General features: G+C 47.0%; 1 protein-coding gene and 1 pseudogene across 1 annotated transcript; both read left to right on the top strand.

Moving 5' to 3' along the window:
• Positions 1 to 32,463: 32,463 nt before the first annotated feature.
• LOC146180084 (prolyl 4-hydroxylase subunit alpha-1-like) lies at positions 32,464 to 33,240 on the top strand. The gene has a single exon (XM_084580324.1). It carries the CDS (start codon positions 32,464 to 32,466, stop codon positions 33,238 to 33,240), a length of 777 nt encoding a protein of 258 aa, XP_084436450.1.
• Positions 33,241 to 65,206: 31,966 nt separating this feature from the next.
• On the top strand, positions 65,207 to 137,242 carry LOC146180083 (uncharacterized; annotated as a pseudogene).
• Positions 137,243 to 144,179: the final 6,937 nt, after the last annotated feature.

The raw sequence follows: 144,179 nt of genomic DNA, 5'->3' as shown, positions 1-144,179 counted from the left end.
CAAGAAAATTCTGAAACCATATATAGCTGGCTAGGTAAAAAGAATCAATGAAAGCAGGACCGGATTCAAGATAACGAGGGAAAATGTTTAAATGGAGACAACGCAGTGAATTACATTACATTAGTTATAGCCGAGTCATTTAAGAGCGACGATAGGGTAATCTCCGCCAATCACGAAGCAACACAAGGTAGCAGAATACAAAGCAGCTTAGAAGTGACCAATCTAAACTGGAAAAAGGCAAAAACAAATATTCCTAAAAACACATCCACAGGAATAGATTGAATTCCGATCAAGCTGATTAATGAACTTGGTCCAAGAAGTAAGGAAACGTTGTTAAAAGCTTTGGAAACAATCATAACGGATAAGAAAATGCCGGACAGCTGGCGGCAGAGTAAAATGAATTTGATTTATAAAGGGAAACAAGAAAGGATGCACATAAACTCCTACAAGCCGATTACCATAATAACATCTGTTATTTACAGGTTGGCCATGCAGGCGGTGCTATTAAAGGTGAAAGCATGGGTATAAAGTAACAAGATACTCGGAGAACTTCACAACGGCTTTAGAAATGGTAGGCGCTTAGATAATAGATTGTTCGTGCTTACCCAATGCATCGAAATATCTAGAGTGGAAAATAGACCTTCGTATTTGGCCTTGCTGGACATAAATGGGGCGTACGCAACGTAAACAGGCAACTCCTGAGGAACATATAAAAAGAAAGGTATCGGTTATGAGATAACACAGTTCCTGCAGGAAATATACCGGGATACCAAAGTAGAAATTACATGGGAAGGGATAAGAAGTATGAAAGTTGTCAAGGTATGCAAATGATTAAGACAGTCCTCTATCACCGCTTGCTGTTCATGGTTTATATGATAAACCTTAAACGGAGGATACAAGAAAGTAACCTAGGTTTTAACCTGACATGTAGATTAGGTAGAAAGGCCGTAGAGCAGCGCCTCCGGGGTTCCGTGTATGCAGACGATATTGTGCTGCTAGCTGAGAGTCTGCAAGAATTCAAACTCTAGTTAAGTACTGTGGAGACAAAGGGGATGCTCTAGGCTTCAGTTCTTGCGCAATTTTAGCGCGGGGTATGCCTAAACGTAGGATTGGCATACGTTGGAAAGCATGAGCAATCACTTAAGGACAAAGGGCGAAGAAATGCTGGGATAATGAAGCATAGAGAATTGTGGGGATACAACAGGTGTGAGGTTTTGAGTAGAATTATACCTAAAGTGGAAAAGGCAGATCAAGAAGGAAGCTTTCTTTGATAACTCAAGAGGCAGTGCCCTACTTTTTTAAGCTAGATCAGGGTGTCTTAGAACATGAAGCTACAAAAAGAAATTTAACAATTAAGATGCCGCATGTGCTGTATGTGGTAACTCCAGTAAAACAACGGACCATATCATACTCGAATGTAATGGTATCCATCCGGAAGTTGATGCAGGCGCAGTCACTGTTCATGAAGCTCTGGGCTTTAGACATACCAGTGGCTGGGTGAATAAGCCGGCGGTGGAAGCTAGCAACAAACGACTGGAAAATTAGTGGCGTAAAAGCAGAAAAGTGACATAATGTTAGTAATGTAGAAACAAAAATTTAATGAATAGAACGATGGTATAGTTAACAAATCTCAAACAATAATTAGGATATAGGAAGAAAAATGAGCATGATAGCAACTGCTACCACCCCGTTCCAAAGGGGCCGCTCCTATAATCCATCCATCCATGGGTGCATCGTCCAGCCCGCTCGCAGCATATCTCTGCTGGCGGTTCTTTCGGTTTTTGCACGTGTACATTGACAAAAAAATTTTTACGAGCGTGTCACGTAGACTTTCATTTTTAGCTGGTTTTTCAGCAAGGACTGACCGCAAGGTGTGTCCGAAATTTTTCACAATTTCGGTGCTGTGTTTACTACCGAAGCGAAGTGTTGATGTTCTTGCTGCGTTCACATAATCTGTTCTGTTCTACTTAGAATTTACTCATTGTGCTCGAGTAGATAGTTTTCTTTTGCTTGTGAAACAGTTACTCGTCAAGACTACCGCATGTTGGTGGTAGTCTTTAAGTGCCTAACGGTCACTCGTGAAGCTGGCAGTCAATCAACGTTACGAGCGTATGCTGGAGTGGTCAAAGGCATGCAAGTTCCTCAGCTGCAAGGTCTTGTAGCAGTTTGGTGAACTGATTAGAGATTCGTTTTCCTCCCCATTTTTAATCCTAAGACTTCTGCGCTTGCTTACAAATACACAAAATTCCAGTGGAGCGTACATCGCAACATTCCATGTGTAGCATACATGTCGCTAGCTTATGTTGCTTACTTCGAGAGGAGCGCTCTTCTAGCTTTGTGCAGCGAAGGAAGGACCAAGATAATAGAAAAGTTACTTAGACCACAGCTTATCAACGCAGGAAAAACAGTAATTGATCAAGCAGCTTACCGGAAAGAAAAAAACAAACGCTGAGCAAGATAGGAGCTGCGTGTTTAGTCTGGCTAGTTTTATCTTTGCGAATGAAAAACTACGCGAGTAGGCATCATGTGGTGATTGAACTTTGTAAATAACGAAATGTTTGTGTGTACTTCTTGATTGTGTTTGCGCTTATTGTTTTTCTCTTTGTCCACCTCATTAGTTTTGTAAATAAAGAAATATGTCTCTTTTATTTGTTTACAGTGTTTGCCTCGTAATTTTGTTCAGAAAGTCGCTAGTATCATTACAACCGGCGGAGGTTTAGTGCCAAAAATGTTCAGATAAGTTTCGCGTATCATTGAAAGTTAATGAAAAATTGCTAACTAGTTTGGCAGGCGTGTATTTGTCACGAAATCGGCGCCCATTTTCAGCAAGCCGGTACAGCGCTAGGCGCGCGCGGCGTCGCGTGGAAGGCATGGAGAGCAAAGCCCCCTTCCCCGCGCGGGAGAGCGCGTAGCTTTGTACGCGTTGCCGTGACCCTCTTTCCCATTGCCCGGGGAGGACGGTGGTTCATCGGCCTGGAATGTGCCAGGCCTTTCGAGAAATTTCTATGGGACCTGGACAATGACGACGCGCGGCTCAACGGGAGGAGAAGAGGGAGCTATAACCAGCGAAGCTATGTGTGTGTGCGCGCTAGCTTTGACGCGTGCTAACAAACAGACGCGGCGCGCCCTATTTAAAGAGACCGCGCCGCTTGATGAGCCAGTCAGTCAGTTCGGCCGTTTTTTGCGACGTATTCGCCCGTGCTTCGGCTGGACTCCCGGGGATCACCCGCTGCTGGCAAGCCCACGGACTTTCAAGGGAGCGGCGCTCGTCTCGTATGGCGGCCACATCGTGACTCTTGAGGCGTCGGACTACAACAGTGCCCGGTGAACAATTTGGTGTTTGTTTATGTACTCTCTCGTGTTTCATCTGTTGTAAAGCCTCTACGTTATTGGATACCTGTGTAATTGCATGCTTAGCGTTTGTATTCTGTGAACCTCTCGTCTGTTGTATTTCAAGTGATATTGTGTATTCCTTTGTATCGTCTCTTGCTGTGCATAAATTGTGTTTTGTTTGTTGCTTCTGACTCCGATCCTTTCTCTGGTTTGAACCGGCGACCGCTGGGCACCAAACGACCACCCCCTTCTGTCACTACAAGGTAGTTGAATTCCGGCTGAGCTTGCCACGCAAGTCGAGGGCATCTCCTTTGCGACCGGAACAGCTACCCCCACTCGCTCTAAGGGTGTCTGGGAGTGTGCGCACCGTTAAGGGCGCATCGTTAATAATACCCCCCTTAATTATTAACGGGTGACAGTATTATAGTGCCATTATTCTATAGTCTATTCATAATTCGTGCGAATTAACCCACTTGCTCGGCTTGGCCCTCTGCGTGCATAGGCATAGGATGAAAATTAAAAATAAAAGCACTGCACTCAGTCTAGCATATGCAAACAGGTGAAAACAAGAAATAAGCTTCAACTCGCGTGATAATTGTGCATATTTATGCTATGGCGGGACGCGTAGTTTACAAATGAGGTATATAGCTTCTCCTCACTTAAATTTCGATCGTATAAGCTGATATGTTTTTAACGGGATCCCTTCCGAAAACCTCGCATATACTCATATGATGGCAGAGGTGCCTGAAAAAAAGACGCGGAACCACAGCAGAGAGCGCCAGAGCAGGCATGCAGCTTCGGGTAGTCGCTGCCTAACGTTTCGCATATGGGCCTTATATTATTAGTACTTTAACGATCGCGAAATTGTTGGCTGCCGCCTTGCCCGTGGCATTTTAAAGCTGGCAAATCGACGGTGGTACGAGCGCAAGCTGAGGAAACTCATGTTTTATAGTTTGCGTCAAGCTGCGATGGAACACTGGATGGATGGATGGATGGATGGATGGATGGATGGATGGATGGACGGACGGACGGATGGATGGATGGATGGATGGTTGGGTAGGTGGATGGATGGATGGATGGATGGATGGATGGATGGATGGATTGATGGGTGGATTGATGGGTGGGTGGGTGGGTGGATGGATGGATGGATGGATGGAATATAGGAGCGTCCCCTTTGAAACGGGGTGGTAGCAGTAGCTATCATGCTTTTTTCTCCATATATCTTAATTATTGAGTTAGAATGGTTAATTAAACCATCATTCTATTTATTATATTTTTGTTCCTACATTACTAACATTATGTCACTTCTCTGCTTTTAAGCCACCAATCTTCCAGTCGTTTTTTGCCAGTTTCCACCGCCGGTTTATTCACCCGGCAACTGGTATCTCTAAACCCCAGAGCTTCAGGAACAGTGATTGCGTCTGCATCAACATCCGGACGGATACCATTACATTCGAGTATAATATGGTCAATTGTTTCACTGGAGTTTCCACATATAGCACATCCGTCATCTCCATTGTTAATTTTTTTTTTTTTTGTAGCTGCGTGTTCTAAGGCACCCTGATCTAGCTTCAAAATGCAGGGCACTGACTCTTGAGTTATCGAAGAAATCTTCCTTCCTGATGTGCATTTTCCACTTACGGTATAATTCCAAATTATATTTCTTTTCCATCGAATTTATGCAATATTCACCTTCGGTGTTTTTCCCCCGTTGCTTAAGGCTCTTTATTTCTCCGTCCTTGTGACTAGCATACTTACTAGTTAGTTTCCTAGTTCTTTTTCTCCATTGTGAGTCCACGCGTTTTAAGTACAGGGTATTTAAATACTTTAGCTGCCCATCTGTTACTGTCCAATATCCTCAGGCGTTCCTCATATAATATTTTGCTCTGAGCTTCCCGTACTTCGAAAGATGCCCAGCCCATATCTCCCTGTACCGCCTCATTTGCAGATTTGTCGTGGGCAGCTAGTGCTAATCGTCCAACGGATCTCTGATTTATTTCTAATGTCGACTGTACTTTTGATTTTAGGCATAAAACCGCATTTCCGAAAGGAAGTCCGGCACCATAATTCCTTTCCAAATACCCCTCAAAACCTTATACCTATTGTATCCCCAGAATGCCTTATGCTTCATTATCCCAGCATTCCTTCTCCCCTTGGCCTCAAGTGATCCCTCATGCTTTCCAATGTATGCCAATCCTTCGTTTACCCATACCCCCAAATATTTATATTCAGCTACTCTAGGTATTTCATGGCCTTGTATTTTAGGACCCTGATCAGTTGAGCTGTTGAAAATCATCAGCCCGGACTTATCTGCGCTGAAACTGAAGCCTAGAGCGTCCCCTTCGTCTCCGCAATACTTAACCAGAGTTTGGAATTCTTCCAGACTCTCAGCAAGCAGCACAATATCGTCTGCATACATCAAACCGGAGAGGCGCTGCTCTACCGCCTTTCCACCTAATCTATATGACAGGTTAAAACCTAGGTTACTGTCTTGTATCCTCCGTTCCAGGTTTATCAAATAAAGCATGAACAGCACCGGTGATAGAGGACAGCCCTGTCTTAGTCCTTTGCATACTTTGACATCCTCCGTACTTCTTATCCCTTCCCACGTAATTTATACTTTGTTATCCCGGTATATTTCCTGTAGGAACTCTATTATCTCATAACCGATACCTTCTTCTTTTAATATGTTCCACAGGCGTTCCCTGCTTACGTTCTCGTACGCCCCGTTTATGTCCAGAAAGGCCAAATACAAAGGTCTATTTTCCACTCTAGATATTCCGATGCATTGGGTAAGCACGAACAGGCTATCGTCTAAGCGCCTACCATTTCTAAAGCCGTTCTGAAGTTCTACGAGTATCTTGCTACTTCCTACCCATGCTTGCACCTTTACTCTCACCGCCTGCATGGCTAACCTGTACATAACATATGTTATGGTAATCGGCCTGTAGGATTTTATGTGCATCCTGTCTCCTTTCCCTTTATAAATCAAATTCATTTTACTCTGCCGCCAGCTTCCCGGAATTTGCTTATTCGTTATGACTGTTTCCAGAGCTTTTAACAACGTTTCCTTAATTTTTGGACCGAGTTCATTAATCAGCTTGATCGGAATTCCATCTATTCTTGTAGATGTGTTTTTAGGAATATTTTTTTGTGTCTTTTTCCAGTTTAGATTGGTCAGTTCTAAGCTGCTTTGTATTCTGCTACCTTGTGTTGCTTCCAGATTTGCGGAGATTGCCCTATCGTCGCTCCTAAATGGCTCGGCTATAACTGATGTAATGTAGTTCACTGCGTTGTCTCCCTTTAAACAATTTCCCTCGTTATCTTGAATCCGATCCTGCTTTCTTTGATTCTTCTTCCCTAGCCAGCTTATATGGTTCCAGAATTTTTTTGCTCCGCCTCTAGAGGCATCGTGAATGTCAGCCATCCAGTGATCGGTGGACTGCTTTATTTTACTTTGGACTAGGGCCTGTACCTCAAGTTTCTTTTGTCAATATGATTCCCATTTTTGGTCGATTTCCTCCTGAGATACCTGTGCTTTCTTTGCCACTCGGTGTTCCCTTGAAGCAGCCCGTCGTTGTTCAATAGCTTCCCTGATTTCCTTATTCCACCAGCTCCGTGGCTTCCTCTTTCCATTCCAGCGGTTTGCTACTTTAACCTCCTGAATTTTCCTCCTTAAGAGTAGTTCTACCAGTTTGTAATCCATGTCTTCCATGGGGCTTTTCTCTATTGCTTCCTCTATGTGTGGTGCTATCTGCGCTATTTGATCATCGTTTAATTTTGCGTTTACGGTTTGTCTAAGTTCCATTTCTCTTTTCATCAAAGTCCCCATCTGCAGACTAATACGTTTATGAGCACTTCCCAGACTACACTCCCCTTCTTCGTCTATTTCCATTTTTGTGACCTTGCTATAAATTTCCTGCGACATTAGACAATAATCAATTGTCGTCTGCCTGTTGCGGAATTCCCATGTGATTTGGCCTTCACATTTTGTTTCTCTATTTACTATAACCAGATCGTGTCGCTCACAGAAATCTAGCATTAGCTTCCCCTTGATTAGCTTGATGCATACTGGCGAGCGCCGCGGTGCGGCGAAAGACGCTGCCACGCCCCGTTTCCAACTTATGCTCTCGCCGGTCGATTGGAAAGGCCGGAGAGAAACGCGCGCGGAGATGATCTCGGAGGCCATGAATAAACTAAAAGTGGCGCCATCTCCTCTCTTCTCCTCCTGTGGTGCCGATCCTCCTCTCGTATTTCGACCGTGACTCCACCTACGCGGTGCACGACTTGCGTGCGCTCTCCGGAGCAGGCACCGGTTGTTGCTGCTGTAGGAAGAAGGAAAAGAAAATGCACGGGCCTGCTACGGGCTCTGTAGCTGAGTCACCTCCGCTATTGGTTCACAGGAAGGGAAAGGCTCAGTATTTGTCACACTTGTTTCTGTGGACACCTGAACCGCGCCGTAAGGTTAGGGTGGAAGGCGGGAGTTAAAGCAACACCACCTAGCTGCTGTTGGTTAAAGTGGAAAGAGAGAGAAAGTGGAGTCATAGTGGAGGGCTACGGAGTAAGTTCGACCACCTGGTGATTTTTAACGTGCGCTGACATCGCACAGCACACGGACACCTATTCGTTTCGCCTCCATCGAAACGCAGCCGCCGAGGTCGGGTTCGAGCCCGGGTATTCCGGACAGTAGTCAGGCGTCTATACACTGCACCACTCCGGCGCGGCCCACCTCCGCTGCCTCGTGCAGAAAGAAGAGAAAATAGAGAAGAAAGAAAAACAAGAGGGAGAGAAAGACGCGCGCCGCAACAATAGCCGTCGTCCACCACCGTAGCGGTGGCGGGTGCAATGACGGCCTACAACAGATAAAAATTTGGTCCCAGGCTAGCCCCCGCCGCAAGTAGCGGTGACCTCCCTGTCCCCGCAGGCGCCGGTCGCGACCGGCTTGATAGGCAGGCCTCGCGGCGGGGCCCCGCCGCACGCGCGCCGCGTCGTTTTGCACCGGTGGAAAGCGCGCGCAGACATGTGACGGCACTCGGCCAATGGGAAGGTCAAACGCCGAAGGAGAGCGGGCGGGCGGCAAAAAGGCGGGCGGCAATCCAAGGTAGATATACCGCCTTGGGCAATCTTCACAAGTGAGCGCTACTTACGAGAACTATAGCTCTTCGACGAGAACTATAGCGGGCGACGAGACGGGCCGCGCCCAAGTGCGCCTCCACTGAGCGGCCGTGCCCTGACTGTCTCACTGAGCTCACGCTTGATGATTCAGGTCGAATATGGTCTACACTTGCGTCATTCTTCAGCTCTGTTTTTCCCTAATGCCGGTATCGTACGGGGTCTGTGGGGACGCAGGCCTTACTCTCGACGAGTCCATTGTGGAGCGCTCAAAACCAGTTAAAAGAGCTTGTGATCGCATGTTTGGTTTGGTTTCTGGGGTTTAACGTCCCAAAATAGGATCAGGCTATGAGAAACGCCGTAGTGGAGGAGTCCGGAAATTTCGACCACGTGGGGTTCTTTAACGTGCACTGACATCGCACAGCACACGGTCGCCTTGCTTTTCGCCTCCAACAAAAAGCGGCCGCCGAGGCCGGGAGTCGATCCCGCGTCCATGGGAACAGTAGTCGAGCGCCGCAACCACTGCGCCATGACGGCGGGGCTGTGATCGCAGGTAGAAAACGAAAGGCAACGGCCCAAATGCGAATGAATGCATATGGGGACTGGCGCAGTTTTGGCTCTGGTGGGAAAGGTGGGAAGGAGGAGGTGGGAAAGGTGGAAGTGGGAAAGAATCCCGATTGCAATGCAACCGGACATAAAAATAGGCAGTGTGAAAGGTTGGCATAGGGGAAGGGCAGTTGGGGCATGATGGATCACGACGGAATTTTTAAAGATATAGCCGTGCAGAGGTTATTAGTGTATCCAACTGAATTTGCCGAAGGATATGAGCCTCCCGAACGCAAAGATTAGGATGAGGGTCGGGGTAGAGCTTGCGGTCTAACCGAGCAGTATTGTAATATTCGCTGATGATGGCGCGAAGAGACAGTCTCGACCCTCCAAGGATCTTGGCCAGGGGATGAACGGTGCCCAGTTACGAGTTTCACGGGCGAGCTGGTTCGCCAGCTCATTGCCGTCAATTCCCCATTGTCCAGGGATCTATCAGAGGAAGACGGGGCAGGGCTGCAGCGCAACAAGTGCAACCTCGAGCTCCGCGGACAGATGACGTGTTACTTTTAGATTGAATTACACGGATAGCAGCTTGGAAGTCAGTGTATATAATATACTGAGGTGCCGGTGGGAGAGAATGGAACTTTTGAATGGCATGAATGATGGAGAGGACATCAGGCGAGATAATATCCGGAGGATGGAAAAAGGGGCTGCAAGTGTGTGTGACAGGAGTAGATAGACGAGGATGAAAGAGGACCTGGCTTCCGGACCCGCGAGGAGCCACATAACAGGCATCCGTGTAAGCGACTCCATGGGTATTGAAGGGCGGACGATGATGAGAAGCAGCAGCATTTTGGCAGCCAGCATGAAGGACCGGCGACATATTGGCTGGAAGAGGAAGTAAACGGAGGTTTTTGGTCTCTGGAGGGGAAGGAGTTGGCAGAGGGGCTGACTGGATGGGGGAAATGTTAGCCTGGTTTAGAAGCCAGGGTCCATTAACTGCGCCGGAGAGGCGAGCTATCTGTCGGTCACGGTGAAGGGAACGGAGACTGCGAAGAGAATGAAAAAGCCCGGTGGCATAAAGCTTATCGGTGGAAGTGGTTCTGGGAAGACAAAGAGCAGCTTTATAAAAGCCGTGAAGAGCTGTTGCAAGTGTGTCTAGCTGGCCCTGGGTGAATGAAAGATATGGTATAAAGTATAAGCGTTAGAGGGGAATACTGTAGCAGGCAAAAGGTTCCACCGTTGCTTTCTCAATTTAACTAGGGTTAAGCAGAGTTAAACCACAACAAAATGTTTGCAGACTTAAATTTTGTTATAGTAGGTTGCGCGTACGGGTCCTAAATGAAAATAGGTTAGTAAATGTGAGAACTTTGTTTTTATAAAAAAAAAGCTCTTGAGTATGTTCATGTACTAAAAGTTTCCAATGAATTGAATTGCTTTCTTTTGCATGATATGAAGCTTTCAATATTGCCTTTTATGCCCCATACCAACATGCAACAATGGAATCGAGAGAAAAAGCATCGGAGCAGTACAACTTTCACTTGAACCACGAGGAAAATATGTATTAGAATTTGTTTAGGGCACAATGGGTTTTGATATATTGGTGCAAAAAGAGTCAGCGAGTCGTGTCCAGTTAAGAGCACTCCTAATAACTTTTGCTTAGTTACTTGTGTTATTGTTTTCCTAAAATTCCAGCATTAGACTTGAATCTGCAACCTTACGTTTTGCTCTAAATATCACGTAGTTTGTTTCATCTCTGTTCAAAACTAACTGATTGCGAGATAGCCAGTTAAACATCTGTCCACGCCATGTAATAGCATCGGTTAATATCCTCGTTTGATTGAACCCCGAAAGCAAATGTTAGTTTCATCGGCGTGTAAGATTATATCTGGTGTTCTGCTTATAAATACAGTGCCATTATTATACAAAAAAAGGGAGCCCAATCTGAGTCCCTGTGGTACGCCGTAATGTATTAGCTCTGAGTCTTATTTGAAGTTGTTAATACCTAAAAACTGATAAAGGTTATGCAAGTAAATTTTAATTAAGTGAAGCGCAGTTCTACAAATACCATAGTTAAAACGTTTACTGCATAATATATCACGTTCAGTTGAATCAAAAACTCTCTTAAAATCTTGGAATAGGCCCAACATGTAAAGTTGATTTTCTGCATTAGTTACTATTTTCTTCCTGATATTCAGAAAAATGGAATCAACTGACTTTCCTTTACGAAACACATACTGTTGTTTTGCTATGCCCAGTCGAAAAAAACTACAGAACCTTGTCAAAATTACGACAAAACATCCTGTAGTTCTGTCGTAACAATCAGATTTTTCTGTAGTTCTGTAGTACTTTTCTGTAGTTCTGTAGTTTTTCTGTAGTAAATTTCTGTTGTCTGTAGTTTTGTAATACTTCTCTGTTGTAACTACAGAAATTTGTGATGTTACTACAGAATTTTTTGTTGTCACAACAGGTTTCCAGTCAAAAACCGCACAAAAATTCTGTCGTAACATAAAAAATTTTCTGTAGTTTTTTCCGACTGGGTGATGTCCCTCTTTGACACCAAAATTGTACAGTGTGTTATTTATTACATACTCAAGAATTTTCGCATATACTGATAATACAGAGATGGATCTGTAGTTGAAAATATCGTTCTTAGAGCCACCCTTGTGTATAGCGCAGACGCGGGTGATATTCATTTTGTCGTGGAATATAACATGCCTAATACATTGCTACAGATAAGAGAAAGGAGCACGGAAATAATGTCAGCTACTACTCTCACTCGACGGACAACAATTTCATCGTAGCCACATGCTGAAGAATACTTCATATTTTTTATCACTGCTTCAATCTAGCCTGGTGTAGTTGGGGAAAAACGACGGAGTCCATTTCACTAGTACATAGATGTATACGTGAACTAGCAAAGCTACTCCAAGAAAATAGCTGTAAAATTGGCCCTCCAAAGGCACCCCGCTGTGGGTTCTGGCATTCACGACTAACTCATGTGATACATACAGTGTTACTTTTTTGGCTAATAATGAAATTGAAGAAGGTTCATGAATTTGAGGATAATCGCACACTACCGTAAACATGTGCATAGAATAAGCCATCCGGGCTGTCTTTAATCGCGATTTAATTTATTTATTAGTTTATTTATATCCTAAACGTTTGCTGATGTTTCTAGTCTTAATGAATGCATTGCATAATTTTTTTCGGGCATTTATCCTAAGTAATAAGTAATGAGTAATCCAAGAATTTCTTAAATTCTTAGATTTCCGAACGATTCTTGTAGGGAATGCCTCACAATACTGCTGACTGACTGCAGTTAGGAAGAAATTATGTAGTTCATTGTCATTGTCTGCATTTAAAACATTTCTTAAGTTACATTGCACAGAAGGTCACGAAAACGTGGCATACCATCTGCACTTACACATCTTTGCGACAAGGTGGCCTGGAGGGCCTGGTTTTGAGGTGCTATGGGCAGGAAGCAAAATACTGGCATGTGGTCAATGATCCCTAGTGACAAGACTCCCGCGCGCACGTTATCGTGATGACTAATTGGCAGACACAAATCGATTGAGGTCTGGCTGCCTACGGTTACACGAGTGCGCATGTTAATGATATTATTTAGACCGGCCAAGTATATTAAATCCTGGAACTTACTGCAGCACAAATCAAAGGAAAGCAGATTAATGTTAATTTCACCCAAAATTACTATTGGACACTGAAGAGATTGTGAATGTTCCCAAAGCTATTCGAAAAAAATCATAAAATGCCGATAAGGATAATGACGATGGTCGATATACAACAGCTACTGTAGAACGTTTACACGTGACTGTAAGAGATTCATAGTGGCCCTTTATAGGGGAACATTCTTTGATGATATGGTACGTGTGGTGTCTGCTAATTTCGGGACATACACCGCCACCTCGTCGATTACACTGACCCTCTGATTCATAATTATGATCATCAAGCATTACTGTGTCTTGGTCATTATAGAGCCAAGTTTCTAAGAATGCTAACTGTGGTTGCGACGAGTCTATAGGCCACATTCTTTGTGAGTGCACCATATACAGTGAGGAATGACAGTGCCTGTGCTGTACGCTGGAGCATCTAGATTGACGCCCATTGTCTGAAATTAAGATTTTAGGTCCTTGGCCAGGGCGATCATCTGCGATGAAGGCCTCTCAGACACTGCTCCGCTTTATGAAAAGCACAGGCCTCATCGAAGACTATGAGTTTGTTGTTATGTTAAGTGATGTGACTGAGACGTGATGTGATGTGGTATGTCTGTGATGTGACTGTACTAACTTCAACTATCCCTCTCTCAACTTTTATATTCACTCACCCCCTTCCCCAAGTGCAGAATAGCAAACCGTTTGCTTTTACGGGTTAACCTCCCTGCCTTTCCCCTTCATCTTCCTCCTCCTCCTCCAGTACGGAAACTTCGTGATTTAATGTTGCAAGGTACGCGCACAAAGCCAGATGTTCGTTTCGCAAGCTTCTTCCGTTAAGCTGAAATAAACGAGGCAATTTTAGGACGTGCTCACGCATTTTCGTGTAAGTTAGCGAAAGTGGTAGCACTATGTTAGCCATATTTTTGGTTATGAGCAGCCATGACAAAGAAACCACAACAGAAAAACAGGACATGTGGCATGCTCACGCAATTTTCGCTAAGCCGTCTTCAGTTTTGATCAAGGAGGCAGTGTCACGTTGTTTCTTTCGCACGAAAATTCTGCCTTTTTTGCCTATTCGCCGCGAGATCCACCTAAAGGTGGCGTCACTGTCGCTCCGATAGTGTGAATCGGCAGCCGGCAGCCCTCGGAGAAACGCACGCGGCGTATGTCTGCTTCCGAGTTCACGGCGGGTTTGTTGGCGATGGAAACGTGCCTTATGCAATGCATTAGCGATTTACTGTTTAGAGTGTTCCAATATTGCAGAAAGCAGAAAAAAATTCAGTAGATTTTGCCAATGCATTAAAAAAAAAGGTGCGCGGATTTTAGGGAAAGAAGACACGCAACCACCCATCTTTTAGATTTACTGACATCGCTTTGCAAGCTTTTTGCGTTGTACGGCGCTCACAGGCCTGATACTTGGGTCTGATCATGACATATCTTATCGCCTTTTCAACAGCGTGCGCGTATTTCATTCGAGTAAGACAGGCAAATTTAGGGTCAAGCCCACGGAGATCAAGGTTCGTGCTCTGACTTGCAGTACTTTAGAATGAATCGAGGCAGTCTGGTTTATTATATCGTACTTGACTCGAGAATTAAGAAGGTTAAATGCAGCACTGGCCGCGTACTGCCCGATGGGTTGCCGTAGACTGAGTGGACATCAATTCTGTCTAGACAAACAGGCACTAGTATTCCCCAAAATGAGATAATGCCGACGCTATACAGAAAACCTCGCTGCACAGGAAAGCTGATTGCTCACGCGTAGAGGGGTGAGTGAACTACGTTTGCCGAGCTTACAACAAGGCGGATGCTTCTTGCTGCAAATAATCTGTTGTTGCACTGTGAAATAACTCTAAAGCATTTCGAGAAACTGAGGGAAGTATAAGGAATTTTTTATATGGGGGGGGGGGGGGGCGATGTTTATAAATGGTAAATTAGCAGTGTAATTTTTTTCAATGACAATGAATTTCACTATGTTACAGAACTTTTACACACTTGAAAAAATTTAGGACTATGAGCGAATAATTTTCAGTAACGTTAAAGTGCAAGCTACGAATCAGTACCTGCGAAGACATTGTATGTTCTTGCCAGACATGTTCTGGCAAGAAATTGTGAAGGATGATCTCTTTATCATTGTAATTATTGTTGATTAGTGACTTTGGGTGGTTCTGTCGTTTACTTCCAAAACAGGTGCCGAATATACAACTCTTGAAAGAAATGGAGTTCATATCTTATCATGAGACTATATGTATTTATTCCCGAACTAAACACCGATGTTTAAGCCTGTATGAAGCTATTTTACTCCCCTTGTCAGAAACAACCAGTTTGCTTGAAAGACAGCACAGACAAAAATGGGGTTCTAATGATTCTAATGAGCTACCAGTGTACATTGATCTATGAGTATTATGTAATATTTAGTGTAACAGGTGCTGCGAAGATTTGTTTCTGAAACGTTCGAGCATTTATCTGAAAAGTGCTCATTACCACTGTTACGGATGTTCAGAATTCTTCTACGAAAAAAAATGCAATGCATATATGGGCTTCACTTGCGACATTGGCTATATTACGGTAGATGTAGGGGTGAGCCTCGGGGTCGTTGACCACGTCAGTTGTTCAACGTGCAGTCGAATTCCACAGCCGAGGAGCGCCTTTCGAAATGGCCGGGATCGAACCCTTCGTTCTCGAAATCAGCAGTCGAGCGCCATACCACTGAGGCACCGCGACAGAGGTTTAATAGCAAAAAAAAAGTGTACTCAGGCAACTCTATCGTGGATACCGAAGGCACAGAGTGGCTTGTTGAAACTGGATTTTGCTATGCAGAAGTCTGCGGTAGCATATATGCTTCAGCAGTTGCAGTATTTCAAACAGAAACGGGAATATACGATTTCTGAGAGTTTGCGTTAAGTTGTATATATGGCAGTGACCTGTTTTGATTTGACACGGCGCCTAACGACAGCAGCGCTTCGTTTGAGACACCGCTTGTCAAGGAATCTCAAGTGCCGAAGACCGCGACTGATGATGTCTTTTCCAGCGTTGACATAAATGGACAAATTTTTTTAAGTAGTAGAGCATGGGGTAACAGCCTGTTCATATTTCTTTTGCAAGAGGCAGATAAATAAGCAAAAGCGCACAGGAACCGCGAAATAAAAAGCGCTCTTATAGACGCCGCACTTGCGCACGTAAATACCTGCGGGCTGGCACGCGACGCGAGCACGCATCCACACTGGGTAGGGTTCGCCACTATGACGCTAGGTGGCGACTCTGCTCGATCTCGAGGCCAATAGAAATTAATGCTTGAGTGCCTTTGACTCTGCCACCACAGCAAGTTTTTGTTCAGAGGAGTTAGGTTGTCAAAGAAACGAACATAGGAAACATTGGTGCTTAGTAGTGCTTTTTCCTTGGTCCACTGCTCTTTGGTTGCTCATGAAGAAAAGTGTATCATGACCGCGCGAATGTTTTTCTCAGTCTCCAGCCGGACCGTGTCCTGAGAGCGGTCCTCCTAGGCCTGCCGTGTGTTTAGGTTTTCCAGACTCCGCGTTGTAGGATCCTTCGGGATTAAAACAGGTTGTGAGTAAGGGGGGTGGCGGTGTTGCAGCAAGGCGTGCAGGCGGGGCTGGTGAGGGCTTAGTGGTAGCGTACGACGGTGAATATGACCGTGTTACAAGGGAATTAACCTAAACAGGTACAAGAGCAATGAAAGAAAGACACAGAAGCGTCAGTTCTGCTGATTTAATTCGAGTGCAACTCTCCCACGCGCTGCTAGGCTTCGATGATAGTGACATGCAAAAAAATTATTGAAGCCCAACAAATCTAATTTCGAAGGCCAGTTATGTATCGTTTCACGACAGAGACCCACTGCGCCGAAAGTTTATCCTGTTGGTACCTCAAGTGCTCTGGACTGCTCATGTTCACACTATCTAAAGCGGCGCCGAAGAAATGCGAGATAGACACCAGTCGCATCACGCATTTAAGCATTGAAGCGAAAGCCTTGCTTCGCTATGTTCACAGATTTCTGTCCGCAGAACGTGTCGGCAAGAAGAGGTAGAGGTTAATGACTGGTGTCAATCGATAGAGGGGGACGTAATGTTGTGTCCGAGAAATAAATAGGTCAATACGTTGATTATGTAAATAATTAAAATAACTAGTTCACAGAAAAGGGAAGGCGCAGTATCTGCCACACGTTCTGTGGACACCTGAACCGGGCCGTTAGAGAAGAGAGGAAGGTGGGAGTGAAAGCGGAAAGATTGGAACGGGTGCCGTAGTGAATATGATGTCTGGGACGTGACGTCACGCCACCCAAGTAGAGCCGCCACCGGATCCTAGCTTAAATAATAAAGAGGCCATAGCCTGGCGGCGTTTACAAGCCGGAAAGTTCCCGAATCCTGTCTGGTTGTTTCACACCCAGATAGATGAGAGAAAAAACGATAAATGTAAAGCCTGCGAAGCGAGGGGGACCCTCGACCATATACTTTGGGAATGCCCTAAGTCTCCAGGCGCTAGGGACAACATTAAAAGTAGAGAAGCCTGGGTAACCCTGCTGCGAAGCGACGCCCCTGCTGACCAGCAGAAAGCCGTCCGCCTGGCGGCTGAGGCCGCGAATAACCAATGTATATTCGCCAGTCCTTAGTCGCGGAGGTTCCAGCCCCCGTTCCTCCGGCCTGCGTGCCAGGAGAGGGGAGTAGGGGGCCTCCTAAATCGGTGGAAATTAAAGTTTTGATCAATCAATCAATCAATAGAGCCAAAACAGGGAATGGGAAGGGAGGATTGGCGCGCAATCGGGAAGTACCAAAGTCTAAAATGGGCATACATGAAGTGAATTAGGCAACTAGAAGCTACCAGATGCCACCAACAGCAGCATCCGTGCTTTTGCATTGCTTCAATGCAGATTCTGCAGTGCTCTTTAATTTATTCATGTTGACTTCAAGGAATAGTTGACCAAAAGGAATCTTAATGAATTAACTAATGACTGATCTTCACAACGCAAACAGCTTTGGAAGAAGGTTGCAGTAATTACCGATGCCCAGGTTAATTGGAGGGGAGCAAGAGTCAAAATCGCAAGGCAGGGCAGCAGGCACTCCATGTCACATCCCCGTGTTCCCGTTTGGCGCCCCGTTCCCTCTTCACCGGCACTCCCGGAAGTCATCACAGCGTGTCCGCTGTGCATATTAAGGTAAAAGCATGGTGTAAGAGTGGGTGAAAGCCTTTAATGCCTCATACTGTCGTAAGCAAATCTGTGCACATTTCGGATGCCTGCCTTATAAGGGCATATGCCAATCACCATTGAATGGGTACGTAATAGAATCGGATGATATCCGAACATGATTTAGGACATTTTCAAGATAATTTCATGATAATGCACGACGAATAACAAAAAATTAAGCAGATGCCATTAGGAACCCATGCATTTGGAGGTCATCGTAACTATGACTAGCCACCACTTACTAGTTAAAGGGTATTTAACTAACACTAACCAGAAAATAACTAGTACTCAGAAAGTGCAAGTAATGATTATTACACCAGCCAATAGTAATGGTTAGACATTTCGAGACGTTCATAGCGTCACATTATATGTCATGACTGGGGATGACGTCCACAGGAGATTTACGCATATACCAATCTTAGCCCGCCGGACGTTCGATGCGCCTTGCGGCAGCTTTGATCTGGCGCTTACTCGAACGGCGCATTACCGAGCATATAAAAAATAAACTCGGTACAGCAGGCATCAGCAGCGCCTAAAATTGATTGAGAGCAAAGAAAAGGTGCAGTATCTGTCACAATTTCAATGAATCACAAACGGCCTTGCAGGCAATGCCTAGTAGTAGTAGTAGTAAATACATTTATTTTAACAGAGGAGTTCGGGGTGCACAGGCCCCTGGGCGCCCGCACGGCCCTACTACACTCAAACGTTCATGTTCCTACGGTTCATGACGTCGGCAGCTCGGTCTGTGGCGGTCTTTTGCCGGACCTGGTCCTCAGAGCGTAGCAGGGTCTCCCATTCCTCCCAGGTGGTGAAGTGCTCCAGACCCCGCGGGGGAGGATCCACAGGGCATTGGAATAGAATGTGGGCGAGGGTGGCAGTGGGGTGGTTGCAAAGGGTGCAGGAGGGGTCGGTGAGAGTGGGGTGGTAACGGGACCTAATGTAAGGGGATGGGAGGGTTCGCGTCTAAAGGCGGCTCCATAGTGTTTGGTGGTGATTGCTGAGGGAGGAGTGAGGTGGGGGATAGATCTGTCTCTCGACCCGGTAGGCCTGAGTCATCCCTTTAGGCGCGTGCATGCGCTCCCGTGAGAACTCCCACGTTTGGATCGCCTGTGCCGGCGTATTCGACCTTGGGCTATGCTGTTGGCGGTCTCGTTGCCAGGGTTCCCCGAGTGCGCGGCACCCAGATAAGCTCCACGTGGGGGGGCGGGTTGGCAGTGGGCGAGGTCAGTATGCAAAAAGCAGAAACATGAACTCGCCCACGTGCGAAATTTAGTAGTGCAGTTTTTGAGTCTGTTAGTATATATCTAGCTTCCGTGTGGGCAATTGCACGGGCGATCACTGCCTCCTCGGCCACTTTTGAGGAGGTAAAAGAGGGGAGAGGGAGAGTTGCAATGAATTGAAGGGTATCGTTCACCGTGGCTGCCGCCGCCTCATCGCCCGAGCATGCGTCGTCCACCCATACGGCATCCGACTCGGAGCCGTAATATTTGTGGAGCGCCTTTGCCTGGGCTCGGCGGCGGGGCTCGTGGTTTTGTGGATGGGAGTTTCGGGGAAGGGGTTTACAAGAAGGTTGGAGTGGATAGGGCGTGGGATGAAGAGGAGTGTGGGGTCGTTAGCTGGGATGTGAACACCGAGAGTTCTGAGGATGTGACGTCCGGTGCCAGTCTGTGTCAATCGGATATACTGGGTCTGTCTGTGGGCCTCCACAAGCTCTCCAACAGTATTGTGGAGACCCAGTTAAAGTAATTTCTCTGTTGAAGTGTTGAGGGGTAGGTGGAGGGCGGTTTTGAACGCGGTACGAAGCATCGCGTCCAAGATGGAGATCTCATTACTTCTAAGTCTGAGGTAAGGGAGCGTGTATAACAATCGGCTGAGGATAAAGGCATGAATGAGACGACATAGATCGTGCTCCCTCATGCCCCTATGGTGGCCCGAAGCTCTGCGGATGAAGTGCGAGATCGCACCTGTCACCCTTTTGAGTTTCTTTATTCTGAGGCTGTTTCCACCGTTGCTTTGAATATGAAGTCTCTAAGCAGAGCGGTGGTGATGGCTTTCACCTTGAAGCACTTTAGTGAGGCAAAGTGATCTCTGAATTTTGTCACGTAGTTGTGACAAGGCCGGTAGCCACAAATCAAGACAATGGCATAGCACTTGACTGAAACTCATTATTGGGCTGCCTTGCGCCCGAAAAAGAGCTAACGAATCGGCGGCGGCAATTAGCAACAATCGTGCTCTTCGGTCCTCGAACTGAGAATGCCGTTTCACTCATCGGTGTTGAATTTAAAGGCGTCGAGAAAAGATCTAGATAAAATTGTTAACGGTGACTAGCATTGCCTCGAACATTGTAGAAGCACACGTGCGTGGCTGCAATATTTCGAGATACATCTCGCATCATCTGCCGCAACAAACGAAATGATATAGCCGCGTCTTGTGACAACAAACATGGACAAGCAAAGAACACAGAATGGATCCGTGCGTTCGAATGAAAATGCCGCATGCCGACGGATGCCGAAAAACGAAAAAGACATTTGAATGGTTCGCGACATTACTCCCCACTTAAAAAACATCGCCTCGATGTTAGAAAATAAACAAAGAAAGATAAACGTAAACGTCGCGGATTCTTTAACGAGCGTAAACGATTTGACATGTACAACATGTACGATTTCTGGGGTGCGCGTCGCCGTTGTGATGCTGTCCCATCGCCAAGAATGACTTCACAGTCCAGTTGTCCTATGCGGCGAAGGGCAGCCAAAAGTATCGATGTAACAACTTTTGACTTAGTCTGTGACGGCGACCTGGCGTTCATACCCAGACTTGGTCTCCTGGCTTGTATTCTGCGTCGCGTCGACGCAACTTGTATGCCGGACTTTAGTGGGTTTCTTTTCTTTGATGCGCAGTTGGCGAGTCGTCGGGCCTCCTCTACACGCTGCAGGTATAGCAGCGACGTCGAGGTTGTCTTCAGTCACATGCGGCAGCATCGCGTCGAGCGTTGTCATGAGCTCCCTTCCGTACACAAGGTTGAATGGTGTTGCTCCGGTTCTCTCTTGGACGGCCGTGTTCTACGCGAAGATCATGCAAGGCAGGATGGCGTCCCAGATCTTGTGTTTGGCGTCGGTGGGCATGACCATGCATGTCAACGATAGTTTTATTCAGACGTTCTGTAAGACCGCTTGTCTATGGGTGGTATGCGGTAGTCATCCGGTGGCTTGTCTGGCTGTACTTCATGATGGCTTTAGTGAGCACCGCTATAAATGCTGTTCCCCTGTTCATGATGAGCTCTTCTGGGATGCTGTGTGGAAGAATTTGGCGGACGAAAAACTTGGCGACTTCCTCTACGGAACAGCTAGGTAGGGCTTTTGCTTCTGCGTAACGGGTCATGTAATCAGTGGCCACGATGCTCCACTCGTTTCCCGTCGATGAAGTTAGGAGAGATCAAAGGAGGTCCATCCCTATTTATTGAAAGGGCTTAATTGTGGTGGTATGGGGTTCAGTAGACCAGCAGGTCTCGTCGGAGGGGGCTTGCGTCGCTGGCATTCGCAGCAAGTTTTCAAGTAATGGTCGACATCTGCAGCAAACAGTGGCCAATAATATTTCTCCCGGATTCGGTGCAACGTGCATGCAAGGCCTAGATGTTCTGCCATTGGCTCATAATGGCATGCCTGTATAATTCCCTCTCTCATCTTAATAGACACAAGGAGGTGTGCTGTCCTGCTGGATGCAAAGTTCTTCACAAGGACGTCATTTTCTAACGCCAAGGACGACAGCTGACGATTGAACACAACGGGAGGGGAAGCGGTCTCCTCTCATAAGTAATCAACTAGGTTTTTCAGCTCAGGATCTGATCGCTGTTCTGAGAAACTGCTGGCGCTTATCGTTACCGAAAGGCGTCTTCGTCGTCTTGTTTAGACGGCGCATCAATGGGGGCTCGTGACGAGCAGTCTGCATCGGAGTGCTTGTGGTCGGACTTGTATACGACTGTGAGGTCGAATTCTTGAAGATGTAGGATCCATCAGACAAGGCGGCCGGATGGGACTTTCAAATTTGCCAGTCAGCAGAGCGCGTGGTGATCGGTACTCTTTCTCGGTATTCGAGTAATTCGCTTCGGCTTTCGACAGTGAACAGCTGGCGAACGCTATAACTCTATCTTGTCCTTCAGTTCACTGAACGAGGACTGCGCCTATGCCAACTCTGCTTGCGTCGGGATCTATTTCTGCCTCCGCGTTTTCATCGAAGTGCCTGAGGACAGGAGAGGTCTGTAAGCGGCGCCTAAGTTCCGTAAAAGCTTCCGCTTCCGGCGCCTCCCATTTGAAAGGTACATCAGCCTTTGTGTGTTGTGTCAACGGTTCGGCGATGCTCCAAAAGTTTCTGACAAATCGGCGGTAGTAAGCAGCCCAAGGAACCTGCGCACAGCTTTCCTGTCGAAACCTTTCCTGGCGGAAACCGGGCAATCGCAGCAGTTTTTTATGGGTCTGGGTGAACGCCATCCTTGCTCAAGATACAGCACAGGAATAACAGGTCTTCGTAGGCGAAGTGGCACTTTTCTGAGTTTACTGTCAGTCCTCGTGACTTGATGGCATCCAGAACTGCCCGCAGCCTTTCCAGGTGCTCTTCGAAGTTTGACGAGAAGACAAAATGTCACCAAATATATCAGTCACTTGAAGCCAGCCAGATAAGTGTTCGTTGCACGATTGTGAGGTTCTTTTCTTTAAATCTTCTGGCCACCTTGTTCTGTGGCTTATTCAAAGACAGCAATCTAAATAGATGACCAGACCGACCAATCTAAGGACGAATAATTTTATGTATACCCATGGACGGGACGAGAGTAGGACAAGCAAGTAGGACGAAGACTAAACACTAAAGTGTCTACAGTCACCAGTTCGTTGGGTGGAGAAGCCGGTGCAGACGCTCCGGGTGGTCAGAGTTTTGCAGGGTCGGTGCAGTAAGGCCTCGGTATGCCCAGCGGAAGGCTAGGCCACCGGACAGGGCCCAGTAGAGGCAATAGGCCTCGGGTTGCATTTCCACGGCCGATGCTTCAGGCCTCCCCGACGTGCCTGGGCTCGGCACGGCGCCGAACGCTCGTGCCAGTGAAGAGCTGACGCTGTGGCACTCCCGCGCCCGACCATCGTTCCGAGCTTCGTGGACAACAGGAGAACAGGACAGGATACGGCCAGCAGGCCCCAGGTCTGGATCCCCGGGTCAGGTCTGGCAGAAGACGCACCGCTCCGAGCTCCTTGGACAGCCGATCGGCTCCGCTGCTAACCTGTTCTCCCCTCCTCGTGCCTCGCGCTCCTCGAGCCAGCCTCCACGTTTTCCTCTTCTTCTTTTTCCAAACGTGGTTTTCGTTCTTCTTCTTTTATAAAATTATCACACGTTCTTCACAAATATGCCTCCCCTTTGAGAAGTTTTTTTTCGGGAAAAAAAACTTGGGGCCATGACACTGATGCACTCTTTCGGAGGACCGCACACCACAACACTGCTGCACCCATAACTGCACACCCCACAGAGTGGCCACACCATTGCTATTGTCTGCTGAGAGTCTGAGTCACTCGCGCACACAAAATAAGAAAAAATTCGTACTAATACAAGTAACATTAACACTCAACACTTTTCAGAAGAAATAAACTCCTAGAAACATACTATGAACAGCACGACGACACCTCCAGAAGCTTTGTATGAAATGTGCTCTAAACGATATATCTCCATCGGCGTTGGAAGACAGCACAGAGATTAACATTGTCTCCCGTATCATTCTCGATTCACCAGTTCACTATTCTGTATCGAGTCTCGGTTCCCCAGTCCACTCTGGGACCAAGTTTCTTCACTGAACGTTGACAACGGAGTTTTCGACTCTACGTTATTAAGAACTACGAAGGATGAAGCTTGTAGGGCATTCACTAGCTGGCGCTCTTCGTAGCTTTTTGTGTTAATGGGCATGCGTCCTAATGGAGCGTTGCTCAGGTTTCCTTTCGGGACAGTCCTCTGACATGCATCGCACGACCTCACAAACCGCTTAATGTCAGCTTGCACCCCTGGCCAGTAAAAGTCATCAAGCACTCTTGCGGTAGTTTTTCTGACAAGTGCACTCTCATGTGCCTGCACGAGGACCTGACGGCACAAAACCTTCGGAACGACCGCTTGTTCAATTGTTTTTCCTGGACAAAGTTGATAGGTCCGGTACAAAATGCCGTCAACTAGATGGAAGGTGTAGGCCGTCCGCCCTTTTCCGTGATAGGTTTTCTTAAGCTTGCGACGACACACGTCTAAGCTGGCGTCTTCTTCTTGTTTCTTGCGAAACACAGACCGAGATAAGTATAGTACGGCTTGAGTGGCATCCAAAACAGTCCCTGAATCTTTCGCCGCCAGAATCTGGAAAGAAGCACTGGACCCATCATCACTGGCAGGTATGCTTATCTGGCCCGTCAAGACTGTTGGAGCGTCGGCGAATGGGGCGCTAGCACCCGGAACGTTGCCGATAATTATGTCATATAATGGCGTCGGCAGGCACCTAGCAATAGCTTTGCCTGTGAAGTATGGCGACTTGATAATAACCTCCGCCTCAGGCGCTTCGATGTCAGAAACATCCTCTAAACGTAAAGATGCTCGTTCACCGGTATATGCAGCCTCGGGCACCAAAGCCTGACGCACCGCGATGCTATTAAAACCAGTGTCGCGCAGCACCGACACTGCTTGTCCGAACACTTCTCTATGCTCCACTGGCATGTTGTTACTAACCTGGGATGGACTAAGAGCCGAATCGTCCCTTCGAGCATCTAGGCATGTTCTTCCCAGCTGACGACCAGGGCGGGAATCTCGAGGGGACGTGCAGCTAGCAGACGTCTCCCGGTCATTTGAATTTCCGTATCGACACAACTGGGTTTTATGCCCAGATTTGCGACATAATGTGCAATATGGGGCTGCGTCCTGCGGTTTCGCAGAATTCTGCTCAGCTCTATCTTTAAACATCGCGAGGTTATTCTGTCGCTGAGCCTCAAGAAAGTGATCGGCGGCCTCAGAAATCTCGTCCACCGTTTTACAATCACGTTGTCGCAAGAAGAGAACTAAACGATCGTGACAGCTGTTTAAAAACTGCTCAGCAACTATCATGTCCCGAACCACTTCAAACGTGCGACCTTGTCCTCGCATCTCAACCCAGCGGTCAAAAAAACTTAACAGCCTTGTGGTGTACTGGGAAGCTGTCTCACCATCTTGCGGCTTGCTTCCACGAAACTTCTCTCTGTAGCCCTCAGCCGTGAACCAAAACCTCCGAAGTAAGGCGAGTTTCGCTACATCATAATTGACTGAATCCTCAGGAGGAAGTCGTCCAAAGACTGAGAGCTTCTCCGCCGAGGCACAGACTCAAAGCCGTGGCCCACTTCTCTTTCGGCCAGCCTTGGCCAATGACGACATGTTCAAAACGCTTCAAATACGCGTACAAATCGTCCCTTTCCTCAATAAACAGTGGAATCAATCCATGAGGACTAATTGGGAAAGACGGAGCTGGTACGGTACCGTGCTCAGCGCTTCCAGAACTAGGGGCGTTTTCTCCCAATTCCGCAAGTCGTACTCGTAGCTGCAAATTCTGGTTTTCCTGCTCCAAGCGCTGCTTCGCCGCTTCACGTTCTGCAGCTCTCTCTTCGCGTTCTGCAGCTTTGTCTTCCCTTGCCTTTTGCAATTCTTTCTCCACCCACTAGCGCAACTCGACTCCCTTCAAACCTATACGTTCCCCTACCGCGAGCAACTCTGGTGAACTCATTTTTCTCCAATCTCTAGCCGCGGGAAAATGCTGCTTGGCCGGCCTGGTCCTGCCGTGGACGCCAAAATGTGAGGTTCTTTTCTTTAAATCCTCTGGCAACCTTGTTCTGTGGCTTATTCAAAGACAGCAATCTAAATAGATGACCAGACCGACCAATATAACGACGAATAATTTTATGTATACCCATGGACAGGACGAGAGTAGGACAAGCAAGTAGGACGAAGACTAAACGCTAAATTGTCTACAGTCACCAGTTCGTTGGGGGGAGAAGCCGGTGCGGACGCTCCGGGTGGTCAGAGTTTTGCAGGGTCGGTGCAGTAAGGCCTCGGTTAGCCCAGCGGAAGGCTAGGCCACCGGACGGGGCCCAGTAGAGACAAGAGGCCTCGGGTTGCCTTTCCACGGCCGATGCGTCAGGCCTCCCCGACGTGCCTGGGCTCAGCACGGCGCCGAGCGCTCGTGCCAGTGAAGAGCTGGCGCTGTGGCACTCCCGGGCCCGACGACCGTTCCGAGCTTTGTGGACAACAGGAGAACAGGACAGGATACGGCCGGCAGGCCCCAGGCCTGGATCCCCGGGTCAGGCCTGGCAGAAGCCGCACCGCTCCGAGCTCCTTGGACAGCCGATCGGCTCCGCTGCTCGCCTGTTCTCCCCTCCTCGTGCCTCGCGCTCCTCGAGCCAACCTCCACGTTTTCCTCTTCTTCTTTTTCCAAACGTGGTTTTCTTCATCTTTTATCAAATTATCACATGTTCTTCACAACGTTGGACCATGGCTGGTGCGGAGCACAGGCCAAAAAGCATTCGCTTGACTTCGAAGAGGCCTTCTAGTGTTATGAACGCCATGCTCTCGCGTTTTCTCATCTACCTTATATGCCAGTACCAGCTCTGCAAGTTCTACAATAGAAATACGCAGCGTTGCAGAGACGGTCTAGAATATCGTTGATGCGAAGGAGCGGGTAGGCATCCTTTTTCGTGACGTTGTTGAAATTGCGGTAATCAACTAAAAAACGACGCGTGCCGTCTTTCTTCTTCACTAGGACGACTGGGGCCGCCCAGGGGCGGTTCGATGACTGAATTATGTCTCCGCGAAGCATTTCGTCAACTTGATCGCGGATGACTTGGCGTTCGCTTGGCGATACATAGTAGTGGCTTTGACGAAGAAGTCGGGCGTGATCTTCCGTGATAATGCTGTACTTTCCAACGGAGTCTGTCGCACATTTGATGCTGAAGCAAAGCGCTTGATGTAGCTTTGAAGCAGATGGCGAATTAGATCTTGCCTGTCTCGGGGTAGTGCTGCGTCGATGTCGAACGTGGGCTGCTTAGATAGGTTGGGCTATGATTTTCAGTTTGGCCGGGCAGGGCAACACACATCTCGGCTGTCTGCTATCTCGTTAAGAACAGCAATGGTCGTGTCCTTGTTAAGATACCGGTATTATTTGATGAAGTTCGTCACCGACACCTGGGTCTGTCCTCCTCGGATATGAATGACGCCTCTTGTAATGACGAGTCCTCTTTCCAAAAGCAATTGGGTGCTTCCTTCGGCCGTTTCGGTGTCTGCGTTGACCACAAAGGCGGCGACGCTTGGTTGGGACGGCATGGTGAATACTTCGTCGAGACGTTTAGAGCGAGGTGATGCGTCTATGCCATCGTGTAAGATATAGCATTGTCCGTCGAGAGCCTAATGAGTTTTGGGGCAAAGTTCGATTATCGCCCGAAGCTCGTTCAGAAAATCCATACCAGAATCACACCTCGAGACCACTGCTGCAGGACCAGAAAGCTGGCATGATAAGTGCGTCCAATCATTGTTACTCTTGCGGTACATCATCCTGACGTTGTAATAAGGTTGTCCCAGCGCTGTCGACCAGAAGGCCATCCGACCCGTCATTACTTTGCTGAGCTCGGAGGCAAATGGGCCGCTGATGACTTAATAGTCAGCTCCGGTTGCTACTACGGCAGAGACTGCGCGACCGTCGAAAGCAACATCACGGTCACTTGTTCGCGTCCTCACATTGCACGTGGGCCTTGGTGTCGTTATTGGGGTCACCTCGGCTACGTCGTTTTTTGGGCCCACCGCCGGGGCTCACCGCTATCACTTCGGTGGGTGATGTCAGCTTCCACTCTGGACGTGTTGTCGTCATACGACGGTGTCACTTTGACGTCTCGCCGCATGACCATCGACGGCGTCTTAGTACGGAATCTCGGCATAATGCCATAATCTTCGTCACTTGTGGTCGGCGGCGGAGGATCTTCGTTACTTCGCTGCATAGCAACCTCACCTCCAAAGGTTGCTGTCTAGATCCCGTTTTATCTCTTTAGCTTTCCTTGCGTGGACTAGGCAACCTTCCTCGAATGTAGCTCTGGTACGCGATGCAAAGCGCGACCTGAACGTCGATGGGGAGCGTGACAGACGACTTGGCGATGCGTGTTCTCTCCCCTTCAGGAAGTCGTCGATTTAATGTGGGTCGATCAATAGGAGGAGGTGTGGGGCGTCAATGGCAAAGCCACGCAGGCCGATGCGTCTGTACAGGCAATTCAGAAAAATATGGCCAGTCTCACCGCAATGAAAGTATAGTGAGAGGTTGTTGGAAGTCCTTCAGGTGTCGCATTTTTGAAGATTCGGCGTTGATCCTAGGCTCGGCGGGTGGGGGCCAAGGGATGGCGTTCGGAAATATGATGGAAGTGACGGGGGCTTGGCGTCACACGTCGTGGAGGCCAGCTACGTAGCGCGCCGGAGTAGCTCAGTGCTGGTTCAACTCAGGAGCGGCCGTCTGGGTTGGCGTACCAAGCGCGCCTCTTCGCTGAAGATGTCCGTAAGCGTCGCTACTTGGGGCTTCTGAGGTGATGGCAGCAGCCGGCGAAGCTCATCCCGGAAGACCTCACGTATAAGTTTCCTTAAGTCATCGGGGGGGGGGGGGGGGGGAGAGGGGAGCCGCTTCTAGAGGAGCCAGGCTGAGTTGAGACGGGCGGTTGTACTGCTGAGTCCGGGAGTCGAAGGTTCATTCTATTGACGACGCTTCCCTTTCAAGCTCGCTCACGGTATGGGGTGGGTTTCTCACGAGGCATGCAAAAAACAATTCTATTACGCCTTGCATCAAACCCCAACTTTTTCACCTTCAGTCATATTCGTTTGGCCCGACGGAAGAGGAATTTCATTTCCTAAACTTAGGTGACGACGGGCTCGTTGGGCAGGTAGGCTTTGGACTGCAGAAAGCGTTCCTCCTTTTATTTTTTTGCCACGCTCGCGAACTGTTTCAACAGTTCCTTCGTGAAGTCGTCCCAAGTTGTTAGCGAAGACTCGAGGGTTTCATACCGGATCCGCGCTGTTCCGACAATAGCGAAAAACATGTTTCGGAGTGTCAAGCCGTCGTCCCAATTGTTGAATGCGGCAAGGCGTTCGTACTGGTCTAGCCAGTTCTTTGGACCCTGCCCCGTGTTGCCGTTGAGCATGGGGGACCATCGGGGCTGCTGGATGAGACCTGGTACTCTAGCCTACGCCATTGTAGACGTGGGGGCTTTTTCCAGGGTCGACACCGTGTTCGGTCTGCAGCCCTTGAAGTCGGCGGCTGGCTCGGTAACCTGAAGGCTGATCCCCCAGGGCGACCGGAAGATGCTGGGATCTTCGCTTGAAGAGGTAGACCGGAGGGCACCACCTTCACCAGATGTCACGCAGTTGTGACATGCCCGGTAGCCACAAATAAGACACTGGCGTTGCATTTGACTGAAACTCTTTATTGAGCTTACTTGAGCCCACAGAAGAACTAAGCGGATCGACGGCGATAGCAACGAATCGTGCTCGTCGGTCATCGAACTAACAATGCCGTTTCACTCGTCAACGCTCAATTTAAAGGCGTCGAAGAAAGATCTTGATAAAACTGGTCACGGTGACTAGCATAGCCTGGAACATTGTAGAAGCGCGCGTGCGTAGCTGGAACCTTTCAAGATAAATCTCGAATCATCTGCCGCAACAAACGAAATGATAACGCCGCGTCTTGCGACAACGAACATGAACAAGCAAAGGATACAGAATTGATCCATGCGTTCGAATCAGAGTGGTAAGACCGCGCGCTGACGGCTGCCTAAAAAGAACAAATAGACATTTTAGTGATTTGCGAAAATAATTCACAGTCAACTTCGGCATTTTTACCAACAGAATGGACAGAGAGAGAGAAAGAATAAGCGATTTTTGGTATAGACTAATGCCAATCTATGACGTAAACACAATGTCATAGATTGGCGCTTCTTTCGCCAGGCGGGGCCGACCAGGGGAGAAAAGTAGGGTTAGCGCCCATAAAACGACATGAAGCCGAAATATTTCAAATCAGTTTTCTCATTTCAATGGACACCTATGATGTCGTTATTCGGCGGAGAGTAAACATGAACATCCTAATACAGATCTTGAAATTAGGAAATGCCATTGCCGAGGCGAAGCGTTTTTAAAACACCTCGAAACGTAACGAGTAGGAAGGGCGACTCATAAAAACACACATAAACATAACTTACCGCAGCATTTTTCTCATTTCGCTGAGCACAAGAAGTGATGGCTGGTCGTTAAACATTCGTCAGCGTTGGTTTCTGTGAGGCGCCCACCAACTCGCACCCCCACATGTTCAGCTGTGTTTTAAAAATCCTTCAGTGCGTTAATGAGATTTCACACTTTCACGATCTGTTCTAGGATGTTAGCGGTTACTCTGCACCAAATAACGATATCACAGGTGCCTCGTGAAATGACAAAACCGTTTTGAAATCATTCGGCTCCTTGCCTTCATAAGGGCGCTAACCCTACTTTTCATTCAGTGGGCTGCGGCGCCGCGAGCGCCCCCTTTGTTTGTAAACACGGTGTTGGTCTATATACAAAACCTCTACTTATCGCTTTCTACATTCTTTACACCTTGAAAACTATTCAGCTTCCCTTGCTATTGAGTTAATATCTCGCATATTACGGCGAAAGCCTTTGTAGGCTCAGGAGTGGGAGCAGGATTTGTGCGACCGCGGACGGTGCCAAACCGTCACTGCTGAAAAATGATTTGACTGATAAGTAGAAAAGAAAGGTTGCACGAGGTAGATTTTAAAAATTTTATCTGTGGACAAGATTTTGTTGATATGCAATAATTTGTTGATTAATTACAGCAGCAAAAGCCGATACGTTATCAAAATTGCTGCCACGGACGTCGATGTAATGTTTAGAAGTGGAAACCGCCACAGATGTCGAAAGTTTGCAAAAGGAGTGCGAGAAAGTTTCAAACGAAAACAGTCAAGACTACATGAGTAAAATATAGTAAAAAAGAAAAAATACAAACATAAAAAAGCGAACAAAAACAAAAAAGAGAGGAAAAAGAAGCAAATGAGTGAAAAAGCGGCAAATGAGTGCAGAGAGACGACGGGAAGGCTTTTTCATTACCACACTTATTAGAGGCCGAAGGGCCTCCAACAACGTTTTATTTTCCGTGAAACCAGAGCAAGATGGCACACAATTCTTAGACCAGTTGTCTTGGCTCTTAACATTTGTGCTTTCGAGCCAAAACACTACTGCATACACCAGCATAACTTTACAGGGACTCTTAAGAGGCTCTCCTTTAATACCTCTCCTCTTCTATCATTTGCCTATCATCGCTTGCCGCTTATCGCCGTTTGTTATGTTGTATATATAATTAAATTGGGTTATAAGAAAGGAGAGACGCAGTACCTGTCACTTTACTCGTAAAGTGCAATTGGACGGTACAACATCGCCCCTGTCGCATGGTGTTCCTTGGTGCGCGTTCAATTGTGCGATTGCGAATCGCAAGAGCGTTAGACAAGAGAAACACAACTCGCGGAATTTCGCACACAGATGCAACAAGCCGGTGGGAGATCTCGCGCACAGGCCTCGCGCACGGGATTGAGTTCCATGAGCCTAAGAGGGACTTTCGCGTTAGAAATTAGAACCTGTAAAAATAAACGCCAAATATGTACACTTATTTCATATTTCTTATTCTAATGTATTTCAGAAGCAACGCTTTGCTAGGCCTTCAGGACATGTCAAGCAATTGTGGTGTTTATGGCTGCCAGTAACTCCATGTGAAAAATAAAAATTAAACCAATTTAAAAACCAAGAAAAAGAACTGACGCTAATGCGCGTGCTGATTCAGTGCCATATGCACAGAGACGAGAAGAAGAAGAAACAGAGGCTCGGATTCCGATGAAGTCTTCGTTGCGTTTCTTCTCGGCTTTCTTGTGCAGTTGTGGCGTTCTGGGAGCCAACTACTACAGATCCATGCCAGCACTATCTAGTCTGTTGGTGACGGAGAAAGCTGTGATGAATGCCCTCCGTCTACATTTGGATCCTTGCGAAGCAACCTGGCACCGAGCGGCCGCCATCACGCCACTGGTGCGGGCCAATCTGCTGGCCGTGAATTTAACGCTCAAAGTTAGTTGCCCCGAAGAACACTCTCTGCTAAGGCTGCTAAGGCTTTCAGCTTTGGAAGCTGTGTCGTGTGTGCTTCGAGGTTTCCGCTGTCCCAAGCCGGTGATGCTTAACGCCAACATTTTGCCCTGGCCGACGGCAGGAGACGTAGACGGTGCCGCAGCTGGTATCTGCAGGCTGCAGAAAGCGTACCACATCACGTCAGAGCAAGCCATTGCGACGATGCGCTCTCCTCAACTGCCCGAACCGACAGAAAACGACATGCTTTTATTGGCACTTCACTTCTCACTCAGGGAACGGGCACTGGCATCTGATTGGGCTACGCTAGGCGGCGTCGACGAGCAGTACGTTTCCTTCATGGAGCAATATCTGCCAGCGCTTTTAGCGTGGGACCCAATGGCTAGGTCGAAGGCTTGGAGCGAGATCGTAGGGTACCCTCCTGAGTCACCGACTATGTGGCCGTACAGAGACGTTGTGAGAGGTGCCGTCCGCTCAGGCTTCACCAGCGACGACAGGTTCGGAGAGCTCTGTCATTCCAGCCTGAAGCAAGATACGAGGCCCGCCAGCTCCCTGCAGTGCTGGCTGTCGCGGGGAAAACACGGTGCCGCGTCTCTTGCTCCTTTCGCTGTCGAGGAATTGTCGGCTGAGGAGCCTCAAGCGTGGCTCGTGCACGACTTCCTGAGCGCGAAGGAGAGCGCTGCTCTTCGGCGGTTGTCGGGTGCACTCAAACCAGCTTTAATACTAGAGGGCACAGGAGATGCCGATCGCCAAGATGTTAGAGCAGCCGGAATGGTCTGGCTGAAAAAGAACGCCAGCACTAGCGTCATTTACCGTCGTGCAGATGTGGTAACGGGCCTCTCCACAGAGTGGGCCGAGGAAGTGCAATTGTTGAACTACGGCGTTGGCGGACACTACAGCGCTCACTTCGATACGATCGACAGCTGGATCACAAAAGAACGGGGCGAGCGCTTGGCGACGCTGCTTGTGTATTTGAGCGACGTTCCAGAGGGAGGGGCAACCGCGTTCCCCGAGGGCGGCCTCTCAATAACGCCTCGCCTCGGATCTGCTCTCTTCTGGTTCAACCTGAAGGAGGACTCGATGGGGCGCTGGCAGCGAGACCCGAGCGCCTTCCATGGAGCATGCCCCGTGCTGCGAGGGTCGAAGTGGATTGCGACGCTCTGGATACACGAGAGAGGGCAGCCACCTGACTTTACCTACGCACTTCCGTAAACTTGGCAGTTCTGTGCGTCTCTCCATGCCTGTTCAAAGTTTGTTATTTACGTTTTGTTTGGAATACTTTTTCGAAAGGAAACAAATGACCCCATTTTTACATAGCACCTCGATTTGGACTCTTTATTTCAAATAATAAAACGAAATAATAAAGAATATTCAAAGAATACAGAATAATAAACAATACCGTGGGTCATTGTCTTCTCTCCGTCTATTCTGTGGATTGTCTACTGTTTGCGCTCTTCAGTTCCATAGAAAATGGGGAACCAACTAGGCCCAACTAAAAGTGTATTGAACCAATAAAGCTCACAACGCACACTGCGGATGGGTACAACTTTCCACGAAATTGAAGGCCAAAATGTAGTTGAACGCTCTGTTTACCAGTTTCTAAAATTTCTCGTTTGCTTTTTTCTGGTTTTCAAGGTTAGGTATTTCTGCTTAACTGGTGAAGCCCTACACACAACTCGCTGAGAATGAATCCATGTTGTCTTGCAATTCAGGCTATACTAGGAAACACGATAGAGATTTCACAGTCAACGAGGCAACTTGCAGCCCCCATTAACGAAAATCCGAGCCTACATCGGCTGTCCGAGAGCGTTGCCGTTGTGAGCATTGTGAGCAAAAAACCATGAGCGTGGCTGCCCGGCGGTAGCTGGCAGCTAACATGGTCGAGAACTAATTCTGAGTAGTGTTGCCTGACATGACGTTTGACAAGAGCTGCCATCTCGAGATTTTCTTTTGATTGGGAGGGTAAGCGCTTCTGTGTTTGTCTGCCCACCTCTATTATCCTTGTCTTAGTTTTGTGTTATAAAACCACTGCATTATATGGGAGTGTGATACCAGAACTATCCTTCCATGAGCGTTGCAGCCACGTTGCCCCTAGACCACACAGGCAGGTCACCCGGCGTGGTTACCGCCGGTGTTTCTAACTGGGTTAGCCCAAGCTTAGGTGTTCCGCATAACATATTACAACTGTCCGTTAAACCAAATGCGGTCACCAAATATCACGCACTACACAAAGGGAATCATCCACAACATCTATCTTTTACTTGGCTTTTGCTATAGCCACAGCGCCCGTCACTTGAATGCAGCCCATCGTCATGAAAAGCACCTCGAGAATGTCGGTTCGTCGGCTCGCCATCGCCAAGAGGCTGTTCGTCCCTGTTGCAACCTTCGTCTCTCAAGGCGGCTTATCATCATCATCATCAGCAGTAGCAGCCTGACTATACCCACTGCAGGGTGAAGGCCTCTCCCATATTTCTCCACTTAACTCGGTTCTGAGCTAGCTGCAGCCACTTGACCCCTGCGAACTTCTTAGCCTCATCCGCCAACCTAACTTTCTGCCGCCCCCTGCTACGCTTTCCTTCCCTTGGAATCCTGTTTGTTACCCTAAGCGACCATCGTTATCTTTTCTTCGCACTGCAGTACTGCCCATTTCCATTTCTTCTTCCTAATTTCCGCTAGAATGTCGGTAAGTTGAGTAATTTCTCTGACCCAATCTGCGCGCTTTCAATCTCTTAATGTTATACCCCTACCATTTTTCGTTCCATAGCCCTCTGGGCTGTCCTCAACTTAAGTATAACTCTTTTGGTTAGCCTCCACGTTTCAGCCCCATAGGTGAGTACAGGTAAGATGCAACTGTTGTATATTTCCTCTTGAGCGATACCGGTAAGCTGCTAGTCATTATTTGCGAGTGCTTGCCAAATGAGCTACATCCCAATCTTATTCTTCTTCTTAAGGCGGCTTATATGTACGCGCAAAAGAGAGGTGTCCCTCTAGACCACGCTCTAGACGTTATGCAGTCCCAGAATACTATTTGGTTTCCAGGAAAGGAAAGGCGCAGATTGGTGACATATTCTGCGTGGAAACCTGAAGCGCTCCTAGGGAAAGGGAGGAAGGTGGGAGCCACCGTCGATAGACGCTGAACTGCAAGAGAGAAAGCTGTTATGTTAGAATAATTAATGAATGTTTTCTAAATATGACAACGCTTATGTTCTGTGATATTCTTTGTTCCTTTTTGCATATCATGCAATACTCATACATCTTATAATACTAAAATTCTTCACCGATAAACATTCGGTTACATCTTCTTTTTTCTCGGTGTAACATTTGACTGCTTTTGACTGCTCAAACCCTGTGGGATGGTCGTTGAGATAGTTTGAGATAGAATGTTGTATATTTTGGAATATTCCCCACGATTACCGTAATTAGATACGGAAAACAAAGTTTAGTGTAGCTCCCCACTTTGCCGTAGACACGCTGAAGTCGTATTACGCCACCCGGGCTAAGGCGCTGGACTACTGAACCGGAGTATCCGGATTCAATCCCGACTACGGCGGCCACGTATCGATGGCGGCAAAACGCAAAGGCCTCCATGTGCTTTGAGATGTAATTGCACAATGAAGATCCCCGGTGGCCGTAATTATTCTAGAGCCCTCCACCACAGCACATCTTTCTCTGTTCTTTAACTCCCACCTCCATTGTTTACTTCACGGAGCGGTTCAGGTCGTACTAACCAAACGAACCGATTAACTCCGGTCCGAACCTCGGGGGACCTGAGCGTTTAGACGCCAAATGTGAACACAAAGTTCTCTCCTCTCCTCCCCCCCACCCCCCTGACTTGTGGGCGAGCACTGACCCTAAGTCAATTTGGCGGCGGTGATAATACTATAACCTCGAACAGATAGACGTTAGGCGGCAATCTATCCGCCCAGACGGCAGCCTGGAGACCTTGGACGCCGGCGGCATGTTCGGCTTAGCCGAAGTTCAGGGCGTGAGTCTCCCAAAAAAGCTATTAAGGCAAAAGCCTATAATGCTTCATATGGTGGTTAGCAAATGTGCCCGCTTTTCTGGTGCATGCCTTATATGGGCATATGCCGATCACCATTGAATCGATACTTAATCAACAGCAATCGGATAATATCGGAACATAATTTAGGGAATTTTCAAGATAGTTTATTTTTACGACTAATAATAAAATAATTAAGCAGATGCCCATAGGAACCCATGCATTTGAAGGGCATCGCAACTATCACTAACCATCGCTTATTGGTTAAGGTGTGTTTAACACTTTAGACGTTTCGAGATGTCCATAGCTCTCACATGGTGGCGCCATCGGCCGTCACGTCATGACCGGATGTGACGTCATCATGACAACGTATCCGGCCATGTCTACTAACCGCAATTGATAATGACGTCCCACTCGGTCATGACGTCATGACTGGGGATGACGGCACCAGGAGATTGACGCATTGCGAAGGTTACACCGCCGGGCATTCCATCCAGGCGTCCGTGCGGCGCATTCCATTTGGCGCTTCCTTAAAGCCGCACCACAGAGCATATATAGAAACAGGCGGTGTACAGCAGGCATCAGCGGCATTTAAAATTGGTTAACAGCAAAGAAAAAGCGCAGTATATATCTCAATTCCAGTCAATCACAAGCTGTCGCGTAGTCAATGCCTAAGCGGAGCAGCGGGGAAGGCTTCCGTCTTGAAGCACTTTAGTAAGCCAAAGTGCCCCTGAATTTTGCTTTCTCTTGGTTCATATTTTCAATTGCTAGACACGTCCGTAGGAGGAGTACTCGTCCGCGTAAACGTAAATATTCTCACACAAACTGGAATACCTTTCGCACTATTTGTGGCACCTAACATACTACTGGCAGTCTTCAGAGCTTGACAAAAGCACTCAAGAACTTAAGTCCCGTCAGGTAATCCCGGCCCTTACCTTGTACGCATCTGGAAGAGGTGGAAACGACTCTTGCGCATTCTTCGCACTCAGCCCAACTATTCTCGCCTCTCTGAGCGTGTCACCGAATTGACGCGACAGGTTAAAGAACACTGGGTTACACTTGGCACTAATGAATTGAGCAAACTTTGTAACACCGTCAACGGCGCACTAAACCAAAAAAGAACCTGGCACTTACTCATAGAACTCCTCGGGCCTCAACCGGATCCTGTTCCCACTCTCGAGAAGCGCTATTCGCAACTAGGCGTTGTTGCCTTAACAGCCCAACTCCGCAATCTCTACATTCCTGCCCCCCTACCTAGTATTTATCCTCCGTACACTGGTGCTTCCAATACAGACCTCGATGAGCCGTTTATCCTCTGGTATCTTGACTGGGCGCTAGAACAGCTAAAGCGGTACTTAGTCTCAAGTGAAGACCAGAATACGTACTGACGCATTCGAAATGTTTCTGACAAGTACAAAGGACATTTTCTGAATATTACTAACCTACATTGGGAAGAAAACACCCTCCGAGCATCTTGGAAACAACCACTTATAACCCTACGTCCAAAGCCAGGCAAAAAAAAAATTGCGCTTCAAAACCTCCTCCCAGTTTGTTTAACATCATGCCTTGGAAATACCATAGAACGGATGGTGCTCAATCGGCTCGAAGCTCATCTTGAATCCACAGATTCCTCTCCCCCTTAACAAATCGGCTTCTGTCCGTATGTTATATACTAGAACCGCGGTATCCTGACATAGTTTTCATCAATATGCTAACTGTTCCGAGTACTACAGGATATGGGTAGCTGTATTCGAAAAACTTCTTGTTTGTCAGCGCCTCTTGATTTTTTCCTGATCTTATTATGCCAGTGCGTATTCCACCCTGTTTAGCCGATATTCCTCAGCAATCATTTATAGCTGACCCTACAGCTATAAACTACAGCTATAAGCTATGGCTTTACAGCTGTCCCTGCTGTGAGTGTACTGAGGGTCAGAGCCTACTCGGAAGGTGAGACAAGCTCCCTGATTTCCCTGAAGCTGGAAGGTGGTTGGTGCCCATATTAGCCAGATTATTCTGTCATTCTGACATGTTTTCAGTATCCTGTTTGCCTAAGGCGAGACCCTTCCTTTGAGAAAATTGCATATTGCTGTTTGGAATCACTTATTATTCAATCACCACCTCTTCAGCCATGTCAGCTAAGCTGGTTCTGACCGAGCCGCGTATTCTCAGCCTTTATTCATTTTTTTTACTACTGCAAATACGGGATGCCTGTCCCCATACTCGGCGGCATCGACATAAACCGCGTCCTGTCTTCCTTGATATAACTTCACAGTGTTTCCGTCATCTCCTTCCTTCTTCCGTGATGATGCTTGCGATGCTCCGTGGCAGCGGCGGGGAGTTGATTTATCAATTATTTATTAAACCTTGAGGCCCCATTGTAAAAGGTATTACATGACGGAGTGGTACACTCAACAGATGAAACTCTCGGTGAATGATCTGAATGATGATGGCTCGGTATGGTCCACGATAGCATTTGGGAAGTAATTTCAATCCCTTGCTGAGCGAACAAAGAAGGATGACAAATGTGCAGATATCCGAGCAGGAGGTGAGTAGACAGCCTCGGTCAGAAATGCGATGGGTAGGGATGAAATGAAGGTCAGGAAAGGATGGTTGTAAAACGTATTGAATGAACACTGTGTAGCCATCTTTCGGCGGTTAGCTAAGGTTTGCAGGTTTGCACTGCGTTTTAATTCAGAGATAGTAACGTAATAAAGCCGAGAAAATGAATGGAACAGCATGATTTCGTACTGCTTCGTGAGTAGCTGAAAGGTTGTAGTGATGAGGGTACCAAATAGCGCAAGCGTATTCTTGTCTAGTCTAAAAAGTGTTAAACGGTCATCCAATATTGTTGTCTGTAGTCGGGCAGATAATATTGGACCCTATTCATCAATTTAAGACATTTGAGCGCCCTAGACGCACTCCTTACTTCGAAATAAGTGGCTGAAGTGGCTGGAGCGTGGCTGAAGCGAAGCACCTCCCACCGAGAGCGATCGTCATGTTGAAACGCGTGGTGACGTCACAGAGCGACAACGAACACCGCATCGTCTGATGCTATGCCGACGATGATAAGCTGCCGATACACTGTACTGTGCAGGCGCTTGCTTACATGACTCCCCATATGTGTACTCAGCATGTTTCTGAAAACTGAACAGACTGTAGCGAAGCGTGATTTAGTTCTTGTCCAGGGATCCACCTTAAGCCCGACCGCCGCCATCGTCCAATGGCCGAATTCGTTCCACCCCCCCCCCCCCTTCTGCCGTAAACATCGCCGCAAGCTCCATGCTTTCTGCGCAAGCACTCAGCGCCACCGATATGGTGGATCCTTTGGGTCATATTCAGAAAAGCATATGAAAATTAGTTTAGCTCTCAATAATATTAGGCCCTCGAAAGAGGAATCTCAAAAATGAACGCTTCTTCTGAAATGCCGACCCACACGGTGGGAGTGTTTGCTCACAGGGTACGGCGCCCTTGTTCTTGTACGCTAGCTCTGCTGCTGAAGTGGCGCCGAAAATAATTATTTCCTATACTACGAAACAGTGTGGTTGATAGTAAAGAAGTTTCATGATCGAGGGGTCCATTTACTAAAAGGCCAAGCTGATATGTTGCAAAATGCCGTCCGCGGTAGCTTCGATGCGAGGCAATTTAAGCCGACGGTTATGGAGAAGCAGACAGCCAAAGCGCCGGTGTCATTCGCTCACGCAGGCGCAGTTGCTGTAAGCTTGCGGCATCCGGTGCTGTAAGCCTTATGAGCTTATCGTTACTTTCATTATGAGAGTAGGTTAGGAATTAAACCTGATAATGAGCAGCGTAAACAATGCTGCTAAGACGTACAGTGGATGCACTGAGCCGCGTCCTTACACTACGCTGCAGCGCTGTCGGGCGGTACCCGAAGATCGAACAAAAGCGCGGTCTGACCGCACTATATACGTTGCGCATTTTAATTGTTGCTTTTGTGATGTGTTTCAGTGTAGAATGTGTACGCTGTTCGAGCGGCAAATCACATGCGCCTTTTGCACTCGTGTGCCGACGTGCGCACCTGAATCCCGCCCACCGATGCCGCTATTCCCTAGGTTAGAAGCGCGAAAACAGAGATCGACGAAAAGCTCAGTTTCCGGTAACCTCGGTAAGCGGCATGACTGCTGTTTCGCCGACATTGCCCCGGCTTCGCTTAAACACGGTTGACGCTACTCATTACCATAACATGCAGCACACGACGCGGCGTCGGTACATGTCGTCGCCGGCTGCGCCAGTTGCCAAATCAGCAAGCTGGTCAGGAAGAAACTAAAAACTAGTTTTAAAAATATATGTAGCCCCGATGCGGCTTAAACTTTCAGGTTTCGTTGTCCGGCCCATCAGAAATAGAATGCAATAAACAATATATTCCAAAATTGGTATTTTGCCCCTTTAGATAAGCGAGGGAATTCACTGATCGGTGTGCTGGTCGTAAGGCTCGACAAAATTGACCGAGAAGATGATTTGCCTTTTTAGTGATTCGTTTTATGTGAAAAGAACAGCTTAGTTCGGGTGGTAAGTGAATGCTAAATATTTATAAAAATATAACTGAAGTGATTTAAGTCTTGCTCATAAGATATATCGAAGATGGTTCTCAATGAAGTCGGTCGAATGATAAAAGTTTTCCTTACATTAGAGGACATCAACCATGTTTTACACCATGTTAATACGCGTTGAATGTCACATTGGAGAAGCACGAGGTCAGCGTTGTTATTTATGGGGCAATATATGACGCGGTCGGCTGCGAACATGCGACTGCTAGAAGAAATGTTAGTAAGCAAATCGTTTATATATATAAGAGAAAGAAGGGGCCCAAGACGATCCACTGGGGTACCCCGGATATAGCAGAGGAATAAAAAGATGAGCATTTGTTAGCGTGAACAAACTGTTCTCTATTAGTGAGAAAAGTGGGAAATCCAAATATAAACAGATTCGTTAAATTTTAAGCGCTATAGTTTTCGGAAGAGCCGTTTTTGCGAAAATTTTTCAACGTCGAGGAAAAGAGCGTCAATTCGAATGCTAAGGTCGATTCTGGAGCCCAAGTAGTTAATAAAGAGAGCTAGTAGCGTGTCGCAAGAAAATGTTTTAAGAAAGCCATGTTGGTTAGTTGGCTGGGGTGAAAAAGTTAGCAGACGTTGGAATTTGTTTCTTTTTTTACTTGAGAAAACATTACATGTTTCGTTAGTTTTGAAGTGTTGCTGGTATATACATTAGGGGATAATTATGAGGTTAAGATAATCAAGCTTTTTTCAGTACCGGAATGACCTTGCCTGTTTTTAAATAGTGTGGTATGACACCTGATAAAACTGATTGCTGAAAAATGAGGCTAGATGTATGCTTTCTGTTTTTTAATATTTTTTCGTTAATTGCATTGATGGCCGGTAATGAAGTTAACTTTAAACAGTCTATTAATTTGAGAATAGCGTTGGGCTAAAGGTAGCATCCAACACAGCTGCAAAGTTAAAGGATGCAAAATTAGGAGGTTCATCACCTGGTTCATGAGAAAAACAGAGACTAAATGCTAAACTCAAAGTTCAGCAGCATCACGATCCACGACAGGAGTATCGGTGTAGGACGTTTCAGCTTCGTAAGTGTGCCGATACGTGTTTCGGCTATTTGTCTTTTTGGCTGGTCTAAGAATCTTTGCTTTTTGTTGCCATGGCGTTTTAGTGCGTGGTATTAAAATAGGGTGATTCAAGGCGTTCGGTTACAGTGATGGTGGGCATGTGCTTTTTGATAAGAGCATTCATTTTGTTTTTGAACAGTAACAAGTTAGTTTCAGGGGTTCATTCCTAATAGACAAACGCGGCGTGAATAATTGAGTGCTCACTGATGCCCAGCAAATATTATTAATAATTTGTTCACAAGAATGGGAAGGCGCAGCATATGTCACACTAGCACTGTGGACACCTGAACCGCACCGTAAGGGAAGGGAGGAAGGTGGGAGTGAAAGTAGGAGAGAATGAGGATTCGCAGTGGAGGACTAGGTAGTAATTTCGACCACCTGGGGATCTTTACCATGCGCTAAAATTAGGTCTCCCCTGATGCGGCTGGAGCAAGTAGGTCACCGCCGCTTGCGGCGCGGGCTAGCCTGCCACCGTATTTTTATCTATTGTAGGCCGTCATTGCACCCGCCACCGCTTCAGTGGTGGACGACGGCTGTTGTTGCGGCGCACGTCTTTCTCTCCGTCTTGCTTTTCTTTCTTCTCTATTTTCTCTTCTGTATCCACGAGGCAGCGGAGGTGGCTCAGCTACAGAGCCAGTAGCAGACCCAGGCATTTTCTTTTCCTTCTTCCTACAGCCACAACAACAACAACAACGCTAACACTGCACAGCACACGGACGCCACTTCGTTTTGCCTCCATCGAAACGCAGCCGCCGCGATCGATTATCGCCTCTCTGAATATCTAGAGGCGCGCAATACTTTCGCAGACACGATTTTCGAATTCCGACCTCAGAAGTCAGCACAGGACATTCTGCTTCAACTCAGCCCCGAGGTACTCACGCCTTTCGAGCACCCTCACAATGACAAGGTGGTTCTCGCCTTGGATATGAAGGGTGCTTTGGACAACGTGAAACACAGTTCATCCTCGCTCACCTCAGTGAGACACAATGCGGACACAACACGTTTAATTACGTAAAACAGTTCTTAACGGACCGTGAAGCATTTATCCGCATTCAGGACAAGGAGCACGTTCCTTATACTATGGTTACGCGGGGCACGACACAATGCGCAGTGCTGTCCCCACTACTCTTTAGTTTGGCAATGCTTCATCTCCCTCCCCAACTGGGTGAGGTTCAAGGTATATAGCATGCGCTGTATGCCGACGACATCACCATTTGGGCTACAGAGGGCAACATTGGTCAACTGGAGGACAGCCTGCAAACAGCGGTGGGCATAGTGGATCGCTATGCTACGTACAGTGGTCTCCAGTGCTCTCCTAAAAAATTAAAATGCGTGCATCTACGCCCCTCGCCGAGATGTAAGACACCAATACTTCTCTCTCTGGCTAGTGGACCCATACGCGAAGCCACAGAGATTAGAGTCCTCGGACTCTTTATTCACCAAAATCGTCACACTGACACAACACTAGCCAAGCTTCTCAAGGTAGGCGACCAAGTGGGCCGCATGATCAGCCGCGTCTCCAACAAGCGTGGGGACCTCAGAAGCAGGGATGCGATGCGACTCGCCCATGCTTTTGTGACGAGTCGAATTTTTTATTCAACTCCATACCTGCACTTGCGCAAGCATGATGAAGACATCCTGGAGGCCACTCTCCGCAAGATGATCAAGAAGGCGCTCGGCATCCCGATCTCTACCTCCAATACGAGGCTCCTTGCATTGGGGGGGGGGGGGGTGAACACCTATCGGGAGCTACGCGAGGCGCACCTCACTAATCAATACACGCGTCTTGCCCAGAGAATGTTCGGTCGTCGCATTTTGGACCGGCTACCTAGGCGGTGATGCAGGCATTGCGAAATCAGGCGGTAGACGAGCCGTACGTGAAAGTGCTGGAAGATATATATAGTGGCTGCACAGAAACCATAGTTCTGCATAAAAAAGCAAGAATATTCCCATAAATAAAGGTGTTAGGCAAGTAGGCACAATCTCCCCAGTACTATTTACAGCTTGCTTAGAGGAAGTATTCAGAGACTTGGAATGGGAGCAGTTAGGGATAAGGGTAGATGGAGAATACCTCAGTAATCTGCGATTTGCTGATGACATTGCCTTGCTAAGCAACTCGGGGGATGAACTGCAAATAATGAAAGATGACCTAGACAGAAAATTAGAAAAGTAGGTTTGAAAATCAATATGCAGAAGACTAAGATAATGTTCAACAGCCTCGGGAAGGAACAGCAGTTTACATTAGGTAGCGAAGTACTGGAAGTAGTAGGCGAATATGTCTACTTGGGACAGGTAGTAACCGCAGATCCGGACCATGAAAAGAAAATAACAAAAAGAATAAGATTGGGATGGAGCGCATTTGGCAAGCACTCGCAGATTATTAGTAGCAGCTTACCGGTATCGCTAAAGAGGAAAGTATATAACAGTTGCATCTTACCTGTACTCACCTATGGCGCTGAAACGTGGAGGCTAACCAAAAGAGTTCTACTTAAGTTGAGGACAAACCAGAGGGCTATGGAACGAAAAATGGTAGGGGTAACATTAAGAGACAGGAAGCGTGCAGACTGGGTCAGAGAAATAACTCAAGTTACCGACATTCTAGTGGAAATTAAGAAGAAGAAATGGACATGGGCAGGACATTTAGTGCGAACAGAGGATAACCGATGGTCGCTGAGGGTAATAAACTCTATTCCAAGGGAAGGAAAGCGTAGCAGGGGGCGGCAGAAAGTTAGGTGGACGGATGAGATTAAGAAGTTCGCAGGGGTCAAGTGGATGCAGCTAGCACAGAACCGGGTTAAGTGGAGAAATATGGGAGAGGCCTTCGCCCTGCAGTGGGTATAGTCAGGCTGATGCTGATGATGATGACATATACAACACAACCATCACATTGAGGAAAGGGCAGTAGTGCCAGAGCTATAGAGAGGCGCCCTCCGTGTTCGACCCCTTCCTACCAAAACGGACAGAGAAGACCACAATGGACGGCGTCAGGCGTCGGTAAATGCCCTGCGCCGCCTTTATGCCTCTAAACACAATGTTTTCTATGTGGATTTTGCGGGCCCGCACCATTCCATGGGAGGAGGATACACGGCTGCAGTCGTTCACGAGGAAAGACAGGTGGATGGCCTCACTTTTAAGGCCTGTAGTGCAACCCACGCGGAGGAGGTAGCAATCGCCCTGGCTGCCTCCCACCCTCAATCTAAATTCATCCTTTCCGACTCGCGAGGGCCTTTCGGAATTATGAGCTGGTCTGTATAACGCCTACAGCACAAAGAATACTTCGGAGAGCAGCTCGGGATCAGGATCCCCAGACCCGATTTCTCATTTGGACTCCAGGCCACCAGGGAATGAGGTCGCAAACTCGGCCGCCCGCGCACTCACTAACCATTAGCCGACGTAGATCCTACCGATCTGGACCAGCACACATATCATGTCTTAACTTTTCAAGAAATCTGTGCCTATTACCGGGACTCGCACCGTCACTATCCGGCTCCTCTCAAGGGGCTAGGGAAAGCGGGCGAAAGAATACTTCTTAGACTTTTTACTAATACTCTACTGTGCCCGGCAGTACTCAAACATTTCGACCGTTCCTTTTCTGGCCTCTGCCCTTTCTGTGGAGAGGTGGCTGACGCCTTTCACACGGTCTGGGCATGCCAGCTAAATCCTTCTCTTTTACCCATAACCCCTTCCCCTAGCCGAGAGGACTGGGAGGCGGCCTTGCTTGGCTGCCTGGATCTAGCGGCACAACAAGTGTTGGTCCAGCGAGCTCGTGTGTTGGCCCAGACCATTGGAGCCCCGGAATAAGGGATTCCTCCTAGTATTGTAGGGGGAGCGGCCCACTAGGGGTGGCTCTCAAAGCAACCTCTCTTTTTGTATTAAATGCTTACCACCACCACCCCCGCGATTGGGATCGAACCCGGGAACTCGCGGCGGCTGCGTTTCGATGGAAGCGAATTGAGGTGGCGTCCAATAACGATAATAGCTTCTCTGCGTGAGACTTTAGTATCAAATCTAGTATGTTCAATGATCGAACATTTTGTCTCGTTGGACTGGTGATAAGCTGTGTTAGACCAAACATTTTGCAGGTGTTTAGGAAATCGCATGCAATAGAATTAGATGTGGTTTGGTTACACCAGTTTATTTTCGGGGGAGTTGAAGTCACCTAGTATCAAAAGACTAAGCATGCGGAAGTTTTGAAATTACTGAGCTAAGGGCGTCATGAAAGGCAGAGATAAACGAAGTTTTGCTGTCCGGCACACGGTAGCAAGCGCTGGTTTCTTTTGGGAACACATAAATAGTACTTTGAGGGAAGAGTCAAATGTTAGTGTATAAAATTGTAGGTTACGGTTAATGGCTATTACGACGCAAACACCTCTTTTAAGGTCACGCGGAACACGTTGCAGTTGTAAAATATGATAATAATAATATTATTATGGCCTATACTTCGTTATGGGTGATGATCTCTTTAGCCTTTGTTTCGGTTAGTACGACTAAGTTTCTTTGTGTCGATTATGCCAGTTAATTTACCACGCTTAGGCACGAGGCTTCTAATTTGGTGTAAATGATTGAAAGTGAGCTAGTAGGGTAAGTTTTGGTTAGCCTGACTGATAGCTATGAGGTTCGAGAGGAAACAAGTTATGAGTGATCGTATGTGTATGTTGTATTCCCAATTACCCTATCATGCCGGTGAGTGAACCCTTTCTGATGACTTAGTCAGTAGTGGTCGCTGCCTGACTTTCATCGGGACATCTGGCTTCTGGTCCCCTTGGATTTCATATTGAATGCCTAGTCTTAGCAATATACTTCTTCCCTTACGGGTGTTTTCCAGTCATTTGTATTTGAGAGTTTTGGTCGGCCTCAGTCACTTCTTCCAGCGTATTGTGCACCCCTAGCTTCATTAGCTGGTGCGTAGACGTACCGTTGGGAGACCAAGGGCTCGTTTTATACTGTTCCCGATTATTTATATTGTATTTGCCTTCACGCAGTTGGCCAGGCGTAAGTACGGGACAGCGTTGGAGATCCTGCTGATGAAAAAAGCCTGTACGAGTCTTAGGAGGCTGTCTTCTCTCATGCCAGACTTGCGATTAGCGATGCGCCTAATTAGACGTATTTTTTGTTGAGCGCAGGTTACAAGTTTCCTTTTATCTTCTGCGTGGCGACCATTGTCCTGTAGCCACATACCTGGGATCATAATCTTATCCACGCTCAGGGGATGGGTATTACGTCTGCCTTTAGTTCCATTCTCCGTTGTTCTTTGTCCATTCTGCTTCGTGGTGGCTGGAACTCTAGCATCTCGGACTTTTCGGAATAGCACCTAAGGCATCTAGGGGTTACGTATTCTTAAACCGTTTCCCCAGCTGCCTGAAGGTTGCCTTCAACTTGTCCGTCACTACCTCCCGCGGTCCAGAATGTCATGTCATCGTCACGTACAGGCTGTGCTTTACGCCCCCAATTTCTTCTTCCTTTCATGGAAGCTTGATCAGCGCAATTTTGAAGAGCAGGGGTGAAAGGATTGAGCCCTATGGTATTCCTAAGCTGCCCATCTGAAATGTGTCGGACTTGTGTTTCCAATTTCGATGTTTTCTTCTCGTTTTGAGAGAAAGTCTGTTAGGTAGTTGCAAACTTTTTCACCTTTGCCGACATCTTGTAGGTTTTCTAGTATTGCTCTGTGTTTAACTTTATCGAAGGACTTTGTAATCTAGGCTCAGGGTAACTCGCGTGTTTCAGCATGCGCTTCGATGGCCTGGTGTTAGATTTGAAGCCCAATATCCTGGATCGACATACGAGCTCTGAAGCCAATCATACATGTTGGAGTACAGTCTCTCGTATAAATCGCGAGCTGCACGAGTTTACCCACGCACGATGACAAAGAAATTGGTCATAAATGTTCAGTCTGTAGCGTTTTTTTTAGGTTTGCAAATCATGACGATCTGCGCTGTCCTCCAGATAAGCGGAAGTCGTCCTCGTTTTAAGCTATCTTCCATGTATCTTGCTAGGGCCGCTGCTGAGACGTCGCTCAAATTTCGTAGCGTCTTCTTCCTCATTCCATCTGGCCCAGCTACTGACATTGTTGTGGGGTGGGGAATTTCAGCCCTCACTTCTGTTTCTTCTGTGAGTCTATCCAGGTCCTGGTGTGACAGCCTGTGATAGTGAGGGAGTACTTCCGGGGAACGTGTTCCCACAGAGCATGCGTGCATTTTTTCAAGGAGTTCCTTTTCCGTCCAATTGTAGGAATCAGCAATAGTTTAGAGGTTTGCTTCTGCACTGACTTGCAACATTCCAGCTCCAACAGGCAGCGTAATATCTGCCAGCTTTTTGCTAGTCATACGAATCATTCCATGCTATGCATGTCGACACCAATTTTTTTCGACATAGCTGAAGTGCATTCTTCTATGTCTTTGTGGTGGAATCCACTTTTCGCCTGCCATAAGGGCAAAAGACGGCTGTCTACCTCCACCAGACCTGCTTCTTTGGGTGACCTCTGTGGTTGCTTCTTTACATTTGCACGAAGCGTGGTTGTCCACGATTCTATATTTGCGATTGCCGCACTTTGGTTTGGCTTTTGATTTCCCTGCAGGTTTTCCGCTCTCCGAGTGGAGCCTTCTTGCACTTGATTCTTCGCGGTTCTCCTTCACCTGCGTTTCGATGATGTAGTAGTCACTGTCTAGCTTTTCATGAGTCACACCATTCGTCTTTTACACGACTGAAAAAAGATCGAATCCTGAAAAGTGTCTTCTGTCCAGCAGTTTACGCTTAGAGTTAGATGCAGTGGATCCTTCAGCAGCATTATACCTGCGTGTTGCGTGCCTTGCCAGAGAACCCGGCCCTTTATATCAGCTCACCTAAAGCCCCACGCTGGGTGAAGAGAAATCAAAGTCACCTTGTATGATCAGCACTTGTGGTTGGCAATTTTTAGTCTTTTGGAAGTGTGCCGAATTTGGCCTTTCTCTGATGCGGAGTGCTGTATACATTCAGAATAAGAAGACTTCCTTATACTTTCTTGTTCGGTATGATTTCGACCAGGACGTGGTCAACGCTTTTAACCTCTGCGGCATGCATGACTGATGTGATGTTTCTTTTAGTTAGTATAGCCACCCATGGTTTCTATCTTAACAGTAAAATTCTCAACGCATTCGAATGCCCCCACATTTAACAGGGTGGTACTTGCCCTAAACGTGAAAGGGACTTTCGATAACGTCAGACACGAAGTAATACTGACCCACCTAAGTCAAACACAGTGTGGCAGCAGTACTTTCAATTATATAAGACAATTCCTTACAGACCGACAATCCTACATCAAAATACAAGACAAGGAGGGCGGACCATTCATGATCAGCACGCGGGGTACACCTCAGGGCGCAGTTCTCTCCCCGCTGCTTTTTAAGATTGCCGTTGCGTCTGAAGGCCCAGCTGGCTGAGGTCGAAGGCGTGCAGCACGCACTCAACGCCGACGTCCCTCTATGGGCCACGCAGGGCAGTTTGTTCGACCTTGAAACCTGCCTGCAAACAGCGGCAAGCATAGTAGACCGCTATGCCCAGCGCGGTAGTGTTCAATGTTCCCCTCAGAAATCGCAATTTGTGCATCTCCTCCCCCTCCAAGATGCACCACACAAATCTCGCTCTCGCTTGCGAGCGGTCTCATTCTTCAAAAAAGACCAGAGTACTCGGTCTCTTCATCCATAACCAAAGACGCCGTGACACAACACTAGCCACGCTCCGTCTGGTGAGGGCCTTATAGTCCGCCGGATATATAATAAACGATGGGGTTGCGAAGTAAGGATGCCAACTGCGGCTGGCAAACGCCTTCGTAACCAGTATAATTCTGTATTCGAGTCCTTACCTCCACTTGCGTAAGCACAAGGAGAATACCCTTGAGACGATCCTCCGAAAAATCGTGAAACGTGCCCCCTACCTCCCAATCTTTACCTCTAACGGTCGGCTCATAGCCCAAGGGGGGGTGAACACTTTCAGAGAGCGTCGGGAAGAAATTTGATGAACCAATATACCCGCCTCACACAGACAGTGTCGGGTCACTGCCTTCTTGCCCGGCTAAACATTCAACATAAACACTTCACTGAGGAGAGGCTCCGCATCCCAGAACTCTGGAGACGCGCCCTCACTGTGCGGCCTCTCCCTGCCAACATGTCACGAGAAGACCTTAATTGGCTATGCCTGGCGCGGGCGGAAGCCTTGGCCCGCCATTACAACAAGAAATCAGGTGTGTTCAACGTGGATGCCTCGGGCCCCCATCCGGGGGGCTGGTATACGGCCGCAGTCGTTCACAACGGGAACACAGTCGATGACCTTACATTCAAGGCCAAATCTATAACACATGCTGAAGAGGTAGCCATTGCACTCGCCGCTCAGACCACACCTCTATATATGTCATCACCGACTCACGAGGGGCTTGTCGGAACATCGCGCAAGGCTGAACCACCCCCTTAGCCTATAGAATATATCAAAATTGCTGTCGGGACACGGACCCCGCGTGCCGATATCTCGTTTGGGCTCTTAGCCACTAGGGTTTTGCAAGGAACGAGGCAGCTGACCCAGCCGCCCGCGCGCTTTCTCTCCGGGCGACTCGAATCGTCTGAGGACATCGATTCCAATCCGGCCTACACATTCAAAGATATTTTAATTTTCTATCAAAGCTCTCATCGCAAATACCCTGACCCCTGCAAACGGTTGGGAAAATCGAACAAGAGGCTGCTCCTGCGCCTCTTCACCAACGGGACGCTGTGCCTAGCAGTACTTCACCATTTAGACTCCCAATTCACTGGCCAGTGCCAGTACTGTAGGGCGGTGGCTGACACCTACCTAATTGTATGGGCCTGCCAACAAAACCCATCCCTTCCCCCCATCCCTAACCCTTCCCGGGAGGACTGGGAGGCGACCCTGCTCGGCTGCTGTGACCTACAGGCCCGAAGGGCTTTAACGCGGCGTGCGCAGGCGGTGGCAACCATCAATGGAGTCCCTGAATAGGGACTCCTCCCAGTATTGTAAGGCCGAGGCCCTTAAGTCTCCGCGCCAAACAAACCTCCTCCAAAATGTACAATAAATGTCTTCACCACCACCACCCCTCCGTACAGAACGCTCGATATCCTGTTAGCGTTGCTGGCATTCCTACTTCTTGTAACGCAATTGCTTCCAAACTGTCCTAGTTGCTTAGAGTAGGTCTAGAACCCTTATTTTACGGCAGTGCTCGCGAAACTTCCAGTGTTAATGAGTATGCCTGTTATTTCGGATGGCCATGATCAACTATGTTTCTGCTTCTTGGCATTCTTTCCGCATCCAGTGCGGCGAAGCGGGTACCTATTTCATCAAACCTGCGACCCATAGTGGAGAGCTACAGAGTAGTTTCAACCACCTGAGTATCTCAAACGTGCACTGACAGCGCACAGAACGTGGACGCCTGTTCGCTTTAGAGCGCAGCTCACTGGGACCCGTTCCTGCGTTCCGCGGCGTCGCCGTTGACGTTGCCTCTCGAAACCAGTTTCCTAAATAAACGATGAATAAATCCTGTCTCCACCGGGAATCGAACCTCCATTTCTTGGATCAGCAGCCGAGCGCTTTAACTAACTACGCCACGCCCGCGATTTTCCTTTTCAGCATGGCATTTAGTACATGCCTTTAAATATAGAGAAGAGCTATATATATTATTTACAAACTATCAGCCTGTAGCTGAAAAGTCTAATTGAAACATACATCGCACCTCACAACTACAATACGTCTTAGCCCATTGTCACTACAACGACGACACAGAAAGACAACAGATCAATAACGGCAGCCAGTCCAGTTGATAAGCACTATCTTCGTGTGTATTCACGATCTGCGTGTCTCTCAGCTGGTGCGCCATCTGGCAGAAATATGCACTGAAGAAAATGACCGGCTCAGCATTCCTCTTCAACATACGCGTTTTCCACAGGCTGTGCCAACCAAGAAGGACACCACATCAAAGGGTTCATGGTCATGTTAGGGGGTCATTAGGCAACGTACACTTTGGCAATTCATAATAGTCTTTCTTGAGTATTCTTCGTAGACATCCCAAAATAGTATCGCATCTTCGTAGGCAATGAAACAGTGTTTGATTGTTTCAGGTGTAGGAAGGTGTAGGTTTCGCATGGCCGACAATTTACAGAAGAAACAAAAATATTTTTATAAAGTGACACTTAGCTAGCCCTTTGGCACGAAGTTTAAAGAAAAACATTTTATTACAAGGCGAGATCGGCATTTTGCGCACTCTTTTCAACACATTGCGTCCCAAATGTTCAGAATGTAGAGAACGATATAATGGACGCGGTACCACATAGGTATCAACTCTTTGTATAAATGTTTCCGTGAAATAGGCAATAATTACTCATAAGAAAAGCAAACTGCCAGAAAACGCACTGAATCGTAAACTTATTTGATAAAAGCAATTATTAATGGCCGATTGGTAAAATTGGCCGAGACAGCTAAGTCAGGCAGAAGGTTCACAAAGTTAGTTTGCAGGGATGCTCTGATTACGGGATGGGAGCTATTACGGAAAAAGAATCAACAATGAACTTACTGGCTGACAAAACGATGAGTCAGACCTAGTCCGCCAGCAGAATCAGGCCTGCATAGGTTATCACGCCGCATTGGCTGAAATGTGGAGGCCGATAGAAACGTCCCAAACGTTCGGTGAAATCTTCAAAAGTAATGCCTCGCACAATGGAGTACCTGAAAAACAGAATAAATGTTTGTTGCCAAGAACGTGTTAAAGGCTTGTGCTCAACCAAAAAATGATATGCGGTGGGGAAGAAAAGTCTAAGCATAGCTTTGGAGTGCCGGGACCCGGTCTCTCCAGTAGCGCTCACAAAACTTGAATGCATGAAAAGGAACTGCAAGGTATTTAGGGGGACGCGAGACCATTCAATTCCAACATAATGAGTCGGCATTGCTCCAAACGAACGTACCACAGACTCGAGTTTTTACACCTGTTTGAGCGCCAGAGACAATGCCAAACTGCTCAATCATCATCATCAGCAGCAGCCTGATAATACCCACTGCAGGGCGAAGGCATCTCTCATATTTCTCCACTTTACCCGGTTCTGTGCTAACTGCATCCACTTGACCCCTGCGAACTTCTTAATCTCATCCGCCCACCTAACTTTCTGCCGCCCCCAGCTACGCTTTCCTTCCCTTGGAATCCAGTTTGTTACCCTCAGCGACCATCGATTATCCTCTCTCCGCACTACATGTCCTGCCCATGTCCATTTCTTCTTCTTAATTTCCACTAGAATGTCGGTAAGTTGAGTTTTTTTTCTCTGACCCACTCTGCACGCTTTCTATCTCCTATTGTTACCCCTACCATTTTTGTTCCATAGCTCTCTGGGTTGTACTCAACCTAAGTAGAACTCTCTTGGTTAGCCTCCACGTTTCAGCCACATAGGTGAGTACAGGCAAGATGCAACTGTTGTATACTTTCCTCTTGAGCGATACCGGTAAGCTGCTAGTCATAATCTGCGAGTGCTTGCCAAATGCGCTCCATCCCAATCTTATTCTTCTTGTTATTTCCTTGTCATTGTCCGGATCTGCGGTTACTACCTGCCCTAAGTAGACATATTCGCCTACTACTTCCAGTATTTCGCTACCTAATGTAAACTGCGGTTCCTTCCCGAGGCTGTTGAACATTACCTTAGTTTTCTGCATATTGGTTTTCAAGCCTACCTTTCTACTTTTTCTGTCTAGGTCATGAATCATTATTTGCAGTTCATCCCCCGAGTTGCTTAGCAAGACAATGTCATCAGCAAATCGCATATTACTGAGGTATTCTCCATCTACCCTTATCCCTAACTTCTCCCATTCCAAGCCTCTGAATACTTCCTCTAAACAAGCAGTGAATAGTACTGGGGAGATTGGGTCTCCTTGCCTAACACCTTTCTTTATGGGAATTTTGTTACTTTCTTTATGCAGAACTATGGTTGCTGTGCAGCCACTATATATATCTTCCAGCACTTTCACGTACGGCTCGTCTACCCCCTGATTTCGCAATGCCTGCATCACCGCCGAGGTTTCAACTGAGTCAAATGCTTTTTCGTAATCAATGAATGCTATGTATAAGGGCTGGTTATATTCCGAGCAATTTTTCAATCACCTGATTGATGGTATGGATATGATCGATAGTAGAGTACCGTTTCCGAAACCCTGCTTGATCCTTTGCTTGATTGCAGTCTAAGGTTGTCCTGATTCTATTAGCGATTACCTTAGTAAATACCTTATACTAACAGACAGTAAGCTGACTTGTCTGTAAATTTTAAGGTCCTTAGAGTCCCCTTTCTTGTGAATGAGGATAATGTTTGCATTCTTCTATGGTTCCGGTACCGTCGATGACACCAGGCACTGCGTATACAGGCGGGCAGTTTTTCTAGCACGATATCCCCCCGTCCTTCAGCAAATCTGTATATGTGATCCTCTCCAGCTGATTTCCCCCCCTTCATAGTTTCTTGTGCTTTTTTGACATCGTCCTTCGTCACTGGTGGAACTCTGACTGTTTTTCCCTACCGCCAAACTCATTTATGTCCTGACTACTTTGGCTACTGTAGAGATCTGTATAGAACTCCTCGGCTACTTTGACTATCTTGTCCATATTAGTGATGACGTTGCCCGCCTTGTCCCTTATCGCATACATCTGGTTTTTTCCTATGCCCAGTTTCTTCTTTACCGCTTTAAGGTTTCCCCCGTTCTTTACAGCATGCTCAATTTTCTCCATGTTATACTTCCTTATATCGCCCACCTTGCGCTTATTGATTAGCTTTGATATCTCGGCCAATTCGATCTGGTCTGTTGGATTGGAAGCTTTCATGCTCTGGCGATTCTTAATCAAATCTTTCGTCTCCTTAGACAGCTTACCGGTATCCTCACTAACTATCCTACCACCTACTTCTACCACGCACTCAGTAATGATATCTCTGAAAGTATTGTTCCTTGCCTCTAGGGTAATGTCGCCATCCTCAGTTAGAGCTGAATACCTATTCTGTAGCGAGATCCTTAACTCTTTTGCCCTCCCCCTCACCTCTAATTCGTTGATGGACTTCTTTCTTACTAATCTGTTGCGTTCCTTCGTCAGATTTAGGCTAATTCGGGACCTCACCATCCTATGGTCACTGCATCGCACTTTCCCGATTACCTCTACATCCTGCACAATGGCGGGGGATGAACACATTATGATGTCGATTTCATTTTTAGTCTCTCCGTTAGGACTTTTCCATGTCCATTTCCGGTTCTTCCGTTTGCTGAAGAAGGTATTCATGAATCGTAAGTTATTGCGCTCTGCAAACTCAACTAGTAACTCCCCCCTGCTATTCCTAGAACCAATGCCATAGTCACCTACTGCCTTGTCTCCTGCCTGTTTTTTCCCTACCTTGGCATTGAAGTCGCCCATTAGTACAGTATACTGAGTCTTTACTTTTCGGATTGCCGATTGTACATCTTCATAGAAGGTTTTGAACTGCCTGGCCATCATAACTACATGTAGGTGCATATAGGCCTGTACTACCTTCAGTTTATACCGCTTATTAAGCCTAATTACGATGCCTGTAACCCTCTCATTAATACTATAGAACTCATCTATATTACCCGCTATATACGTATTGACAAGGAAACCTACTCCTAGTTGTCGCCTCTCTGGTAAACCTCGATAACAAAGTACATGCCCATCCTTAAATACAGTATATGCCTCATTCGGCCTCCTAACCTTACTAAGCCCTATGACATCCCATTTCATGCCCTCTAGTTCCTCTAACAGCACTGCTACACTAGCTTCACTAGCTAGGGTTTCTAGCATTAAACTTTGCCAGGGTCAGTTTCAAATGGCGGCCTGTGCTTGTCAACGCAGAAAAAGGCCAAATCATCGGCGTAGGCAAGCACTATGACTTCCTTATTTGAGGCAGCATAACCAAGGATATTACTGTCTTGAAGTACGCTCAAACAAAGTGGCTCTAGGTAGAGGGTAAAGAGTAGCGCTGACATAGCACAGCCTCTTTTCACCGATGATCCAATTGGCACAGGCTCTGAGAGGTGACCATTAACAATCAAGCAAGTGGAACAAGTTTAATAAAGTTGCACCCCCTTTAAGTACAGGTGATCCAATATTGGCACGCTCGAGGTGAGAAAGTAGAAACGATTGTCGGACACGATCAATTGCCTCCACAAGATTAATTTGGAGTAGAGCAACCTGCTCATAAGAGCCAGAGCAAGATTCAAGAATTGTACGTGGAAAGTGTATGTTATTTTGTGTGGAGCGGCCCACAAACCATACGCTTAATTATGGCTGACGAGAACCGTCATCATATGTTGTACACAATTTGGTAGAACTTTCGTAAACATTTTGTACTGCACATTTGGTAACATGATCGGTATATAGCCATCCACTAAGTGCAATGTTTCTTTAAAACCCCTACATCTAAACTTAAAGTGAAAGCCTGCAGCAAGACAGAGCTCAGCAGAATTAAAAGCTTTCTAAAAAACTCATGAGATGCCATAAGGTTCACGTGTTTCGGAGAGAGGTAACTGGTCAATCGCTTGTTCTATTTCTTCCAACGTGACAGGACTTTTGATAACAGCACAGTCATCATCTGATAAAGGCGTTATAAGAGCTGTGAGATCAGCTAGTAGGTTTGAATTAGAGCAGCAGAAGCGTTACTGACCACTGCCGTGTAATAGTTCAAACACACAGAGATCATATCACACGTTTTGGTTACAAGGGTGCCATTAGACATCATTTCCGGTATCATCTTGGCAGTAGCAGTACGGTGCCCGTCAAGTAGAGCTTGTCGCGTAGTGTTGTCACACTGCAAAACACAATTTGTACGAGATCAAACTCAGACACACCTGTGTCTTTCAGCGTCCTGTTCTTGTAGGTCACACGTTTCACTAGCAATTTTGTCTAATACTCCAGGTGCCTCACATTCCAATTCATAGAGGTTATGCAACTATTATACAGTGTCCTCTCTAGAAACTTCCTGTAAAATTCCTAACAGACCTAATTTCATTAGCTATAGCTCGCACCTTCTGTCTAAGCAGCTCCAAAGCAGCAAAGATTGGTATGGCACCTGTCAAACAGACAAGCAATTGTGAACGCATTCTAAAGGCGAATTCCTCGTTATTTACAAGCAAAGAATTTATCTTCCAAAGCTCCCACTACGGCATAAAATTTGAACAGTAAGTTCTCCCGAGTCGGGAAACCACCATCCAATAACTGAAAAAGAAACCGGTATAGCTTCACAAAACAGATCACGGGAAACCAGCGAGAAAAAACATAAATCATGCCCAGGCGCGCGTGCGATATACCCTGGATATGCGTGAAGAGTGTTGTTGCATGATATGGGACCACTGATCAATGAGTTCTGCGTCATATATAACATATGACATTTCACCACTTCTGTCTCTATGTACACTAAGAGGCATGATCATTCAGGTGACATACAGAATTAAAGGCTCAAATTAAAACATGTTTATCACAATCTGCTATAGAAGGGCAGCAATGCCTTCAAACATATCGACACGCTCAGCTGCACTATTCGACGAATATGTATTGATAAGTCTCTATGGCTTCCTGTGGAGCAATGATCACCACGAATTAGCCGGCTTTTAGAGTCGATGTAGTAGGATAACGCAGAATAGCAGTATAAGTGAGAGCCTTTCGCAAAAACAAGAAGCAACCCGCCAACAAAGCAACAGCATGCGTCAAAATTATATTGTAGTCACACAAAAGGGCCCTAGTGTCCTCTATGTCTCCTAGCTAACTCTCAATCTTCGTTCCCTAGATGGCGACAAAATCAAGCCGCCTGCTGCTGAAAAGTCGACGGAGTTGCATCTGCTTCTGATGAGACATAAGGCCTCGCATATTCAGCGTTGCAAACACCAGCTCTTGAGTAGTCGCCATGGCGACCGCACAAGTGGAAACTAGACTTGCATTGTTTCTCTGGAGACGGCAACGTCGCTGCCGTGCCTCCGCCAAGACTTCTGGAAAGCGAAAACAGTACTGAATTCCCTTTGTGTTTCGACGTTTACCGGCGACTCCGATGCTTCACGCTTATCGGATCAACATCGTCACTTGATTCAGATGTGCAACGTGCCGGCGCTTTTGAAGATGCTCTTCAACAGGAAGAGCATCTTCAGTTGGAAGTAGAGGGGCCTGACCTGCAATCAGTTCCTCAGCATTGACTTCAGGGGCTGGAAGTAACCGGGGTGGCATCTTTGGTAAGATTAGGGCAGGTGGCTGTCCACACCGTGCACCGGATTTGGTGTCTCACAATTAGGCGGCAGCGCCTCACGTTCTTCCACTTTCTGCTCACTCTCCTTGAAGCCACCTTGCGGAACAAACGTTGTGCTAGCTGTAGAAGACGTGTCCACAATAGCTGCTGAAGGGACACCATCCGCGTCAAGCAATTTCGTTGAGTCCGTCATATGCTCTTTTAAAGCTTCGTAAGGGGGCCGCACACGATGCCGCAGCTTATCCGCATAAGTAAGGACGCACTCTTATGCGGTGTGACCGAATCGTCGGGAGTCCTCACATCACCGCGTAACACAAAGCCTACGAATGCGCATCAAAAGAATAGCGGTGGTCTGCTCGGCATTAAAACAAGGGTCTGTATACCACAAGTAGTCAGTAGATGTATGAGGTCTTCAACACCAACTCCAACAAGAGACACAACATCCCTTTCAGCGTTCTCAAATCTTTCGTTTCCACCCCTTTCTATAGTTATCCGTCGAAATCAAAATCACCTTCCCGTACGCCTGCAATCCCACACGGATAAAGACGTCATGAAGGCAAGTGCTCGGCAAGCCACAGAAGCTTCAATTAACCACTTTTGGCTCTGGGTCCACGACGACACAACGACGGTTCTTAACAAGAGGGTCGCCGCAAGCCACCGGTTTTCCTTTGGAATGTACCGCTCTCAAGGTGTCCATCCATACATGGAACATCTGAAATTGGTCAATTGAACCAATTTCCATGAGATCCACAACATTCTGAAGGAGGCTCTTAAGTCTTGTGCCTGGTAGGGGCGCTCGGCAAGATCCGCATGCAAGTAAACGGAGTCAACGACTAGCTTACCAGTTGTGAGACTGGGCAAACCAATATGCTAGTCATAACTGCTGATATTAGCCTTAGCAGTACCTCGGCCACAGGGTGCGGAGAACATCAAGGAACGCAACCGCTTGGAGTAGCGTCTTAACCAACATCACTATTCTGCTTGTCTACAATGAAGGTGATAGTACTGATGACAATGCCGCTGTAGTTAGTGATAATAACAATGACGACATTATCAGAGGTGGTGAAGCGTGGCAGTTCCTGGCCCTACGGTCCTGGGACGGTAGGTCAACGCCGCTTTCGGCAGGGGTTAGCCAGCCAGCGAATGTCATCTGTTGTAGTCCGTCACTCCACCCGCCATTCCTTTGGTGGTGGACGATGGCCGTTGTTGCGTCGCGCGTCTTTCTCCCCCTCTTCCTTTTCTTTCTTTTCTATTTTCTCTTCTGTCTGCATTAGGCAGCGGAGGTGGCTTAGCTACAGAGCCAGTAGCAGCCCGTGTATTTACTTTTCCTCTTTCCTACAGCCACAACAACATCACCTCGGGCAGCTCCCACGGCTTACAGCTTATATCCGCTTCGTCCCGTCGCCGGCTTTGACAAGCGGCCTTTCGAGCGTCCGGCGTTATCTGGCCTCACTCTCCATGTCAGTATCCCCATCTCATCTTCTCCGCCCACGACTAAAGCATAGTGCGTCGTCACCCATACCAAAGTTTTCTTTCTTCCTACAACCACCCATACCAAACTGTAATGAAAATTCGAGAGGATCGATTAAGTCTCCTTACATTCAGTAATGCGAAAGCAAAGAGGGCATATTGCATTAGCTTTGGTTGGCTAGTTATGTATATTCTGGAATGCATTGCTGGCTACGACTTGGATTATGGTTATGATTACTGTGGCAAATACCCGGGTTTGATCTCAACCGCAACAAGCTTCGTTTCGATGGAGGTGAAACGAAAAGACGTCCGTGTGCTATGCAATGTCGGCGCACGTTAAATGTCCCCAGGGGGTCGAAATTACTCTGTAGCCCTCCATCCACTACGGCTCCTCTTTCTCTCTTTCTACTTTCACGCCCACCTACCTTCCTTCACTTACGGCGCGATTGAGGTATCCACAGAAAACAAGCGAGACAGTTACCGCGCCTTTCCCTTCCTATAAATCAATCAATCATCCACAGAAACAAGTGTGGCATATGCTGCGCGCCCCACCGGGGTGGTGCAGTGGTAAGACGCCCGACTACTGTGCCGGAGTACTCGGGTCCGAACCCGACCTCAGCAGCTGCGTTTCGATGGAGTGAGTGAGTGAGTGAAAACTTTATTGGATATTTCAAGGGTTTCGCGGTTGTGAAGTCTCCGTCGTCTTCTCTGGCGCTGGCGACATGAGGCTTCTCGTCAGCAAGGGTGGGCCCCTATTCCAAGGCTCCACTGAGTCGTGCTGCATCAGTCGCGTGCTGCACTAAGGCCCTTTGGGTCGCGAGCTGGTGAGCCGACTCTCCCATTGCTCCGCACTCGGGTCGCGTATTTGGGTTTGCTCGGTACGGTGGCTCCGCAAGGGACAAAACGACAGAAGAGACGAAGAAAGCGGGCTGTTCCGACTAGCATCTACCGCCCCCAGGAGCCGAGCAGCCTAGCGATTAGCGGCGCATGCGTTTTCAATGGGCGTCATGTTGGACGCGGCACTAGCTTGAGAGAGCCTATAATACTGCTGCTGCTACTACTACTACTACTACTACTACTACTACTACTACTACTACTACTACTACTACTACTACTACTACTACTACTAAATAATAATAATACACAGTAATATTTCTCTGCTAAATATTATTAATATTAAATATTAATATTAGTAGTAGTAGTAGTAGTAGTAGTAGTATAGAGGATACAACTACTACTACTACTAAGTAATAATAATACACAGTAATATTTCTCTGCTAAATATTATTATTAATATTATTATTATTAGTAGTAGTAGTAGTATAGAGGAGGACTCGTTTTACGAAGTTGGCACTGAATTGTCTTTAGGTAACGGCCGAATTAACTGGCTAATTATAATAATCACAGTTTTAATTAGTAATAATAATTGGTTCACAGGAAGGGAAAGGCGCAGTATCTGTCACACTTGTGTCTGTGGACACCTGAACTACTCCGTAGCCCTCTGCTACGGCTCTCTCTCTTTTCCTCCCTTTTGTTTGTGCACACCTTCATCCATTGGTGTCCACAGACACAAGTGTGACAGATACTGCGCCTTTCCCTTCCTGTGAACCAATTATTATTATTATTATTAATTAAAACTGTGAAGATAATATTTAGCCAGTTAATTCGGCCGTTCAATTCAGTGCCAAATTAGTGAAACGAGTCTTCCTCTATACTACTACTACTACTACTACTAATAGTAATAATAATAATAATAATAATAATAATAATAATAATAATAATAATAATAATAATAATAATAATAATAATAATAATATAGTAGTAGTAGTAGTAGTAATAGTAGTAGTAGTATTATAAACGTTCTCAAGCTAGTGCCGCGTCCAACGTGAAGCCCATTGAAAAAGCATGCGCCGCTAATCGCTAGGCTGCTCGGCTCCTGGGGGCGGTAGATGCTAGTCGGAACAGCCCGCTTCCTTCGTCTCTTCTGTCGTTCTGTCCCTTGCGGAGCCACCGTACCGAGCAAACCCAAATACGCACTCGGGTCTTCGTGTTGGTGGAATGCTTTCTTGCGTTCGCATTCCCACGTGATATGATAAAGTGTAGGTGTGGCATCGCACCAAGGGCAGGTGGCTCTGTATTGTGTCGGGAACGTTTTATTAAGTATGTGTAGGTTAGGAAAGGAGTTGGTCTGTAATCTGCGCCAGCCGGTCGCTTCGCGAAACGAAAAGGCGTCCGTGTGCCCTGCGATGTCAGCGCACGTTACAGATCCCCAGGTGGTCCAAATTACTCCGTAGCCCTCCACTACGGCTCCTCTTTCTCTCTTCCCACTTTCACTCCCATCTTCCTCCCTTCCCTCACTGTGCGGTTGAGGTGTACACAGAAAACAAGTGAGGCAGTTACTGCGCCTTTCCCTTCCTATAAATAAATCAATACTGCGTCTTTCTCTTCCTGAGCATCAATTATAATAGTTAATATTATTACTGTTGCAAACGATTATATTTACCAAGATACTTTGTTGGGCGAGTTGGTACACATTGATTATTAATTTTTATTATTATTTACTACTAATAATGAAAATTAATAAAAGCGATTATGCATTTCTATTAAGACGTTTAGCCAAATAGAAAAAGACTGGGTATGGCATTGCCTTGTTACGTGGATTTTGGATTGAATTTCTGTTTATGACTTCGATTCTGGCTATTATTAATACGGTCAGTCATTGTACAATTGTAGCATTGCAGCTATGTAATTTTAAGTAGTTTCGGTACTTTAACTTTTTGGGATTGTTAAGTGGGTTGTGTTGGTTTGTATTTGGACCTGTCTTCAGGTGACGGCTGCTACGGACAGTCACTTACTGCCCAAGCCACTCATGAGCCAAGAAAAACTTCGCATTAAAGATCTCAGCAGAAGCAGCGAGATTTTCCTCACATCAGGGTGTACACCTCAAGCGCGCATCTATACGATCGGCTTCATGCCGCAGCGGCAGCTTTTCGATTGGGCCGTAAAGCGAGACACTCGTCTCCTCTATGATATTGTACCGGGACGGCGGGCCCGCTCAGACTCCATACAAGGGCGCGTGAGATAAAGAGAAGCAGGATGGTTGTTGTTGTTGTGGCTGTAGGAAGAAAGAAAAGAAATGCACGGGCCTGCTACTGGCTCTGTAGCTGAGCCACCTCCGCTGCCTCGTGGATACAGAAGAGAAAATAGAGAAGAAAGAAAAGAAGAGGGAGAGAAAGACGCGCGCCGCAACACCAGCCGTCGTCCACCACCACCGAAGCGGTGGCGGGTGCAATGAAGGCCTACAACAGATAAAAATCAGTGGCTGGATGCTTTTTCAATGGGCTTTATGTTGGACGCGGCACTAGCTTGAGAAAGCCTATTATACTACTACTATTACTATTACTACTACTACTACTACTACTACTCTTATTATTATTATTATTATTATTATTATTATTATTATTATTAGTAGTAGTAGTAGTAGTAGTAGTAGTATTATAGAGAAAGACTCTTTTCACTAAGTTGGCACTGAATTGTCTGTAGGTAACGGCCGAATTAAGTGGCTAAATATTATCTTCACAGTCTTAATAATAATAATAATAATTGGTTCACAGAAAGGCGCAGTATCTGTCACACTTGTGTCTGTGGACACCAAGGTATGAAGGTGTTCACACACACAAGGAAGGAAAAGAGAGGAGCCGCGGCCGAGGGCTACGCAGTAGTTCAGGTGTCGACAGACACAACTGTGACAGATACTGCGCCTTTCCCTTCCTGTGAACCAATTATTATTATTATTATTATTAAATAAAACTGTGAAGATAATAATTAGCCAGTTAATTCGGCCGTTACCTACAGACAATTCAGAGCCAACTTCGTGAAACGAGTCTTCCTCTATACTACTACTACTACTACTAATAATAATAATATTAATAATATTTAGCAGAGAAATATTATTGTGTATTATTATTATTATTATTATTATTATTATTATTATTATTATTATTATTATTATTATTATTATTATTATTATTATTATTATTATTATTATTATTATTATTATTATTTAGTAGTAGTAGTAGTTAGTATTATAGGCTCTCTCAAGCTAGTGCCGCGTCCAACATGACGCCCATTGAAAACGCATGCGCCGCTAATCACTAGGCTGCTCGGCTCCTGGGGGCGGTAGATGCTAGTCGGAACAGCCCGCTTTCTTCGTCTCTTCTGTCGTTTTGTCCCTTGCGGAGCCACCGTACCGAGCAAACCCAAATACGCGTCCCGGCCCCGTAAGGCCAGGAACTGCCACCCTTCACCACCTCATCCAGCAGAATCGGTAGCAACGATTATTCTTGTGATGTATCTCGCGCTCGCTCTCCCCGTTCCCTCCGAGCCTCTTCTTTGTCGGCGCAACGCGTTCGACCGGCGTAGGCAGTGCTCCGTGCCTAACATCTTGCAACAATATCAGCGCACGTTAAACAGCTCAAGGTGGCCGAAATTTCCGAGTAGTTCAGTGCAGTGTCTTTCATAGACTATATTTAGAAGTTATGCCCAACAAACAAAATTTAAAAAAAATTTGGCGACGATTACGTTACTTCCTAATGCGAACTGTGAGCACAGCTCATCAGCTCATGCAGATTTCGATAGATTGAGGTAACGGATGTATGTACAATTACAGGCAACCTTTTATTTTTCTCGCAGATTTCAAACCAACTAGTTCCTCTTCCGCGAGTGACATATACTGGGCCTTTCCTTTCCTCTAAACCCCTTAAGTGGCTCTAATTACGTTTTGATGGAGGCGAAACGAAGAGGTTTCCGTGTGTTGTGCGCTTTCAATGCGCCTAAAAGAACCCCAGGTGATCGAAATTAATACGGAGCCCTCAACTACGGCACCCCTTTCACCCTTTCTGCATTCACTCCCATCGCCTTCCCTGTACGGTGCGGTTAAGGTGTAAGCAGAACAGGTGTGACAGCAAATGTGTCCTTCCTTTTTTCTGTGAACCAGTTATTATTGTTATTGGCTTTAAATAATTACCTGATCAAACCACATCAACCGTTTTCTCACTTGCAAACCTTTCCTTGATGTTTTATCCTATGATACTATACTTTCTCCGATATGCCAAATAGTTCCTCTTTACAGCGCCGAAAATTTCATGCCTACGGAAAACCCCCCTCGATTGCGGAGGTGGCTACCGGGGACAACGGTGACAAAGCGAAACGCAGGAACAGGCGCCAAAGACCGGCGCCCTAAGATTCCGAGAGCTCTGTGGAATCTATATTGAAGAAATACGAATGCCTAAGCGTTGCTAAGTGCAAATGGTGCATCACGCTTGCTCTCATTATCAACTAAATACATCAGCATTATCATTGCTAATGTCATCATTCTCATCACTAATCGCAGCGTAATTGTCATCGCTATCATCCTCGCGGTTACAGTAATCATGAGGGCAGTGGAGACGACAAAGCGCCGCCTCGAAGACTGGTGGCGCAACAGAGAAGCCTGTTAAATTTCTTCTTTCTCTCTCTTTCTTACTTCTTCGGACTATTTGACTGAACATTTAGCATAGAATTTTCTTTCACTCCTCAATTTTCTACCCGTTTCTCCTGGCCTGATCCAGAACTTTGTGATCCCCCGATACAAAGGGGAATGGCCGCATCAGCATCAGCATCAACAGTTGCTCTCGCCAGCTAGCCACTGTACCAGGGGGGAGCCTAGAGCTGATGACCGATCGAGTGAGAATGTCATTCAGAAAGGGCAGCACACAGCCTGATGAACAGGAGCCAGGGCTATCAATGACAGCGCCACAACCGGATCTGCAAAAGTGGTTGGGACAAGTCGGAGAGATGGAGCTGAAGGTTATTATCGGGCAACTTTCGGGCGGTACAGCACCGGGCATAGAAGATGTCCCGGCATCGCTCCTGAAGAAGATGGGTACTACACAGAGACAGGAATTGCGAGCAGTTTTAAGCTATTACTTGGAGTCGGGGGAAATTCCAGATGAACTGAGATTGGACGGAATGCTGTTCCTGTTCAAAGGCTCCGGCAATCGCAGCAGCCCTGCGGCGTACAGACCAATCACGGTGAACCCGATTATATACAGGGTGTTTGCTGAAGTCCTAAGCAGACGAATCCAGGCATGGGCGGAGCGAGAGAAAGTGCTGGCCAAGCTCCAGCAGGGTTTTCATCAGGGCCAGAGATTGGAGGACAATTTATTCATTCTGACGCAGTGTATCAAACTCGAGATGGGACAAGGTAGAGAGCTCTGGGCTGTCTTCCTGGATGTGGAGAAGGCATACGACTGCGTGGAACATGATGTCCTGTGGAGGATGGTGCGCCCTCAGGGGTCTTCCTGAAGCGGTCATCGCCCGGCTACGTGCCCTCTACACAGACATCAAGGTAGTTGTGGAGTGGCAAGGCCTCCAGTCTCAACAGGATAGTTAAGCGGGCGAGTTGGTGATACATCCCCGTCCCCGTTTGTTTACGCTGTGTTTTGGATGACTTTCAGTCTCGTCCGGTCGAGGTGCAGCGGGGTCCACGACAGGAATGCCCTCTGTCCCCGCTGTTGTTCATGCTGCTGCTGAGAGACCTTGAGGGTGAATTGGAAAGGTGTGGCGAGGGTTTTGACTTGTCATACATGGACAGTGGCCAGGCTGTGCAACAGGTCCTACCGGGCCTGCTGTACGCAGATGATATCGTGCTTATGGCGGGCTCAGAGGCAGGACTGCAAAAGTTGCTAGATAACTGCACAGCACACACGGAACATTTCGGTCTACAGTTCAGCACAAGGAAGAGTGCAGTACTGTGCTGGTGTCTTGTCAGGACGGCTGTGGAACCGAGACTACTTCTACAAGGGCGCGAAATCCCGTGGGCTTCGGCCTACAGGTACCTCGGGATAGACCTCATGACACAGCGTGCCTACCTGGTCTACTACGAGAGCAGGCTCCGTGCGAAGGTGGTGCGCAGCCAGAATATTCTCAGAGCCAAGGCGTTGTGGTCGTTCAATAGAATGGAGGTCCTAAGCACCGTATGAAAGGCGGTGATGTTGCCAGATCTGACATATGCAATTGTAACGCGTCCTCGACGCGGGAATTTATGGAACGAAGACAGAGAGAAGTGCGTAGACGAGCACTTGGAGCTCATCGTTCAACCCCGAATGAGGCGGTGCAGGGTGATGTTGGCTGGTCCTCCTTCGAGGCCCGGGAGGCAGTAGCCAAGATTAGTTTTGAAATGCGTTCGTGGACTCCGGGGCCGGACCGCTGGGTTCATCGAGTACAACGCTGCCTTTTGTACTGCGGAGTATGTACACGCTGGAAGGGGAGGGTACGTGAACTGAGTGCAAAGTATAAGGTACCACTGCCAACAGTGACAAACACTAAAGACACCTGCTGGACTACTTCGATGGTGCGTGAACACGGGGCAGCGGCGGAGACCAGGCGGTGGCGAACCGGTGCAGCGGCCAAGCCGACTCTTGGTATGTACTCCACGCACAAGAGGGACATCACTCAGGAGTTGTTCTATGAAAACTCCCTGGGGAGCACCCTGCTTTGTGAGGCCAGTGCGGGGGTGCTGCGCACGAAGAAATGGCACACGCGGGTCGAAGGCAAGGACAACGCGGATGTCTTGTGTGCGGTGTGCAGGCGAGAGACAGAGACGATTAAACATATTTTGTTGACTTGCCAAGTGCGCATGCCATGTCAGCCTAGTGGGTCAACTATGCCGCAGGTGCTGTGGTTCATGTCTGGACAGCCGCAAGGAGACGCTGCGGTGGACAGTGATGTGACACAGCGGGATGAAAGGGCTGTGGCTATGGAGACAACCAAACGACGCCTTGAGAACCTGATAAGGCATACTAGATAAATAGTGTTGGTAGCGTTGCGCCAGGACGGGACAGACTCCGCCACAGTAGGGAATTGACTTGGCTAGGGCCTGTCTGGTCCACCTGGTAAAAAAGGGAAGCCTCAGTACCAAACTAAACCAAAGTCACTCGGGTTAAAGTTCAGTTCCCAGTGGAGACAGGATTTATTCTTTATTTTTGGAGCTGGTTATGATGAACAACACGAACGGCGACAGCGTGAAACGTAAGAATGGGCGCCGAAGAGCTGCGCTCTAAAAATGTAGAGCTCCACAGTAAATCGCAGTCACTGGCTAGCCGCAGTTGCTTTGTCCGGCCCAACCCTGCTATGAAGTTGTTGCCGTGATTCAATGTGGCTATAGCATCTTGCGAATTCGCACAGATGATCCAGGGTTTGTATATCTCTGGGCGTAAATTGAGTATCACCAGTAATGTATCAGTATGTTTGAACGCTGTTTTTAAACCTGAACAACATTTCCGCCCAACCTGGTGAATGCTCTGCATTATGCGATTTCTTCATCCCATCTAAACTGCACTCCTGATACTGGTTCAGAATCACGGAAACTCTATTATTGTTGCCTAAATGACTCCTACTTGGGAGCTACAGAAGCATGCACCTGGAGGCGTGTGTTGAATAAATCATCGCTGCGTTTGTGCTCAATGGACACGTTCCTACTGACCCAACGGAGGGGACAGCATGCACATCGCCAAAGCTAAATCATTTCCTTAACCTTGCTTGAGTGTTCGCACACTTTCGTCGTTGTGGCGTTGTTTTGTGAGGGCGTCCGTGCTCGGTTGCTGACAACAAGCGTTGGTTTATTGCGCTGTGTTCAATAACATTGTAGTCGCTGGGGTTATGCTCCATAAAAAGTTCCTACATTCAATCGATGCTATCTGAAATTTACATAAATAAATCGACCACATGGAAAACGTCATGAAATTTCTATATTTTTGCTCGAAAATGCTGTCCAATAATTGTAGTGAAAACTACGCGGAAATTCGTCCAACTGGTAAAATCTGGGCCGCGAATATCTATTCTGTATAGCTTACCAAACACTTTCGACCATTCAGTTTGCTACAGACCCAGGGTGCCTCAATCAGACCTTCCCGAGTGTTTCGCCGCTGCTGAGGTAAATGTTCGTGCATGACATAGATCCCCATGGAAGATGAGGAGTACTTCACGCTTGAATTGTTTGCACTCGACGGACTGGGTTTGGTATCGTGTTATATGAATATCTTGAATGTCTTCGTTAGCGGGCTGCTTGAGATTATAATCGAAAATATTAAAACTGTGAAGAGGCGATGCGTAGAAAAGTCAGCAGCCCAGTCTCCATAACCTAGTTAAACGTAATGCGCACTAAACATCACAGAAATGCGAACACGTGTCACGCAATGCAGATGACGCTTTCTTAACTATACACCCGCCGAAACATAGCGAAAAGAATCTCTCTTTCTATCTGAAGAGTGTCTCCCTGAAACTGTGCTGGGGAGACTGCGTAGAATGTGTCCTCTGCTTACGGTGCCCTTCACGAGTTTGTACAAAATGGCATGTCAACGTCGACTTCATTCCTAGAGCTCTTGCTCTCAACTACTACGAACACAGAATCTGGCGTCAGTGAGCCCATATATGTCTGCCAAAAAGTGTATTCCCTGCTGGTATTCATTTCTCCTTACAACGCACTTGCAGTGGAATTTCACTCTAGACAGCGTTCATAATTAATGAACCTTCAACAACAGTAAGCACTCCGGTGGCTAGCTCTGCAGATGTCGTCGTCAGAAGGCGAGCACAATTCACACCAGTCGTCCTAGAAAGCCGGTTGTGCCAACATTGCGAATATTCAAAATTGATCATGTTGCATTGCGGGCGTGAGCCATTCTGCGCCACGTTCTCATTCTTTTTGTGGAAATGCTGACGGCTAGGTAATATGCATTCCTGAAAAGTAATTTTAAAGCCAGGGCACTTATCGTCTACCATGTTGCGAGCTTGCATGCTAAGCTTCCACAACAGATCGCGAAACTTTTGTTGTTAGTATAACAACGAAATGAACTCGCTCGCTTTATGTATGCTAAGAGTAATACAAAACATCGCGTAGTGCTCTCTATGCCTTTCACATGACGTAAAAAAACGCTGATTACCCGTACGGGCGGAACACCACTGGAACCAACTACAAGACCGCGCCTCATCCACTGGCTGCCTAATCTTTGTAGACAAGGCACAGCAAATTACATCTAGAAAGTGTGGCCTGCACTACAGAAAGCCGAGTCGCTTCAGCGGTGAAAGTCAAGATGTCTCGAGATTCCCCACTTGTAAGAGGAGTGCTTTGATTGCGGCGCGAAATTCACTATGTATCGCCTTCGTCGCCGGTGGTTCTACAGAACATCTCACGGCGCAATATTTGTCTTGCATATTTTGTTCATGCAGATAGCATAAGCATTTTTGGTTTGCTGCATTAGGCAGTGACTGGTTCCTGCTAATCATCAGGATATTACCGAACTGCTAGCAACTAGAAGGAAAACTGCTAGCTAGAAGAACAACTGCTAGCAAGGCGCAGCTGTTGCGAAGGTTTTTTGTAAAATGTCAAATAATGCGGAGTTTCTATGCAGCTCGTCATTATTACAAAATGTTTCGACAATTTCGTGTAGTGAACGCTAAAGTTTAAAACTGCTCTAATGATTGCCTAGTTCGGGTGTCGTCGTGCTGCACGTTTGGCAATTCCTATGCAGACAAGTTTTCCCTTTGTAAGTGATTCCCTAAGATTATTAACATGCTGACAGAGGTAGGCAAATAGCACTTGTAGGGGTGAAGTGAACCAGTGAAACTCCATTACAACGGCCGCTCACACGCGAATACTACTGCGGAAAAACACATCAAGTTGTTCTTGCGATAAATATATATCATTATTGTGGGAAACGTGCTCATTCATGTGTGCCTCTGCTATATCTGCGTCGTGGCAAGGTGATAATCTTGAATGCCTGCACTTTGATGCTCTGTACGGTCAGGAAGCAAGAAATGTTTTTATTCAAATGTATTGGGATCGAGTCTGTATAACCTACCAAACGTCTCGTAATATCATAGTAACGAGTAGTCAAGTGTGCTCAATCGATAACTGCGCCGTAGCGAGGAAATAAAACTTTACCGCACTCGTGTACCGCAGACATAACATATACAGCCTTCGGTGACCATTCAGAAGAATCGTTTGTTAGAGAAATACGCTATGGCAACTCCTAGAGCTGTTAACGGACTTCGAAAGTCAACTTTATTCGCGAATCAGACCATCGCACGTTTAATTATTGATTTCATGAGTATCTTGATGCGATGACACAGCTCGCTGCAATCTCCTGCGCAGCTGTGGCCGCGTGAACCAAAAGCCAAAATGCAAATGTCATCTCTATGGACACTGACGTGGAAGTTAGCTGACAGGTAATTCACCAAGCCAATCATCGCAACGTATATAAATTTTAGCTGAGCACTGCTTCCTGTGAATCCCTGACTAGCAATATCTGAGTCAGGCGTATTTATGTAAACTGAGCAGCTGCCGAGTTAAGCCACCACAAATAAATAAGCAAATAGGAAAAATAACTGAAACATTATGCGCGTTATTCACAAGCAAATGAAAGGTATTAACAGAACAACAATTGCATGAAAAACATTTCACCAAGATGTACTAAAACTTTGATTAGTCCAATGACGCGCAAAATTATTTTTTCCTCAAGAGTATTTCACAGCGTTTATCAACACACATTGTAGAGCATATATTGCATACAATTCCTTAAAATTTATCAAGTGTATATATTATTAACTTTAGACAAAGGTCATTTTCTATAATTAGTTCTTTTTTTTTAAGGTGTGGTTCATTTAGCACGCCTCAAGTTACGCTCACGATCATTCCTCCAGGGAGTGCCTATATATATTTTGCCTTTGCGTATAGACAGCTGACATTTCATACAGTAAACCTGCGCCGTGAGCAGCCTGTAATATTACTGAAAGACCGAAGCGGTTCTAGAGGCTGCGTAGAGGGCTTGAAGTTTGGGAACAGAAGCACAATGCTTTTCACGGAACTTATTAACATGCTACTGTAAGATATTTTTGTGTCAGATGCTGATGTCCTGCAAATGAATTTACAGGAAGGGCAGGTGTTTTTTGTCTCTATTAAGAGCGTTAGCTCTCATTTCTCACGCTTAGCGATTTCGCATTGCTTTGTGGGAAATTTTTATGTGGTCTTTGGTTGTCACTAAGGACTGGAGTTATAATCTCACTAAGTCCTAAGCAGTATTGGCAAAATAAAACCCTGTTTCCACCGGGAATTGACCCTCCATCCTACGTATCACTTGATGAGCGCTTTAACTAACTGCGCCACGCCCGAGAATTTTTTTTTTTATTACCGGCTGTCAATACAGTTCATAAAACATGCTCGACGCCTTTCCGTCCTTTCGGTGACGCCAAATCACCATGTACAGCCGTCCATCGAGGCGGATCTGGCAACGCTCGATACACCTCTCGAAGACAGGCAACACTTTATATGAAGTGTTCGCGCTCGGGGTGACCAATAGAATCGGAATGTTCAAACTGAATTTTCTTTTTCCACAAAGCATGTAGGACAAGGAGCATAAATAAATCGTACGGCATATCGTCCAATGAATAAGCCGGTAAGAAACGTGCGCCATATGTGTATAGCAGGAGCTGCATCTTTATGTGCGCTGTAGTACATCCCATAATATTATTAGGTCACAGTAGTCCAGGAATGCGTGTTCTATTGTATCGGGTTGCTTCCAAATAAACCCGTCTGTTGTCCATGGTATGAATATACCTAAGTCATGAAGCCAGGTCTTAACATGGAGTGTACTTCTATGCAGGTTAAAGAAGAAAGGTTTAACAGTTCGTAATACTCGCATCTTCTTTACCCCTTAAGTGCATCTTATCCGGGGTATGCACGGTGTAGTTAACGGTACATTGGCACAAGAAGCACTCTATAATTCAGGTTCCTGTAAAGAAGTTTCTTACTAACATTGCTCAGATACTTCGATGAAACCCGCACGTTCGGCATCTTATAACGAAGTATAACGTCACGGAGATAACTTGTCACTGCTCCGTACATTTCGCATGATGTCGCAATAAATTCTGTAAGCAGTCTGAGTAATCGTACTTGTATGTCTGTGTGGAGTTGTTGATCTTTTTATTCCCGTAAATAAAACCAAGTGAACCATTCGAAAGCCCTTTTTATTTTGACGGGGCGAAATAAATATGTTCGGCTGGTACGCTCTAGCCCAAATGAAGACCGCAAATATTTGATAATTTTTTGGAGTGTTGGCCCATGCGTACACACAGTACATTCATCGCGTACAAGATCTTGGAGATAAGAAAGAGATTGCTGACAGTGGCTTATGGAAACATTGACAGGCGCCTGTCTTGCCAGTTGTCAGAATTCTCTCTTGCCCTCAACACTTGAACAGACCAATACGCGTTCGTATGTCGATGCCGGTCAAGTGGCCCACCTAAGAATTGCGTTAGAACAGTCGACCAGCGCTACTGACATTAATAATCCGGGTTGACAGTGATGCACAACCTTTATTCCAATTGATCTGCGCTCCGGCAGATTCAGAATATTGTTCAAGAGTCGTGGCTTGTTTATACTCTCTGCTTGAGAAACATGACTGAAATATCATCTGCGTAAGCCAGAATTTTAGCATGTGGCCCTTGCGCCTAAAACATGTGATGTGATCGTTATAAGCGAGTGAAAAATATACTGGATTAAGGTAATTCGGAAATAACAAGGGCGAGATTGGGGACACTGCCTCACCGAAGAGCAAAGGCTAAGACTTTCAGTGAGCTCGCCATTAACAATAATACGTGTTGCGGAATTGGTGTACACCATATCAATGCCTTCTAATATCACTCTGCCAAATTTGGAATGCTCTAAAACGCGAAATAGTACCTCAAAGAAGACCCTATCGAAAGCTTTTGCTAGATCCAGCTGTATGATAGTAAGATGGTCATGAAATTCATCACAGCATTCAAGCACACTTCGTGCTATGTGCACGTTAGTTTCAATACTCCGCCCTTTGGTAACACAAGTCTGATGCGGCCCTACCAATATCATTATATCTCTCTGATTTCCCTGCGCTAATATTCTCATAAATATTTATAATCTACGTTGACAAGGTTTATTTAGGGTAAGGAACCCGCCAAGAGGCGTTTCTCCGGATCGTAGGTTTGGGTACAAGCACAAAATATGACGTGAACGACCGAGGGACCCCATTCTGACCACAGCATTCAAGGACCACTCAAAGGAGAATCGGGCTATCAGAGTTTTGACAGCTTTGTAGAAGGCAGCACCGAGGCCGCCAGGCCCAGGTACTTTGTCTACAGCCAAGTCATCACTCGCCTTTTTTATTTCCTGCGCGCGAATCGGCTTCAAGACGTGCTATTACTTCTTCGTCCAACCTCGGCATAAGTTAGAGGAGGCCTTCCTGAAAGGCACCTTTAAAGGAAATGCTTGACAATCACACACCTAATAACAGTGCTTTCGGCCATAATCTCGTTGAGGTTAGCTATGCTGGGGACATCATTTTGGCACACACTATCTCTTTTCATTTGAAAGTGCTCACTTCGTTGGCATTTCGCCTGCCCATATGGCCCACACTGAAATCACATGTGCGATTCTCATTAAATACTTCTTCCTAGACAGGTTCCTGTCTAGTTAACATATGTGCTTGCTTCACGTTAATTCGCTCTGGAACCAGTATACCAGAAACTTCTGTTCGCTCGCTCAGCTCTTCATAGTTCAATTGCAGATAATATGAATCCCTTTTTGTGTTTTTCCTGAATAAAATGGAACGTATATCATCTTAACTGCATTTAACTGCGGCATGTTCTTTTGCGACTACTCCCATAACTTCCATAACTAACCAATCAAACCCCATTGCGATGAATCAAGTGAGGTCATGCTTGATATAGCGTTCTCATATGACTTGACACAAACTGTGGAGCAGCCGACCCGAATACAAGGGAGTTCAAAATCCACACTAGACCTTTTTCTTTGTTTCTGGCACAATTTTAGATACAGCTAAATGTGTAGTCATACCCGTTATCTCTGATCACCAAGCCATTCTACTAACTCTTTCCGGCTTAACTGTTGACAAAAATTGCTCAGAAATGCATTTTAGAAACTTCTCTCGAGCTGATTATTGTTCCATTGTCGATGTTCTTTCCTTCAACTTTGATACATTTTGTAATAGCACTGACAGTGTTCACAAACTTTGGGACCGGTTTAAAGCCGGATACATGATACATGAATGCATTGAATGCCACGTGCCGGTTATTGTTAAAAAGATGACAGAAAACCCATGGATTTCTCGGGCGACACTGCAGTTAAAAAGAAAATTGAAACGGGTGAAAAAGAAAAAAAGCAACTGGTAATTCTCCGGAGTTAGAACAAAACATCAGTTTGCTTAGTTCTCAGCTCAAACAGAACACTATCGCTGACAAACAGCGTTACTTTGAAGAATCGTTACCCAAATTTATCTCTGAGTCTCCCGGGAAATTCTGGCGTTTGGTCTCCCCAACATCAACGGTCAATAATAAGTTTGAAATCAAAGGTGTTTTGGTTAGTGATGCACAAACAGTATGTAATGAATTCAATGAACATTTTTAGTCCGTGTTTAATGATGACAATAACATCTTTCCGAAATCTGAAGCTTCCCTCCCGCCTCTGGATGACGTTGTAGTTAGTGAGCATAGCATTTTAAACATGTTACTTAACCTTGACATAAAGAAATCACCTGCACCAGAGAACATACCTAACGCCTTCTTGAAAAGATATGCACAATAGACATCTAAATATTTATTTGTTATATTTACAAGGTCCTTACATGAGGGTCAAGTTCCGGGAGACTGGGAGACTTCTAGAGTGAAACCGCTTCATAAAAGTGGAGACAAGCGATTGATGAAGAACTACCGCCCTATTTCACTCACATCAACTGCTTCTAAACTACTTGAACACATAATTCACAATCACATATGAAAGTTTCTCGAAGCTGATCATGTTTTTACTAAATATCAGCATGGATTCAGGAGGGGTTACTCAACCTGTATACAGTTAGTAGAAACTATACATGATTTCGCCTCGTCCATTAACAATGGAACGCAGATTGATGACGTATTTATGGACTTCTCGAAAGCTTTTTACAAGGTTACTCACAAAAAGTTACTTTATAAACGGAATACAATACTTCATAAGAAACAATTGGTAAAATGGATTTCAGCCTACCTTTCAAATAGAGAACAATTTGTTGTCTTTAACCATCTATCTTCTGACAGGCTTACAGTTCACTCTGGCGTCCCTCAGGGCTCTGTTCTTGGTCCTTTGTTGTTTTTAATATATATTAATGATATTGTCATTAACATTCCTGTGAACATTAGACTTTACTCTGATGACTGTGTTATTTATACAGAAGTGAGAAATGTGTCTGATCAGCAACTACTTAATAGTGCGTTACAAACAGTTTTCGCATGGTGTGAAGCATGGCAAATGTCCATTAACTTTGAAAAAACTGTACTAATGAGAATCACTGACAAAAAGAAAGCCTTACCCTTCGATTATTGTATTAATGGCATGAAACTAACTGAAGTAACAGAATATAAATATCTAGGGCTCTGGGTCAGTAACAATCTTAGTTGGAATAAACATGTTAATCTCATAACGTGTAACGCTTTCCGTAAATTCTTTTTCTTGAGACGTGCATTGCGCTTGTCTACCCTATCTGTACGCCTGCTAGCTTACAAATCTATTCTGCCTACCTTAGATTATGCTTCAATCATTTGGGACCCATTAACACAAACTAACATGAATAAATTAGAGAAAATTCATAAGAGGGCGGCACGATACATATATAACAATTACATCAGTAACACATCTTTTAATTCAAACTGGCCTTTCGACAATAACTGAGCGAAATCGTTGTGCACGACTTAAATTTCTGTACCAAATAATTAAAAGACACTACCGATCAGAACTCACCGATTTGCTTGTTTTTTCGTCCGGATACGCAACCCGACAACGACAACAGCTATCTTTAACTCCTTTTCGCGTTCGAAATAACTGCTTTAAATACTCATTCCTTCCATGAACTATTTCCGATTGGAATAACCTCACTAACAATGAAGTGCTGAAGCTATAACTAACGTTGTTCTCGCAAGATATCACATAGTTTCTTTTTATTCCATTTGTTATTTCACTCCTGTGTTGTATATGTTTGGTTTTATTCCTAATTGTGCAGAAGAGCTTCAACTTGCACTGTAATTATTGTTTATGTTTGTCGGTTTTCTTAAACTGCTTAGTTTGTATTCCCACCCTGCTAAAATACCAACACTGGGATTGCAGTATCAATAAATAAATAAATTTACGCAGCCACGAACACTTGAATCCAGAAGAACAATTCCAAGAAAAGCGGAAAGCAGAAGCATTACCCTTCTTGGCTGCCTTGTATATTTTCGGTATCATTGATGCACAACAGGAAAAACGAAGGACACAACCTGACACCTTGCAGGACACCCTTCCGTGGCTGCATTGTATTGGATGACAACACTTGGAATCCCACAAATTTGCTCCTAATACTTAGGCTACTAAGTAGGACCCCAAAAAGCACTCCCTGCGTACCGTGCCTAATATTATAGAGAAAATTCATGGTCAACATTCAAAGCGTTTGCTAGAGCTCAAAAAAACCTAATTGTGAAAAAAGATTTCAACCTTTTTTTTAATTTTTTATTCGGAAACTGAGCTGACAACAAGAAATTACACTTTATGGATAGTGCTGATACCCTTTCATAGATCCTATTCGCTAAGCTTCTAACATGTATGGCGCTACATTAACCCGTTCGAGCGCAAGCCGCAAATTATCTGAAAGAGAAGCATCTCACAAAGCGAGCAAATGCTGTATTAAAATCTGTTTTTATGGTTGATAATGACATGAGACCTCTCTTATCGCACCAGCGAAGAACCATTGTAAAACTAAATGCATAATAATAACAGAACAAGGCATTTTGTCGTTACTGATGAAAAATAGCGAAAAAAACAACGCAAAAAAAAAGCCCCCACCTCCTTCCTTTCCCTTACGGAGCGGTTCAGTGTTTGCGGAGGCGTGCCACAAATACTGCGCCTCTTCTCTCTTGAAAATCAATTTGAAATAATTGGCTTTCAGGAATTGAAAGTTGTAGATGTCTCAGCTTTTCTACGGACACCCAACTGCACCATATGAAATTTGGGAATGAAAGCGGAAATATGTGCCATAGTACAGGGCGTCGGAGTAGTTTCGACCACCTGTTAATCTTTAATGTACACTGAGATCGACTGTTATCACGTGGCTGCTCCTGGCCCTACCGGGCTGGGGGCAGGGGCTAGCCTGCCATGTATCTGTTCCAGGCCGTTATTGCACCCGCCACCGCTTCAGGGGTGGACGACGGGTGTTGTGACCCACGCCTTTCCCTCCCTTTTATTTTTCTTTCATTGTTCTATATTTTCTCTCCTGTCGGTTGTTGTGGCTGTAGGAAGAAGGAAAAGAAAATGCACGGGCCTGCTACTGGCTCTGTCGCTGAGCCACCTACGCTGCCTCGTGCGGACAGAAGAGAGACAGTATAGAAGAAAGGAAAAGATGGAGAGATAGACGCGCGCCGCAACTGCCATCGTCCACCGCCTAAGCGGTGGCGGGTGCAATGACGGCCTACAACAAATAGAATTCAGTGGCTGGCTAGCACCCGCTTCAAGTGCCTTTGGCCTACCGTCCCAGCCACGTAGGGCCAGGAACAGGCACCCTTTACCCCGTCTCCTGTCTGCACGAAGCAGCGGAGGTGGCTCTTCTACAGAGCCAGTAGCAGGTCCGTGCATTTTCTTTTCCTTCTTCCTTCAGTCGCAACTGACAGCATGCGACTACCTTTCCGCTTCGCCGCCGTCGACACGCGTTCACTGCCAGCCGGGTTTAAACCCGGGTACTCCGACCATCAGCCCTACGTCTTAACCACATGCGCGACGGTGGACGGGGTAATTTTTCATTTTGGGGAGGTACTGGAGCGGAGGGCTGACTTCTTTGCTGCTTCATTGTTTGCTGACTTCTTTCTTGTGGATTCGGTTTTACCTGCATCTATTGCAAAATAAAGCTTCGTGTATTCGGAGCAAAAAATACAGGAGGAGCAATATTGGTGGCAGTGTTTACACTGAAATTCATTTTTGAATAAAAAATTGGAACCTAGATTAGTTCATCTTTGTTGTTTTTGTCACAGAAATAAAACAATTTCCTGCATTTACTCGACTCGATTGCGCTTCCTCTCTCTGCTGTTGTTCGCCTTTGCGGCCCTGTATTTGAACTCTTTGTCAAATCCGACACACAATTGGAAACCTTTTTATTCGCGTGACCTGCCATCGGCTGTCAGAGATGTCTACTGGCAGTACTCGTGGGGCATCCCGCCAACCAGGGACAAGATGCATGGACAGGACAGATGGGGCATGGTTGTAGTTTTCGTTTTCAATGTCGGTTTCATCGACTCTCATTATATTTTCTCGTGTAGCAGCAAACAAATATCATTTTGGACGAAGCTCATTCGATGGAAATGGCATTAAATTTGCCGTGTTGCAGGGCTGAGGGATAACTATGTTTTCAGTGTTTCCTGCATGTCATTGCACCTTCCGTGAGCACTTCTTGTTTCAACTTGGTCGCCTCCGATAGCTGGGAAGATACAATATAAATTAGATTAGTGAAACGCTTAGCCAGACGATCTTAAGCGTGCACTGACATCGCACAGCACACGGTTGCATTTTGCGTTTCGCCTCCACCTAAACGCGGGCGGTGCAGTCGACTTCGGTCCCAATAACTCGATCCTCCTCAGTAGCCTGAGCCACTTTGGCGGGTTACCGAACGAACATTTGCCAATATGCGTTTTTAAACTCGCTATGCAATTACTTTGAAGACCAGAGTCAGTGTTCCTGTTGTCTGGCAAGATTACGAAAACATAACATGACGCTGCACTTGCTATTCAGACTAAGGGCTCTATAACTGGTTATAAACCGCGCTGCAATTCTGAAGTTGGACGCGAGGGTAATAGGAATGAAATGAAGATGACACTAGAATATTGAAATAGGATATAAAATTTAAATCTAATATGACCTTGGCTATGGATACGAGAGTTGGACTGTGAAAAAGGCTGACCGCCGAAGAATTGACGCGTTTGAATTGTGGTGCTGGCGAAGACTCTTGAGAGTTACTTGGACTGCCAGAAGATCAAATCAGTCGATATTGTCGACCATAAACCCTGACTGCTCATTGGAGGGTCAAATTTTAAAGTTAAAGCTCAGCTACTTTGGTCATCTGATGAGAAGAGAGGAGTCGCTGGAGAAAGATTTGATGTTGGGAAAGGTTGAGGGTCGCCGGAGAAAGGGTAGGCAGCGAACGCGATGGTTAGATGGCATCGTCGAGGCACTGCAGATGAAGTTATGTGATGTTAGGAAGATAGTGAGAGACCGGAAAGCGTGGCGTGACATGGTCCATAGGGTCACGAAGAGTCGGACACGACTGAACGACTGAACTGAACTGAACCTGTGATGCAGCTTTTCAGATAAATTGTCTCTGCTAATATCTCACTCCCCCATAAACGTATCTACCCGCTCTGCGTTTTTGACGACGGAATACGTGAAATCTATGCTGTACAGGCAATGATAAAGCACAAGCATGAAAAATCTAAACTCTTGCTACAGGAGCCCTATCTGATGCTCAGAATGCTGGTTTGCAAGCTCGCTGGCTTTTCCTGCGGTCGCACCGGTACGAAACCGTTCGCAGTTTCAACGATGCTGCCTAGTTTACTGTAGCGATATATTTCATGTAAACGAAGCAAACCTATATCATTAAGCAAAGAAAGAACATTCGTTCATAGGTCAAGGAATGAACGAGTTAGCGTAGCGTTGTAATGAAAGCGGGGAACTCAAAATGAGCTCCACTTCGTACGCTACCTTGTTGACGCTCATCTTCAGCAGACACTTGTTGCATATGGAGGCGATATAGTCCCGGACTGCCGTGATGTCGAACACATGTCCGCTATTATACAGTGCGATTCTCTTGCGCACGCTGTCACTGCGGAAGTGCCCGCGAGGCGAGCACGAACGGCAAATCGCACGCGCGCACCACGGCCACAATTGCCGCATGGGGCCCGCCTTGGGTTCAGACGGCTGCCGCTACGCGGCTTTCAGTGGCGCCCCTATAGGCGCTGCGCATGGCGTATTGGGATTTAACCTCGAAATGTATGTGCTGGTAAAAGGTTCTACCCTAGGCTCAGAACGTGCATACTTGGATTTGCTCTCTGTCCTTGGTCTATCCCACAGCAATGAAAGAGTGTTGGCCCGGGTCGTTAGCACGTGCGACAGAGTATCAAATGTTCGTTTGTATGAGCAAGCGCCCGCGTGCTCTTGCTTTGGACTGATCCGCCAGAATAGAAGTGGTACACGGCGAGGTACAGCGCGAGTAGTCATCGTTCAACAGGCCTTGTCAGGCTAGGGCGATGTGTTGGTGGTCCAATGCAGCATGTTGGAAATGTCATCTCAGCGGTTCACACTGTGTTGAAATCATGTTCCTTACTGCAGGTAATTATTGCGCAAGCAATAAGTAGGTATATCGTCACTTTTGTGTAGCCAGAATTATCACGAATGCGTTCGAAAGAAACGTGTTATAAGAAGAATATTGGCGCATTGGATACATGATCGAATCTCGCTGGGAAAAATAGTTTAGTTCATCATAATCATCATCATTATTATCATCAGCCGGACTATACCAACTGCAGAGCGAGGCCCTGTCCCACACTCTTCCAATTAACCCGGTCCTTTGCTAGCTGCATCCACTTTACCCTCCGAACTTATTAACCTCGTCTGCCCACCTAACTTTCTGCCGCCGGCTGCTATGCTTTCCTTCCCTTGGAACTTAATTTGTTACCCTAAGTGACCATTGCTTGTCCTCTCTGTGGACTGGAAACCCTACCATACCTATTTCTTCTTGGTTGCCACTGTAATGTCATTCTGTACTTTTAGTTTACTGCCGCCGTCTACCGCTGCCGCGAGTCGTCAGCATAACACGTGCTGGTCGGACCTTGCTTACGGAACCCCCCCGGGGTGGCGCAGTGATTACGGCACTAGACTACTGCTTCCAAGGACGCGGGATCGAATCCCGGCCTCGGCGGCCGCTTTTCCGTGGAGGCGAAAAGCAAGGCGCCCGTGTACTGTGCGATGTCAGTGCACGTTAAAGAACCCCAGGTGGTCTAAATTTCCTGAGTGCTCCACTACGGCGTCTCTCATAGCCAGCGTTGCTTTGGGACGTTAAACCCCACAAGCCGAACCTGCTTGCGGGGTCCGCCGTAATTTCACAGGAACATAGCGCCATCTGTCGCCCGCGGGGTGATCTGCGCATGCGACTGCGTCCTGGCACGGCGAGCCTCCGTGCCCGCTACACATCTACTCACCACACTCAGACTTACGAAGACTGGATAGCCCGCATACCGACGCCAAGCGGAAGCTTAGTGCCCAGCTAGACTTCATGTCGGAGTCTGGCGCCCTCAACCATATTTAACCCTCCCCCTTCCCCTCTAGGCCTTAGGTCATCCTCATGAATAAAGATCTATGAATGAATAAACTCACACGGTAGCGGAAGGCTGTAGCGCTAAACTAAATGTCTCTATTAATTAGAGTTATTTATCTGACCCGCTCTGCGTGCTTCCATTCTCTTAACGCTTAACGTTACACCTACCATTTTTGTTCCCGAGCTATCTGCGTTGTCCTTAGGTGGAGGGTTAATGTGGTATATTACCCATGTGTTATAATTAGGTATTAATTACTATAGATTATTTTAGACATCGAAATAGCCGGGAGGGGTAATGGCGACGTCCAAATATGACCATGCTGTTCTCGAATTCCGGGTACGTAGGCCTAACTTCTGGTGGCGGGAAATTTGAAATGTTTGGGCATGAACGAGCGGGAAAGGGCGTGATATGCGCGCACAAATAGCGGCGATGGTTAGAAAGTGTGTAAAAAGTGACATAAAGCAAATGCGATCTCTAAACGTCTGAGAGCTTTGTTTTGTTTGTGGGCTTTAACGTCCCAAAGAGACTCTGGCTATGAGAAACGCCGTAGTGGAGGAAACGCCGTAGTGGGGGACTCCGCAAATTTAGACCACCTGGGGTTCTTGAACGTGCAATATTCTGTGAGCACTGTGGAATCTATACTGCAGAAATGCGAAAGCTTGAGCATTGCTGTTGCACATGGTGGATCACATTTGCTCTCATTATCATTATAAAATAAATGTACCGTGATTATTACTTATAATGTCATCATTACCACTGTTTGTAGCGTGATTGTCATCGCTACCATTATCCTCACGGTAGAGAATGGTATGGTGGCTTCTAGCCACCATAACAATGCTGCGTTTCACGATACCAAGTGTGACGCAGTTGATTAAGCGCTCCGCTGGGGATCCGGCTGTTGGATGTTCAATTCCGAGTGCAGATAGGGTTTCCAATTAATTGATAATAGGTAGTGACCAATTATTGCTTCTACACAGCTGATTTATGCTAATGACGGGATCAGTTTCATTGAACAGACTCCGGCCTACTAAAATTTCTAAATTGCTGCTTGACCTTTATCACGTCTCATTACCTATAGTATTGCAGAAAAGTGTGACACAATCGTAGCCGACATAATGAGCCGTTAAGGCTATGCATTAAAATTACGAGAACATGGCAGAAAACGCAGTAGAGAAATGCAAACGCTTCTGCATTGGTTCTGCACACAGTAAATCGCGTGCCCCTCAAGCGAACACAACTAGCGTTTCGTCGAACGCATCAAAGTTCACCGGCGTTCAATAATTATTCACAGGGAAAGAAAGTAGCAGTATTTGTCAGACGGGATATTTTACTGGCATGTCTCGCAGACACCACAGCAACGCTCAGACTTACGCATTTCTTCAGGTCACATCATGCAGTGCTCTCGGAAAGTTTTTAGGCATCCTTGAGGCGATGTCGAAATAGGACCAGGAGACAATATCAGGATACGGTTTGCAGTCATTTGCGCAAGGAATGACATTTAGGAGGATCGAGTTGACTTTCAGGCCTTCTACGCAGCATAAAACGCTTACTCCGGCGCCAAAGCGTTACTTGCGTTGCGGTAGTGCACTGGTTAGGCTGCTGGAATACTGTGGGCAAGGCTACGGAATCTCGTTGTGGTGGGAACATGTCCTATTTACGACGGTGGCGAAAAGCAAGGAGCCATGTGCTGTCCGATGTCAGCGCACGTTAAAATACCCTAGGTATAGTCGAAATTTCCGGAGCCAGCCGGCGTGACCATGGCGGCATGTGCTTCTAGCAGCTTCGGAACTTGAGGTACAGTGGCTAGAATTTGAGGGGTGCTCTGAAATGAAATCATTCAACCTTCTAGCGTTTTGGTTTCGGCAAGCAATGCTGAATGGCGCAAAACTATCTAATTTATCATCGGGAGCCTCAAACGGGGGTGTTCGAACCGATGCCAAATGCCCAGAAGTTGGATCATCATGCATAACACGCAATACGTCCGTGCACAGCGTCTCGGAACCTACGAGTAGGTATCGTTGGCCGACAGGCGAATAACTCTTTTCACATACGCACACGAAAGGGATTGTAGGTACGCTGGCTTGGGCGACGGCAAAGAGAGGCTGCAGACTGCTATCATTTTGCTGTTCTGTTTTGAAAACATTCGTTGAGGCCGCCGTCGCCTCGCGGTGCTACTTTGCGTGTCTCGGCTCCCGATCCTGTAAGGTATATAGCGGTGTGCACGTCTAGTTTGGCGCAGTGCAGCTAATGCGGCTGTCTCCGGAACGAGACTGTCGCGACGGGACGCACTCCTGCAGGCCAGCGCCAGTTGGTCTCCCTGCGCCAGTGCGTAAAAACCAAGCAGCTACGTGTTAGTAGATCGATACGTTGAGGTAATCATTGCAGCGGCATTTGTGCCGACAGTCGTGTGTGTACGTAGACGTAACTGAGCCACCTCCGCGGCCTCGTGCGGACCGAAGAGAATATAGAAAAGAAAAAAAGATGGATATAAAGACGTGCGCCGCAACAGCCGTTGTCTACAACCTAAGCGGTGGCGGGTGCAATGACGGCCTACAACAGATAAACATTTTGCGGCAGGCTAGCCCCCACCGCAAGCGGCGATCTACCTGGGTTAGCCCCATCAGGGTAGGAGCAGCCACGCTCACAGAGCCAGTGGCAGGCCCGTGCATTTTCCCTCAGTGGCAACAACAACCTCAAACACGCGGTGAGAGGGAATATATCTGAAATAATAAATGGCTTACAGGAAAGGAACAGTATCTGTTTCACTCCGGCATAGCCTCCTTTCTACTCTCTGTGCCTGGCAACTCCGCGCTCCGCGGCCGTCGCCGCCGCTCCTCATCCGTTGAGAAGTTATGCCGCTAGCTGCCGAGAGATGGCGACAACGACGTAGGGTTACCATAACATCTGTTATGTACAGGTTAGCCATGCAGTCGGTGAAATTAAAGGCGCAAGCATGGGTTGAAAGTAACAAGATACTCGGAGAACTTCAGAACGGATTTAGAAATGGTAGGCGCTTAGATGATAGCCTGTTCCTGCTTACCCAATGCATCGAAATATCTAGAGTGGAAAATAGACCTTTGTATTTGACCTTCCTGGACATAAACGACAACGTACGACAACGTAAGCAGGGAACTCCTGTGGAACATATTAAAAGAAGAAGGTATCGGTTATGAGATAATAGAGTTCCTACAGGAAATATACCGGGATAACAAAGTAAAATTACGTGGGAAGGGACAAGAAGTACGGAGGATGTCAAAGTATGCAAAGGATTAAGACAAGGCTGTCCTCTATCACCGGTGCCGTTCATGCTTTATATGATAAACCTGGAACGGTGGATACAAGATAGTAACCTAGGTTTTAACCTGTAATATAGATTACATGGAAAGGCGGTAGAGCAGCGCCTCCCCGGTTTGAAGTATGCAGACGATATTGTGCTGCTAGCTGAGAGTCTGGAAGAATTGCAAACTCTAGTTAAGTATTGCGGAGACGAAGGGGACGCTCTAGGCTTCAGTTTCAGCGCAGTTAAGTCGGGTCTGATGATTTTCAACGGCTCAACTGCTCAGGGTCTTAAAATACAAGACCTTGAAATACCTAGAGTAGCAGAAAATAAATATCTGGGGGTATGGGTAAACGAAGGATTGGCAAACATTGGAAAGCATGAGCAATCACTTAAGGCCAAAGGGCGAAGGAATGCCGGGATAATGAAGCATAAGGCATTGTGGGGATACAATAGGTATGAGGTTTTGTGGGGTATTTGGAATGGAATTATGGTGCCAGGACTTACTTTCTGAAATGCGGTTTTGTGCCTAAAATCAGAGGTAAAGTCGACATTAGAAACAAATCAAAGATCCGTTGGACGATTAGCACTAGGTGCCCACGGCAAAACTACAAATGAGGCGATACAGGGAGATACGGGCTGGGCATCTTTCGAAGTGCGGAAAGCTCAGAGTAAAATATTATATGAGGAACGCCTGAGCAAATTGGACACTAACAGATGGGCAGCTAAAGTATTTAAATACCTGTACCTAAAAAGCGTTGACTCAAAATGGAGGAAAAGAACTAGGAAACTAACTAGTAAGTATGCTAGTAACAAGGACGGAGAAATAAAGAGCATTAAGCAACAGGTGAAAAACACAGAAGGTAAAAATTGGATAAATTCGATGGAAAAGAAACAGAGTGTGGAATTATACCGAAAGTGGAAAATGCAGATCAGGAAGGAAGATTTCTTTGATTACGCAAGAGGCAGTGCCCTACTTTTTGAAGCTAGATCAGGGTGCCTTAGAACACGCAGATACAAAAAGAAATTTAACAATGAAGATGACGCATGTGCTGTATGTGGTAACTCCAGTGAAACAATTGACCATATTATACTCGAATGTAATGGTATCCGTCCGGAAGTTGGTGCAGGCGCAATCACTGTTCCTGAAGCTCTGGGGTTTAGAGATAACAGTGGCCGGGTGAATAAACCGGCGGTGGAAACTAGCAAAAAACGACTGGAAGATTGGTGGCTTAAAAGCAGAGAAGTGACATAATGTTAGTAATGTAGGAACAAAATTTCATAAATAGAATGATGGTTTAGTTAACCATTCTAAATCAATAATTAAGATATAGCGAGAAAAATGAGCATGATAGCTACTGCTACCACCCCGTTTCAAAGAGGACGCTCCTATATTCCATCCATCCATCCATCCACCTTTCCCAGGCGAGTGCCGGGTGCGCCGTGTTGCAAAGTGGTCCGCATTGCCACGCGTTCCCTCGCTCGCTGTTTCGTGGACTGTTTTGCAGTGATGTGCGAGGTCATGCATCTACTTTTATCGGCCTTCGGGTGCTGCAGGAATACAGCATTGCACCAACTGGTAAGTGCCAGTTTTGCTTTATCCTTCCGGCGATCGCTGCGTAGGGTTCATCTGCTTTGAGGCTTGTGAAACATAGTGACATAACCGAAAACTGTGTTTATTAGGCGTCAATACTGCAATAATAATGTTAGATATGCACGTGTGTTTTCTCCACTGAAATGCTAATTGCTTCCGTGCCTAGCTCATCTACGTAGTGTGTTGGACGTGCTCCTGCGCAGTCTCTTTTTCGCACTGTACACTAATTACGAAATTTTGTGACAAAATAGAAACACAAGCTTTACCTATTGTGAAGATGACTACTGTAAAGTGAGTTAAACCTAATCGTGAAAAGCCTATATTAGTTTCCCTTCTCAACTAAACCACTGTGTCCCTCTCTAGCATCGAAAACTGCAAAACTGGTACTCAACCGCATTAAGGCCTGTGAAAAATAATGACATTACCAGAAAATGTGTTTATTACGCGTCAGTGAGATAATAAAATATTAAATATGCACGTGTATTTTATGGACTACTTTGCTAACTTCCTCCCTGGTTAGCTCGTCTGTGTGGTATGTTACATGTGATCCAGTGCAGTATTTTTTGTTTCGCTAACTACGCAATTCTGTGATAAAATAAAAACACAAGCTTTGCCTATTGTGACGATTACATTGAAGTGAGCGAAACAGAAAGATGCAACGCGTACATTTGTCTTCCTTCTTCTGAAGTAAAAAAAATGTTTGTACGACGCGCTGAATAATTATATTAAAGCTGATACCGAAACTGTTCTTCTTACAGACCTCAATGGCATACTGCGATGCAGTTGTTCCAATAATCTGCAAATCAAGCTGGGTTCTGAAGTGCCCTATCAGTGACAGCAGTCACCGTGAACATTTTGCCCTGCTTGTGGCAACTATTCATCACACAACTTCTGGTACTTTTGTAGCAAAACTGCTGTTGTGTAATGAGTAAATAAATGCTGCTGCCTTTCTTCTTCAATTTCGCTTTGCAGCAGCGTAGACTAGCATTGTATTTTTTCTATTACAATTTGCTCTAGCGCAGCAGTCTTGCAATTTTTCGAGCCATGCGCAATTTCTTGAAACTGCCTCACATAAAATGTCATAGCGTTGGTGTAATTGCCTAACAAGTATCACAATCTCTTGTTGTGCTTAGAGGATGTTGGTCTTACAAGTAAATATGCTGAATATGCAAAATTCTTCCTTAGGATCAGTTATCCCGCGAGCGAAAACCAGCGCTCTCACCAACGTTCGTACCCGTGCACCTCGATGGATGGATGGAATATAGGAGCGTCCCCTTTGAAACGGGGTGGCAGCAGTAGCTATCATGCTCATTTTCTCCCTAAATCTTAATAATTGATTTAGATTGGTTAACTAAACCATCATTCTATTTATTAAATTTTTGTTTCTACATTACTAACATTATGTCACTTCTCTGCTTTTAAGCCACCAATCTTCCAGTCGTTTTCTGCTAGTTTTCATCGCCGGTTTATTCAACCGGCCACTGGTATCTCTAAACCCAAGAGCGTCAGGAACAGTGATTGCGCCTGCACAACTTCCGGACGGATACCATTACATTCGAGTATAATATGGGCAATTGTTTCACTGGAGTTTCCACATACAGCACATGCGTCATCTCCATTGTTAAATTTCTTTTTGTAGCTGCGTGTTCTAAGGCACCCTGATCTAGGTTCACAAAGTAGGGCACTGCCTCTTGAGTTATCAAAGAAATCTTCCTTCCTGATCTGCATTTTCCACTATCGGTATAATTCCACACTCTGTTTCTTTTCCACCGAATTTATCCAATTTTTACCTTCTGTGTTTTTCACCTGTTGCTTAATTCTCTTTATTTCTCCGTCCTTGTTACTAGCATACTTACTAGTTAGTTTCCTAGTTCTTTTCCTCCATTGTGAGTCAACGCTTTTTAGGTACAGGTATTTAATTACTTTAGCTGTCCATCTGTTACTGTCCAATTTCCTCAGGCGTTCCTCATATAATATTTTACTCTGAGCTTCCCGCACTTCGAAAGATGCCCAGCCCATATCTCCCTGTACCGCCTCATTTGTAGTTTTGCCGTGGGCACCTAGTGCTAATCGTACAACGGATCTCTGATTTGTTTCTAATATCGACTGTACCTCTGATTTTAGGCACAAAACCGCATTTCCGAAAGTATGTCCGGGCACCATAATTCCTTTCCAAATACCCCTCAGAACCTCATACCTATTGTATCCCCGCAATGCCTTATGCTTCATTATCCCGGCATTTCTCCGCCCTTTGGCCTTAAGTGATTGCTCTTGCTTTCCAATGTATGCCAATCCTTTGTTTACCCATACCCCCAGATATTTATATTCTGCTACTCTAGGTATTTCATGGCCTTGTATTTTAAGACACTGATCTGTTGAGCCGATGAAAATCATCAGTCCCGACTTAACTGCGCTAAAACTGATGCTTAGAGCGTCCCCTTCGTCTCCGCAATACTGAACTAGAGTTTGCAATTCTTCCAGACTCTCAGCTAGCAGCACAATATCGTCTGCATACATCAAACCGGGAGGCGCTGCTCTACCGCTCTTCCACCTAATCTATATGACAGGTTAAAACCTAGGTTACTGTCTTGTATCCTCCGTTCCAGGTTTATCATATAAAGCATGAACAGCAGCGGTGATAGAGGACAGCCTTGTCTTAATCCTTTGCATGTATTGACTTCTTCCTTACTACTTATCCCTTCCCACGTAATTTCTACTTTGTTATCCCGGTATATTTCCTGTAGGAACTCTATTATCTCATAACCGATATCTTCTTCTTTTAATATGTTCCTCAGGAGTTCCCTGCTTACGTTGTCGTACGCCCCGTTTATGTCCAGGAAGGCCAAACACAAAGGTCTATTTTCCGCTCTAGATATGTCGATGCATTGGGCAAGAACGAAAAGGCTATCATCTAAGCGCCTACCATTTCTAAAGCCGTTCTGAAGTTCTCCGAGTATCTTCTTACTTTCTACCTATTCTTGCACCTTTAATTTCACCGCCTGCATGGCCAACCTGTACATAACAGATGTTATGATAATCGGCCTGTAGGATTTAATGTGCATCCTTTCTCCTTTCCCTTTATAAATCACCTACGTCAGTGGCGCCCTCAACAAGGAGAGCGGCAGCGCCGGAGAACTTTACCCGAAGGCGCTGTTGTATCGTTCGCGCGCCGCGTTGACAGGCTCAGATATTGGTTTCACCGCGCTAACACATTGAACGACAGAAAAGACAAACACCACGGAGCGCGAACTAACAACTAGTTTTAATGGATGAAACGGAAGTCATTTTATACACAAAACGTGGTCGTCTTCAAACAAACATAAGCAACGAGGAAACATGAGGAAACAATCATCGCAGGTAACAAAGGCATACAGCTAGACACACTCATCGCGATAATCTAAGCAAATCAACTTTTTTCGCAGACAACGACAGTGATACGTTGCTGATACACATATCGGCCCCGACGGATTTTGTTTCAAACGCTTCTGTGATCTCTCTTTCGGTTTTATTATCAGAATGCGAAATAACAGCGGTTTTTTCAAATTGAGGCTTACATTTGCAGTGCTGGCAATGCGTAGCCAGCTTCCCTGGATGGGCGATTGATTTGCAATTGTTAGCATGCTCATTTAGGCTTTTGTTTATGCACCGACCCGTTTGGCCGACATACTTCAATCCGCATGAGAGGGGGATGGAATAAACCACGCCTGTATCGCATTCGACGTGTTTGCTCTCATGGTTGGTGGTGCAACGTAGTTTGGGTGTTTCATCGAGTCTGTTTATTTTTGCGCACAACCCCGATAGCTTTTTGGGTGCCGTGAACACCACAGGAACTTCGTGCCTGCCTGCAATCTTTTTTAGACCGTGCGATACTCCGTGTACATACAGGATGACAATCGGACGCGTGATCTTCTTGGAACCTTCAGGGTCATTTTTTTCTTTATTTTTTGCGGTCAATGTTTTTAGGATTTGTTCTGAAATCGAGGCCAGGAGAATATCAGGGTACCCGCTATCTTTTAACCTTGCAACCTGTTGGATAATTCCTTGCTCTACCTTATGCACGCATGACTTCCTGATGCTCTGAATTATACATGTATTAGCGATGGACCGTTTGATTAATTTTGAGTGTCCGGAATCATACCTTAAAATCGCCTTCTCTCCTTTTGTGTTGTAAAGCCAACACGTGTGCTCTAGGCCCTTATGAATTTTGAGGTCCAGAAACCTAATCACCGATTGTTCCGGCAGTTCAAACGAGAATTTTAGTCCCTTGAACGCCGTTTCAAACAAATTAATAACCAAGTTCGGGTTTACAGTACTGCTTGCATCGCCAGGAAAACACACCAAAAATCATCAACATAACGGAAACATGCAAGCACTCCGAGGGATTCGAGCTGGTGCTTCAATGCCCTATTTCCTTTTGCCATGTACAGGTCAGACAAAATCGGCGCCAAGCAGGAGCCGATGCAGATCCCAGTGCGCTGCTCGAAAAGGTTCCCTTCAAATTCGACAAACAGAGATCCCAAGTATAACTGAAGCAAGTCTAAAAAAGCACGAACACTAGTACCGCATTGATTCTGGAATTTTGTGACTTCCGTTTCATCCATTAAAACCAGTTGTTAGTTCGCGCTCCGTGGTGTTTGTCTTTTCTGTCGTTGAAAGTGTTAGCGCGGTGCAACCAATATGAATAACCAACTAGGCCCAATTCTCGCCATTTTAGGCACAGATAGTATAAAGGAGGCTATGACTCTGGACACCTGACCCCAGCCGTTAGGAAAGGGTGGAAGGTGGAACCAAAAGTGGACAGAGTGAAAGAGGTGCCGTAGTGGAGGGCTGCGGAGTAATTTCCACCACTTAGGGATCTTAACATGCACTGACACGGCACAGCACACGGATTGCCGCCTCTTTTCATCTGTAAGATTATACGCATCAAGGGTTAACTTAGAAGACTTCGTAGGTAGCGCAGAATTTGTACGACCGGCTTTCAAGATATAATGCCCGCCGCGATCGTGCAGTGGCACGATGCCCGACTACTATGCCGGATCAACCGAGGTCGATGCCGACAGCGGCGGCTGCGTTTCGATGGAGGCAAAACGAAGAGGCGTCTACGTGCTATGCGATGTCAGCGCACGTTAAAAGATTCACAAGTGGTCGAAATTACTCCGTAGCCCCCCACTATGGCGCCTCTTAAACTCGTTCCACTTTATCTCTCACCTTCCTCTGTTTCCTTATGACGCGGTCAGGTGTCCACAGAAACAAGTGTGACAAATATTGCGCCTTTCTCTTTTCATGAAACAATTGTCGTTATTAATGCGGTGTTAGCACAAACATTAATTGCAAAGAACGAATAATAATAATAATAATAATAATAATAATAATAATAATAAAAATTCCAATAATAATAATAATAATAATAATAATTGGTTCACAGCAAGGGAAAGGCGCAATAACTGTCACACGCTCTGTGGGCACAACGAATAATAAAAATTATGGGATTCAATGGAACTGCAGAAGCTTCAATCAGAACGGTCCTACCTTTCGTACATTTGTGCCTTAGCGCCGTCCCCTTTTTATACTGCTTCAAGAAACGCGCGCTCCTAGTAAAATTCCCGTTTACTGCACTTAGCAGGCACCGACTATCCAACATAAAAACGGCCGTTCAGATGGACAGGCGGCCATCTTAATCCGAAACGATTGTCCTTCCACTCAGCTCTCGCTTAAATCCCTTTCCTCTCCCACTCGGGAGATTGTTGCAGTAAAAATCTTCCCCCCTGGCCAAAAGCCTTTCGTCGTGACATCGGCATATTTCCGGCCCAGTAACGTCATGGCAGAACCCGCACCTTGTACACGCAGCACACCCTTATCCTATTCTTGTCGGCGAAGATTTCAATTCACATCACGCAGCCTGGAGCTGATCTCAGCCTAATCAACGTGGTAAACACCTATATGACGCCTTCGATCAAACTCTTCTTACCCTGTGCAATGAACCTAACACGCCGACCCGTATCGGTCTCCATCCCTCTCAAGCGGACACTACACTGGACCTTACATTATCATCCGAGCGTCTTCTTCAGCGCTGGGAAGTCCTTTCTAAATCTTGAGGTAGTGATCACTTGCCCATCTTGCTCACTCTCAATCATAAACGTCTTCGCGTTCGGACAACACGTTCGTCTTTCAACTTGGACAAGTTTCAGGCCAATACTACCACCCTCTTCTCGGATATTGACTCCATCCTGTCTATGCTCCGAGATGCCCGCACTAAAGCTCTCGAATATATTCCCTGTGACAATTTCACAGTTGGCATAGATGCTCATCTGGATAACTTTTGGCATCGCGCAGATCACCTCACGCAACGTTTTCGGACTCGCGGAAAACGTCACAAAGATCTCGTACTTCTTCGACGACAATTCAAGCTTATCAGGGCATACCAGCTTCACCTGCAAATTGAGGCTTGACACTCTACATGCGACAGTCTTGGACAAGTACCGAGCCTATCACAACTTTGGCGCATCTTTCGTGTCGTAAGTGGCAAGGCACGCGGGGCCCCACCTCTCGCCGAGCCCCTTCTTAATGGCAACCCGGCTGATGTTGAAGATGAAGTTATACTCACCTTTTTCCCACACGCCAGCTTGACGCCTCCACCAGCAGTTTCCATTTTCCCACTCATAAACCCTGATCCAGACCTGGATCGCCAATTCTTTAAGGGAGAACTGCAAGCAGCCCTCGGAAGAGGCCAAGCTCGCGCCACACCCGGGCATGACCGATTCAGTTGGCAGGAGCTTCGCAATCTCGACTCGGCAGCCCAGAATGCCCTTCTCAACATCATTAATTCTTACTGGGAGACTGGAACGGGACCGGATGATCTCAAGCTTTCTCTTATTCTTCCTATCCGTAAACATGACAAAAACCCTCGACTTCCTAGTAATTTGCGTCCAGTCGCCCTGACTTCACATCTCTGTAAACTCATCGTGCGCCTGCTGCATACCCGAATTAGTCACTACATTGAATACGTCTGTCCTGGATTTCATCCAGCTCAAGCTGGCTTCCGCCCTAACCTCGGCATTCATGACTGCCTTTGGCTTTTGCAAAGAGTTCTGAATAGAGCTCATCGTAAAGCGCCACCTGACTATCTCCTTGGCTGTCGATATACACAAAGCCTTTGACAATGTTCGCCATGAGGTTATCGTGGAGGAACTCGCCAAACGCTTTCGTAGTACTCGTGCCCAAATCTGAATCCGCAATTTTTTGACATCTAGACCCATTCAGCTACATGGCAAAGCTCCATGATGGGTGCCCAAAACGTATCACTTGGATACGGGCGTACCTCAGGGCTTCATTCTCGGGCCCATATTGCTCAACTTGGCCATGACAAGCGTCGCCGATAATCTGGAACTCGCCACAAGCGCAAGATTCGCTATATATGCCGATAATATTAATATACTGCCTGGACTGAGGCAGCGGTTTACGTAGACAAATATTCTATGCAGATTGAACTGCAGGCGGCCCTTCTTTGTCTTGAAGATACACTAACCAAAATTGGCCTCGAACTCGCTAATCAATTCTGTTTTATCAGAATTGATTAGTATCGACAGAAAACATAAAACCAACCCCAGTATGCAGATCCATTTTCACATCCGAGGCAACACCATCAACTCTTCAAATGGGCAAATCCGCATTCTTGGCCTGCTCATCTCAAGCTGCAACAGTCCCCAGAAATAGGTTCATCAGCTACAATGTCTTTGGCCAGCACTGCTACACACTATTCGTCGCCTGCCCTGGTGCGCAGCAACATACCTGCCATGCGATGAGCGGCGGTCGGAAAAATCCTCTATGGTACGCCCGTCCTCCAACTGTCACAGACTGACTTCGTTAAGGTCGAACGCCTTCATCACGTTCTTCTATTACCGCTCTACCTAAGCACACTCCTATAGCTGAACTTGAGCGTTTGGCTGCTCTTCCACCGCTCGCTACCATCGTTTCCGAGTCACAGATGCGTCATCGAATACGTATAGAGAACAGTGTCCAAGGGCGTCACCTGCTGGCCTGGGATGAACTACGTAATGACAAAACGTCATCTCTATATGCATCTCTTCCCCCTTGGGAGATGCCAGTAGTCACACGCCTTCATCGCCGACCTATAAACCGCGATTTTGTCATTCGCTGGGAGCTCCTCGCTGCCCATCACCGACAAGAGCGAATCCTTGATACGACTGACATATACACCGACGCTTCAATTAAAAGCGAATTAACATTTAAGGGCTAAGTATGCGATGACAACCCTTCCCTTTCATGCGCTTATGCCTGCCACCTACCTCAAGGTACCCCTCTTCATGCTGAACTCTTCGCGATTTGCGGAGCCTTGTCAGGAGTGCCTTGCACCGGAACTGGTTCAATACGTATTCTCACTGATTCCTATCAAGCTTACAAGGAAATCGCTACTCCGGGTTCAAAAGATGCAACTGCTACTGCCATACAGCGGCTCTTTAAACGCCACCAACTCACAACCAGAATTGTCGTTATTCAGTGGACCCCAGGTCACTTGGGCGAATCAGGGGGCAATGCTGCGGCACACGCCGCGGCTGCCTTGGCAGTCGGGATGTCCACATATACTTCCCCATCCCCCTTGCTTCATCCTTACTCGACCTTAGGCGGGCAACACACCCCTTCTCTTGCTCTTATGCACTATACACAGACCAGTCCTCGTAGCCTCAGTCAGCATCGCATGCAGGGGGCCGCACCAGATCCACCTTTTAAGCGAAAAACCAACCTCACCCGAAGCCAAGAAGTCTTTTTGAATAAAGCTCATATCCCATGCGGCTTACACGCCACGTATTATAACCAGCTGGCGTTAGTATACTGAGGAAATGATTATGTGCCCCCACTGTACGACTTTAACGTGCGGCGGCATATCTCACCTACTCTGGGATTGCCCTGCTTTTTCTGCTGGATGCTCAGAGATCATCCCTACCACCTGAACTACCGTTTCTTTCCAGAAACTGATACTAATACAGAAATGATATCTACCAAGTATGGCTCCCTTAGTTGCCTGGTAGAGCAATATGATTTCAGTGACAACCTAAACAATGAAGATTCTCTCTACTGCCCTTTACCCCCATCCATGGCCATGAGCCTTCCCATTCAAAAAGGACATTCAATCAATCACACTTCGATCATGTTTAAATAGTACTCCCAGTAGATTTTGGCGGCAACTTACTAAGAGAAAGCAATGTTTCAGTTCAGTTCAGGCGTTCAGTCATGTCCGACTCTTCGTGACCCTATGGACCATGTCACGCCACGCTTTCCGGTCTCTCATTATCTTCTTAACATCACATAACTTCATCTGCAGTGCCTCGAGGATGCCATCTAACCATCGAGTTCGCTGCCTACCCCTTCTCCGGCGACCCTCAACCTTTCCCAACATCAAATCTTTCTCCAGCGACTCCTCTCTTCTCATATGATGACCAAAGTAGCTGAGCTTTAACTTTAGAATTTGACCCTCCAATGAGCAGTCAGTGTTTATGGTCGACAATATCGACTGATTTGATCTTCTGGCAGTCCAAGGAACTCTCGAGAGTCTTCGCCAGCACCACAATTCAAACGCGTCAATTCTTCGCCGGTCAGCCTTTTTCACAGTCCAACTCTCGCATCCATACATCACAACTGGAAAGACCATAGCACGAGTTATACGGATCATGGTTTGCAGTCTCTGCTCTTTACTAGGCGGTCAAGGCTAACCATTGCTCTCTTTCCCAGAAGCAGGCGTCTCCTAATTTCATGGCTGCAGTCTCCTTCCGAGGTAATCTTGGAGCCCAAGAACAGAAAATCTGTCACAGCTTCCACTTCTTGTCCATTGATGCTCCAGGACTTGATAGGGCAAGACGCCATAATCTTTGTCTTTTTAATGTTCAATTTAAGCCCAAACTTCTCACTCTCTTCTTGTACGCGCATCAGAAGTCTCTTGAGTTCCACTTCACTTTCTGCCATTAAAGTGGTATCATCCGCATATCTAAGGTTGTTGATACGTTTTCCAGCAATCTTCACTCCAGCTGAAGACTCGTCCAGACCGGCCTTCCTCATGATGCACTCTGCATATAGGTTAAATAGGCAGGGCGACAGTATGCAGCCTTGCCTCACCCCTTTCTCAATCGTAAACCAATCAGTAAGACCATGCCCAGTTCTGACTGTGGCCTCTTGCCCTTCATACAGGTTCCTGAGTAGACAGATGAGGTGAATTGGAACTCCCATCTCTTGGAGAGCTTGCCACAATCTGCTGTGATCTACACAGTCAAACGCTTTTGCATAATCAATAAAGCAGAAGTAAATGGGTTTCTGGAACTCTCTTGCTTTCTCCATGATCCAGCGAAGGTTGGCAATTTGATCTCTAGTTCCTCTGCCCTTGCAAACCCAGCTTGCACGTCCGGAAGCTCCCAATCCACATACTGCTGCAGCCTACCTTGGAGAATTTTCAACATCACCTTGCTAGCATGCGAAATAAGCGCGATCGTGCGGTAGTTGGAACAATCTTTGGCACTGCCTTTCTTTGGAATGGGGATGTAAACTGACCTCCTCCAATCCTGTGGCCACTGCAGGGTTGTCCAAATCTTCTGACATAATGTATGCAGAGTGTTAACAGCATCGTGGTTGAGGTTTTGAAGGAACTCAGCTGGAATACCATCAATTCCGCTAGCTTTGTTCTTAGCAAGGCTGGTTAAGGCCCATTCAACTTCACTCTTCAGGATGCCCGGCTGGAGATCAGTAATCACAACTGTCTTATGTTGGGTTTGCACATACGGGTCCTTCTTGTACAGTTCTTCTGTGTATTCCTGCCACCTCTTCTTTATCTCTGAGGCTTCAGTGAGGTCCTTGCCTCGTTTGTCCTTTATCACGCCCAGCTTGGCACAGAAGCTTCCTTTGATATCTTTGATTGTCTTGTACAGAGCTCTTGTGTTCCTTAATTGGCTGTTGTCCTCAACTGCTTGGCACTGTATGTTCAGGAAGGCATTCTTATCTCTCCTTGCTATTTTCTGAAAATCCGCATTGAGAACCTTGTATCTTTCTCTTTCCCCCATAACTTTTGCCATCCTCCTTTCCTCAGCTATTTGCAAAGCCTCTTCAGATAACCAGTTTGCTTTTTTGCATTTCTTTTGCTTTGGAACTACCTTAGTAGCAACTTCTTGTATTATATCACGAACATCAGTCCACATCTCTTCGGGCTCTTTGTCTTCTAGATCTAATTCTTGAAATCGATTCCTCCCTTCCACAGCATATTCTAATGGAGTTTGATCCAGATCATACCTGAAAGGCCTTCTAGTTTTCTGCGTTTTCCTCTATCGAAGCTTAATTTTGGCAACAAGAAGCTGATGATCGGTGCCACAATCGGCCCCAGGCCTTGTTTTTACGGCTTGAATAGCGCTTCTCTATCTCTGCCGGCAAATAATATAATCGATCTGATTTCTGTACAGACCGTCCGGTGAAATCCACGTGTACAGGCGCCTCTTGTGGTGTTGAAAATGAGTATTCGCTATGGTCAGGTTGTTTTCTTGACAAAACTCTACTAGCCTCTGCCCAGCTTCATTTGGCTCACCAATACCGAACTTGCCTGTAATTCCGGATATTTCTTCACTCCCGACCTTAGCATTCCAGTCTCCTATGAGAAAAACGACGTCTGATGATGGGGTGCGGTCTAAAAGGCATTGTAGGTCCGCATAAAATCTCTCAACGTCAGCTTCTTCAGCAGTAGTGGTCGGTGCATAGACTTGCATAACTGTTACGTTCAAAGGGTGACCTTTGATCCGAAGTGACATCATTCGGTCGTTTTTGGGGTTGTACCCTAGCACTGCTTTGCCCATTCTTCTGTTTACTATGAGAGCGACCCCATTCCTTCTCTTGGATTCGTGCCCACAATAAAAGACATAATGGTCGCCGGAGTTAAATTCTCCAATTCCGGTCCACTTGAGCTCGCTGATACCCAAGATATCAATGTTCAATCTGTCCATTTCTCGCTAGACGATATCCAGTTTACCTTGCGTCATAGATCTTACATTCCATGTTGCTATGTGATATATCTCCTTGCAACATCGGACTTTCCGGTCGCTTCCCGACACATCCACAACTGAGCGTCCTTTTGGCTTTAGCCCAGCCGCTTCATTCGTCCTGGAGCTACTAGGAATCGCCCTTTGTTCATCCCCAGTAACATGTGGGACGCCTTCCAACCTGGGGGGCTCATCTTCCCGTGCCATATCAATAATGGTATTGTGACTGTCCATAGGGTTTTCTTGGCAGGAAATACTGGAGTGGGTTGCCATTAGCTTCTCCAGTGAATCACATTTTGTCAGAACTGTCTGCCGTGACCTGTCTATCTTGGGTGGCCCTACACAGCAGAGCTCACGACTTCATCGAGTTTCGCAAGCCCCTCCGCCACAAGGCAGTGATCCATGAAGGGGAAGCAATGTTTAGCCCAAGCTAAAGTTGATCAAACCACAATATTAGATATCCAGAAAATTGAAAATTCCTTTCATCATTGTTTACAGTGTTTTCGCTGCTAAACCATGCCTGAAGACGCCGAAAGTATGCTCAGATAGCAGTATATTGCTTCGTTTACCATTGAAATAAACGACAAACTACACTATGTAAAACGTTTCAAAAAGGAATAAAAATTATCCTGTAATTGAAAACCTTTAATCGAAATAATTATGTAGTAGTTTTCGCATTGAACGCATTCATCTGACACAGTGTTATCCTAGTGAAAGAAAATAGACGGAAAATTAAAGAGCACTGCAGACTCTACATTGGAGTAATGCGAAAGCACGCATGCTGCTGTTGGTTGCTTCTGGTTGCTTGCAGTAGCCGAATTTACTTCTTGTTTGCGTGAGTGAGTTAGAAGACTTTATTTACACCGACATGGACCTCGGGCAGGGGCTCAGCCATGGGGAGGGTCTCCTTGCCGGCTCTCCTGTGCCGTGGCCGCAGAGAAGGCCTTGAAGTAAGCCTCCTCCGCCAGGCGTAGGACGATCTTTTGTTCATCCACATTTGGGCTGCGGATGTAGGACTCCCAGGTAATTTGAGGAAGGGGATCGGTTTCTTTAGCTCCCGGAGAATCGGGGCATCGCCAGATTAGGTGGTTTAGACTCAGAGGTGCGTTGCAGAGATTGCAAGCCTCTGTGTCCCCTGTCAACTCATTATGCAGAGTAACATGATGAAAAAAACGATTGGCCTGAAGTTTTCGCCAGGCCCTGCATTCTGAGGGTATTAGGGACCTATCTGGTGGTGGACAGATCCTTCTGTTTAGTCTGGGAGTCTCAGAGAGCTCCTTGTAGGTGATGAGGGGGTCTTTGTCTCCGGGTAGCGGGGTCTCTATGGCCGCTCTGGTGTATACATCTCGAGCGAGGTGATGGGCAGCCTCATTGCCTGGTAGACCCTCGTGAGATGGAACCCAGATGACTGAAACCTCCCGGTTTAGCGGGTGCTTTCTCAGTAGACTGGCCGCCTGCTTGAAAATTAGGCCTTTGCCGAAGTTTCTAACAGCCGCCTTATTATCTGAAAGGATATTTCTGGATTTAGTGCCTGTACATGCTAGTGCTATCGCAGCCTCTTCAGCTAATAAAGCGTTACGCGTATTAATGGATCCAATTACTTTCTGGGAGTGGTTCCCATCTACCACTGCTATGACCGCGGCCCCTTCAAGCTCGCAGGCAGCATCGCAATAGGCTGATTCCTCAGGAGGGTCGTTTATTAGTTTACTTTGAATAAATTTTGCTTTATGCTGTCTTCGTTCCTTGTCATGAATCGGGTGCATATTCTTAGGGATCGGTGCAATTTTGAATAGTTTCCGCGCCTGAAGCTCCAGGAAATCAGCGACATAGGGTGGCTCACCTGATTGAAGCTCTAGTTCTTGCAGTATTTTTCGTTCCACTACTGTGGAGTTGAGCCGCCAAAATCTGGGCCTCCCTGTCCGTTTTAGCAATCTCTTCCCAGGTATTATGCATTCCCATGGCTAGACGCTTCTCTGTCGACGGGTTGGGGGGATGCCTAAAGCCCTTTTGAATGACGTTCTGATCATTTTCTCTAACTTCTGTACTACACCAGGATTTAGATTGAGAAAGGGGGTGGCATAAGCTATTCTGCTGATTACAAAGGCACGAAGCAGTTTTATTCGGCAGTGTTCGCTGAGGCCTTTGTTCCTGAGAGAGATTCGTCTAAATATCGCTGTTACCTGGTCGACATACGTCTGAAGCTTTTTCAGGATGGCGGTGTTTTCCCTATTCTGCTGTATGAAATACCCCAGAATCCTAATGGTGCTGACTTTCGATACCTTACTCTTTCCCACCTCCACTGGTTTGTGTAGGTGCGGTAGCCGGGATTCTCTGGTTGGTTGTGATTTGCTGCACAACTGCACAGCAAGATAGTACTGTATCTAGGGCGTAGTTTTCAACAATATACGCCGCTTCCTGCAGCCTATGCGATATATCGGCGCTGGAGCCTCCATCGGTCCAGATTGTTATATCGTCTGCATAGATGCTATGTTTAATGCCTTCTATCTTATTAAGATGGGGCGAGAGATCTTTCAATGCAAAATTGAAAAGTACCAGGGCAGAGGACAGATCCCTGGGGCGTTCCTCTGCCCCCGGTACTGATGGGCTCGAACCTAAGTTCCACGAAGCTAACTTCAGTTTTTCTGTAGGTGAGGAAATCTTTGACATAGTTGAAGCACTTGCTTCCCACTCCAGCCGAGTTGACGCCTTCGAGAACCACTCTGTGCTCAACATTACCAAATGCCTTAGTGAGATCAAGTCCCAGGATGGCTCTATATGATGCATCGTCCTCGGGAGCATCCATGATGTCGTGCTTTAATCTGAGCATGACATCCTGCGCGCTTAATCCCGGCCTGTACCCTACTATCTGCACTGGCCAGAGTTCCTTGGTTTCCATATGCCTAGAGATTCTGATTCGGACCACTTTTCCATGAGCTTTCCGAGACAAGAGGTGAGAGATATGGGCCTTATGTTGGAAAGTTCAAGTTTCTTGCCCTGTTTAGGAATAAGGGCCAATCTGGAGATTTTCCACTCCTCTGGGATTTCGGCCCCTTCCCAAATTTTATTCATGACTTCGCAAATGAAGTGTAAGGAGTCTTCGTCCGGATTTTTAAGCATAGTGTTTGTGGTATTATCTTGCCCTGGAACAGATCTCTTTTTGAGATTCTGCAGGGCCGCCCTAATTTCTGTCAATTCAATTGAAGCATCTATGGCCTTATTCTCGGGCCCGGTATAGCAGGGTAGAGGGGGGCCGAGATCCTGGCATGTATATGTCATCCTGATTACATCTAGCAGCTCCTCGTTTCCTTTTGGAACTTATGCTTGATCTTAATCTGGTCTAGTCTGGTCCATCTCTTAGTGTTATTGGGATCGATGAGGTATTGGGAGGATAGCCCAGGTCTTGGGAAGGCTCATGTCGAAGTTCATCTCATCACACACCTCGGCACACCTCCTTTCGGACAGCTTGGCTGCATACCGTTCAATTTCCTTATTGAGGTTAGCAACCCCTCTTCTAAGATTTGTTCCATTTTTTAGTTTTCCACCTTCCCTCCAATTCTGTCTTGGATTTAAGGAGATGTAGGAGGTGTTTGTCTAATTTTGGGACTTGGAGATTTGTCGCCTGTTCTGCCATGGCCTCCTTTATATGCTGATTAAATTCTTGTTGCCACTCAGTCAGAGAAGACCAGGACTTTTTACCTGCAACCCCTTTGATGTACCGAAATCCTTATGGGTTTCCTGTATCCTTATGGGTATCCTGTTACCGCATGGGTAACAGTGTCCTTACAGGCACTGTTACCCATGCCCGTCGGTGTCGCTGAATCCGTTATTAGAGACAGCCCATTGGATAATATGGATTCAAGCAGGCCCTTCCCCTTCCGGCATTGTGTATCATATACCCATTCCTGGTGTTTATCATTGAAGTCTCCGCAGATTAGAAGTGGTTCGCAGTCCGCAACTTTTAGTGCTTTTTTGAATAAGAGCAGGATATTCGCATTGATTTGTTTCGGTGAGCTGTATACATTGAACACAAAGAGATTCTCTTATTATTTCATGAATGGACTTCAATCAAAACTGCTTCAATGTCCCCATCAACCTCGTGTCGAGTAAACGCCTTATTGGGCTCAACCAGAGCAGCCACCCGAGCCGACTCCCCCAGCGAGCTGCGGAAACATTTGTATCCCTTGAGGCCTAGCGATTATGCCTGCGGCGAGAAGGGTTTGCTCCATACTATCTAGGTTGCCCTCCATGTGTAGCATTCTAACTTGCAGATTTTCCTGCCTATAGTTGGACCTCTCCATTAGTTCCTTAAGAGACCTTATGTCTACGGCAAGTTTGTCGAGATTCTTGTCCTCAGGTTGGCCTTCTTTCTACTGGGGGGCCCACTTTCGCCTTCTGGTTCGTTTCCACTCTCGAATGGGGGAAGCTCCCTCATCTCACAATTTTCGAGCTTATTCAATCCTTTCCTCAACTCTGCATTTTCGTGCTCAATTTTCACTAATTTCTGCATGGCTACCTGATTCTCCCTGATTAGTCTTTCTATTTTACTTTCAAGATTCCCTTGATCAGTTACCTGCGTGTCCTTACCTCCTGCCAAGGTACTTTTCTGCTTGAGGCCCCATGGGTCCGCCAGGTCACGTATGAGTGATCCGAGGTTCGCCTTGGCTTGCTGTGGTGTTTTGCGTGGTCCGGCGCTGCTCCGGCGCAAAGTTCCGGCCCGGGTGTAGCGTCCACAGCGGTATGGCGATCTTGACTGCTAGCACTGGCCTGGTGGCAGACTTGGAACGGCTGCGGGAGCGGGAGATGGAGCATGCTTTCTTAGTTCTGAGGGTCTCGAACTTGTTCTTTAGAGGAATGTGCCCCTGTCTAGGGGCGGTATCTTGTTTTCCCAGTTTCTTTTCCCAGAGTTTCCTTTTGACTATGCATGCGGTCCTGTAGATCTTGATGCAGTTTTTGTCCCCAAGGTGGTACTGCCACTGACAGAGTGCACATTTGGGGTGCACGTATGATCTGGTAGGGAATTTTTAACCCCGCATCCTCGGCATTTGCGCGTATCGGAATTCGGACAGACGTCAGCCCTATGCCCGAATTGCCCGCATGCTGCGCACACCTGGTATTTCTTTTTGAATAGTTTGCATTTGAGCGGCGTTGCCTTGAAGTTGACCGTCCAGAGTACCGTGTCTTCTACGAAACACAGCAACACAGTGCCTGTGTTCTGTTCCAGCCGTCTACCTGACGCAATGGCCGGATTTCCTGATCTATTCAGGATATTCAAGATTTCTTGGTCCGAGAGGTGCGGTGGGATTCCGTAGATAACCCCCTTTCCAAATGTATCCGGCGTCACAAGGTAGGCTGTGACCGGGGATGTGCCTTCTTTATGCCGGAGGGCCACGATGCCTTGGTACCTTCTTGCCCTTTCTTCCGATGCCGTGCGATCAGAATGGTTTGATTCTTAGAATTGGTCGTTATTTGATCCCCTTGCATTTACTCTTCGCGCATTGCCGCGGCTCTAGCGATGACATCGGTGAGCTCCGCCAACCCATAGCCTTTGATTATCTTTTCTATGCCTCCCTGAGGTCTACGTACGATCTTCGCCAACTCTTTTGATACAGGGAAAGTTTGGACAATTGAGGTTTTCGCTTCCTTGAGCGTCTTCTTCGCTAGCAGCTTCGTCGCTCTCGCTTCACTCGCCGCTTTAACTTTTCCGCTTGTTCCTCAAAAATAGATTTCCCTTCGAGCGTGATTTCCCAGTCACCTGCGCCTATCTCAGACAAAAATTCTTGTGCGTCCATAGGAGCGTCGCTTATTTGGTTACGAGGCAAGGAGCCGGCGTCTTTCGAGGCCGGCGTCTCCGACATGGTGGAGCCATTTGCGCCTATCCCGGCCGAAAATTCCTGTGCATCCATAGGAGCGTCACTTGCTAGGTTGGGAGGTGAGGAGCCGGCTTCTTCTGAGGGCGGCGTCTCCGACATGGCGGAGCCGCAGGCCGCCCACGTGCACTGTGTGGCGCGGTTCAGGTCCGGCACAAAATACGCAAAAAAAGTCACGAAAATCCTTTGCAGCACATAATATCCGAATGGATGCAGTTCGAGCACACACCGATGGTTCACGAAGGTGAAACGGCGAGTAGGATGAAGCAGATCACCGATGGAAGCTGATTAGGCGGAGCACCCATTTTTGTCTTTGGTTCTTTGAAATTGCGCGCCAATCATTTCCTCTGCCCTTTTTTTCGGCTCTACTTCCGGTTGCGCGACGTCACATCCTTGACGTCATCTCCAATACGGCACCTGCTTCTCTCTTTCCGTTTTCACTCCAACCTTCCCTGTTTTACGGCGCGGTTGAGATGTCCACAGAACATGTGTGGCAGATACTGCGTCTTCCCTTTCCTGTGAAACAGGTATTGTAATTATTACCTAATAAACTTATTGGCCTAATAATTTTTCTACATCAACATTATGGCAACGTCTATCGATTGACACCACTGATTAACCTCTACTAGTTCTCAATTACGCGTTACTGCTGCGGACACGATTTTGCGGACGCGGTCCGCGGACACGGTCTGCGGACAGAAATCTGTGAACATAGTGAAGTAAAGCTTTCGCGTTAATATATGAAGTGTGTACAGAGGGTTCAAAGTAAACGACAATTTAATGATATTTAAAAAAGATCTATAAAATATACAGAATTGCCGATTGGCCTACATTCGAACCAAAGACGTATCATTCGGCCCCTCATACAGCAGAAAAAAAAATTGATGATATTGCATGTGTAGCTGAATACTTAAATGAAACAATGTCTTAAAGATGCAGGGACAGCATAACAATAATTATATAATTCCCCACAACGACACAATACACATAGCGTGTGGCGCAGGACACCCTTAGTCGTTTATGCGGTAAAATAACCAAAACAAAAATAGCAATACTCCTTTAAACTCACCAGTAGGCGTGTTAGTGTAGCTTTCAACAAGATATCAAGAAAGGCGGTTGTACTGACGGCATTTCAATCACCTTTTAAGGCTGTATGCTTCACAGGTATAGGAATATTTTGCAAAAATGTTCGCAGTTTTCCTGATTTCAAGCGATTTGTCAATAGAGTGGAGAGTAGAACGGGCATTATACATTCACAAATCCGGCGATCGATTAATTACATCGAATTGGCGTTATATTGCCGCGAAACCTTCAAAACTGTATTTGTTGTTTTTTAACAGCCGCCGCCACACGGCCTTATCACTCTGATTCTAAATCGCGTATCAGTTCTGTATTCTTTGTTAATGCTCGATGTCGCGAGACGCACCTTTATCAGTTTAGTTGTAGCGCGTGATGCACCGAGATCTGTCCCGAAGATTCCGGCCACTCGTGTGTCTTTCTACAATGTTCCAGCTTGTGCTGGTAGCTGTTTGCGACGTTATCTAGATTGTTCTGAGCAGCCTTTAAATTGAGGGTTGACGAGTGTGACGGGCATTCTTTGTCCGACGACCGACGAGCACGTTTGTTGATATCGCCGCCGCCGAGTTGCATAGTTCTTTTGCGGGCGCAAGTCAGCCCAATAAAGAGTCTTCAGTGCAATCACCGATTTTTCATTTGTGTCATCGATCTTGTCACCACCACGTGACAATATATTCCGCCACGGTTTTTGGCGGATTTCTGACAAGACTTGCGATTACACTGGCCGCCACTCACTCCGACGCAGCGTGCATGATGTCGGCCTCGCAACAGGGCTGTTGAAATTATGTGCGGGGAAGGATAGCGCCACTCGCCCGCGGAATATTATTGGCACATACAAGCATTTCAGATTCGGCTACCTGTAAAAAACAGATTATATAGGTGCTCAGTCACCAGGGGGTGGAGGGGAACGAGACCGCTCACGCGGCTGCCCGAGCTTTTCTTCCCTGGGGTTCCGCTCCATCCTCCAGTTCTACAAAGGCAATCATACAAAATCTGTGTATAACTTCTGCGGAAATTACAAAACATTTACGCCTTTGCAGGAGGGCACTTCCAAGACCCGTCAAAGGTTTCGACAGATCTAAGGAGTGCCACTTTAGATGGCTCCAAACCGGGTGTATTCTAAATCCCGCCATATTAAACACATGGACCCGACATTTAAGGGTAGATGCAAATTCTGCGGGCAGTATGCTGACCTATACCACAAGGTGTGGGCCTGCCAGCACAATACAAATATAAAAATTATAAAACAACCAATCAGGGAGGGCTGAGGGGCGGCCCTGTCCAGCTCAGACCTGGAGGTCCAGCATGCCCTGGTCCAGAGAGCTCGTGCAGCGGCAGCGGCCAATGGCGTTCCGGAATAGGGTCTGCCACGCAGCGCCACACCCATACCCACCTTCCTTTTCCAAACCATTTCAGTGAAAATAAATTATTTATCCTCCTTCTCCACTGAACTCGAAGGAATAAATCGAAATCTGGACTTCGTGGAGCCTTGGACAGTGACTTAGACACGCTGCCTCTAGGCCACTAATTCACGTTCATATGGTGTAGCCAAACAGATACTTTGCACCAATACCCATTTTAAAAAACTTTGTCGGGATACATTGTAGTCATTTTCTTGGGTGTGCCACTGGCCGTGCTTTCTGTGGCATCGCCAGTCTAAAGTTAAAGGTCCCCTGAAAGGGGTCACCAAGGAGGATAAACAACGCCATAACACTGTTAGTTATTGAACCACCCATCATTCTCCAGCAAAAATTTTCGATCTAGCTTCTGCAACACCAGAGATATCGGCGATTAAAAATGACCTTTCCAATTTTCCCTCTCAACTCGCACGCCGAAGGGAGCCATAAAAAAATGAAGAATACAAGCAAGTTCAAAGCACCGCCCAGACATACATCACTTCGACGAACTTCCGGTTGCCGTGCGCTCGCTCGCTGGCGTACTCGCGTCAACCCGTCCTCGCTCGCGCACGCCTGACTTCGCCAGTTCGCGCAGCGACGGTTAGTGTAACCGCGAACCCGTGGTTATCCTATGTCACACGGCCGACCAAACCATGGTTACACCACTAACCGCGGTTATCGCAAACCGAGCTTGACGACCTCGGTTTGCGTCGTTAAGACGGCGTCTGTTGACGGAAGCTACTCGTCGGCGCCCGAGTGCGCGAAACGTACGAGCGGGTCTGCTTCACAAAGTTATTCATTTGCCCACTGTATCACCTTTAAAGATCGATGTATAGAATATGGTGCCGCCCGACGTCTTCGATTACGGCCGACAGCGCAGCAACTGCGTACTGAAGCCTTGTCCTGCCTGCCGTATCGTTTGAACGGCTTGTTGCTGAGCAGAACGTCACAAAATTCGCGGCCTTAGCTATGAAAGTACACGAGTTTGCAACGCTTGCAGCACGGGATGCCGCGAGCAGGCAGAGGTACGTTACACAATTACCGCGGGGGTGGGGCGCGCGAGCGCGGCAAACGACGTTGCCGTGCTTGACCGTCCCTAGTCGTCGCTAGGCCTAAATTGTTTCGCTTCGAAGCCGCGGCGGTCGACGCTTTAGAACATGATCAACGCTGTCGTAAATCGTCTACTTATGAAACTGCCTTATAGTGAGTCATTTCCTGCCATAGTAAAATAATTTTAGGATTAACTCTGCCGACGCATAGCTAGTACGAGCAGATCGGAACAGCCGAAATGCACCAGCGGCAGCTGGCTTGAGCAGAAACTAGCTTGTATCACGGCTATCGCTCTTACCAGCAATTTGATGCTGGTCAGAGATCCTCACGAGGGCTTCATACTTGATATTCGGCTCAGTATTCCATACGCCAACAAATTTTAGCACGCTTTATTTCGGACATCGGTGCTAACGATCCGCCGTGTTGTTCGCGAACGGTATGCGGGAGGAGGGGCCACAGCGGCGGTGTTTACGGCGGTCGAGGAGGTGCTGCCATCGTGCGGTGCTTGACCGTGCTGTTGACGCCTCGTCGGACGGCACTCCGGTACTCCTGAAACTACGTTATATAAATAAGATATCTGTAAATGCAGCTTCGTTCTGCCGATCCCTGCGTCGCTTCGGCTGTTGTACTTAATGGGCAATGGCCACCTAACCGATAAGGGCGGCTAGCTGTGTAACAGCCCGCACATAGTTCGAGCAGCACACGAGCAGACGACTTTCGCAGCTACCGGAAGTGTCTCCGTGACGTCATGGCTGCAGTGGCCGCAGCGAATGGCAGCTTCTAGCAAGCCTTGCCAGTCAACTTACCCGTGACGTCACGGGTCAAGGAAATAGTTCCATGCGACACCGCCAAGTGACATTCTCTCTGCCCGCGAATTTGAAAAAACGCTGTTTTTAAAAATTAATAATAAATCGCTGGCTTTGTTCCAAGGAGTTATACTTTGCGTTAATGCTCAAAAGATGTATTCTACACACTCAACACGTTTGTCAGTGCCTTCTTGAGGGCCGTTTCTGTGGACCTTTAACTTCTTTTTAGGACCATTTGTTTAATTTACACCAGCTACACCAATGTAGAAAATCTCCTATACCGCCAATGGTTTTAGCTACACCAGTGTAGCTGGTGTAGGTTACAGAAATAGTCCCTATGTATCTGCTTAGATTAAACGGGCCTGTGACGTCAGCTGTGGCGATTATGCCACTTGGTTTAACCGTATATGTTTGCGTGACGATGAGAGTGAACTCATCATCATCAGCTGCTCTACGCCGACTGCATGACAAAGGCCTTTGCAGTTAACCCTGATCTGAGCCACCTGCATCCACTTGATCCGTGCAACCTTCTTCGCCTCATTGGCACACATAATTTTCTGTCTAACCTGCTACGATTCCGTTCCCTGGGAATTCAACTTACTACACTCAACTGCCAACTTTATCCTCTCTTCGCATTGCATGTCCAGCTGATGCCCAATTCTTAAAGTTTATTTGAACTAGAATGAGGCTCACTCCAGTTTGTTTCATGAACAAATGTACATGCTTCCTGTCTCTTAACGTTAAAACTACCATTATGCGCTTCATAGCTCTCTGCATTTGGCTCAATTTAAATGCGGCCCTCTTCGTTAACCCCGATGGTTCAGCCCAACCGGTGAGACCGGTAAGATGCAGATGTTATATGCTTTCTTCTCGAGGGATACCTGTTAGCTTCTAGTCATACACTTTTAGTGGTTCCGCATACGTGTCAAAAAGTTCCAGCCATAAGAGGAACTTACGCTTATGTGAGCGGAAGTCTCACTTATTTACTGCAACTTTTTTAACGCGTGTATGGAACAAGATTAAGAGTGTAGCCTGCGAATACTTGCCGAATGCGCTGCATCCCAATCACATTCTGCAAGTTATTCTCCATACGTGGTCTTGACCTACGGATGCTACCTGTCCTAATCAGATACATTCTCTTACCACTTCGTGAGCCCTGCTGACTTTGTAAAACTTCTGTTCTTTTCAAGGCTATTGACCATTACTTTATTATTGTGCATATTAACTTTAAAGCCTTGTTTCCTGCAGTATAATCCGTCCGCTGCGGTACGTAGCAAGGGAATGATATTGGAATGATTGCTGTTACATTCTCCATCAGCCCTTATCCATATCTTCTCCAATTCTAGATCTCTGAATTCTTCCTATGAACAAGCAGCGAACAATAGTGAGGAGATCACGACTTCTTGTCAAGCCCCTTTCTTTATGGGCCTTTCAACACTTTATAAAAAGCAACGCTTACTGTGCAGCATCTATACAGAGTGTCTCACGCAACTTGAACTAAGGATTAAAAAAAAAACGGTTCAGCGAAGCTTGGCGAAACCAACTGCAAATAATTTTCGTCATATAGTGCTCCGCAGAGCATCTTTACATTCCTGTCAATTAGTTAATTACCTAAGATAAATTTAGCAAAACCTTGGATATTTACTTTCCGGCCAAGGGGTGTAGTCATGTTGTGGGGGGTTCGGAAACAACATATCGAATTTTTTTCTACCAACGTACCCTATGACGTTGCGGTTGTTTCCGGCATTTTAAACAAGCCCGCGAAATATAAAAAAATGTCATGTGACTGTGTCTGTGCGTTATAATATTGCAGCACTCCCAACGACGTTTCAACGAACTAAACGTGACCGTGCCCAAGTGAGCCGCCGTTTCTCCTTTTACGGGCTGCACCTTGACACAAATGAAACAAAAGCAAGCCTGCATTGAATTGGAAGCTTGAGCGCTTTTTCTTCCTTTTTGTTTTGTTTCGTCAGTGGGGTAGTTTGATAAAATCACGTTCGATGATTGCTGCCGGTGGACTGCCCATCGCCCATCGCTGATCATGGCTCGGTCTTTCTCTGCTCAGTCAGAATGGGCTGACCCAGATTAGAGACTATGCTGATAGTTGCGTCCGTCTGCCACTCATTTTGAGATGGGGAGCATGCATGCTTCATTGATTCAAAAAGCGTTTGACAGCGCTGCAATACGGTAGCACAAGACCGCATTCACGTGTTTTTGTTTTTCATAATTCGCGGATTTTTTTAAATGGTAGAAAAAAAGGACCACGTAGGAGGTAGGTTATTAGGAAAAACTGTGCCGAATGTATCTCAACCCGCTCTACACCTTAATGGCTCTAAACAGAATGATAATGATTTTGCATAATTAAAGTTGATTATATAGCTTATTGAGGTGAATATAACAAATACACTGAGGTGATTAAAGTTAAGGGTGCTCTTGATCTACTACCTAGCATGTTAGTAAATACTTTGCGCGAAACGGATAGTAAGCGGTGAATTCAGCCTGTTTTGAGCGCTAGCGAGCCTTTTCTCACGTGGCCGCTGTCAGAGGCCGAGAATATCAGCACCATGTGGTGTGAGAAAAAGCGGACGAAAAACGAGCGACATCGTCATCTCCACTTCTGCAATGAAACGAGATAAATGACTCCAAACAAGTGAATTCGCTTAGTCATGTAGGTTGACGAGGCTGAAAATCTGCAATATTTATCCTGCTGAATTTCCACTTCATATGTGTATTCATTTACTTGAAGACTCGTCATGATGCGCTTTCCGAAAAGCTCTTTGCCATGATTTATGTAATATTTTTGTGTTTAGTGTCTGTTAAAAAACACACGTCCATTGTCCAAGCTCAGTTTGCGGAAGCTGTATCAGTTCAGTTAAGTCGTTCAGTCGTGTCCGACTCTTCGTGACCATATGTACCATATCACGCCATGCTTTCCGGTCTCTCACTATCTTCCTGACATCACATAACTTCATCTGCAGCGCCTCGAAGATGCCATCTAACCATCGCGTTCGCTGCCTACCCCTTCTCCGGTCACCCTCAACCTTTCCCAACATCAAATCTTTCTCCAGCGACTCCTCTCTTCTCATCAGATTACCAAAGTAGCTGAGCTTTAACTTTAGAATTTGACCCTCCAATGAGCAGTCAGGGTTTATGGTCGACAATATCGACTGATTTGATCTTCTGGCAGTCCAAGGGACTCTCAAGAGTCTCCGCCAGCACCACAATTCATAAGCGTCAATTCTTCGGCGGGCAGCCTTCTTCACAGTCCAACTCTCGCATCCATACATCACAACTGAAAAGACCATAACACGAGTCATACGGATCTTGGTTGGCAGTCTAATGTCTCTGCTCTTAACAAGGCGGTCAAGGCTAGCCATGGCTCTCTTTCCCAGAAGCAGGCGTCTACTAATTTCATAGCTGCAGTCTCCTTCCGGGGTAATCTTGGAGCCAAGCAGAGAAAATATGTCACAGCTTCTACTTCTTGTCTCTTGATGCTCCGGGACTTGATAGGGCAAAACGCCGAGATCTTTGTCTTTTTAATGTTTAGTTTAAGCCCAAACTTCTCACTCTCTTCTTGTACGAGTATCAGAAGTCTCCTGAGTTCCACTTCACATTCTACCATTAAAGTGGTATCATCCGCATATCTAAGGTTGTTCATACGTTTTTCAGCAATCTTCACTCCAGCTGAAGACTCGTCCAGACCGGCCTTCCTCATGATGCACTCAGCATATAGGTTAAATAGGCAGATGGACAGTATGCAGCCTTGTCTCACTCCTTTCTCAATCGGAAAACAATCAGTAAGACCATGCCCAGTTCTGACTGTGTCCTCTTGCCTTTCGTACAGGTTCCTCAGGAGACAGATGATGTGAATTGGAACTCCCATCTCTTGGAGAGCTTGCCACAATCTGCTGTGATCTACGCAGTCAAACGCTTTCGCATAATCAATAAAGCAGAAGTAGATGGGTTTCTGGAATTATCTTCCTTTTCCTATGATCGAACGAAGGTTGGCAATCTGGTCACTATTTCCTCTGCCCTTGCGAAACCCAGCTTGCACGTCCGGAAGCTCCCGATCCACATACTGCTGCAGCCTACCTTGATGGATTTTCAACATCACCTTGCTAGCATTCGAAATAAGCGCGATCGTGCGGTAGTTGGAACAATCTTTGGCACTGCCTTTCTTTGGAGTGGGGATGTAAACTGACCTCCTCCAATCCTGTGGCCACTGCAGGGTTGTCCAAATTTGCTGAAGTAATGTATACAGAACGTTAACAGCGTCATGGTTGAGGTTTTGAAGCACCTCAGCTGGAATGCCATCAATTCCGCTAGCTTTGTTCTCAGCAAGGCTGGCTAAAGCCCATTCAACTTCACTCTTCAGGATGCGCGGCTCAAGATGGGCAATCACAGCCGTCTTATGATGGGTTTTCACATCCGGGTCCTTCTTGTATTGTTCTTCTGTGTATTCCTGCTACCTCTTCTTTATCTCTGTATATTTGTATATTTGATCATAAATAAAAAAATATATTAAAAAATTCTGCGTTTCTGTTAGCACACGAGTAAATGTAAATAGGGGACGCGTGTTTGAAAATAAAGATGAAAATATTTGTAGAATTTTTTAGGAAATGCATTTTTATGGAGTAGCACAGAGGTAGAAAATCGATCTGTGTGCTAAATAGTGGCGGAAATTGCGTGTGCTGAACATGCATTTTGTTTTTATGGAGAAATGGGGATGACGACTGAGCATGCATGCATTTCCGCTGCCGGAAGTGATCCGCTGCTGACTCCCGACTAAGTATCAATAGTACTGTTTTGGCACCACACTGAACTTGTCGCTCACGTTTGCAATTTCGCACTTCAGATGTTCCCAGTCGGCCCACCCTCTTAAAAGGTGAAACTCGTTGCACTCCTCGGACCGACGGATACTATCAGCAGCTATAAATCTCATACATTACAGGCCGCCATTCTCCACTGTCACTATCTACCCTTGCTTACCTATACTGACGCCAAAGATACTCCGGCTCATCAGTTACAGCTACATGGAGATGGTACCGTCTGCACTAGTCTGCGCGCTAGTTCACGGCTAAAACAAGCTAGGGCACAAATATACACGTCGTTCGTTCGAGAAAACGTTCTACTCTATATCAGCTGCTGTTTTAAAATATGTCTTAGCCTTTCAGATCTCACTAGGAGAAACTAATCCGTAAGAAGAAAGGTATACGGTGCCTGCTCCTCAATAAATTCCCCATTAACAATGAATGGGAGATTTGTTTAGCCGAACTAAATTACATTACTGACAGGTCACAAAGAGAGAGGGCAGCCAGTTGTACTATCATGATCACGCCGTTTTCTTTAAGTGTGGTGGATCAACCTATATAAATATCACAGCGTGAATACATGAACTGCTTGCACACTCCGCCATACTTGATTGGCAGCGTTTTCATTTGTATCTTCAAAAAGTGTTACAAAAACAAGATATCAAGGAGAAAGGTAAGGGGGGAAACAAAGAATAAGAAAGAGAAGAAATCAGCATGGGGAGCCCGAGACGTGTTTTTCTTTTCTTTCTTCCTGCAGCCAAAACAACAACCCTTAATCTGCACTAATACAGCACAGTATACCAAGCATTGCAGAACTGAAAAATGGCTCCAAGATGTCCATAGTTAACCTTCTCGCGAAAATTTTAAAAACATCCATGGGGCCTGCGCTTGTCGAATCCACTCCAAGTTTGTCATGCATATGGCTTACCATGCTGGGGTCAGATTTAGCTGGACTTTCCGGTCTAATTATGAATTTCGAAAGAATATTAATGGTTTATTGATTGAATGTCCTTTATTGAATGGGAAGCCTCAGGCCATGGATGAGGATAAAGGGGAGTAGACAGAATCTTCATTGTTTAGGTCGTCTCTCAAATCACATTGCTCTAACCAGGCCACTAAGCGAGTTCAATTCTCAAGAAAAGCAAGGTTCTCAGCCAAGAAAAATCATTTAGTCTAACAATATTGTGATGTTATATATGGGCCCAGGTCCGTTCAGGAGCTCTGGGCAGGTAGCAGAGCAGGTTCACAGACACACGGACGCTTTTCTTTTCTTGACCAATTAACGTAACTGGCAACAGACATGCATACAGCCTAGCTTATCCTAATAGGATATGTCCCAACACAAAACCGTCCTACTTCTGGTTTTCCGCTCGTGGACTAGATGCCGGTGCAGGCGAGTCCGCCGGCGTCTGCTTCACAGTCCGCGGTACTGCGGTGTACCGCGGGGTACCGCGTCACGCCCGGGTACTGCAAAGTGCGGCACCAGTGCGGCAGCACAAGTGCGGCGGCCAGGTACGATGGAGCGGTCGAGCTGCCTCCGCAAGCTGTTCGCCGGATGGCGAAGCGCTGGGCAGTACCAGACCCCGGACCAGGTGCCCGGCAGGTGCTGGCGAGCCGGCCTTGTACGCCAGGCCCAGGACGATGAACTCCGCCGCCAGCGACGCCCAGGAACGTCCGACCCGTTCGCTTGCCGGAAGAAACTCATGCGCACTGGCACGCCCCGCACGCGGCCACACTTCACTTCCTTTCGAGCCACCCGCACACTCGCCACAATCACCATCATCACAACCTCCCCCCGTTTCAAGACAGTTTCTTGCAACTGTTCTGGCGCCGGGGAGGGGGAAAACGTGGCGGGGAGAGAACAAACTACAACAATAATAAACCCAAATCAGAAGCACACAAAACTTCACAATGCAACACACGAGTTCGTTTTTTTAAATTTTTGTTCGGACACCAGAAACACACTCCCACACCTTTCACACGCTGCTCATGTAACATAGACACAGGACTTAAACACTAACACAAGAAATACAAGGCTGCAGAATGCAGGCTTAAGTTCACACACGGCTTACGTAGTCAGCGCCCACATTGTCAGTTTCCTTGACATACTCTTTCGCACTTCATATGGAAGCAAGTTCCCATAGTTTGCGACACCTAAGCATCAATGGTAGTCCTTGCGTGGCACAAACTTAATAGCGGGGTACAGTCACTGTAGTCACATTTCTTGCGACAGATGGGATGTGTGTTTGACATGTTTCCTTCTACAGCGGCGACAGCCACGGTGGGGAAACTGGTACGCAGTTTCTCATATTTTTTCAGCATGTTGATGTGGAATTGTTCCTTTGCACCTCCCAAGTCAGTGAGGTAGTTAACCTCGTTTCTCACGCCCACAACTTCAAATGGACCTCGCCATTACATGAATAGTTTGTTTGAATAGGCCAGCAGGAAGATGAGCACTTCCTCTCCAGGCTGTAGCTTCCCCGGCCGACTCTTGCGGTCGTAGTATGTCTTGTTTTGTGCGAGCCCTTTCTAGGTGGTGGTGGTGTTTTGATGCCAAAAGGCATATATCGAAAGTGGTACAGTCCAGAAATACTGGAAAAATCCGTTTTTTTTCCTGCTTCCAGCAACCATAGTGACCTTCCAATGACGTACCCTTCGTAAAATTGAACTTGGAGAAAAACGTTTTCTGTCCTGCAAGGATGAAGACGGCATCAATGCGCGGAATGAACCCACAGTCAGACTTCAGGACGTTATTGAACTCCCGGAAGTTACTGTACAATCGTATGCGTTGTCTGACATCTTAACAAACACAATTGGCGCATGGTAGAGAGATTTCGACTTCTCGATAATTCTAAGACGCAACATCCTCCGTTATTTCACAAGCTGCTTTTTTCCGGCAGTGAGTACGATGCCACTGTTTTATGGCATGTGGTTTCATTTCCGTCCTTGGCTTAAACCGAATGTGCTTGCGGAAATGAGCTTTGCACGTCGAGGTTCTTCGCGCACTTCTGCACTTTCTCGCACAGCTTGCTTCTCGTAGGGGGTGTTCTTTCCGGCCACCAACATTCTTCTTGAGATGAACCATCACTGATTTTACGGCTTTGGGAACATGGAAGATCTGCGGCCAGTCTTTCGCCTCCGCCTGTTCTCCAGATAGTCTAGAAACATCAGAATATGTACTTTTCTTGGTATGCCTCGGTCGCCCACCTTTCCGGCGGCGATCCTCACCAGGCGTGTGAGTCGCTGCAGCTGTATCTAAAGTAAGATAGCCATCTCGACGTTCCGGAGAATTTCCAGTGCTGCTCAACAGTCCATTTGCGAGCTTCTCACGCTCATCATTTCGTAGCAGCCTTATATAACCTAGGCCAGCCACAGTCTTGACTCTTAAACTCTCGTTATGCATTTTCTCATCTTCACGCATGCTCACATTTTTGCTCACAACGACTTTATTCTCAACCTTCTCATGGATGCATAGTCCTTCCCTGTGATCCTTTATCAAGGTGCTTACGTTTTCAGTATTACTGTGATAGTCAGTAAGGCACCTTTCCATGCAGACATGTGTCCTTATGGAGCTCTTAACCTCGTTAAGAACAGAGGTGAACATATTAGGACGGTGTCCAACTGTATCTATGTCAAAACAGAGCACATGTAGCGCTGAAGGCTTCGTAAGGTCTTTCACAGCTTTGTACTCATGCTCTAGATGTGATCTTACACTACTAGCAGGTGCTGCGGCCTCTAATGCCTCATGTGCTTCATTAAACAGTAGGGTCACTTTGTCAGGGCTGCTCTGATCCAACCCAGTAGCTCTATCTATGTAACGTCCAACACCATGAAACGAGGCGTTTTTCTCCTCCGCTGTCACGCGTTTTCGAAGCTCTAATAGTGTTTTTTTCGGTCGCCTTCAACCACTGTTCTCTTTCACGGAGTTCTGTAACCTCATGCAAATGCTTGGGTTCGGCATTAGGCGTAAGCCGCCCATCCATTCGCGTTTCTGCCCAGTCCGCTTCTAATTCCTCTTTGTCAATGCTAAGCTGTTCTTCGTACCAGCCGAGGAATTCTACCTACCTAGCTGCTCGCTCATCAGCACCAACGCCTCGAGCTCCATCTTTGCTCAAACGTCGCGATGCGTGTGAACCCGTCCTCGACTCTCTGCCCTCTCTCTGAATGATTAGTTCCTTGAATCTACTAATTTCTAGGATCCTGGCAGGCTCGCCAAATTGTGATGTTATATATGGGCCCAGGTCCGTTCAGGAGCTCTGGACAGGTAGCAGAGCAGGTTCACAGACACACGGACGCTTTTCTTTTCTTGACCAATTAACGTAACTGGCAACAGACATGCATACAGCCTAGCTTATCCTAATAGGATATGTCCCAACACAAAACCGTCCTACTTCTGGTTTTCCGCTCGTGGACTAGATGCCGGTGCAGGCGAGTCCGCCGGCGTCTGCTTCACAGTCCGGGATACTGCGGTGTACCGCGGGGTACCGCGTCACGCCCGGGTACTGCAAAGTGCGGCACCAGTGCGGCAGCACAAGTGCGGCGGCCAGGTACGATGGAGCGGTCGAGCTGCCTCCGCAAGCTGTTCGCCGGATGGCGAAGCGCTGGGCAGTACCAGACCCCGGACCAGGTACCCGGCAGGTGCTGGCGAGCCGGCCTTGTACGCCAGGCCCAGGACGATGAACTCCGCCGCCAGCGACGCCCACGAACGTCCGACCCGTTCGCTTGCCGGAACAAACTCACGCGCACTGGCACGCCCCGCACGCGGCCACACTTCACTTCCTTTCGAGCCACCCGCACACTCGCCACAATCACCATCATCACAAATATATATGTATACATACCCTACCTTTGAAATATGGTAGTTGTGGTTTGGTCCTTATTCATTTTCAAAAGAATGTTAATGGTTCATATCCTCAAAAAGAAGATTTTTAGCGGAAAGAAAACTAGCCGGGCACCGTACATCCATCTAACGTTGGAAACCTGGTAGTTACGTTTTACAAGTAGCTGTAATTGATTGTTTATTATGTGAATTCAGGATTTGCCATAACAGTAGTTTAGAGGATTTGCAAAGCAAATAGTCAATGCTCAACATAAAAATTCAAGGGAGCCCTTTGGGCCACTGAAGTGCGATGAGGCGAAAGCCTTTGAAACACCAATGTTTCCTGCTGTACTGCGTCGGCTTCTGTACGCTGTTGATGCGGCATTCTAGGAACCGCCAAATCATAAGCGCCCCAAGTAGCACACATTACGTGGCCCACCTGGGGCCCGTATAGGCAAGTTGGGTTTGCGCAACCACAATAACACCTATAAGGGCCCCCTTTAGGCATGAAGCGGGCAAGCCCAAATTGGTCTTGCCCCTGCGTTTTCCATCTGGGCATCATATAGGCGTGGTAAGGGCTAACTGATTATATATTCCCACATCTGGCCCTCAAGGGTGCCGCTTGGGGAATTTTAGGGCCGATGAAAAGAAACTTCGAGCTTTGTGTAGAAAAAGCCTGGGCTAATCTAATTGGGGCTTCCCACTCAAAAGCCCATTAGGTTTCTCATGGGCCGCGGTAGGGCTCAATGCGGATATGCCCGCTCAGTGCCTACATGATGCAGAAAATTCCTGGGCTGCCCGCAAAAAACCTAGATAATTTCCGCATGGCCTGTCTGGGGGCAGGAAAGTGCTCCTTTCCGCTTCTGCCCGTATCGATCTCTTGTGGGGCACATTAGGGCGATCTGATGCAAATGTGGGCTGAAGCATATGGAAGACGGGCTAACCCGAATGGGGCTCCCCAATCAAAAGCCGAATAGGTCCCGCATGGTTTGCGGCCGGTCTGTAAAGCGGGCATGCACCCACGCTGCTCACACGGGTATTTCTCGGGGTACTTGCGGGCAAATGCAAAATATGTTCGTATTCGATGCGGTAAAAATAAGATCAGCCCAATTGGTGCTGCCTATGAAAGGCCGCAGTGGGCCCCAAATTGACCGTAGGCGGGCTTACCGCTCTGAAACGTCTTCACCCTAACTTTAAGCCAAGCCACCATTTTATTTATGCCGTTCATATTTTAGCGGCCACTAATTGCTTCTTTTTGAAGTTTCACATAACTGTCCTAAGCATATCAATGCCATGAATGAAGACTATCTATTGTTACTCTAAAAACTTTGCTAAATATGCAGTATTGGCAGAAAATATGCAGCAGTAACTGTTCCGCTTTATGAGTATGTACTGCACTACTTCCAAAATTTTCCTGCGCTTTCATATTGAGGTACACAATAGATAGTCTTCATAGGACAGTTATGTGAAACTTCAGAAAGAAGCGAAGTTTTGGCCGTCGCTAAAGACCGCTTTCACCAACTTAGCAAACGACGGCCTAAAGCGAGGGGAACTAACTCCAAGTATGAACGAAGGCCTCATCACACTCCTGTGCAAGGACACTTCCAGGAACAGCGACCTTAAAGCTTGGAGGCCAATAACCCTTCTAAATACGGACTACAAGGCAATTGTCAAATGTCTCTCCTTACGCCTGACGCCTGCTCTATCGTCAATAGCAGGCCCGCAACAGGCTTGCTGTGTCCCAGGCCGTTCGGTAGAACTCCATGGCATGGCTCTGAGAGACCTTTTGACATAGATGGAATCGCGCAGCCTCAATGGCTTTCTTTGCTCCCTGGACGAAGAGAAGGCATTCGACCGCCTGAGTCACGAGTACCTGTTTAGGACACTTGAGCTCGCGCGCATTCCCGTACAATACACAAATATGTGCAAGGCGCTTTATGCCGCACCACAAGCAGCAGTCATTGTACAGGGGCGCATCTCAATGCCATTCCCCGTGGAAAGGGGTGTCAGTCAAGGTTGCCCCCTCTCCCCGTTGCTCTATGTCATAGCGATTGAACCCCTCCTGCAAAAGATTGTTAGAGATGGAGGCATCCACAAAACACCTTTGCCAGCTGGCCCTCCCTGCACTCCAGTGTTCGCCTACGCGGATGACGTTTCTGTGGTGGTGCCAGACACAACATCACTCGAGAGACTACTTGAATTAACTACGGAGTACTGCCAAGCGAGTGGGGCTCGCCTCAATCACAAGAAATCCACTGTTATGGCCTTGAACGCGACCCCCTCCCCTACCACTATCCAATCGATCTCTGTTACTCGCGAGACACGAATCCTCGGATATTTCTTCGATTCGGCTGGGCCAGCGCCTAGAAATTGGAATAGGGCTGAAGAGCAACTAAGCATCAAAACCCACAACCTTGGTGCTCTAAAATGTCCCCTGACTGCGCAGGCCACCATCATCAAGACAATGCTGATTTCTACCCTCAGCTTTGTGGCCAGCATACTTGACATCCCCCCAGACAAGAAAAAACAGCTCCAGAAACACATACACCGCTTTTTTGTGGCAGGGAGCCCCCGATAAGGTAAAACGAGCCATTGTCTGCCTGTCCAGATTCAAAGGTGGCCTGGAGCTGCCCGATCTGGATATTCTTGCAAGGGCTCTGCACATCAAATGGACATTCAGAGTCGTCGAATGCGACATGCCGCTAACAAAAAAGATGGCTTCGTACTATCTGTCGACACGGCTGCGAACATTCACTGAGAAGGCCCCACACCACAACACCCCGCATGCAGGGTCGCCCCATCATTTTACCGAGCCGCAGCCACAGACTTAGAGTACCTGAAAGAAAACTCGTCTGACGTTGACCCACGAACCATGCACCTGAAAGATATTATCAATATGATCACCCCTCCGCTCCCTGCCCGCATATCAAGATACATGCTATGTGCAGAAAGACCCAGTTGGCAGTACATAACCGCCCGCTTCCTCGATGCACGCCGAGCCTCCCTGATGTGGAGGTTCGCAAGAGGCATCTTACCTATCAGAAGGCGTGCCTTCGTCCCTGCGACGTCAGGAATGATTGACCTGTGTCACTTCTGCTTGGCCCGAGAGACAGCGGAGCACATCTTTCTTGACTGCCTAATTCCCGCAGCACTCCTAGAGCGTCTGAGAGATATGTTCGGCCTCGCCGGGATCCCATACCCCACCGTGCGCTACTTTAACCCGCTTCCAAAGGAAGGGCGCAAACAGTTTGTCTTGACACTGGCAGAGGTCAACTATCAGGTGTGGTTGGCCCGCTGCAAAGCGGCCTACTCGAACAAGACTCCGAGCCTCCATGAAGTGAAGGCCAAAATCAGAAAAGAACTATGGTTCCACCTAGAGAGAGAGAGAGAGACGCCACTTAGGGAGAAAGAAGTTTTTTGAAGAATGGGGACACCCCATGGTGATCTTCAAAGAAGAAAACGGAAAACTCGAAGTGAGATATTAGAAGACTTGCTCGCGTCAGGCTTCGACCCACCAGGGTGGTGTGGACGTGGTGCATATGCACTGCGACCCCGCCCCGGTGGGAACAGGCCGGATTGCATGATCCCCTTGGCTGGGAAAAGCCCGCTCCCCGAAACAAAAAACCCCCAAACCTTATGGTGCGGGAGGCCTTGCCTGGGGTAGCCGTAGGATGATGATGGTCGCAGGTTGAGGCCTGTACCCTCACAGGCGGATCGCACCTAGTGCATCCTTCCTTCCATCTGTCAAGGCAAGCGGCCGATAAAACATGAATTACATAAATAAAATTGTGGCTTAAAATTAGGGTGGAGACGTTTTAGAGCGGTAAGCCCGCCTACGGCCAATTTGGAGCCCACTGCGGCCCTTCATCATCATCATCATCATCATCTTCATCATCATCATCAGCCTGACTATACCCACTGCAGAGCAAAAGCCTCTCCCATATTTCTCCACTTAACCCGGTTCTGTGCTAGCTGCATCCACTTGACCACTGCGAACTTCTTAACCTCATCCGGCCACCTAACTTTCTGCCGCCCCTGCTACGCTTTCCTTCCCTTGGAATCCAGTTTGTTACCCTAAGCGACCATCGGTTATATTCTCTTCGCCCTACATGTCCTGCCCATCCCCATTTCTTCTTCTTAATTTTCACTAGAATGTCGGTAACTTGAGTTATTTCTCTGACCCACTTTGCACGCTTCCTATCTCTTATTGTTACCCCTACCATTTTTCGCTCCATAGGCCTCTGGGTTGTCCTCAACTTAAGTAGAACTCTCTTGGTTAGCCTCAACGTTTCAGCCCCATAGGTGAGTACAGGTAAGATGCACTGTAGTATACTTTCCTCTTGAGCGATACCGGCAAGGTGATAGAATTTGCGAGTGCTTGCCGAATGCGCTCTATCTCAATCTTATTCTTCTTTTTATTTCCTTTTCTTGGCCCGGATCTGCGGTTACTACCTGTCCTAAGTAGATATATTCGCCTACTAGTATATATTCGGCCTTTCATAGGCAGCCCCAATTGGGCTGACCTTATTTTTACCCCATCGATTGCGAACATATGTTGCATTTGCCCGCAAGTACCTCGAGAAATACCCAAGTGGGCAGGTTGGGTGCATGCCCGCTTTTCAGTCCGGCCGGAAACCACGCGGGCTATATTGAGGTGACCGCCGCTCGCGGCGAGGGCTAGCCTGCCATCAAATTTTTATCTGTTGTAGGTCATCATTGCACCTGCCACCACTTCGGTGGTGGACAATGGCTGTTGCGGCGCGCGCCTTTCTTTCCCTCTCCCTTTTCTTTCTTCTCTATTTTTTGTTTTGTCTGCACGAGGCAGCGGAGGTGGCTCAGCTACAGAGCGCGTGCATTTTCTTTTCCTTCTTCCTACAGCCACAACAACGGCAGCGCCTATGGAGGCGAGCCCCGCCGGGGTGGTGCAGTGGTAAGACGCCCGACCACTGTGCCGGAGTACCCGGGTTCGAACCCGACCTCGGCGGCTGCGTTTCGATGGAGGTGAAACGAAGAGGCGTCCGTGTGCTGTGCGATGTCAGCGCACGTTAAAGATCCCCAGGTGGTCGAAATTACTCCGTAGCCCTCCACTACGGCTCCTCTTTCTCTCCTTCCACTTTCACTCCCATCTTCCTCCCTTCCCTTACGGCGCGGTTGCGGTGTCCACAGAAAAACAAGTGAGACAGTTACCGCGCCTTCCCCTTCCTATAAATAAATCAGTTAATAATAAAATTGGTTCACAGGAAGGGAAAGGCGCAGTAACTGTCACACTTGCTCTGAAGATCCCCAGGTGGTCGAAATTATGCTGTAGCCCTCCATTACGGCTCCTCTTTCTCTCTTTCCACTTTCACTCCTACCTTCCTCCCTTCCCTTAAGACGCGGTTGCGGTGTCCATAGGAAACAAGTGAGACAGTTACCGTGCCTTTCATTTCCTATAAATGAATAAAAAAAAAACGACAGCGCCTTCATATCCTAGACACACCACCGAAACAAATATTCAGACCAACATTTTGGTGGTGACGTGGGGAATAAATTTCTTGTGTTACTGAGTGTCGAATACAAGGTAAATAAATAGTGCTCAGTGTTACACTTGATGATTAATAGAACTTGGGCAGCCCGAGAATGCCAGATTCAACCCATGAGGGCAGCACGTGGGCCAGCCCGAAACGGACTTGCTTCCGCAAAGACCGCGTCAGTGCAATTCAGGTATTAGAGGAATTATTCGACTTAAAATGAAAACCCTGATCAATGGGGCGGCACTGCCTGCACAAACGTAGGACCCATTAGTGATTCTGGTATGCTACTCTCATTAGGCTATCTGAGCTGAATGCGGGCAGGCCTATTTGGGCTGCCCACACGGACACAGTTTGGGAGCGATCGCGGCAAAATTCGACAGCCCATGCGGGGCCTCTATGGGTATGTGTTGCAAATCCCCCAAGGGGCCCGTCTGGGCTGCCCCCACCGGTTCAACTCGGGCCCCCACGCTATAGCCCACTTTGTGCTACTTGGCGCAGCACGGACGCTTGGATCGGACGCTCGGCGGTGTATGCCGGAATCGTCAAGTGAATTCATCTGGTCATCTGCGATGACCGAACATGACATCAACAAAGGACGGGTTGTCATGACGACGTCAGTTTGGGTCATTAGCCATGACCAGATGTGACATCTTGATGACGGCACATCCGCCGATGCTGCAACGTCCCGTCATGTCCTATGACATAACTTGATGATGACGTCATAATATCGGGGTATCCCGCGGAATCTCGCGATGAAGAGAACACTTCTCGCGAACGCGCTCACGGAGGGGTGGCTGTTCCAGCCCTACGGGGCTGGGACGGTAGGTCAAACCGCTTACGGCAGGGGCTAACCAGCCACCGACTTTTTATCCGTTGAAGGCCGTCGTTGCACCCTCCACCGCTTACGCGGTGGACAACGGTTGTTGCGGCGCGCGTCTTTCTCTCCCTCTTCTTTTTCTTTATTCTCCACTTTCTCTCTTCTGTCCGCACGAGGCAGCGGAGTGCCCCGCCGGGGTGGTGCAGTGGTAAGACGCCCGACTACTATGCCCGAGTACCCAGGTTCGAACCTGACCTCGGCGGCTGCATTTCGATCGAGGCGAAACGAAGAGGCGTCCGTGTGCTGTGCGATGTCAGCGCACGTTAAAGATTCCCAGGTGGTCGAAATTACTCCGCAGGCCTCCACTATGGCTCCTCTTTCTCTCTTTCTTACTTTCCCCCCCACCTTCCTCCCTTCCCCTACGGCGCAGTTGCGGTGTCCACAGAAGGAAGGTGAGATAGTTACCGCGCCTTTCCCTTCCTATAAATTAATCAGTGTGACAGCTCCTGGTCCCAGGGGGCTGGGACGCTAGGTCCGTTGTTCTTGTTAATGACGGCCTACAACAGATAACAATTCGGTGGCAGGCTAGCCCCCGCCGCAAGCGGCGGTGACCTACCTGTAGGGGAGTGGGTCAGCCCAACACCCTCTCGACTTTTACAAGGCCTGCTCACATCCTCCTCTCCCAGCCGTCCACGTCACGCTAGTTGTCCTGTTCTCCCAACAGCATTGGCGTTTGGACGAACATCGCTCCTGTCGCGTGGCGTTCCTTGGCGAGCGTTCCAGTGTGTGATTGCAGATGGCAGGAACGCTCCTGTCGCGTGGCGTTCTTTGGCGCGCGTTCAAGTGTGGGATTGCAGATGGCTGGAACGCTAGAGAAGATGAGACTTCTGGTTGGTCGCGAATTTAGTGGCTGGTGACGTCACTTCTTTGTCGACCAAGTCGACCAATCAAGTACGCCGCTCACCCGGACAGCTTTTTCACTCCGAACGTTCCCGGAAACAGGTTAGAGCGAAAATGTTTGAGTAACTCAATACGAGGTTTTCAGTCGTCGCTGCCTACTCTTTTGGTTAGGTTTGGTGCTGCACTGCTCCGCCTTGACGTTATTTTGGGTTGCGTTTCCGCGCTGAAGTGTGCTTTCAATCGTGTGCATGAATTTTTGCACGTGTGTGAAAAATATTGGTGTGACCAGCATCACCGGTGCTTGAAACGAGAATGTGGCATTGAGCAGAAGACTACGCTTGACGTGGCGTAACATGGGGCGGTGTAGTGTTCCTGGATGTCGCGGGAACTATAACAGTGGTCCCAAAGTGCGTGTTTTCGCGTTTCCAAAGGATTCCAGTAGGAGGGAATCGTGGATTCGAGCCATCCCGCGGAAGGATTTCGCACCCAGCGTGCATTCAAAGGTGAGCAATTTAAGTTTATGTCGTCCCCCTAATGTTCCGCGTGCTCGACCAGAAGGTCAGGAAGCCTTAAATAAATTTTGACGTAAAAACACTGGCAGTCTTAGTGAACTTTGACCAGGGCAGGGCAGGGATGATGAACAGAAGTATGCAGTACTGTGCTGGACTGCCTAATGACGCAAATTATGTGTGTCCATATACGGGAAATAAGTGGCTAAATTATGTTCATACATTGCGCAGGTTTGTGAACTTCACTCTCAAGAAAATGACCTAATCAAGAAGCTATCACACTTCGATGCAGCAACAGGAAAGACTTTGACAGTTGGCAGTGAGAGAATTCATCTAGTGTCCAATGCCGTATCATCTATTTTCCCCAACTGCCCAGCTTACTTGAGCACGAAGCGCACTCGACGTGAATCCCCAGCCTCAAAACGAACTCGAATAGAAGACGAAGCCTTGAGCAGAGCCATCAGGAGCTCTATGGACACACACAAAAACGAAGAGCAAAGAAATGCGATAGCATCATTTCAAGACCTCAAGCACAAACTTTGTGGAATTTGCAACCGTGACTTCTGGACCATCAGTGTCAACAGTCGCTGTGTGATGTTTCTAAGCATCGAAGATAATCCTTTGCCACATGTTAGGATTTTCGTTACAGTATTTGCTGATCTCTCCCTTTCAGTGTCAGCAGCAATGACCAAATTAAATTTCTTACCCTGTGGAGGGGCAATACCAGAAGACGTGCGTGACACTGTACATTGTCTCTACTGCTAGAGCAGTTAGAAAAGCACATGACTGAAACATCAGAAGAAACAACTGCATAAAAAACAACGACATTGCTGCAGCACATCGGCTCCTTGCTGAATGACCTATCAGAAGAGGGTGACACAACAAAAGAACAAAGTGCCTTGATTCGACTGCTAAAGGAGCAAATCACTCTTACTCTCGCTGGTCCCATTCGTCGCTATAGTGCTGATAGTTTAGTTTTTTGCAGCATTCTGCACTCAATTTCTCCCCACGCTTATAACTTCGCGAGATCAGCGTCTATGCTAACATTGCCTCATCCTTCCACTTTGCACCGCGTTTGCTCGAAATATGGGGGGGACCCGTTGAAAGAACAAAGTGAAGCCCACTTTTTATCCTACATCCGAGAAAGGGTGAAGTTCATGGAGTCCCACGAAAAGATGGGGACTTTAATGATTGATGAAATTCACATTAAGCCGTACTATGACTATAAAGGAGGAATCATAGTAGGATCTTCGGCGAATTCACAAGAAGCAGCCACAACTGCCCACGTTTTCATGTTACAGTCGCTTCTCTCAGCAGACAAAGACGTTATTCATATTCAGCCAGTGGCTAAAATGAACTCTGAAATCCTGCATTGTTACTGCAAAAGGATCATTTTGGAAATGGAATCACTCGGCCTTAAGGTAATTGCTGTAATCACTGACAACTCACTAAATCGAAAAATGATGAAAACGAGAAGTGAGCATTGTATATTCCCACCCAGCCGATAAAGGCCGTCCCCTCTTTTATGTCGTTGACCCTGTGCATATACTTAAATGCGTGCGTAAAAATTGGCTGAATCAGAAGAACCAAGGAACATGTTTTTACTTCCCTGAAATGAGTCTCTCTGGAATACTCCCCGATGGGCCTCCCAGAATGACAGCTGCATCATTTGATGGCGTTCGCCAACTGTATGAATTGGAAAAAACGTCGCTTCTAAAGCTCGGCTACAGGTTAAATTCCAAAGCTGTTTATCCAACTCTTACGGAGAGACAAAATGTAAAGTTGGCATTAGACGTCATGAACCAATTTGTCTCAAACGCACTTGAAATGCGGGCGAAGCGCTTGAAATTTCGAATTCCAACTCAACAGCTATCTTCATTAACATCATAGCAACATTGTGGAAGATAGTGAACGTAAAGACCAAAGGTCGTCGTCTGAATGACCCCCTTCAGCATCCAATCAGTTGTCCATGATCAACAGATGATATTTCTGAATGGTATCGTAGACTGGCTGGACGCCTGGCGCAGTGTTAATATGACCAGTGGCTGCTTGACGAAAGAAACCCCCTGTGCTTTGTGACTGATGTGCTACTCATTTATTGAGCGGTCGCGGTACTGCCTACAGGAACTCAAACTGAAGTATGTTCTGCTAGGAAAGTTCCAGACGGACACTCTTGAAGACCGTTTCGGTCGCTACCGGCAGCTTTCCGCGCCGCAGTACCATGTTTCTGTGAGGCAGCTTTTGGAGTCTGAAAAAAAAAATCTGTTACAAAAGCTACTGATGCTTCCAGAGCCAGACCACAACAGCGAGAGCGACGAAGAAATGCCACCGCACAACTTTTCAGTGCTCATTTCAGAGGAAGAAATCTCAAGCCCAGAGCATGACATGGAAGTCGTTGCCTATATAGCTGGCTACTGTGCCTATGCCGCCCTAAAAAAATTGCCCTGTGAATTTTGCCGCAGCGCACTCATTTTGGAAAATAAGGACATAGAAATTGAATCTTACAGAATGATTGTCAACCTATCCAGAGGTAGGTTAAAATTTCCACAACCATGCACTGTGCACATGGTTCTGCTCACGAAGCTTGTTGTTGAAAAACTCACCACGGGTGAAAATGGAAAAGTATTCCTTGCATTTAGCAACCAACAAGCAATTGTCACCTCCACTGCCATTGCATTTCTGCGAGATGTAGCCTTGGAAACCTGCGAGAATGGTCACACACCAGAAACTCTAGTGCGGCATGTAGTGCCTGCTGCAACAAACGTTGTTTTGAACAACTTTTGTAAAATGAGAAACGATAAAATTCAAAGTGCAGCGCAAAGAAAACCTGCGGACAGAAAAATGAAGACATTAAGCAAAAAATGAAATACCCTTCCTGTCAATAAAATCATTTGTACAAAAGCATTTGCGACTCTATTTCTGAACGTACAAGTCTAAAATCTGCCGTAGATATTGGCGGTGATGCCTCGGTGGTGCGAAAAAAAAAATTACTAGAGTGTTAGTAAAGCTCCCATAATAATTGCCGAACGCACAAAGCCTGCAACAGACGCGACCTGGGTGTCATTATAACAAGCAGCCGCGACAAATTCAACGGGAACGCCAGGCGGCCGAAAGCAGCGTTCGGGGTGACGAGGACAACTGGCGTGACGTCACGGCCTCCGTGGAAGGGCCTTAGTCAAGAGGGTGTTGCTCCGTCTCGCACTCCGGAGACCCTGGTTCGATTCCTACCCAGCCTATCTTGGAAGTTTCTTTTTATGTATGAAGTGCATGCCGGGATTTATCGCTGACGACCAACGCCGCCGACGACACCGGTTTTTCTGCGACACGAGCTCCTTAACGCTACCGCGTTAAAATGCACGGGCCTGCTACTGGCTCTGTAGCAGAGCCACCTCCGCTGCCTCGTGCGGACAAAAGAGAAAATAGAGAAGAAAGAAAAAACATTTTGGAAGAGGCTTAGCTTGGTTAAGCCTGGTAGGCTGCGAAAGTATCCTGAGCAGTAGGTGGCATCGTAGTCATGCGCACCGCCGTCTCTTACGGATGGCGCGAGTCGGACGCCGCTTTATACAGCTGTATTACGTCACAACACCTGTGGCGCTCCTGGCAGAGAGAGCGGGAGTTAGGCCGCCGTTCATGCGCACCGCCGTCTCGGACGGCGCGAGTTGATCGCCCAGCTTTGAGGCGTGACATCACACAGAGGTCATGCGAAAGGTCATGTCATGTGCAACGCCGTCGCACCGCAAAGGCTTGAAAGTAAAAGTAGTATTGCTTTCGCAATAAAAGAAGAGGGAGAAAAAGACGCGCGCCGCAACGACAACCGTTTTCCACCAAAGCAGTGGCGGATGCAATGACGACCTACAACAGATAAAATTAGGTGGCTGGCTAGTCCCCGCCGAAAGCGGCGTTGATCGACCGTCCCAGCCACGTAGGGCCAGGAACTGCCACCTTAACCACCTCCCCCGCTAGCCACTAACGTCTTTCGCCTCACAATGCCGCGAATAGACCTCTTCCTGTTTGCAAACAGTGACATCAGGGAGGCCCGTGACGATGGGGGCTTGGTGGGCAAAAGCGCTCCTTTCAGTCGGGTCTCCCTGCTGCAAGGAGCGGCGGAAAGCTGCCCGCTGCTGTGCAATGTTTTCTTCAAATCTTGCGATAGACATATTCGCACCCGGCACAATATGCGGCACTCCTTGGCACATGCACCTATCATCAAGTTTTGCCTTGAAAAAGATGACAGTCTCAGCAAGCATGCATGCAGTTAATTTTGTTCAATTAACTGGCACAGCGGCTTGCGGACGACCTGAAATCTTATCAAACGCTTGAAACTCATTGGACGTAAGCATGCTGGAAAACGGGTCAATGCAGGCATATTACAAACGTCATTTTCTTTTATTGCGAAAGCAGTACTAATCTAGGTTTCGAGTCTTCAGCGTAGCGCGGAGGTAGCCATGTCTTACCCACGTAACACTGTGACGTCACACCTCACGTGACACAAAAGCGTGAGATGGGCTCCCAACTCAAGCGGTCGGCATTGTGCGGTCGGAGCCACCGCTCAGCTGGCAACTGGGGTCGCTCGTTTCACATGGGACGGTTATATCAGAATCAGCCTGCCAGGACTCTGGCATTTACGTTACCCCTATAGGCCACTAAGGCACGTTCATACGGCTTGGTTAAAGCGGGGCTTTATATGTGGGCAAAGGAAGAAGAAAAAGAGAAGAAGAAGAAGAACACTTGGTCAACCGCAGCTAATGCTTTCGCTCAATATATGGTTCAGCAACGCTGAACTCTTCTAATTTTTCTTGTTTTTAATCTTCGCAAAATTGACTGTCAGCCCCACGAAGCGTAGGCAGTTATGAGCGAAAATAGCAGCGCACGCGCGAGCTTCGTGCTTGGCTGGATAATTTCCATCCTAAGTAAAAGAAGCAAGTGATTTTATTATAGAACAAAATAAAGATATCAAAGGAAGCAAAAATATTTTTGTCTGCCCTGGTATCTGCTTTCGAAATGAGCTGAAGCACCTGAACTGGGGCGGTGGAAATAAAGAGATATCAAGGAGAAGGGCAGGAGAAATCAAAGATGTTTGTAGGTTGGTTGGTTTGTGGGGTTTAACATTACAAAGCGACTTAGCCTATGAGAGACGCCGTAGTGAAGGACTCCGGAAATTTCGACCACCTGGGGTTCTTTAACGTGCACTGACATCGCACAGCACACGGGCGCCTTGCTTTTCGCCTCCACCCCAAAAGCGGCGGCCGAGGTCGGGAGGAGAAAGGACAGTTATCCCAAGTACAGAAACATTTAGTTTTTGTTATGTTCGGCCAGACAAAGAAACAAAAATTACGAGAGACTTTAGCGACTAAAGTAGTGAACGGCGAAAACCAGTTTGTCTAGCGTTCCTGTCATCAGCAATCCCACACTTGAACGCGCGCCAAGGAACGCCACGCGACAGAAGCGATGGCGTATCATCCAAAGGCACACTTGTCAGAGAAAGTGTGACAGATATTGCGCTTTTCCTCCAGAAGACTCATCTTGACTAGCTTTCCTGCCATCTGCGATCCCACACTTGAACGCGCGCCAAGGAACGCTACGCGACAGCTCCGCCGCAAAAGCGGGACACACTTTGTTCACAAAAGAATGAGCCAATAAAGGTTTTTGCCTGATTGCTTGATTTATAGGAAGAGAAAGGCGCGATAACTCTCTCACTTGTTTTCTGTGGACACCTCAACCACGCCGTAAGGGAAGGGAGGAAGGTTGGAGTGAAATTTGAAAGAGAAAGAGGAGCTGTAGTGGAGGGCTATGGATTAAGTTTGACCACCTGGGGATCTTTACGTGCGCTGACATCGCACAGCGCACGGACGAATCTTTGTTTCGCCTCCATCGAAACGCAGCCGCCGAGGTCGGGTTCTAATCTGGGTGCTTCGGCAAAGTAGTCGGGCGTCTTACCACTGCACCATCCCGGCGGAGCTGAAAAAGATTTTCGCCTTGTTGTTGTTGTGGCTGTAGCAAGAAAGAACATAAATGCATGGGCCTGCTACTGGCTCTGTAGCTGAACCACCTCCACTGCCTCGTGCGGACTGAAGAGAAACTAGAAGAGAAAGAAAAAAGGAGAGTGAGAGAAAGACGCGCGCCGCAACAACAGCCGTCGTCTACCAACACCGGAGATGCCCGGAGATGACCCAGGGTATTCCATCCTCCCTCCTCCACCAACACGTCCTCCTTTGCAGGTCGCCCTTGACCTGGAGGGGGTAAGCAAGCGCCGCTCCCCAGCTGCTGCCCTGGGCCAGGCTGCCGCAGCCCTGATTGAAGAGTGCAAAGGGAGCACCCTCCTCTTCACTGATGGCTCGGTCCTGCCTTCCACGGGCCAGGCTGCAGCGGCTATGACGGCGCCACAGGTGGGGGTGTCCAGCTCTTGCAGGCTCTCCTTTCCAGGTAGCTCTACTGCAGCCGAGCTGGCGGGCCTCCATCTGGCAGCGGACTTCCTGGAGACTGATCAGCCCTCAGGCTTCTACACCATCCTGTGCGACTCGAGGCCGGCACTGCAGCTCCTGCGCAAGCCGTCCTGCTTCCAGCTATCGGCTTGCCACCTACGAGCGCGCCTCCAGGCCCTGGAGGATGCCGGCTTCGTCATCTTACTGCACTGGATCCCGGGCCAAGCGGGCATCCAGAGCAACGATGAGGCCGACGCACTTGCCAAAGCGGCCCACTCCGACCAGGTAAGTATGACTAATCATGTATCTGCCTTTGACTTTTCCAGGCTCCCCCTCAAGAAGGCCGTGAGGGCCCTGCACCCCGCTCGGCGGATCGCCGAGGGGAGGACTTTCCACCGCCTGTCCGACAAGCTCGCCCGCAGGGAGCGAGCTCTCCTCCTACGCCTCCGCACCGGAGGTTCCTGGACGCCCACGGAGATGTATGTCCGTGGCCGGGCCCCCACCCCAGCATGCCCCTCCTGCGGTGATGCAGGAACGCTGGGGCACCTCCTCTGTGTGTGCCCGGCACACGCCCCCCACCGTCGCAAGATGGAGGCAGGCTACCGGGCCCTCGGACTTCCTGCTGCCACCGAGGAGCACCTGCTCTTCCCGGCCAGGAGCCCCCTGGCAGCCCACCGGCTCCTGCTGGCCTTCCTGGAGGAGTCCGGCTTGGCTGCAGGACTGTAGCCCACCACCGGGCCTGCTGACCTGCTGGCCACAGCGCTGGCGACGGAGCCGATGACAAGGACGACGAGAGCGACTCCACGACGACGATGATGACCCCCCTCCCCTTCCCACATCCCATCTCCCCTTCCCCCGGACACCAAGAGTGCCGCCGCGAATTAAGGCCGGCATAACCAGTGTCCGGTATCCCCCCCCAAGAATAACCCAAAGACCCCATCCATCCATCCACCGAAGTGGTGGCGGGTGGAATGACGGCCTACAACAGATAAACATTCAGTGGCAGGCTATCCCCCGCCGCAAGTGACGGTGACTTACATGTTCCTTTCGGAAAGAAAAGGAAAGGCACAGTAGCTATCACACTTTTTCCCGCAAGTGTGTTTGGACGGCACACTATCGCACCTGTCGCATGCCCACTTGTGCTGTCTTATGTGCTTCAATTAGTTCAGATAGCATGTTAAAAATTCCTAACTGCAGTAGTCGATCTGAGTTAGCGTATACTGGTAAGCTAAGGGCCGCTTTGTATGCTTTTCTAATTATGCAATTAAGTGCATGTTCGTCCCTACGACGCAGATGATAGTACGGGCAAGCGTACATGATCCTGCTTATCATAAAGGCTTGAATGATCCTGCACAGGTCGGCTTCTCTCATACCCCTGCGACGTGTGGCAATGCGTCTCACCAGCCCACCTATCTGGTGCGCCATGACGCGTAGCCGGCGTATAGCTTCTGTGTTCTGCGTATTAATCTGAATCAACATTCCGAGAACTCTTATCGTGGCTACCGGGGGTATCGGATGGTTGTCAATGTGTAACTGGATAGGTTCTCGAGAATCTGGTTTTACCTGTGAAGCTTGTTTGTTCCTTATAACTAATAGTTCTGATTTAGCCGGTGAACAGGTAAGGCCGTTTTCCTGCACATAGGACTGTATCGTGTCGATAGCTCGTTGTAATGACTCTGTAATATCTCCATCGGAGCCAGAATTGGTCCATATGGTGATGTCGTCGGCGTATATGGAATGATGTATATGTGGGATATCATCTAACAGACGCGGGAGGCCGCTCATAACGATGTTGAAGAAAAAAGGTGAAAGTACGGCGCCTAGCGGTGTTCCTCTTGTCCCTAGTGTAATTGTGTCGCTAACTTCGTCAACGAAATGGAGCGTAGCCGTATCGCGAGCTAAGATGCACGTACCCCGCCCCTCACCCCGACCTCGACCGGGCGCAAGCGACGACACTCAGACGCCTACAAACAAAGGCCATTCTTAGCCCCTACCGACTATCGTTAATTACGAATGGAGAATTCAGCCCTGCATGCCGGCACTGCAGTGACGGGACGCAGGCCACTCAAGACTATATACTGTGGGAATGCGCCAGCAATCCCCCTCCAAGGACACTCTTGCCAGCTCCCTCAGCGAAGGAATGGGACAAGCTATTGGCCAGCCCAAGAAAAACTACGCAACTGGCCCTCGTCACGCGAGCTCAAGAGGTCGCTCCCGACTGGAGGCCACCCTAGACTCGCCCCAGCCCGAAATAATTCCTTTCATTTCGTGGCAATAAAAGTTGTTACCTCCACCTGTCGCGTGGCGCTCCTTGGCGCGCGTTCAAATGTGGCATTGCAGATGGCAGGGACGCATCCTGTCTCGACCAATCAGATCGCCCCAAAAGCGGGACACACTTTGTCTACATCATGAGCCATTAAAGTCTATCGCCTTAAAAATTATTTCCGCGTGGTCGTGTAGTACTTTCACCAAAGCTGTGTTACAAGGAAGCTATAGGTCCGTTCGATTCGCCTGCACTACCTGAACTGGTTCTCGCGGTGCTGCACTTTGCCATTCGTTTCAGCAATGGAACATGGCGCCCTCTGCACGTCACCATTCGTTTCAAAAAAGTGCCGACGTCGTGCAGGTCTAGTTCAGAAAAAGTTCACGAAAACTGTGCACTTCCTCAGAGCTCAGTGCCGAAGTAGTGCAGGCCGTGCCATAGCCGTGCGAGCAACCGCAATGGACGCAGACGACGGCTTACTGGTTCTGATTGACGGCGAGGAGACTCGCATTACTCCAATCACCGACGAAAACGGTACTCGAGTTCGCCAAAGGGACGGCTACGCGTACTCGACACCAGGTATGTTGACCAAAAAGCAAACACGTGCATGCGACATGATGCACGTTGTTGTAAAAACCGCGTAACTTGTGTAGCTTGGTATGTGAACTTTTCACGTGTGTTCAGCACAAGAACACGTACGTTTCGCGCTAGCTGCCGCGAAATGCACATGCACTGAAGCTGGGATGCATTTTTTTTTCTGATTTCACCTAGGCATGGAGTTCCTGTCATACCTTCTCTGCCTATGTGCGAGTCTGCTCGCTGTTTTTGCCGGTTCGAGAGGCTAAAAAATTAGTAAGTAGGAAACAGAATATTGGCTGCCGTCCGATTTCGTGCTATCCTTGTGCTGTCTCGAGCAAGCATACTCGAACCAAACAAAGAAAACGCAATGCGAACTGCTCGACTTGTACTTTTGCAGTGACTGCAAGCACACCACGATGTTAACAGGTTCGCCATTTTCACCTTTTTACAGATGGAAGTGCTGTAAGCGTAGTCTTCAGGGACGATGCCAGCGAAGACCGAACTGCGCAGCGTCAAGATCAAGGCTCCGAACCAGAGCACCAGGGAAACATCCTTGGACCGGAGCTATGGCCGCCACGAAAGACTCGTTTTTTAATTTCAAAATTTAAGGAGTTAAAGGACCTTCTCGGGAAGAAGGGTGGATTTCGGTAAGGTCTATTGTATTGTATTGTCAGCAAACAGGGAATAAAGCCAAAAAGGTTGATATAAGCATGGTGTCAGATGCGCTAGAATTAAACTGTAGTCTAGAGTTTGACGAAACATCGTCTGGTCAGGTGGTGACATAATGAAGAAGTAGGGTCACTGACCAAGTCAAAATCTAATACATTTAATAAAACATGACGTTTCGGAAGCCCTAAGGCTTCCTTGTTCACAAGGACTTGGTCAGTGACCCTACTTCTTCATAATAGAAATAAACTGCGTGCTTGTACAAAACTTACAAATGGCAGGAATTATTTGGCACCAAAGCAGAAATTTTCATGCATCATTTATTTTCCTGTAAGGATGTATTTCTATGCGACTAGGTATAGTAGAGTATCATTACTTGCAAATGAAATGAAACATAAGGAAAAGTTTACAGAGTGCAAAGTTCAGATAAAGTCCTTGCAAGACCTCAGCTCATCCCGTACACTTTCTTTTCCCCTTGGTTTTTCACGTTTCCTTTAGCACAATAAAATCCCTCTGGCAGGCAATAGCGGATGCCATTATTGCAGAATTCGGAGAAGCAATGACGGCGCTTCAGATTTAAAATAAATGGAAGAGTCTGGAGCGGTAATACAAATGGGCCAAGAACAAAAACTCTGCATCTGGCCACTCTCGTGTGTCATGGGAGCATGAAGAGTAAGTGCACCAAGCCTATTTGTGCAGCATTTCTGTACAAGTTGATTTTCCTTTTCTAGGGAGCTCAGTGCTGTGCTTGAGAAGGAGCAGCACATAAGCCCGACGTATCTTTTGGCACCTGGCAGAGTCGTTGAACAGGGAAATTCAGGGTCTGTAGTTTAATTCTGCGCTTCGGTAATTCATGTAATTTAACCTTTCATTCCTTACAGTACGTCTACTGACACACAAAACAGCAGTGGGCAGCAGTACGATGCCGAATTGCAATCCGAGCCCAGCCCAGCAGCTGAAGCAGCACCTGACCACGAACAGCCAGGGAATGTAAACGAGAGCGGGCTGAGCGCTTCGAGAGAAAAATGACTCTACTTGAGCGACTTGTGATGGCTTTAGAGGCTCAGGGTGCAAATAAACCTCTAAGTTGAGCCCTGAAAATGCCTTTCTACGACTTTCCATCAGTATTACAGCACAATCACATCATGCACTTTTTATTAAACCTTGAATCCATGTATATCAAACAAACAGTCGCAAACTGTGTCACCACACTGAAACAGCACACATAAAAGATCAAACTAGCACACATTCAGCACTGATTTTGGGGGATGGCCTTGCGCACCCTTTCGCGCTGTTTGGCAGTGCTGCAGTCAAAATCTAGATCGCTGTCCTCATCGTTCTGAACTTCTTCCAGCTCAGGCAGCTGGCCCAGTTCATCGAACAAATCTCGCTCGTCGTTGCACATGTTGTGAAGTACGCATGCGGCCATTATTATTAGGCAGCATTGCTTAATGCTTCCCGCGTCGACTAGATACAACCTTCTGAAACGTTGCTTTAGCAAGCCAAACGTGTTCTCGATGGCAACACGCTGTTGCGAGTGGTACCTATTGAACCTTTTTTTCCATGCTAGAAAGCTGATCCCGTTGTCGCGATATGGGGTCATCAGGCATAGCAACAGCGGATACGCAGAGTCCCCAAGAAGGTATTCATCGGAGCATTTGTCGGCAGCCTCTTCGAAAAATGGGCTCTCCCGAAATACCCTGGCATCGTGTGCAGAGTCCGGGAAACCGATGAAGACATCAATCAACTTGTTTCGGTCATCACATATGCCTTGAAGAATCCCTGACGGGTACTTTTTCCTATTGTAATACGACTGCGGTGACTCCTCAGGTTTGTTGATTTCTATGTGGCAGCCGTCCACGCAGCCGATCGTGTTACGTTGTCCCTTGCCGCCAGCTTTCGCCAAGAAGCCAGTCTTGCTGCGCTCTTGCTGTTGCCTGTTCGGCCAAGCGATCACCGATGAGCTGATGCTGTTTAAAAATTCCAGCACTCTTTCGATGCAAGCATGTATGGACGACACTGAAATATCAAACCGGTCGGCTAATGAATACATACTGCATTGTGTGCCGTGGTAACTGAGAACGGCGAGACACGTTTTTTCTGGACTAATTTGTGGACGGCCTCCAATGGGGTGCGGGAAAAACGACGACTGTCTAAAAGAACCCACAAGAGCGTCAAACGTGCTCCGTGAGAGACGGAAAAGACGCTTGAACTCGAAGTCAAAATATCGGCTCACAACGTCCTGACAGTAACGCGGCACACGGTTCCTGTCCAGCCTCACTAGCTTCATTGCAATCATCGCAACTAAGTCGTCGAACTCCTCTTCTTCGCTATCGGAGTCCACCAGCTCCATAGCTGCTGGCATGACAGTAGGCAATAAACCGCAGTTCAATTTTTTTTTTCACAGCAAAAGGGAATATACACACACAACGAACTACCGCACCGCGCAACGACCCGACTGTCCCGACACCCAAGCGCGCCAAGGGCAGCAAGGCAGAAGGCCTGCACGCCTTCTGCACTTCGACGTTCGTTTCCGATCGTCGCTAGTGTCGCGCTACGTCTGCACTGCTGAACTGGCGCTGCAAATGAACGCGGAACTTTTTCTGAACTGACGTGAACTGGTGCACGTCGTGCAAGGCGAATCGAACGTACCTTATAGCAATGACACGTGTATGAGTCCCGTGGTATGGAAAGTAACAAAGCGCGATTTGTGCCACAAAATAATATTCATGCAAGGCGCACAAATATTCATAAGGAAGCTTAAATAATTTCAGTAAAACAAGCTATCGCTTGGGACACGATAGCTTTTGACCGATCTAATAATTATTCCGTCAAGGGTTGCACGCCACCTTGGACCACATTCTTTTCGGCTGCCCTGCCGATCCACCCCCGCAGGGACAGCCCGCCATCGGATCATGGGAGGAATGGGAGGCCCTCCTTACGTCGCAGGACCTGGACATACAACTTTGCTGTGTGGACCGGGGTGCCAGTGCGATGGCCCTACGTGACCTGGACACATGCACGTGATGTGAGGACCGTGTGGTGGCCCTGGGCCATTGAAGGGTCCAAACTCGCTATTTTAATAGTTTTTTCCTCCTCCTCCTCTGTCAAGGGATGCTGTTGTACTTCTGCGATCATGCCGCTGGCATGACCTAGGGAGCCGTTTGGTGAAAGAGCTAGCTCCTTCAACGTGGCCTACTGAACTGGAATAAATCCAATGCCAAGCAAGAATCGCTCAAAGCGCTGCAACAGATCGCATGCCGTCCGGGCCTTTTAGAGCGCAATTGGCCAGCATTCAGCACGATTCGTTCGGAAGGGCAATGAAGCAAACTAATGAGTGCTTGTTCTTTTGCCCAGCATTACGCGAACACACTTGTATACACGGAAACTGTGTATACACGGAAACTGTGCTTACGGTCGAGAACAATGTTGGGGCCAAACGGCGAATTTAGTTGGAAGTGGGAGGTTCATCACAACGGGTTCATGTCCGCTTTTAAAACCGTTTTCACTATCCATTTAAGCGCATATAGCCTCAGTGCAGCACAACAAAACTTAATTACATTGGAGGAGCGTTTTCCATTTCAGCCAGCGCGTAAACATATATGAGGTATTTTAGCATATATTGAAGTTAGAATTATGTTCGCAAAAACGAATTTGTTTCAGTTTCTTCCTTTAACGTGAGTTTACCAGCCTCTGTGGTGGTTTCAAGGTATTCACAGCATCTAGCGAGGCGTCGCTAGTCGCAAGTGCTTTCTTCGTGTGACACCGTTGCTGCAAATGACGAAACTCGAAGGCACATTCTGATTATTGATTGAAGGGCTTAGAATTAAGCGTCTGCCAGGGGCTACATATCATATATGATTACAAATCAGGTACGCAGATACTCCGACTATTATATAGCACAGTTTTCTATTTAAAGTGCTGTGTTAAAAGTTTTACACATTACCTCAGCTATTGGCAAAAACCTCACTACAAGAACTTCGGGTTCTTGCAGTAAACAATGATGTTGACAACATTTGAGTGGTATACGGGAGCAATGCTGAGGCCTCTTGGGCATAACGCTGCACCGATGTGGTAAAGATAGTAAGATATGTAGTTTAATCCTTAGCAAGCATGCCTCACAGATATGTAGTCGAATGGTTAACAAGTATGCCTCACAATCCATAATGGGTGGAATTCAGTCCATCATTCTATGATTCTTTCACTGTCTGTGTAAGGCGGCGATCTCAAAAGTTCTATCGTACAACTTGTCCGGTGCGTCAGATGTCAGATTCGTCTGCTGAATTTTAGAGGCTGTTCTTGGGTACGATCAATTACACTTTAAAAACTAAGGCGATAGGAAATGCTAGCCGGAACCTCGGAGGCCTATTTTCTTATGAATTACAACAGAAACAAATAGGGGAATTCACTCAAAGCTCGATATAAATTGTGATAACATTAATATGATATGGCATTAAAACATCGTCCCAATAGAGCCAATAGAGTACTATTCAAGCTCGCATTTACTTTTCTAAAATATTATAAGTTGTATGAGAAACTGTATGCCACTGCGACCTACTTTCGCCACAACAGTCCACATGAGAGCTGCTTTGTTTTCTTCACAGCGTAAATTTGCTTGACTCTGTAATGCTTTCTTCGCATAAAAATGGAATTTTTTTATCTATATGTTCTGCATTTTGAACAATGAAATATTTTACGCACTGAATTTTCCAGCACTAAATACTAATCAAGACGTTCGTAACAACATCTATAACGGCGCACTCTTGGGCTGCTATTTGTTGAGGACTCTTCAACACCCGGACTGCACCCGCTCCAGTGCGAAGGCCTCTAATATTCGTCCAGGTAACCTGGTCCTGTGTTCATAAAATATATTTGAGTTGTTCCAGATAGTCATAAAGCATGTTTGGGGGATTATTTAAATACTTAGCCAGCAACGGTCCTCTTTGGACGCCATGATTTGCGCTTAGCGGAAAAAAAGGAGGGTCATCTGCTTATAAAGTGGAGCTAATTAAGCCTGAATTCATGTTTTTGCTGTTGCATGGAAACATTGCTGCGTGCTGCGTTTTCGTGAGAATAACTTCGAAGCCGCTCCTGCGTATTTGAAAGACACTGTTCGGGCATTTGCAACGTTTTACACTTTTCATACAATGCACTGTGTGAGTGAAGATGACATCCATTTATCGAAGGCAAAAAGAAAGGTGGCGCATTGTATGAACAATGAAACTCTATCGCACCCGGAGGCACTCGCCCTTCGTTTTAATTTTGGTTGTGCTCCTCCGAGGGGTTGACATTAATTTAGAGGCATTTTATATCTTTCCTTCCTGCATTAGAGCTAGAAAATGTGTCAGTCATAAAAGCTTCGCTTTGACTTGTCTGGCCGGTTATATAGAGAAGGGACCCCTAAAGCATAAATTAGAATTTTCTGAAAGGCGTCGCAGGTCGCGTCATCTTGTCTGGTCTAGCTGAAAAAAAAAAAAAAAAAAAAAAAAAAAAACAGGCAATGCGTTGATTTATACGCCCTTTACATGAAAAGAACGAACATATCGAATATAATATTGTCACACACTTTCCGCGGTCCTTACTGAAGAAAGATGAAGTTTGGCGGAATAAGCAGAAGAGGACGAGGCAGCTGGGTCTGTCCACGGTGCAGTCACCTTTTTCACAGTAGCCGCGAATGACCCACTGAGTACAGAATAATCGGAGCCGGTATCAACTAGCGCAGTGACCTCGGTTCCGTCCACTGATATGTTCAGGTTGGCGGTTACAGCTGTGTTGGTACAGGAACGTAGCGGGGTCCGGTCACGGCAGCGATACGACACATGCTGCTTTCATGTCATCGGATAACAGGGGCGTCGAAGAAGCGGATCAGAACAAATTATGCCATGTCTTCGTAGAACGGTGTGGCCTCATCTTCCTTCAATAAGAACCGCGGGAAGAGCGTGACAATATGTACCAACACAAAGACAAGGGAGTGACAGAGCGAGAGCTTAGTGGAGTATGATGCAACAAAGCATTCGCAAGTTTGTTTCTCTGGCAATTGTGACTGCCTTGATTTTGTGTTCAGAGGCACAGAGACGTACTTTCTGCACCCATGAGTAATCGTGTGGGCTTACCCGCTCGTCCTTATGCAAATACGTAGTTTTTCGTGTCTGCTTGTGACAATGGAAATGTTTACTGCTGCTTCGTGCACGATGAGTTGCATTCTTTCGTTTCCTCGGTGCGCGCTGATTGCAGCCAGCGTCCAGTGTTCACACAATAATGTGACTTGCAGCGGTGACAATTCTGATGCTTGCTAGGCGTGAGAAATGCCAAACTGGTTAATTTACATCCTTACAGAGCTACCGGCCAAGATGTGGATGAAATATTAAAGCAGACGTCTAACAAAAACCCTCAAAAAGATGCGCAAACACAGCTTTGTGTTCGCGTTGAGGATGTATGCGGCTGGATAATACGTGCAGATCACTATGCTCCACAAATTCTGCGCAGTCAGTGGAACAGCGAAGTATTATTTATTGAAGCGAAAGATTCATTATTCCACCTGGGGCAGCCGTTGTGTATCTTGAAGGTTTCACCTTCAAGTGACCTATAGATGTATCGCTCGCACCTTTCCTTTCTTATAAACCAACTTAAATTCTAGTAAAAGCTTTCCTACGCCAAAATAAGGGAGTAATTACTCATTGTCATTCACCGAAGCGCAGCCATGCGGCTCCAATGTAAAGCAAAACAGCTTTCTCGGAAACTTCGTAGTTAAAGAAAAATTCGTCCTGATCCGGGCCGTGTAAAGCCATCTAAAGCAAAGATTACACTGCCGCGTATTGCCGTTCCCCGAGAACTGCAGCAACGGATGTGCCGGATGCGTCACTCAAAAATAAAACGCATCCTTACGTTTTTTTCGAACATGAAGCGCAGTACGGAAAGTGAAATGAGCTATTAATAAAATAGTTTTATGGATTAAAATGAGTTATTGTAAAGAGCGTAATACATCGGTGGCGTCCGTCGCGCCATCTTTGCGACATTGAATAACTTAACTTGAAAAATCGGCGTGGCGTAAATCCGTAAAACGTTTAAAGCATGTTAAAAGGCGATTGTTGCTGAGAGAGCTGTCTCTTAACACAAACTAAAGGTAACATACATTCACTGAAGACAGGAATTGATTACGGTGAAGGTAATTGTGCAGTGTAATCGTTGTCATACCGTTACATAATGGCTGCATTCGCGGCCGGTTTTGCTGCTGTTAAGAACAAAAAAACATGGTATTGTGCAACCTAAAGGGGATCATACACCAGAAATATGGTCGTAATTTACTTGAATGTTTGGATTTTATTTTAAAAAAGTAAACATTGTACCCACAGGAACCGAACACATGTCTTACAATCACGTACCTGGGGTGAATGCATTGCGCCACAGAAGCGATGGGAAGTGCGCTCTTTCAATTTTGTTGTCTTTTATTTTTTAGTCACGCCACCCGGCACTTCCGTTGCTGCAGTTTTCATGAATTGCAATATGATGATACCCTGCCAGGGCGCAGGGCAAAACTGCAAATGCGCCCCGTCTTCTTCCCTACTTCTGCTTACTTCTTTTTTGTCTTCTTCTTTCCACCGGTGAAATCTTCTTCATTGTTAAATAAAATTCACGGCGCAAAAGTAGACAGATGCATGTAGACACAACGAGACGAATGTACTTGTCTGTTTTTAGGTGCAGTTAATTTATTTGGTTAAATTAGTTTAGTTATTTGGTTAAATTTAGTTAGATAAACTATGAACCGAAACCAACTAGCCCAGGAGCAAGTACTCTTGGATGGATCTTCTTGCTTCCTGTCTTCTTTCCTTTTGTCTTCTTGCATCCAGTCTTCTTCTTCCTTTCTTCTTTATCTTGGGGTCTTCCAAATCTTCTTGCTCTGTTTGACCCGCTTCTTCTGTAAATAAAGAGTTTTACCACGTGTAATCATTAGTAGTGAAGCTTTTGC

Source organism: Amblyomma maculatum, chromosome 9 (genome assembly GCF_055883805.1).
Source record: "Amblyomma maculatum isolate TAMU_Amacu chromosome 9, ASM5588380v1, whole genome shotgun sequence".
In the NCBI taxonomy this organism is placed as follows: domain Eukaryota; kingdom Metazoa; phylum Arthropoda; class Arachnida; order Ixodida; family Ixodidae; genus Amblyomma; species Amblyomma maculatum.
This window is presented reverse-complemented; position numbering and strand designations above follow the sequence as displayed.

Bases quoted from the DNA above. Each gene is read 5' to 3' on its own strand.
- LOC146180084 (XM_084580324.1), top strand. From the start codon at position 32,464: ATGTGGCCGTACAGAGACGTTGTGAGAGGTGCCGTCCGCTCAGGCTTC.